This window comes from Magnolia sinica, chromosome 1 (assembly GCF_029962835.1).
Source record: "Magnolia sinica isolate HGM2019 chromosome 1, MsV1, whole genome shotgun sequence".
Lineage (NCBI taxonomy): Eukaryota > Viridiplantae > Streptophyta > Magnoliopsida > Magnoliales > Magnoliaceae > Magnolia > Magnolia sinica.
In genome coordinates, this window is record NC_080573.1 from 134,304,735 (window position 1) to 134,448,913 (window position 144,179).

The following is a 144,179-nucleotide window of genomic DNA, read 5'->3' on the forward strand; positions in this document are numbered from 1 at the left end:
TGTGAAGTCGGATCGGTCGGATTGGCAGGCCATCCGCGCCAAACGCGAGACGAGCGCAAGATAACACGCTGCGCAGAAACAGAGTGCGGGGCGAATCCGACCCGCGGAAGGCTTTGTTGGAAGGGTCTGTCACACGCAACCCACCCTATAAATTCTCGTGGACCTCAGTAGCCGAGGGAGAAGACGGAAAGAAATAAAGAAAGGAAGAGAAAGAGGTCTGTCCGCCGAGCAGCAGCTCCAATCGCGCAGGCTCCTGTCGTCCAACAGGGAAGAAAGAAGAGAAGAAGAAAGAAAGAAAGGAAAGAAAGAAGATCAGAAGGAAGAGAGAAGGTTCGAATCTGAAGGAGGAGACAGGTTCACGGCTCCCTTCCATTCATCTTCCCTTTTTCTGATTTTCTTCTTTTTTTTTCTTGTTTCCAAAACTGTAATGCTTATGAACGGCTTACCGAGTCAAAACCGGGTAGACTCAGTGGGTCAGCGTGTCTGATGGCACAATTAGAATCAGAATTTAAAAACGAGGCTTTTCCCTAAACAATGCTAGGAAAATCTAATTGATACCTAACCATGTATACTAGGACGAGAGTCAAGCCATATAGGGTGATCGGACGTTTAAGTAGGGATTAAAGGAGCGAGCAGACAATCGAAGGTGAGGGTTTTATCCTTTAAGCTTACTCTAATTTAAGCTATTTAATTCATCCTGGTTTTATACGTAACTTTATAGATTTGATCTCGCCTTTACATGTATTTAATCTGGCTTTTCTTCGTATTTCCCGAATCTTACATGTTGTTATATGTTTCACCATCAATTATTGGCCTCTTCAGTGCCTTTTACAATATGAATTAATGAGGATTATTCTGTATTTCATGTTTACATGTCCTCTGGGAATTATACTCTCAATTGATTTATTTTATATTATTGGCCCTTTTGGGATTTTGACATGATGTCAACCACAAAGAGAATTTCTCTGCATTTATGCGAGGCCATGGATGCAAGCCTTGCCCTGCCTCATCAATTATTGAGTTGGCTTTGCCACTCGTCTTTATATTTGAGATGACTTTGTCACTCTTCTCTTATTTCATTGGCCTTGTGCCGTCTATCCTTAAGGCACGGGCATGGGTCCTGTTATTCCAGAACCTTCATGATACAATTTTACTCTTGATGATTCAGCCATATTCTCTGAAATGAGCAAGTGATGTAAGGTATCATGACTAGTGATTTGATTATCTTATCATAGACGTAATGCATTACGGGTAGCGGCCCTCTTGGTCGGCATGTAATTCCGTGGGTTGGCTGGCGTGGTGCACAAATCGATGTATGTAAATCGGTATATGTGTTACATTAACTTTTCGGGATTGGATGTCGCAAATAGTCGCTCGATAAACATATCGTGTTACGTAAATCCCCCAACCGCATGTTGTGCTGCCTTGAGATGTTCGCATAAATCCACGTTAGTGTTGGCCATGCCGGCGAATATCCGTAGTTATGGGATGCGGGTCGAGCCAGGTGTTCTATGAATTATACTTCACATCGTGATGATCACTATGTATGTGAGCCGCACACATTGCACCTCTGTAGGCAGATTGCGCATGCTAATATCTCATGTATTAGTGGAGTATCAGAATCATTACTTTAATTTTTATGAATCTCTTGAATCATTGTTAATCTTGAAGGATCATCTTCACTATGAGTAGGGCATTGACCCTCTCCCAACCGTATAGATGATGCAGGTGACGAACAGGTGGAAGAACCTAAGGATCACCAACTTGAGGAAGAACACGACGAATAAAGTAGAGGATAGGAATTTAGTTTTACTTGAGTTTCTGCCATTCATGGAATCTATGTTGTGCTCCTATTTTGAGAGCCTTTGATAAGTTGATTATTTTCTTTTGGAATAAGGAAGACAGTTAATATCATTCTTATAGCTGATTTCCATCTAAAGTGAAATTGAATGTGATGTCGATAGGAGAAATTCTCAGGGCAAGACCTTGGGACATTCTCACTTTACAACATTAACACCTGGTTTCCTCGAACACGAGTACATAATCTGGTCGTGAAAATTCAGGATGTTACAGTTGGTATCAGAGCCCAAGAATGAGATTAACTGGGCCTAAGGGGATAAACCATCATAAGAGGGCTAAGAAAGGATTGTCGTTTTAATTCACGGTCATTTCGATGCACATCACGGTCAATTCCCTTCACTTCACAGTCATTTCCATGCATTTCACGATCATTTCCCTTCGCTTCACTTCACAGTCATTTCCATGCTTTTCACGATCATTTCCGGTGATTCTGTTTAGATTTAAGGTCATTTCGATGCACTTCACAGCCAATTCCCTTCACTTCACGGCCATTTCCATGCATTTCACGGTCATTTCGCTTCACTTCACGGTCATTTCCACGCATTTCACGATCAATTCCGAGAATTCCGTTTAGATTCACGTTCATTTCGATGTACTTCCCGGTCAATTCCCTTCACTTCACGGCCATTTGCATGCATTTCACGATCATTTCGCTTCACTTCACGGTCATTTCCATGCATTTCACGGTCATTTCAATGCACTTCACAGTCAATTCCCTTCACTTCACGGCCATTTCCATGCACTTCACGGCCATTTTCGATTCACAGAAATGATTATGAAGTGAAGCGAATTGACCATGAAATGCCTGGAAGTGACCGTGAAGTGAAGGAAATTGACCGTGAAATGCATCGAAATGACCGTGAATCTAAACGGAATCGCTGGAATTGACTATGAAATACATGGAAATGACCATATAGTGAAGCGATGCATGGAAATGACCGTGAAGTGCATCGAAATGACCGTGAATCTAAACAGAATTGCCGGAATTGACTGTGAAATGCATGGAAATGACCGTGAAGTGAAGCGAAATGACCGTGAAATGCATGGAAATGGCCGTGAAGTGAAGGGAATTGACTGTGAAGTGCATCAAAATGACCGTGAAGTGAAGCGAATTGACTATGAAATGCATGGAAATGACCATTAAGTGAATGGAATTGACTGTGAAGTGCATCGAAATGACCGTGAATATAAACAGAATCGTTGGAATTGACCGTGTAATGCATGGAAATGACCGTGAAGTGAAGGGAATTGATAGTGAAGTGCATCGAAATGACCGTGAATCTAAACAGAATTGTCGAAATTGACCGTAAAATGCATGGAAATGACTATGAAGTGAAGCGAAATGACCGTGAAATGCATGGAAATGGCCGTGAAGTGATGGGAATTGACCGTGAAGTGCATCGAAATGACCATGAATCTAAACGGAATCGCTGGAAATGATCGTGAAATGTATGGAAATGACCGTGAAGTGAAGCGAAATGACCGTGAAATGCATGGAAATGGTCGTGAAGTGAAGGAAATTGACCGCGAAGTGCATCGAAACGACCGTGAAATGCATGGAAATAACCGTGAAGTGAAGCAAAATGACCGTGAAATGCATGAAAATGGCCATGAAGTGAAGGGAATTAACCGTGAAGTGCATCTAAATGACCGTGAATCTAAACGGAATCACTGAAATTGACCGTGAAATACATGGAAATGACCGTGAAGTGAAGTGAATTGACCGTGAAATGCATGGAAATGACCGTGAAGTGAAGGGAATTGACCGTGAAGTGCATCGAAATGACCGTGAATATAAACGGAATTGCCGGAATTGACCGTGAAATGCATAGAAATGACCGTGAAGTGAAGCAAATTGACCTTGAAGTGAAGGGAATTGACCGTGAAGTGCATCGAAATGGATTTTCGACCATCAACCTGATAGAATCTTGAAAAATAAGTAGGTTGGTTAGCTAAAGTAGCATCCCCTACCCCAAAATCCTATATGGTATGTCAAGTAACTCATTCTAGTTTAAAAGATATATTTATTAATGAATAAAGAAAGAAATGAATAAAAAGAGAGAAATGAATAAAAAGAGAGAAAATTTTCATGGCTACGGTTATAATCCGTAGCCATAGAAAACCCGTAGCCTTAAGTTCCTTTTTTTTAAAAAATTTTTATTATTATTTTTTATTTCCTTTTTTCCCTGTTGTAATCCCCATTACTTTTTGTGGGTCCCATTATGATGTATGTGTTATATCCAAACCGTCCATATATCCGGCGAACTCGTGTTAAGGCTTGAGACAAAAAAATAAGACAAATCTAGCTATCAAGTGGACCACACTGTACAAGGCAGTGGAGGATTGAACTTCTACCATTGAAACCCTTTTAGGGGCCATAGAAGTTTTAGACCAATACGAAATTTGTTTTTCCTCTTCATCCAAGTCTTTGTCACCTTATGAATAGATTGGATGGAAAACATATGTTATGGTGGGCCCTACGAAATTTTTAACAGTGAAAATTAAGTTTACCGCTGCTATTTGTGGTGTGGTCCAGTCGATCTTTGGATATGATTCTTTTTCTTTTTCCTATAATGCTCTGAAATGATTTCGAAATATGGATGAACGGTGTGGATATAATAAATACATCATTGTGGGGGCCAGGTCGAGGAGCGTCAGCGCTCGTCATCGCACACCAGCCAATCGGCTTCAAGAAGGAATGGCGGGGTATTTTGGTCCGTTGAAAAGTCGTCCGTACACAGGGAAGTATTCTTGAAAGCTTAAAGAGTAGTGTGCTTCAGATTGCTGGTGGGCTATAAATAGGTCGTACAGTAAGAAATTTCTCAAATTGATTGGTGAAATGACCAAAAAGCCCTTTGCTACCCTTTGCATTCTGTGAACCGTCCAAGGCATTGCACCGGAAGACAACATCCGATGATTGAGGCCATGCCTTTGGAGATTGTTTCGCGTGCAATCGCGTGCACGTGACAGCACGTGCCTTCCACTCACCCAATTAAAATACGGCCGCCCAGAAATAAAATAAGAGAAAAACTTTGGTGCTCTGGCAGTGCGTGCTGTATGATACGCATGCACTTAGAAATAGGGGTGACTCACTCCGAAACGCTCGATTTGACTCAGTTCAAACTAAAGTTTGAGCCAAGTTGAGCTGATTTTTTGAGTTGAAAATGAGTTCGAGCTGGCCCCAGCTTGACTCAACTCGGATTGAACTCAAATCGAACCAGTTGGATGACTTGGTTACTTTGATATTGATGTTGCTCATCAAGTATTTGATGAAATGATATAAAAAAGTGTAGCCAATGGCAAGGAAGATATGTATAAGAAACAAATATTATATTTTTCTTAATTTTTATGTTGCTTATATTTAATAAAATACCTGTAAAACAACTATTGATGTATGCAAAATGATGAGATTTGGAAGGATTTTAAAGGTGTAGTACATGTGTTTGTGAAAATGATACATAGGAGAACTGGGCTCAAACTTGGCTTGAATGGGCCTGAGCTACTAAGCGATTGGAGCCGAGCTGACCAGTCAGGCTTGAAAACCGAGCCAAGTCAAGTTTGAGCCAGGGTCCGCCAGTGGCAGCTGAGGCCAGCTCCACCTGGTTCGACTCGATGTACACCCCAACTTAAAAATTGTACACGTGGAGTAAAAGGTAGTCGAATCAAACCGTCCGAATTATAGTCCCAAGTGCGGATGCATCATCAGGAAAAACGTAAGCTTATTTGATTTCATGAATATAAGATTGGTGACATTTATTGAACGGTTAGAACTGAAAATTATTCAACGGTAGTATTTCCACAAATCCGAGATTCAGATGTTAGGATTGTTAAACTATCTGATCTTGGGATTGTGACGTGGAAGCAGCGGATTGCCAATGCAGTCATTTCATCGGAGTTAATATATGCCACGTATACATTTCGGAGTGCCTGTGCATCAAGCGTAGTACGGAACATGAGTATACTATAACACCTCAAAAAATAAGGATTTTGGGTCAAAGTAGCCCCAAACTAATCGCAAATAGCCTGAAAAACCCCATCTCAAAACAAGCCTTTGTGAACTCTTGGTAACTTTCCATTCTTCCCTTCATCCTATGCTGCCGTTTAGTTTCTCGATGCATAAAGGCCCTCCTTTCTGCGGAATGACAGTTGACTCCCTCGATATTAAAAGGGCCAACTCATGAAAGATTTGATCCGTTGAATACAATCGAACAGTTATGAAACTTCAGGAGAGTGGTCTCTTCATAACCGATCAACCTTCCCGTGACCCACGGTACCTTTATAAGTTCACATTCATTTAGATACTATTTCCTTCAATGTGGTCCACTTGTGATGCATTTTTCCCTCAAACTTAGTCCAGCTCCATGAAATTAAAACCTTGGGATGGATCCCCCTCATACCAAGCTAGTGGGCCCCAAATAACGTACCTCATATTCCCATATAAAAGCTCTACCTCAGCTAGGCCCGAAACCCTGTTTTTCTTTTTTTCTTTTCGGGTTGTCCTTTGCAAGGAGGGGATCAACCACCATTGTTGGAAGCTTTGATTTTGGTTGCAACCGTACAAACGCAATCTCTGGCTATTCTCCGGCATCTTTTTGACCATGCTATGGTGGCAAAAGGTGGGACCTTCACTGGCTCGCCGATGTACACATGGCCCTAGACGGGACAAGTGACTCGCCAATGAATACATGACTTATGATGTGCACAAGGCCCATAACTAGGACCTTCTTTAGATTGCCAATGTACACATGGCTTGCACGTGGGAGACATAGCTAGCATCCGGGAGACATGGCTCACTAATGTACACATGGCGAGCCCTGTTTCCATGTGTGAGCCACATGTACTAGGTATGAGCTATGTTGACATTGTCGATCCGGTGAAGGTCACAAGTGTGAGTCATTTATACATCGGCAAGCCATACAAAGTCCCAAGTGCAGGCCATCTGTACATCAACAATCTATAGAGGGATCCAGTCATGTGTACATTGGCGAGCCATAGGAGTCCCAGTTGCGAGACATGTGTACATCGGCGAGTCATGTGTACACCTAACCGCGAGCCATGTGTGCACCAAACTGCAAGCCATATGTACAACAACGAGCCACATGTCCATCATTAAATATTTGAAATATTTAATTATTCATACAAAAACCTACTAATACCATTTCTTTTCACGTACTACAATTCCATTTTACAAATCTAGAAAACCTAGTCCTTGCTTGGATTACGTTAACATGAAAGTCTCCCCAATGTGCTCTGTGATATTTTTAAAGTTTGTGAAGGAAGATTTCTTACACTATGAAATTAGGAGAAAAATATTCAATAATAGTTGTTTTGGATATCTTCTATACTTCGATGATGCAAAATAGAAAGCTCAAGCACATTTGCTCCATTACCTTATGCAAAGGCACCTCGGTGACCTTCGTTTTGACATCCAAGGTACCGTTGTAAGCTTTAGGGAGTTGAATTTTGCTATAATTATGGGTTTGAGGTGGGCATCATGTATTCAATCAAAGAAGTCTGATAATTGGTATTGAAAGAGTCGGATTACTCTTTGGGAGCGGTATTTCAAGAATAATTCTTTTGTAAGAAAAGATGATTTACTTGATTCATTTCTTCGGCTCCATCGGAGTTCTAACGACGAGGACACGGTGAAACTAGCCCTGTTGAGATTGTAGGGCAAGAATTCGTGTTTGAAGAATATATCGAATTGGTTAACGATTTAGATCATTTTAATAATTACCCTTGGGGGAGGGTGGGGTACGATATTTTGAAACAAGAAGCAAATATTATAATAAAGATTGGTTATCCAGACTACTATAACTTCAGTGGATGACCATTTTCCCTATAGGTAACTTCTTTTCAAAATAGACCAAGATAGAGGATTTACACGCCGGAGATCAGAGAAATTCCAGCCACTCACTTTAAACAGGCCTCAAAGACATCCATAATGCAAGATCACAGGGTTCTTACCATCTAATTGGCTCTAAATGTTATACATAGCCTGAGGACCATAAATGAACCGTACACGACAAATTTGAACCCTTCGATCTCTATGGAAGTGGCCCAACTGATAGATCAACCCATAAACCATCAATTTTGGGCCCACCTGATCTCTAGATATACCTCAATTTCGATATCAACCCCTTAAATTAAATGAAAAAGAGGATGGACGGATCAGATTTCTCACATGCATCAAGTTGGGGCCCACCGTGCGTACGTGGGAGTGCACATGGGCTGTGCACTCGCAGTGCACCGAGCAAAGCAAACAGTCTAACTTGCGTTTGACCGCAAGCTTCGCCCGCAACGCAACAGAGCCCGCCTCTGTTTACAACAGACGGATGGACTGTCCGTCCGCCATCTTAGTATGGGCCACCAGCAAGATGATCTTGGACCGTCCATTTGTTTCAGAAGGTCAAACCGACCATACACATGAGGTTTTTCCTGTTCTATGCTCGCATACACAGGAAAATACCATTCAAATGTAAGTTGAACGGCAATATGGAAAATCATGTGGACCACACCAAAACTTGATAAAAACTAGTCCATTCCGACCGAAAAATCGAGAGGAATTTGATGGACGGGGTGGATTTCATCAAAAGCATCACTACGGGGCCCACCGAACACGTCAGCACATCCGCGTAGGCTTTACGCGCGTCCAGGTAATTCTAAAATTTCGGGCGATTTTGGGCCACTGTCTGTGATCGGATCCGTAATCCAGACCGTCCATCATGTAGGCCACCCAAAAACACCTCAGGGGACATTATTCTTTTGGGAAGAAAGCAAGGAAAAGGGGCAGCTTTGGTGTTGTCTTCGTGACTGCGTAAACAGAGCTTACGCACGAGAGTACTGGGCTGTGTAACTGGCTGCGTAAGAGCCACGCAACACCACCACCTCCAGCCAGGGCACCTTCACTGCTTCCCTCAGTCATTTATAAAAGGGAAAGAGAGGAAGAAAGATAGGGGACATCAGAGCAAGGGATTCAATCGGGGCTAGGGATTCAAGTATTGGACGTGGAGCAGTTCTAAGAGAGTTTTTCCCTTTGGTTTTATTTCCTGTTTATTTTTTTATGATTTTTTTTAGAGATTTAGCCCAATTATGTCAGGCTAAACCTCTTAGCTAGGGATAAGAGGTGAAGCTTGTGGCGTAATGGGAAGAACTCTGTGCTTATGCTTTTTATTTACATGTTGAATTGATTTTGATGCTAGTTGATTTTATGGAATGCTTTCAGTTTTTAATGATGTATTGTGACTTCAATTACAATATATTTGCGATGGCTTTAAGTATGTCCATTCCCTTATTGTGATTATGCAGTTAGGAAGCCCTGTTGTTCACCATTGCCCCTTGGATATGGTGGGATGATAGAATTCTTCCTAACATTCATATATCTTCTGATTGGTTGTGGATTGGTTTAGTTCTATTGTTTACCTTGTCTCATGGGCATGGATTTGTGATGGATTCATATCTAATTCTTATACCTTTCATCTCTTTGAAAACTAGATCAAAGGAAGTTCAGATTGTGCTATAGTAATATATCTTCCAACTGGATGAAGATGAGACTTGAAATCCAGTTGAGTTCATGAATTAAGCGTTGATCTCCCCGATCTCTACAAGTGAATCCTCTGAATCCCTAGTTTTCTACCGCTGAATTCTACATATTTTAGTTTACTATTTCACAATTATTTCCTCATATTCACTCGATTTAGATTTCATCTTATTCTAGTTCTAGTTCTGGTTATTTTCAGACTACGTACAGGTTTCAGTCCCTGTGGATTCGACCTCCGTCTTACCGAGTTTATTACTACATCACAACCCTATACTTGGGGAGTGAATTGGTTAACGATTTAGATCATTTTAATAATTACCCTTGGGGGAGGGTGGGGTACGATATTTTGAAACAAGAAGCAAATATTATAATAAAGATTGGTTATCCAGACTACTATAACTTCAGTGGATGACCATTTTCCCTATAGGTAACTTCTTTTCAAAATATCTTTGGATATTATAATATTTTTAGTTTTCTGTTCAACTATACTACTACTTATATTATTTCTTCTTGTTTCTTTCATTGCACAGGTTTGGGCATACGAGGTTATACCAACACTTTACGGCTTTTGACAAATGGAAGGATCTTATCCATATTCCCCGGTTTTTGAATCGGACTACAAATAAAGTGTCAAAATTTATAGTTGTATCTAAATTCTTTATGAACAAGCTGGTAAACTATAATATTACTTTTTGGATTGTTCATTACATAACACCTGTGCTAAATGTAATTGACATGATTTACAAGTTATTGTAGTTTAACATAAGTGGAGATCTCATCTCCACTGAAGCAGAGGAAAGAACTGCAACTATTAGAGATGTCCGCGCGCGGTGAAACTTTCTATAATGCATTTATTTATCTCTTCTTGTTTGATTTCACCACTTTATATTGGAAGTTGGATCGCATGACAAATTTATTAAGTGTATCTTTAATATGATTTATGTCAATGTATATCTTACCAACGGTGATTAGACTGGGATTGTTGACAAAGTCCGGAAGATTTAAAAACTCTACATTAATGAATACAACATCGTTCTCATGTATGTTGGATGATGGGAGTGGGATATTTGAATCCTATTCACTATCGACTCTTCGAAAAGTTGGCTCCTAATAATTATCGACCCTTATAAGAAATATCGGTAAAATTTTTGATGAAGCATGTATGCTTGAAAAGTCTTGATTGTCTAGCAACTTGAAAGATGGCCCCTCAAAACTCATGGGGCTTGGATGATATATTAGTACATCAATTGATGGTCTAGGAATGTCTGGGCAGGAATCACTATTCAACAACCTGAAAGATAGCCCCTCAAAACTCTTGGGCTTGTGATGATGTCAGTGCATTGGTTGATGGTATGTTAATGTCTAGGTAGGAATCAATATCCAACAACTTGAAAGATTGCCCCTCAAAACTCTCAGCCTGGGATGATGTATCGGTGCATTGATTGATGATCCAGGAATGTCTAGGCAGGAATCACTATCCAACAACCTGAAAGATGGCCCCTCAAAACTCTCATGCCGTGCTTCATGATTCAGTACATTGGTTGAAGGGCCTGTGATGTCGTAGTTATCTTCACTATCAAATAGATGGAAAGTTGGCATGTCCCACTTGTTAAGTTGCGGATCATGATTCAGTACATTGGCTAAAGGGTCGGGGATGTCTGTATCAACCTTTAGAGGGGAATTTGGAAATCTTAACTCCAAATTAACATCCATTGTCCTTTGGGTGCTCATTCAAATCTTCAAGAACTGGTTCTTGGACCATGGTTGTAGATTTTATTATATTCTCTATATACATAGCTATTTGAAGTTTGGGGCATTAACTGCAGCTCATCATATACGCCAAGATATCTTCACCATCTCTGATAGTATGTGCATGTATTGGCATTGGACTTGTTGTTGGATACACAGCTTTCATTCTAACCTCACACTTTTCTGGCATGGTATTTGTAATCATGTGCATCTTATTTATGAGTTCATGGTATGTTATGTTCATGCTCACAACTGTCATTTTAGTCTCACACCATCCTTGTAATTCCATTTATCATTTATGTATACAATCTCTCTATCATAACAGCACAGTATTTGCCAGAAAAGACATGATCTTCAACTATTTTTATACTTGTGATTAAAAAAAAAAAAACTTGAAGCTATTAGTCTATGAAATACAACAGGAAACTCTTACAAAAAAAAAAAAATCTGTTGTAAATTTCTATTAGGACACCCACAATGGCTCACACCTTGGCAATGTGACTCGCACCTGGGCCATGTGGCTCCCACTTGGGCCACATGGCTCGCACATAGGGAACAATGCTTGCACATGGGCAATGTGGCTTCCACTTGGCTCACACCTGGGCCACAGGACTCGCATAGAGCTCACACCTAGGCCATATGGCTCACAACTGGATGGCTCGTAGCTGGGTGACATCTCCCCAACAGTGGGTACTATATCAGAAATGTGACTCACGGTGACCACTTATGAGTCATATCTTCCTCGAAGGGGTTGGCATTGTGAGACGTACAACATCAACTTTATAGAATGACGAAAAAATAAGATAGAAATATGAATAAAACCCTTATGTTGAAAAATACATAAACCAGAGAATCACTGGAGGTCATTGGAGAGTTACCAAAGAGTATGGTGATCTTCATATAACTATCTCCAACAGTTGTCGAAAGTGGTCCCTCCTTGCACAGGAAAACAAAACTAAATGACCTAGAAGAAAAGGCCAATGACTTATTTATTACTAATTGGCCCCACAAGGAGATTTAAAGTGCATTGTTTGGGGCTCATCGGATTGGCATGAGTGGGATCCATCCTGTTCACATGGAAGAGATTTTAATTTCGTGGGGCCGGACTAAGTTTGAGGGAAAATGCATCATAGGTAGACCACACGGGATGAAACAATCTTTGAATGAACATGAACTTCTAAGGGTATTGTGGCCCACCGAGAAGTTAATCAATTACGAATAGAGGTGTACAAGAACCGAGCTAGCTCGGTTAGCTCACTCGACTCAACTCAAAAGGCTCAATTTGAAGCTGAGTTCGAGCTGAGTCCAAGCTGATTTTTTGAACTCGAAAATGAGTTCGAACTGGCCCCAGCCCAACTCAATTCAGATCGAACTTACCTCGAATCGAACTCGGATCAAACCAGTTCGATGATTCAGTTACTTTGATATTAATGTTGCTCACCAAGTGTTTGATGAAATGACTCAAAGAAGTATGGCTGGTGGTAAGGAAGGTATGTATATAAAACCAACACTCTTTTTTCTTGATTTTTATGTTGCTTAGAAGGTGTTTGATAAAATACATGTAAAACCATTGCTCCTGTCTCAAATATAGCAAGATTTTGAAGGTGTAGTCCAAGTGTTTGTGAAAATGCTGCAATGGCGAACTCGGCTCGATCTTGGCTCGAACTGGCCCGAGCTGCTGACCGAACCAAGCCAGGTTAAGTTCGAGCTGAGGTCAGCTAGTGGCTGAGCCGAGTCAAGCTGAGGCCAACTTGACTCAGTTCGACTCGATGTACACCCCTAATTACGAGTAGACTACTCTCCCGTGATTTCACAGTTGTGCAATTATAATCAACGAATTGAATCTTTTATGGAGTGGGCATTTTCAACCTTGAGGAGATCCGGCCACTGCCATTCCGTAGAAGGGATGGCCTTTATGCATGTTAGAACTCAACTACCACAGAAAAAAAACAGAAAAAAAGAAAAAAAAAGGGCAAAGTGGTCAAAAATAAGTTAGAAAATTGTCAAGAGCCACAAGGACTTGTTTACCAAGTTCAACTCGTTGCCGACCCAAACGATGATCCAGAAATTTAAATTCTCCACAAGGAATAGTCAGATATCTAGATATCTTAGCAACAGCAGATTAATGGCTCAGGAAGAAATTCACCAGCCTTGATTAAAGACAGCATTCCTATTGGACAGATTTGCTCTAATGTTACATCTGAGTAAAACCCAACCCCTCCACATGCTTCCTTAGACACTAAAACGGCGCCCAATGAATGGTGTAGATACAAGTGTACGGCATTCAAAAGATAATCAACAAATAAAAACTTAGGATCGTTTGGCCCTCTGAGGGGATTTCAAATCCCTCTGGCACTATAAAGTTAATGGGGAGTTTCATATTCCCACGAAGAGTTTGAAATTCAAGATGAAAGCTTGATTACATATAAAATCGTTTTAAGGATTGCATGTGTAACATGTGCCTCATTAGGCTATTAACCTATTGAATGCATGGCCCACTAATGATATTCCAAAACTATCAAATTATCAATTGCATTACTATAATTACTGCAATATACTGATCTGTAGTGTCCAAACATTGTCTATATAAATCAATGATCAAAAATCGTTAGTTAGTCATTCGAGATATGATCTTGTGTTTTTGACTTATCCGATATTTGAAATTTCATTATTTTTGAACGAAGTATATATTTCAAGGTAATTGGGGGCTACGGGAAGGGTCGAAGATATGTCGGGTCACTAGTTAGATAGTAAGATGAAACATCCACGTCATCGATACTATCCTCAGTAACCTGTGATCCCATTATGCTTCTACGATGATTCAAACCCTTAATTTTTAGGAGATGAACGGTGGCCATTAAAAACTTTCTTTTCATTGTTCTAAATCATCTGCCGATTGTGAAGGTTCTCAAAATCTATTTGTCATAATATTCTTAAGAATGCCCACACATCATAGAGTCCAAAACATGGATGGTTCGGATCATCGAACCACTGATCATGCGGGCCCCAGCGTGCAGCGACAGACGCTGGATGTACTCGCGACAGAGGCAAAGGAACTCAGCACTCTTGAATGCGATCGCATGTTGAGGCCTGGATACCCATAACATGGAAAAAAGACTGTCGGTACCCTCGTGTATTGAGTAATTGCGGGGAACCAGACTGCTGTCTAATTCGATGTGGGTCCTTCCAAGTCTGCTCCGACCACACGTGATAACTTCACACGTGTACGTGAGATCCGGGTCGGTGTACTTACATCACCCTCACATGTGGGGAAGAGAAACAAGTGTGCAAGATTAGAGCCGCACGTCAGGAAGGCGATCCCCACCGTGTAGATGGTATATATATCTTGATTACTTTTAGGATGATCTGATTGTCAGGTGGGCCATGCGTGTGTCAGAATAAATGAATAATTAAGACACATAGATAAACAGTTAAGAGAACCAACGGTCTAAATCGTATGTACACATGCTCCCACCTGATGATATGATTAGCATGATTTTTGGAAAATCATGTAAAACGATCCTACCTTGCACATTGATCCTGGCTGTCACGTGTGAGGCGAGTGCACTTGCGTTTCTCGGACAGAAATTCTGCCTCTCGCTAAGGTCATCGTCTCGAGTATCTCAATATTCTTGAGAACGGTGATCCGATCACGCAACGAGGTTCAGGTCTGATGCTGCTTTGGATTGTGAAGTCATATGATACTCTGGCACCGTACGACGCTTCATGCGCAGGCACTAAAAAATTCTGCACATGGTACAACACATTGACCCAAATTAAATTGATTAAATTAAGGAACAAGCAGAGTCCCAAAATCACATTATCTGAACAATCCTAATCTCTCATCCGACACTTGTCTGTTGAAATGAGTCATAGACTATTTTTCATTTTTAATTGTCTAATGAATGTCCACCGACCTGATATTCAGATCATCAAATAAGCATAATGTCTGGTTCATCATGCATTTGAGCTTCTTGTTTTCTTTTTTATTTTTTTAAAAACCAACACTCACCTCTCTCCACACACTCACGCACGCACACCTCCACACACGCACGCCAACCCCCATACACTCTTGCACCACAAGGGATGCTAAAACCCGTGACTCCATGTTGAAACTCCAAAGAGTCTGCTGCTAAGGCACAGCAAGAGGTGCATTTGAGCTGTATACCATAATTTAAATTGTTTAATTTGAGTTTCATATATAAGTGCAAAAGTTTTTTTTTTTAATGATAATTAAACATTTTCAAAATTAAATTACTTCGGATGCATAATCATAATTATCTTTTCTGCCGCAAAAATAAATAAATAAATAAATAAATAAGGATAAAAAAATACAATTAAAGCTGTAAGTTAGAGCTGTACACAAACCGAGTTAGCTCAGTTAGCTCACTTGACTCACTTGAAAAAGCTTGATTCAACCCGGTTTGAAACTAAGTTTGAGCCGAGTTGAGGTGATTTACATTTTGTGAGAAATTGAAGGTACACTCCATGTGTTTGAGAAAATGCTGCAGAGGCTTCATCTTGGCTTGAACTCAACTCGAACTGGCTTGAGCTACTAACTAAACTGAGCGAGTTGGCCAATCAGGCTTGAGGACCGAGCTGAGCCGAGTTTAAGACGAGGTCAACTAGTGGTCAAGCTAAGTCGAGCTGTGCTAAGCTCAACTCAATTCGACTCGTGTACACCTCTAAATATAGTTAGAGACTAAGAAAAGCCATCATAGATGTTGATTCTTTTTTCTCTTTTCTTTTTATTTTTTTTCTACACACTCACACCCACACTTACCATGGGCATTCAAACCCATAACCTCAGTGTGAGTCTACCACTGAACCATAAAGACTCATATGTTGATTCTCTACAATGAGAAAAGAGACGGAACATATATCATGGTATCTTTAAATTTAGTGGATTAAGAGTTTTTAAAAGAAAAATGATTCTCTAGAGTAATATTAGAGAGGAAAAGAATAGTGTCTTAAACCAATGCATTATATTTATATTTATACATTTCAATTATATAAGAATCCTAATTAGAAACTAGCTTCAATATTTCTTAAGTTATGACAGTAATAAGGTGCATTGAATTACCATACTTACTCTTATTAAGAAAATCAAATTTATACGTACTCTCCATTAAGTAGATCTAGTCTAGTGTGAAAGCTCTAAGACTATAATGCTCCTTAGGAGAATAAAATTATACCTAATCAACAAGTTGACCATTTTTTAATGCCAATCTCCAATTACTTGTTTTGGATCATTGATTGATCATACTCAATTGGTACATTTGATTCTATATGTGCACGAGCAAATATTCCAATGCTCCATGAGTGAGCATACTTAATTTTCTTTTTAGGTGGAATGACTTTTACAATTGGACACATTTGATTCCATATGTGTGCAAGCACATATTCTCATGCTCTGAGAGTGATGCACACTTATTTCCTTTTGAGGTAGAATGGATTTTATCTTTGCAAATTTGATCGAAGATATTTATTGAAAAAAAGTTTACAATAAAATTTGACCATCCATTCAATCATGTGCATCATCATCTCCATGTGATTATTTATGATATTTCTCTCAAACATCTCCATACCACCTTTCTATACTGCACTACTTTCCCAGTTGGAATTTGTGTGCTTCACCTTAAGAATGTAAAGTGTTAAAGTAACATCACATCCTCGCAACCTTGCCATATAGCCTAGAGTAATAAGACATAAGAATCATCTATGAGACTAACATAAACATACAATGACTACATTGAAATCGATACGAATTGGTCTTGTTGCACGTGTGGCTCCATTTACACCCACGTGATTATCACGTTTGACCTATGTGATCAAACCAATGATCCATTCCCAGTGCAATATATTAAGACATGAGTACATCTCATATATATATATATATATATATATATCTCAATATGATTTATTTTTGTTATACATACTTGCATAATAGCCCATATTATACAAGAAGCTAAGTAAGTTTTTAATCGACAAATGCTATCATCGTGAATGCCAATTTAAATATTTATATGCATACGTTATAATGAAGCAATCGTCTCTCTATACATAAATATATAGTGAAATGCTCACTTGCGCACCAATTCTCATGAGTTCTCGTGAGAACTTTTTGAGAACTCATCTCACATGATGGGAGGTTAAAATCTGAATGATTCATACGATGCGGCATCCCATAAAACCCCATGGGACGTGTGGGAAGGTGCACCATATATATGTGTGTGTAAGTATAACAACTTAGGGTTTCAATTGTTGGGTATCATCCATCGTTCTCACCCAGAGTAACAAAGTCTTTCTCTTTTCAATTTACTGTGCTGAAATCTATGAAGAGTCATTTACCAGGGAAAAAAAAAAAAAAGAAGGAAAAAAACTGGATTTTTCTTTCTGTGAGGGGCCGTCGTCTGAGAGATCAGAACACATGTTAGAGATTTGGGCTGATGGCAGATATGGGGCCATTCAGCGGGTAGGATACACTATGGACCTGCCACGGATCAAAAGTAACATGGGTTCATGGATTTTATTTTATTTTTAAGTCCAAATTCAACATGCATGCGTGGCTCAATTGATGAGTATTCTACCTGAATTTTTTATAGTTGGCATGTTTGCAGCGTTTCCATCCTGATGAATGGCCCGGATTTTTAACAGGCGGTTCACCCGCCCGGCCCATCTCTTACAACGACCCCTCACATGAGGGCCTCTTGTTGATTCACGACCGCTAGATTTAACATGCTCAAATAGACAAAGATACCATAACAATCACTACTTGGTATTTCTTCTCTCTGATTGTTGGCCTGCAAATGGATGGTTATATCCAGCAGTTCATGTGCAATTATGAAATTGCAATTCTGGGGTAAAAGTGGGCCACCCTCATCCCCCTTTGAGATAGATTTTGACCGAAGCTTTGAGCCATGGAATAGGTTTTAGGCCAGTAAGCAAATGGGCCAGGCGTGGACCTGGATCTGCATAAAGGTTAGACAAGACAGGTCAAGCTGGGGTGACTTGCTGAACACTCCGGCGTGAGGGACTTAGCTTGGGTTTCGGTTCGGGAGTAGATGATTACCTAACTGGCTGGGTTTGTTATTGGGCCTAGTCTTTTAGTTCATGGGCTTGGCATGGACAAGCATCCACGTCACAAAACCCAGCCCATGTAGAACCCTACTGCTTTCTTTGTCTGCGGTCTAGGACTGTCAATGGGCCGGGTTGGCCTGTCAGGCTACCAGGCATGTTCAAGAGCCCATCTGCCTTGCATGAACCCAAACGGCCTGGCCTGTTTAACATTTCAAGGTCAATATCATGCATTTACACCTTAACGAGAGTGGTCAGGTTGAGGCTTGGGCTGGACTCAGATCCGCACCATGCATAATCATCACGGGCTGGGCTCGGGCTTTTTTGGGCTGAGATGGGCCCGTTCTGGACCCCAACCCGGCCTGTTGACAGCCTTAATGTGAATGTCTCTCTAAAATCCATACGACGAACATGGACTGCGCGTAAAAACACGCCGATTTTCTCTCTCCCATTGCACACTGGAAAACACAACTTTTAACATGTTGAATTTCTCTAGGCCCCACAATGATTTATGTGTTAGATCCACACTGTCCATCAATTTTTTCAAATCATTCTAGAGTTTGAGCCTAAAAATGAAGCACATTTAAAGTTCAAGTAGACCACATCACAAAATGCAGTAAGAACTGAACTAACTACCGTTGAAACCTTACTAGCTTCAACCATGAGATTTATTTGCCATCTAATCTGTTCATAAGGTCACACAGACCTAAATGAAGGGGGAAAAAAAATAAAATAAAAATCAAATACTACTTTGATCAGCGCCTTTTGTGGCCTTGAGAAGTTTTCAATGGTAGGCATCAATTCCTACTGTTTCCTGTGGTGCAGTCTAATTGAGCTTTGAATCTGGCTTGTTTTCTTACCTTATAACCTAAAATGATCTAAAAAACAGATGTATGGTGTGGATTTAAGAAATATATCATTGTAAGGTTCACATAAATTTCACACTCAAGAAATTCTTATGCTTGCTGCATGGTGCAGCACATTCGGGGGAGAGAAGAAAACGGTTGACATGTGGAATTTCTGTGGCCCTATCATTATATATGCGTTAGATCCCACTATCCATCTAAATTTTCATATTATTTTAGGGCATGAAAAAAAAAGGGCACAATAATAATCATTAAGAGAAGAGGGAGGGGCACAAGTACGAGTGGGATAACAGGAGTGTACCTCTGGAGGATCATCTGTCGGAGAGTCAGTGGAGGACAGAGGTGGAGTTGGTGAAGTCAGCAGAGGAGATGGCGGAGGATTGTTAGGAGGAGATGGCGGAGGTTCAATAGGAAGAGACTCAGAAGGAAAGGGGCCAACACAAATGATCGAGGAGGGAGGAGAAGAATTCCTAGGAAGGTCCATGAAAGGAATAGATTCCCAGAAAACAACATTACGTGAGATACGAATGCGTTTTGTCTCCGGATCATAGCAACGATAACCTTTCTATTCGATTCCATATCCTACAAAAATACAAATGGCAGATTTAGGAGAGAGTTTGGAGTGTTCGACATTATGTAATAACACAAAGCAAGTAGAACCGAATGTTCGAAGATGAGCATAGGATGGAACTTGACCAGACAAAAGTTCATAAGGAGACTTGTTGTGTAGAAGTGGTGTAGGAATGCGATTGATGAGGTAGGTAGTAGAGGAGACGGTCTCCCCCCAAAAAGTCTTGGGGAGTCGAGAAGAGAGAAGCATGGTGTGAGCAGTCTCAACAATGTGACGATGTTTCCGTCCAGCAACACCATTTTGTTATAGTGTGTTAGGACAGGAGAGTTGAGGAAGAGTGCCGTGTGACTTAAGAAGGTCGATAAAAATACCTAATCGAAATTCACCACCAGAGTTGGATCAAAATATTTTAATCTTTTTGGAGAAATGAGTATAAATCATGGCCGTGAAGTCAGCATATTTTTTATAGACGTCAGATTTATTATGAATCACATAAATCCAAGTATACCGAGAAAAATCATCAATAAAGATCACATAATAACGAGCACCACTTAATGAAGGCACAGAACAAGTCCAAACATCACTATGAATTAAATCAAAAACAGCAGTAGATGTCCTGAACTCAAAGGAAAAGGTAAGACAGCTTGTTTGCCTAAGAGGCAATGTTTACAAGAAACATGTTTAAAGTTTTTAAACGATCAAAGGAAAGATGTCCAAGACGGCTATGCCAAAGAGAGGAAGTGACACTGGCAGTAACATAAGAAGGCACAGGAAGATGAAATGACTCGATACAGTAGAGACGTCCAACTCTACGCCCTGTCCCACATGATTTCCCCGTCCGATGATCCTGCACAATACAGCCAGAGTCGGTAAATGCAACATGAAACCCTTGATCACATAGTTGACTGATAGAGATAAGGTTTAAGGAAAGTCCAGGCACAAGTAAAACATTATGCAGGGTAATGGAGGTTGTACGAACAGTGCCAGTATGAGTGACATTAAGAGGTGTGTTATTAGCAGTGTATATTGGAAAGGAAGAGGTAATAGGATATGAATGAGAGAGAGAGAAGTAGAGTTAAAAGTCATATGATTGGACGCTCCAGAGTCTAGAAACCACAAAGAATCACGAGGCATACATGAAGAAGCAGCAGCAGAAGCCGCAAGATGAGGATTACCCGGACTAGCGAGAGCCTGACGTATCATCTCCTGGACATCTTCTGAGTGAGAGTGCTGGATGACGAGGGTGTAGCCTTCACAGCAGCAGCACGTGGTTGGTCATTCTTATGAAGTCACTGAAGACGAAGATAATTCTGTTTCCAATGACCCGTCTTTTTGCAATAGACACAGAATGGTTTATTCTCCTTGGATTTGTAAGAGGATCAAGAGTCTTGTGATGAGACAAAGAGCACGGTATCAGAAGGCGAAGAATTAAGAATACCAATACCCTTCCTAGTTTGCTCAGCAAGTAATTCAGGAAGAATATCATCAGTAGTGGGCAAAGGCTTCCGATGAAGAATGGAACTCCGGAGTGCTTCGAAATCATCAGTGAGAGCGAGAAGAAACTGAACAAGCTTGGTCCTCTCACGAAGCTGCTAATACTTATCATGAGAATGAGTCCATTCAGGTTCAGTAAGTTCCAACTGATCCCATAACGTAGTCATTTGGGAGTGAAATTCAGAAATACATTGGGAAGGCTGTTGCTGAAGGTTCTGTATTTTCATCTCTAGTTGATATGCACGAGCAAAATCAGTCTGGAAATATGTGTTGGTGAAATTATCCCAAACAACTTTAGCAGTCGTGACCCTACCAATGGTCATAGCAATCGACTGCTTGGATTTAAGAAATATATCATTGTAAGGCTCACATAAATTTCACACTCAAGAAATTCTTATGCTTGCTGCATGGTGCAGCACTCAGGAAATTCTGTTGCTTGCTGCATGGTGCAGCACATTCGGGGGAGAGAAGAAAAGGGTTGACATGTGGAATTTCTGTGGCCCTATCATGATATATGCGTTAGATCCCACTATCTATCTAAATTTTCATATTATTTTAGGGCATGAAACAAAAAAAAGAAAAGAAAAAAAGGGCAGATTTAAGGCTCAATTGGGCCACGCGCTGTAGGGAACATTGAAAATTGAATGGCTATAGTTGAAAACTTTTTAGAGCCATAGATGGCTCTGATCACGCTGATTTTATTTTTTTTCCTTTACCCAGGTGTGTATGCATGACCTAATGAACAGGTTAGGTCGCAGATAAACCTCGTGGACCTAGGAAGGTTTTAACGGTAGTCATTCTATCCCCGATACTTTCTGTGGTGTGGTTCACTTGAGATTTTGATGTGCCTCATTTTGGGATAATGCTTTAGAATGATCTGAAAAAATATGATGGATGGTATGGATCTAACACATAAATCATACACATAAATTATGGTAAGGCTAGAGAAGTTGCACACATTAAAAATTGTGCTGCGTAGTAGGCAATATACTAGAAACATGCTCGAGATGTAGAAAATCGGTGTGTTTTTGAGCTTGTCATCTCGGGTAGAAAGCGAGTGCTCAGAAATTTCCTTATACTGATTTATTTCTTTCTGATGATTGCGCGTTCGAAGTTGTAGAAGGAATTACAATGTATGCATCTGGAAGTGAAATGGTGCGTCTTGAAATGTGCAATCGGTACTAGTGGGGGGCGTCCGATCCGACAGTTTCTCTGATGGGCTGCATTGCAGATGGGGATGCCGCAGAGTGAATTTTTAAAAGGGGTGCGGGGCAGAACTCCAAACAGAAATGCCTAAGATGGGATGGCTAGTATCATCCAATCTGAAAGAGTTTTGGAGCATCCACCAATCCACTAACAGTATCTAAAATATCAATGGAATAGATCAGTCGAAAGCATTAGGATACAGCTGAGATCCTGATGAACTGGCACCAGTAACTCATTATTTCTCAGTGGAAAGCCGAAGGTGATAGATTCTTCTCAAGTTCATCAACAAAATCCAACTGTTTCTTTTCCAATCTTGATGGCTTATATAAAATCACCAATGTTGCTTCAGTGAGCAATGTCCCAGGAATCGAATCCGACGGCTGCAAGATACCCATCTCACAAACGAAAGAGGATATATTTTGGGGCCTCTCTTTATTCCACATTCAAAGAAAAATTGGGATTGGCTTTGAATCTTGGACTCAGTAACGTTTTGAAATGGAATCCTCAAAAAACTTTCACATTATTCAAAACAAGGAATCTTCCTTATGCAGCAGTTTGAACACAATTCACATTATCCCAAACAAAGAATCTTCCTTGTGCAGCTAGAGTTTGAACACAGTACAAAAGCACAATAACTCAAAAAACAAATCTAGAGCGCGCCAAACTCACAGAGAATCAAAGATGGCAAAAGACAACGAAATCATATTATGATTAGGATTACACCATTTTCTTTTATTTTATTGCCTTTACCATTTCATAGAGACAAACATGACTCGAAGAACTTGACCCAACTCAAAAAATTCGGCATAACTCAACAATTCCTCTAGAAAATTTCGCAAAACTTAATAAAACAATACTCTAGTCCATGGTATTCCGTAATGGTGGTTGTAATAGCCACCACCGTCATCTTTACACTACAAGCTATAACAGTTATTATGGTCTCTCTTTTTTTTTCTTTTTTTATTGAAATTATGAAGCTTCTTTTTTTATTTAAAGAAAAAAAAATCTCAAAAACCTATATCAGTTCCATAATGAATTATCATACCTTTGATTAAGAACTTAACGGGCTGTTACAAGAACAGTAATGGCTATTACATGCGAGTCTTTTTTTTTTTCATAACAACAATTTAGACCACATAACATGTAACGGCTTTTATAATCCCGTAACAGTCATTCCGGCACATCATGCTCAAGTCAACAACATTATTTATATACTTTTATTCTTCAATATTACTAATAAAAACTCACAAAAAAAAAAAAAAAACAACTAGTACAAGTTCTTGAGTCAACTCAGCTTAACTTGATTTCGTGTGGAACCAGAGTTAAAAACTCATGTTTTAAAAAACCCTCGTCAAAAGAAGTACTACCGCTGCAAATGCTGGGTGAAGGTGGGAGCTACTCAGCAAACATTAATATAATAATGGTTTTGGGCGTCCCAAAGGACCTGAGTATTTGTATACATTTCCTTCCATTAGTCAGGCCCAAATCCAACATTTTGGAATTTCAACTGTGGAAGACCGTGAAAAGGAGCATGGAAACTCTCAAAGCATGCTCAATATCTGTCGACCCAATTTCAAGTACTATAGTTTTGAATCACTCAAAACTGTAAAAAAGAAAAGAAAAAAGAAAGATTAAAGAAAATGTGGTCGGACGTTGAGTATTGTTGGGTTGTGCTACTGAAAAAAAAAAAAAAAACACTCATTCCTCATTCCGTACAACCATGGTTAAAAGACGCAGGGACTCAAATTGCTATATTGATTTGGTGCCAGTTGGTCATTTGAACAACCAGAGCTGAGTATTCATGTTTATCTTTTCAACCATGGTAAAAAGTCATGGCCCAATCATACAAAAAAAAAAAAAAACATTTGTTGTAGAAGTATTCCAAAGCTTTAAAATCACACAGGTACAATGGACATGTGCTCCTAACTGTTTTCCTTCATATAGCCGACTACTCTCTCTCTTTACATACACTCATGCACACATAACATGGGCAACCGAACCCAAGACCTTATGGTTGAAAAGTGCTATATTTATTGCTAATACATAAGTGGGATCTCTAGTGTAGATAATAGACTTTTTAAAAGCTCTAATATAATGTGATGCAATTAAAGGCCCATTTTGTTTTTCAATCATAATGACAAATGATTGTGTGCTAATATCATTTACAATTGGCTGCAATAATGATTTTATTATATTGTTTGTTTGTTTCACCTATAAATGGTGTACAAATGATAGTTCTACAAAATGAAAACATAATGATCATCATTTACTTGACTTACTTTTTGCGCATTGAAACTCTATGAATAAGTTGTAGACTCACCAGAGTATCAACACTAGATCATGGGTTCAAGCACCCATTGTTGCGTGAATGAGCGTGTGTGTGTGGGGTGTGTGAGTGTGATATGTAAAAAATAAATAATTAAAAATTAGAGCCTGAAAAAATATGATGGATGGTATGGATCTAACACATAAATTATGGTAAGGCTAGAGAAGTTGCACACATTAAAAATTGTGCTGCGTAGTAGGCAATATACTGGAAGGATACTCGAGATATAGAAAATCGGTGTGTTTTTGAGCTCGTCTCTCGGGTAGAAAGCGAGTGCTCAGAAATTTCCTTATACTGATTTATTTCTTTCTGATGGTTGCGCGTTCGAAGTTGTAGAAGGAATTACCATGTATGCATCAGGAAACGAAATGGTGGGTCTTGAAATGTGCAATCGGTACTCGTGGGGCGTCCGACAGTTGCTCTGATGGGCTGCATTGCAGATGAGGATGCCGCAGAGTGAATTATTAAAAGAGGTGCGGGGCAGACCTCCAAACAGAAATGCCTAAGATGGGATGGCTAGGATCATCCAATCTGAAGGAGTTTTGGAGCATCCACCAATCCACTAACAGTATCTAAAATATCAATGGACTAGATCAGTCGAAAGCATTAGGATACAGCTGAGATCCTGATGAACTGGCACCAGTAACTCATTATTTCTCAGTGGAAAGCCGAAGGTGATAGGTTCTTCTCAAGTTCATCAACAAAATCCAACTGTTTCTTTTCCAATCTTGATGGCTTATATAAAATCACCAACGTTGCTTCAGTGAGCAATGTCCCAGGAATCGAATCCGACGGCTGCAAGATACCCATTTCACAAACGAAAGAGGATATATTTTGGGGCCTCTCTTTATTCCACATTCAAAGAAAAATTGGGATTGTCTTTGAATCTTGGACTCAGTAACGTTTTGAAATAGAATCCTCAAAAAACTTTCACATCATTCAAACAAGGAATCTTCCTTATGCAGCAGTTTGAACGCAATTCACATTATCCCAAAGAAAGAATCTTCCTTGTGCAGCTAGAGTTTGAACACAGTACAAAAGCACAATAACTCAAAAAACAAATCTAGAGCGCGCCAAACTCACAGAGAATCAAAGATAGCAAAAGATCATTGAATCATCCAGGAAAAAGACAATGAAATCATATTATGATTAGTATTACACCATTTTTCTTTTATTTTATTGCCTTTACCATTTCATAGAGAGCAAACATGACTCAAGAAGAACTTGACCCAACTCAAAAAATTCGGCATAACTCAACAATTACTCTAGAAAATTTGGCAAAACTTAAAAAACAATACTCTAGTCCATGGTATTCCGTAATGGTGGTTGTAATAGCCACCACCGTCATCTTTACACTACAAGCTATAACAGTTATTATGGTCTCTTTTTTTTTTTCTTTTTTTATTGAAATTATGAAGCTTCTTTTTTTATTTAAAGAAAAAAAAATCTCAAAAACCTATATCAGTTCCATAATGAATTATCATACCTTTGATTAAGAACTTAACGGGCTGTTATAAGAACAGTAATGGCTATTACATGCAAGTCTTTTTTTTTTCATGACAACAATTTAGACCACATAACATGTAACGGCTTTTAAAATCCCGTAACAGTCATTCCGGCACATCATGCTCAAGTCAACAACATTATTTATATATTTTTATTCTTCAATATTACTAATAAAAACTCACCAAAAAAAAAAAAAAACAACAAGTACAAGTTCTTGAGTCAACTCAGCTTAACTTGATTTCGTGTGGAACCAGAGTTAAAAACTCATGTTTTAAAAAACCCTGGTCAAAAGAAGTACTACCGCTGCAAATGCTGGGTGAAGGTGGGAGCTACTCAGGGCCCGTTTGGCCTAATGGTTTTGGGCTTCCCAAAGGACCTGAATATTTGTATACATTTCCTTACATTAGTCAGGCCCAAATCCAACATTTTGGAATTTCAAGTGTGGAAGACCGTGAAAAGGAGCATGGAAACTCTCAAAGCATGCTCAGTATCTGTCGACCCAATTTCAAGTATTATAGTTTTGAATCACTCAAAACCGTAAAAAAGAAAAGAAAAAAGAAAGATTAAAGAAAATGTGGTCGGACGTTGAGTATTGTTGGGTTGTGCTACTGAAAAAAAAAAAAACACTCATTCCTCATTCCGTACAACCATGGTTAAAAGACATCGACTCAAATTGCTATATTGATTTGGTGCCAGTTGGTCATTTGAACAACCAGAGCTGAGTATTCATGTTTATCTTTTCAACCATGGTAAAAAGTCATGGCCCAGTCATACAAAAAAAAAAAAAAAAAAACATTTGTTGTAGAAGCATTCCAAAGCTTCAAAATCACGCAGGTACAATGGACATGTGCTCCTAGCTGTTTCCCTTCATATAGCCGACCACTCTCTCTCTTTACATACACTCATGCACACATAATATGGGCACTCGAGCCCAAGACCTTATGGTTGAAAGTACTCTATTTATTGCTAATACATAAGTAGGATCTCTAGTGTAGACAGTAAACTCTTTTTTAAAAAGCTCTAATATAATGTGATGCAATTAAAGGCCCATTTTGTTTTTCAATCATAATGACAAATGATTGTGTGCTAATATCATTTACAATTGGCTGCACTAATGATTTTATTATATTGTTTGTTTGTTTCACCTATAAATGGTGTACAAATGATAGTTTTACAAAATATAAAATAATGATCATCATTTACTTAACTTACTTTTTGTGCATTGAGACTTTATGAATTAGTTGTAGATTCACGGGAGTATCAACACTCGATCATGGGTTCAAGCTCCCATTATAGCGTGAATGAGCGTGTGTGCGGGGTGTGTGAGTGAGTGTGATATGTAAAAAATAAATAATTAAAAATTAGAGCTATAATTTCTTATCAAACAAACCTTGAAAATAAAAATAATGGACCATTTACTTTGCATTCAATAATAAATTGACAAAACCACACATGCCTGAAATAAGGATGCACCTGATTTGCCATGTGTCCTTCCATTGAGGCCCACATGCTGAGATGGTCTAGATGAGGAACGTAGAGTTTATCTAATGGTTGTGCGGGACGGATTGCGTGTGAGACGTCGAGGTGTGTGAGCCCCACCATGATGTATGTCAAACATCAACACCGTGCATTTGACAAGTCCCCTTTAAATTATGGGATATCCCAAAAATCGGCCGGAACTCAGGTGGGCCATACCATCTAAAATCATGTGAAGATATGCCTAAAATATATAAAAACACTTGGTAGGGCTCACCTGAAATTTGGATGCATTTGAAACTTGGTCTGACCCTCATCCAAGTGGGACACACATAATGGATGGGTTGGATTTGTGAACCACATCTCGGTGGGCCCAAAAAATAATTATGAATGTTTTAATGGAGGGCAACCCCTCTCAACTTTTGTATGTGGTGTGGCCCGGATTGACTTGATTTTTAAGCCCCTTGGACCCACTATGGAACGGTGCACCTGGCTGAACTAAAAACTCAAAAAATCAGGCAGATCCAAAACTCAGGTGACCCATACCAAATGAAATAGTGGGAACGGCAACCTCCACCGTTGAAACCTTCCTAAAGCTGGCCATGATGTTTATATGCCCATCCAAACCGTTCATAGGGTTATTACACCCTGATAATCGCACACAGATACTCCCGACACAAAACTTCTGTCAAACCCCGTACGTTTAATCCCCACTATTTCGTGTGGTACGATTCGAGTGGACTTGTCACGGACATATCTTGGGCTACACAGCCTCGGGAACAGGAATATCTCTGTGCCCGGGGTCACGGGCGATCCACTTCCTGGTTTGGCGGGGCCACCATGTTGTGTACATGCCACCGAACCCGTGCATTCCTTGAGCCCCGCCACTCTGAACGACGCCAGGTTGTGGCAGGGCCTGCCAGATGGACGACCCGGATCGAAACTTCACTTAATCTGCGGAGACATCGAAAGAGACAGATCATCGAAAGAAAGCAGACATGGAAAGAGACAAATCACCCTTCACCACAGGAGAAGAAAGAATAACACCCATACACTCCACGAGCCTAGAAACTGACAAAAGGCCAGCAAAGTAAAATACAGAGAAAGCTACGAACAAAGGAGACAAACGGAATAAGCACATGTCCCTACCATTCTCGAAAACAAACCAGCCGAGTGAGAAATAGTCTCTACTGTACGATCTTTCCCGCTATCATGTGAAGCGTAGGCCCTACCGTCCATTCAACAGGTGGGCCAAACTGTCAAGAGTCAATTGAAAAACCGACGGTCTAACTCAACATGCATTTTGAACCCACATATTGGACGGACCCAACTGATCTTTCTACTGATGTCTCGAACACGTGTGCCATGTTGGCGGGAAGATTGTATGGTACCGCAACGTTGTCTAAATCTAATCATTTCTCCTGTTAAAATAGAGGAATAAACTTTGATACTCCGGCAGAATGGGATGAATGATACTCAGACACGAAATTACTAAAAATTTGCTTTAAGTGGCATACAAATAATTCAAACTAAAAGCTTCACAGTATGGGAACCAGTTTAGATGTATTAGAAACTAAAAAGTACTTTGATTAGGTTATAGAAATATTAGATTGCTAGACATTTATTGGACGGTTAGAAACGAAAAAATATATCCTATGGTCTTATTTCAAAAAACGAGTGTCCGTGAATCAGAGATTCAGATTGTTCAACCAACCTGATTTTGATATGGTAACTTAAAGACAGTGCCTGCATATCAAGCGTCATACGTGGCTGGAGTATCAAATAACTCCCTGTTGAGATAACTCTGCCTTTCTTTTGGGCAGAGCACAAGAAACGAACCCCATTCAAATGAGAGAGACCAAATGCTTAGGTAGGGGAAGGGCCGGAAGGCCATTAACATAACATAAAACATCTGAAGAAAATGCAAAATAACATATACCCACCAAAGAAAAACAAGAAAAGGAAAGATCCAACAACAACACTAGCACATTTTCAAAGCAGAAGACAGTAATAAACTACAAAGGAGAAGAAGGAAGAAGGAAGAGTCTGAAGTGAAGTATGGAAAGCATCAAACAGAGAGCAGGGACTTGCTCTGGTTGAACCCAAAAGGGCGGCAAGCTACCACGTAAAACGTCGCAACCTTGTCTTTCAACCTCCTCAGCAGCAGAATCTTTCCTCCTCTGCGCCACTGAAATATCGATGGAAATCCCCCTTTCGTGCGTCTCTTCCCTACCTTTGAGATTCTGAGCACATCTTCCTCCTCTCCATCAACTTCCCAAAGAAGGGGATAGCTCCTCAAGAATGCCCTCCTGTTGTTGTAGTCTTCGTACCGAAAACTCCTCGCTCTGACTCCATCTTCCTCCTCCATGCCTGGAATGGTTTGAGAATACCCACGAAAAAAAAATGTTGCTTTCTTTCTTCTTCTTTATCGAGGCTCCAAAGAGCTCTTGTAGAGGGAGAAAGACAATTGGCGATAGTTCAAAAACCACTTTAAAAAAGAGAAATGCTCGGTCGAGTACACTTTGGAAGTGTATTGGCCCCACACGTGGAAACCAGGCAAACGTGTGCAACATCAGTTCAGCTCATCAAGCAATCCGACTCCGTATTTCCGTAGTCGAAGAAATAGGCTCATCTCGTTACTGGGCGTGCCATACGTGTGGGACAAACGGTAAGTTTCTCTTAATTTCATTCATTTGTTTGGTACATGTGTGGCCCACCTCACTACCACGATAATCTTATCCTTGGAAATGGCACATTAACGTTGGGAATCCGGTCCCTCTCGAATGAGTTCGTTGAGCATATCTCTTTTAAAGATGACGGTGGGCCGTGGAAAGTTCCGGATTAGGATGAGATTTGTGTTTTAAGGTTGGCCCATGAAGGTTTCAATGGTCGGCATTTTCATCCGGACGGGGATTGCCTGAGACCCCGTCACTCCAGTTACCCTACTCTGTGGGCCCACTGTGCTGTATACGTTTTATCCACGCCGTCCATTCTTCCGTATTATTTTAGGGCATGAGGCTTAAAATGAGGCAGATGCGAAGCTTTAAGTAGACCACAGCACAAGAGACAATGGGCATTAAACACCTATCATTGAAAACTTCTCGGAGGCCACTGAAGTTTAATCTCAAGCTAATATATGTGTTTTCCCTTCATCTTTATAATCTTGTAAACAAGTTGGCGGTGAATAAACATCATGGTGGGCCCCTGGGAAGGTTTGAACGGTGGTGTCACTATCCCCACCGTTTCCTTTGCTGTGGTTCACTTGGGCTTTGGATCTGCCTCATTCTTTCCTAAAATGATCCGACAGAACGGTTGGAATGCGAATAAAACACTTGCATCACGGCCACAGGTCACCAGGTTTCCAAGCAATCCGTGTCCTTTTCATGCCTGCTGTTCCTTACGGGGTGGGTGACTGAGTCCTAAAACTACCTTAGATACCATTTTTACATGATTTGATGAAACTGACGAGTGGATGTGACACGGACTCTGCGATGGGGACCACACTGCTTTAGGTCACTGGTGTACCACCCCTGCCAGGACTCAACCAGAGATGGACGGTCTTGTCAGGAGCTCACTTGGCACCCTGATGTATGTGTCTAACACGGCATGTATCCATTTTGAAAAATTATTTTAAGTGATTAACAAAAAATTGAGACAGATATAATGCTCAACTCAATCATACCAAAGGAAACACTGAGGGCCTATTTCGGAGCGTGGATCTGGAACCCCTGGATTTGGAGCTCCTGGGATTGGAAACCTTGGAATGTTAATCAACTTTAACTCAAAAGTACGTAAGCATAGTACCTATATAAGGGTTTGAATTTAATTACTAAATCAACTTTAATATCACTAATTAGTGAGATATATAATTTTTTACATTATGATTGTGATAAGCCTGCTAAAATATATGCTCGGCCTGAAAATGATAAAATTCCAAGTCTCGAATGAACTGCAAGTACAAGATCATGTCTGAGCGATTAACCAACAATTTTTAATCATTGATTAATATGGACAATGTTTGGGCGGTGTTGATTTACTTGGACAATGTTTGGATGGTGTTACTCATCATTAGTGAGTCATGTGCCCAATAGAATGATATTATACAATGACACACATGTTACACTTGCAACTATTGAAATGATTTTAGGTAATTTCAGGTGTAATCCAAGCTATCACGGTGGATTGCAAACTCCTTCAAAGTTGCGATTAGGAATCTCTTGGATTTGAAACCCCTAGTTACTTTATGTTGCATAACAATAACAAGGCGAGGGGATTTGAAACTCCCTCCAATTCCCTCCAATCCACGGTGCCAAACGACCCCTAAGGATTGAATGCATATCACCCGAAATCTCCTAATGGATACAAAAGTTTTGAATATATTTAGCTAACCTGGCAAACTAAGTGGATATACCTCGTTTCAACACTTGAGGTCTAGGTATCAATCCCTAGCGGGGGTGGCTAACATGGAGTGTGTGCATTGACATGGGTGTGTACTAACAAGTTAACCCCAAAAAAAAAATGTTTTTTCCTACTCTATATATCTACATGACCTTACGAGCAGGTTGGATGGCAAATAAGCATCCCGGTGGGCCTTAAATCTACCTTCTTTTTGGTAGCATGTCCTAAAACAATCTTTCAAAATCAATGGATGGAGCCATGAAAAACATATATCATGGTGGCACCACATAGCCCCAACAGGAACGTTGGCCTCTAGCTAGGTCATGGTGGGGGTAATACTCAATCCGCGCCCACATCAGCCTATTGTTTACCCTAAATGAGCTGCTTTGCAATAATCTCACATCAAGCAAATGATCCCAACCTTTGAAGCTTGGAGACGAATATCAGCCGTGCGAAATGTTCTTCTCTATCTTCCATGTATCAGAATCATCTGCTCAGCCTATGTTTCATATTGTGGCAGTCTGGCAAGTACAACTTATCATCCGGAATATCGACGGTTCCGATCATCTGTTCACCTCAGCGATATGCCCAATGAGGTGACACACGGTGCCGAACCATATGCAAACAAACACAAACTGATATCGGCAAACCAATATGCAATAATCAGTGACCAGGATCTTCCAACAGATGTCATTTTAGTTTTTGGGCGTATTTAAAGCAGGTCCCAAGATTTGGACGGTTTAATTTGAGTTTTAAGTGTACCGTATGTACTAAAGCATCAACCCAAAAACATGAGTACAAAACTAAAAGAAGGAGACAACGAATGAACCAAGAAGGCAAGAAGGAAAACAGGGCGGCAGCGTAATGGCCGGCTGAGAGAGCTGCTCAAAAATTTCTTGGTTATTTAGCTAGAGTAATGACTCCTAGGGCTGCTGCTGAGTACCTGGTCTTAAGGTCCGGGTTTATTTCTTGAGCTGTTTTAAAATTAGGTCAGGTTTAAGTCTTATATATATATATATATATTGACCCGGTTAAAATTAGGTTTAGCTAAGTTAGGCTTGGGTCCACCAACTTGGACTCGTTTAAAATTCTATTAAGTAGGCTTATTTTTACAGTAATATTATATAGAGGTTTTTTATATACAACATCTATTTTGGCCCAAAAACAAATAACACATCCCCTTGAGTCCATTTGGACGCACCCTCCAAAGAAGAGTTTGAGCCATGAATGGCCTTTTGAATGAAAGCAGGCTTTTTATGCATTTGGCTGTACTTTATAAACCCTTGTTTCACCATCCATTCGACCAAAAGGCACTAGAATGCTAATATGATGAAAGCCATTTTGATTGGTTTTCATTGAGTTTTGGGGTGGTAGTAGACTAGGCTAAAGCCAAGCGCATCTCTAAAGCCCTAAGCCCTAGCTCTGTTCAAGCCCTGATAGGCAAAAAAGGGCCTGAAGCTGGGGGACCTAGGCTTATAAGTTAAAGATATATACTGAAAGAGAGAAGAGGTATCAAACAACGTCCCCTGTTCCAACAGCAAATGACAGCAAATATTGTGAACTAGCAGGGAAGGAGTTAGTGTGCATGATGTGGAGTGGGTCGCGGACAGTTTCATGGCCAAGATGGATCAGAAAAGGCCATGTCAACGACAGAAGCGATCTGAACCGTCAGAACTTAAAATGGACATATCTCACAAACCAGAATGGCACGTCGGACCCCAGAATCATATATGGTATGTCCGGTGGCTCATTTCAATTTGTGAGATACGTCCGTTTTAAGTTTTGACAGTCCAGATCACTTCTGTCGTCGACCGGGCCTTTTCTGATATATCTTGGCCATGAAACTGTCGGCAACCCACTCTACATCAATGCACTAGGGATATATGCTAGCCAAGGTAGGCAGCTTGGGCTATTCATCATTGGCCTTGATCCAGCTTGCCCGAACAGCAATCCTAGATTTTTAGTCTTAGCCCAGCCCTTGGGTTATGTTTAGTTACCTAAGCATTCACCCTGTAAGGTCCAGTTACCTGGGCTGGCCAGGCATCCGGCCCATTGCCACCCCTAACTGAGGCGACCAAACAAACGTGCTAGAAACCTCTCTTTTGCAACAGCATCCAAAAGGGCCCTTCCAAATACGGTAAAGAACCACAATAACATTAATTTTTTTAAAAATAAGGTTAACTTAGCTAAATCTTTTTAATAAATGACAATTGCGTTATCCTTTTTCCCGAATGGCCAAAATCCAAACTCTAACCCCAACTTCTCTCCTCCTAAACCCTAAGCCTAACCCTATCCCACCTTTAAGGCAAGGAAAGGTCTTTTACAGTTGTCGTTGGTCAACTGTAAAAAATCATAAATACTACTAAAAATATTCACATGGTTTGCGTAGTCCATATGTTAAACCGGTTAGGTGTAATACACATGATGCCTGTGCCTCTACAATTCTAGACTTTCCTATTTCTTAGAAAACAAGAGCATTTTGATAATTTCACCCCTAAAATGCATCTCCCTAGGATTTCCTTTTCCTCACTCCATTATTTCATACCATGCAAGATTGGTAACTTTATATATATATATATATATATATATTATCATGGAAATGCCCTTGAAAACATACACAGGCTGGACCAGGCCAATGGGCTTTTAGATACATCCTGAGCCCAGCTCGATTAATAAACAAGCTTGAATTTTAAGCCTAAGACCAGCTTCAAAGCCCATACACCAGCCACATGGTAGGTCAGGCCCAAAAGCCTAATGGTCCAGCCTAACCTATGAACAACGCTAAAATAATGGCTTTTACATGAAAGAATTTTGGCTGATATTGTGATAAGAAAAGACATTAACTATAAACGATCCAGTGCAGCAGAACACTATTGGAGCACTCTAAGTAATAGTACTCCTAGTTGGTTAGGGACAGTTGGATTGATTGATCTGAATTGTCCATTAATTCTAACATACATTTCATGGGATCTCATGCATAGTCACACCGATCTAACAATCTAAACTTCTGATCAATAGTATAAAATATGGATGGTGAAGATCATTTATTCAAAAGTAGTTCCAATCAATAAAATTTGATCCATCTACTACCTATGATGCTAAATAATCACTTGGGAAAAGCAAGTGGAAAAATGTACAGTGGATTGGATCATCTAATGTGTGATTTTTTCAAGGTAGCCCATGAAATTTATTCTTGTTTTAAAACGGACAGTTCGAATGGATCGATTGCAGTGTCCAAGACCTGGATCTAGCTGAGAACACAATAACTTAGGTCAACCTTATAATGCTACGAGAGCAATGCATGTTTCTCTATTTTAAAAGTAAATGTGTGGGGCCAGTGGGCCCCAATGCATAAGAGTCTTTGGCAAAAAATGAGATGGTCCAATATTGCCCAAACCCGTAGTTTTGTTAAAAGTTTATTTCATTGAGCTGTCCACAGAATCACTGAAGGGATTAACCAGGAGATATTATCCACACTGGCTAAGGTTAGCAATCCGTAACCATCATTTCACAGACAATTGATAAGAAGTTTTAAGATTTTTTGGGAATCCATCTTCGCCTGACTCTTTCATCTTGTCAACATTTCGGATCTGTATTCAAAACAAACCTTTGGCATATAGGCTATTATTATTATACTACATTGTTAGGCTGAGTTTCTTGCTTGTAATGATTACAGAACTTTCTTACTGTGAGCTTGGGTCATATGATTGGTTTGTCCAAGCCATTGATTTGATGGGCCCCATCATGGACAGAGCATGCATGCCAAAATAATGTCTTTTAAATTCGTGAAATTTCAGCGGCTATTAAGATTTAGGTAAAGTTATGTCACAACAAGAAGTCAGAGCACTTATACATGTTTATGATTTATTAACCCTTTATGCACCAGAATCAATATATTTTTGAATAAGCAGTCATGGATGTACATTTAAATAAGCAATTATGGTTGTTAATTTGATTTGTTGGACCATGGACTAATATTTTGAGCAGAGAGGTGAAATTTCTTATCAATGACATTTTATAATTTTGATACATATGAGACTTACACTTATCTAACACGGTTGCATGATATGTTTCAATGTGGTATTATCGTCCAAGTTCAAACATATCACACATGCATATGTTCTATCATCAATTCTCAAATATGAAAAAATATATATGTGTAACAAGTTTGATATATGCATTTATATTTATAAGTGTGCCATTGACTAATACTTAATTATCCCACGTGCCACATTCTAGCCTATCTGTGCTTTGGCGCATGGTATTAGATGGGATTAAGAGGGATAAAATTGTATTTGATCCTATGAAAATTCCATCCTACATTTGGGAAGCATGAGAAAAGTTGGGATTACGTGGAATGGAATTGCATTTGGTCCCATGTAATTGCATTTAGTCCTATACGAGATTTTCATGGATTTTGAAATCTACTATACATGTAGGCCCCACTTTGATATATGTGTTTATCCATGTCATCTATCCATATACACTATTTACACATGACATTTTAGTTATATATGTGTACAAGTGAATGACATCTGTTGTGAATTTGGTCCGTTGATTACAATTACATGATCAACCAAATAAGATTTTGCTTAATCCAGTGTTTTACCCGTAGCAAGAATTTTATCCCAAACGTGGAATTGGATGGCTAAAATACCATGGTATTTTTAGACATATAATTATTGTACAATAATGATATTAATCCCATCTAATACAATTCAATACCAATTTATTCCACAGACCAAACACACTCTTACGGTATTTGATAAACAAGAAATAAAACCCCAGCATAACCTGTCCAGTCCTAACATGCCATGAATTTCTAGTTGCACCATAATGTTGCTATCAGGTCATTGAAACCCTAACCTTTGGATTGCTTGTTTCCTTAAAAGCACACTTTTTCTACAAATCCTGTTATATTTATTTTCTTTGTACTTTTTCAGGTAAATCTACGTTTTTTGGGTAATTCAATCATTCACAGTGGCTTAGATGTCAATGAAGACTTGAAGCATCCTACTTTGCGTGTAAGACATTTCTTGTTTGAAATGTAAACTGGAAAAGGCTACAAGATGAAATAATATATAAATAAATAACTAGAAACATTCCTCATGTTTGTTATTGTATACAGAACATTGTAGAACCCATGTAAATGATCCTAACCATCCAAGGGTGGACATTCTGTTGGTCGGATGGTGGTTTAAATTTGAAAACTCTCGTTGATAGTACAGATGTTGATGGGACGATCCTAGCCAACAATTTCTCACACTTGTACCCAATGAATATATTAACCGTTAGCTATTTTGCTCTTACCATTAGGATGGTGAGGATCATCCACTCTGGATAGCTTTTTCATCAATGGCCATCCATTGCACAGGTTACTAGCCGCACGGTCCTGATCGAACCTCTACCCTGCATCTTGCCACGTGTTTAGTGAAGAGCGGCTCTACCATATTGTTTCCCTCTATTACTAACCAACCATTTGGCGCTTGGGAAAAGCAAGTGGAAATCTTCATGGAGCGGTTATCATTTCCATCCGTTCATGCATGTGTGGAATCACATCACGTGCATGGCTTTTGAAATCTAATCCTCAGAAAATACTCTGGCAGATATAGTGCTGATACGGAGGCAATGGATCCTCTACAACATCGGTTTCATGCATTTCTAATTTTCTATAGTAAACTCAGGTTTGTGGGGCCTACCATGATGGATATGTGTACTCCCATCCATCAGGTTATGTCCTCCTTACTAGGGCCTGGGACGGAACACCAATGATATCCACTACTCAGGTAGGCCACACCACAGGGAAAAAATGGGGATGGAATGCCAACCATGGGTTTGAACGTTGGGCCGCTATATATGGTGTGTCTTTCTCCAGCAAGTAGTATGAGGCCACACATGAAAGAATCTCTCTCTAATGCCTTCCTCTTTTCAATTCATTCGAGGTTTCAAAGAGCAATTCATAAGAAATCAGGTTCATTTGCGCCCTCATCTAAATATGGAGGAATTTTATATTGGTTTTTCATTATTATTTTTTAGAGTGTGCTAAGGTGATAGTTGCATCAGCATGATTTTGGGATATCTCATTTGCATAGTGGGACAACCTTATTAGGTGAGCCGAATGTCATAAAAATACCATAGTGGGCCCATAGGCTAACAAGTTGAACTAATTGTTTGTGAGCCTCTTTATATATATACTATGAGGCTGAGCTCATGGGAAGTTCCCATGAGGTTGAGCTGTGTGGACTCCACTGTGATGTATGTCGAACATCTACCCCATCAATAAGATGCACCATTCCATGGTGGGCCATGTGCTTAAAAATTTAATCAATCCATTACTTGGGTGGGCCACACCACATACAATAGTTGAGAGGGGCTACACTCCCATTAAAACATTCATAATCATTTATTCGGCTCACTGGGATGTGGTTCACAAATCCAACCCATTCATTGTGTATGTCCTACTTGGTCCAACTAGCCGTATTCATCAAATAAAAAAAAACACATCTCTTTATTCACATGTAACGCCTCATGAGAGAGTATATAGCATCAAGTTATATATATGTATAATAGGAATACATGTCAGATATCCACTCAAATTATCAAATAAGGCATACTAATTCAATTTTATCTACAAAAAATTATTAAATGATCTTAATCACTTGACCCACACATGCAAGTTGAATCTGGATTGTTAGAATAAATTTCTAACATGTCATTTTTCTTGTGGAAGAATATCTTACTATTAATTACAGAAAAATAATATTTTATTTTTTTCACATGCTTATATGCGTATAAGGGACCATAACTGTTTAACGGACTACATTTGCTACACATATGATCTACTTGATATTTGGAGTTGCCTCAGTTTTAGCATGATGCATTAGAATGATCTATAAAAATTAAAGGATGGCCTAGATATACAAAATATATATATCATGGTAGGATATATTATTAGAGAAACACTCACCTTCTATGTTGCTCAAGTAACACCTAATTTACTTCTTAGTGTTCTTGAGAGAAATTAATAATTTTATGGAAACCAACAATGGTTTGACGAAGTCCACCTTTCATTTTTCAAAAGAGCCCATCATGATGGGTTTGAGAGATCCACTCCAATCATTAGATATGTAATTCCATGTTGGGCTCGGATCTAAAAAAATCAGGCTAATCAATGATTTAAGTGGTTCATATCATACCAATTGAAACAGTTAAGAGAGATGCCCAACCTTGATTTTTATAGGGCCCACCGTGACAGGCATGTAAAATTTATTCCAACCACTAGCTGCCACACCAAATGTTAGGCCGGGGACCCAGAAATCAAACCCATAAGAAATTCAAGTGGGCTACACCAAGGGAAAGAGTTTAGAGGTAAGATTTCTATCTACACTTTTTCCAATCGTGTGGTTCAAGTGAACTAGGGATGGGGCCGGTCTTTTTTCATGGGGTCGAATGATTGGGTGGATTTTACATTAAGGGCCAGTTTGGGAGCATGGATTTGGAACCCCCTAGATTCAGATTCCCCAGGGTTGGAAACCACCTGGATTGGCGATCCTCCGGTGTGTTTGGCACCCTGGAGTGTAATTCAAAAATACCAATGCACGGTATATTTATGAGAGTTTGAATTTAAGTACTAAATCAACTTTAATATCCCTAATTAGTGAGATATATAATTTTTGATACTATGGTTGTGATAAGCTCGCTGAAATATATGCTTTGGCTGAAAATGATGAAATTCCAAGTCTTGAATGAACCACAAGCACAAGATCATGTCCGAGTGACTAACCAATGATTTTTAATTGTTGATTAATATGGACAATGTTTGGACGGTGCTGGACAATGTTTGGACGATGCTGATTGACATGGACAACGTTTTGACGGTGTTGATCATCATTAGTGGGCCATGTGTCCAATAAAATGATAGTGTATGGTAAAATACATATTACACCTGCAACTATTGAAATGATTTTAGGTGTAATCCAAGCTCTCACCATGGATTACAAACCCCCTCAAAGAGGGAATTAGAAACTCCCTGAATTGACAATCCCCAATTACTTTATGCTACCAAACAACCAATGGGATTTGAAACCCCCTCCAATCCCCTGTAATCCCCTTCAATCCACGGTGCCAAACGACCTCTAATACTACAATGGGTCCACCCAAACAAACAATTTCTTTTCATTAATTACAGGGAAAGATTTATTAACATCAACTACTCATAAAATGATACAGCTAATTGGACCAATTTCAATTGTGGGAGCATTTTTTTTAAAGAAATTTTTTTAAAAATATTTAAATATTTAAATCTTTTTATGAAAATAGAAGTTTTTTATTCCATGATTTTGCTCACTGACTTCTTAGAAAATCTTGTCTTTGTCGGCAGCAAATTGGAAACACGTTTATGGTGTACCGTATCCGTCACCACCGCCTATTGCCGGTATCAGCAAGAGCGGATTGGGTGAAACACCGGACTTACCCAGGACGGTGCGGGCCTTATCGTGGGGCCCACCTTTATGTATATATTCAGCATCCATGCCGTCCATCCATTTTTTCAGATCATTTAAGGGCTTTATTTCAAAAATGAGCTAGATCCAATTATCATTTGGACCATATCATAGGAAACAGTGAGATTAAAAGCCCTACCATTAAACACTTCTTAGGACACACCTTAATGTTTCCTTAGTTTTTATTTTCCATCCAATCTGTTGATAAGATCACGTAAGCCTGGATGAAGGGGGAAAAATCAAATATCATCTTGATCTAAAAATCTTGTGGCCCATTAATGGTCAATGACCACTCTTGATATATAGTATGATCCATCATTTTTTGTGATAACGCCCTGAGATGATATGGACAAAGGACAGACAGCATGGATACAGAATGCATACATCGAGGTAGGCCCCACAGCAAGGGCCGCACCGTCAGTAGTGCGTCCAGTATCAGATCTGTATTCGGCTGTTCAGACATGTATTAGGCTGTTCCAGACTGACACAATTGCATCATATATGGTGATAGCAATTGTGTGTATATATACACCGAGAGAAAGAGATAGGGAGGGAGTCATGCTCACCCGCACACCTTCACACCTCTTTATGTGAGCACCGTCTGCACCTCTGCATATATGTCACAGGTACAAATTCTGAACAATTCATGTGATGCGGCACCCCATGAAACCTTTAGGGCCCAACTTTCAGTCTAATTCAAATTTCTAGTAGGCAGGAAAAAAGAGAGAGGTAAATCAATGAAGGTAACTGCTTTCTTTTGCCATGGCTAGTTAGAGTTTCGAATCATATTGAAAGTTGGGTGTTAGGGGTTTTATGGGCTGTTGCATCATATTCACAGTTCAAATTTTTCATTCACATCACGTATCAAAAGGTGCTCACGAGTTCTTATGAGAACTAGTATGTAGCTAAGGGCCTGTTTGGCTGGATGGATCCCATGGGATTAGGAGGGATGGGATGGATTTTAAGGTAACGATGGCGGTGTCAGTGGATTAGTTTAAGATCGATGGGATTGCTATTTCCCGGGACAAGTTCACCAAGTCTGCTTGGCACGCCCTGCATATCCTAGGATTTTACCTTTCAATCCCTTCTAATCCATCCAACCAAACACGCCTAGCATGATTGAACGGGATTAGGAGGGATGGGGTCAATTTTAAGGTAATGATGGTGATGTCAATGGATTGGTTTAAGATCCATAGGTTTGCTATATCCTAGGATAAGTTCATTAGGTTTGTTTGGTTCGTTTGGCATATCCCAAGATTTTACCATCCCATCCCTCCTAATCCCATGGGATCCGTCCGGCCAAACACGCCCTAAGCATTTCACCATATAGAGAGAGAAATGCTCACACACAATTAGTTGGACAATTGAAATTAGTCCAACCAACTGTATCATTTTATGAGTAGTTAATGTTAATAAATATTTCCATGTAATTGATGAAAAGAAGTTGTTTGTTTGGGTGGGCTTATTGTAGTATTAATGTGAAATCCACCCAATCACTCGGTGAGTCATGTTAGACCCGGTGTAGAAAACCATACAATTGGCAAAAGTGTAGATAGAAAGCTTACCTCTAAACTCTTTTCCTTGATGTGGCCCACTTGAATTAGTTATGAGTCTGATATTTGGATCCCAAGCCTAACATTAGGTGTAACAGCTAATGTTTGAAATAGATTTTACATGCTTGCCATGGTGAGCCTAGTAAAAGTTAAGGTTGGACATCTCTCCTAATTGTTTCAATTGGTATGACCCACTTAAATCATTGATATATATATATATATATAAAATCCGATCCCAACATGGCATTACACATTTAATGATTGGAGTAGATTTCTTGCACACATTAGGGTGGGCTCTTTCAAAAAATGAAAGGTGGACTTCCGTCAAACCATTGTTGTGTTGTATATCTAGGGCTGTACTTTAGTTTTTATAGATCATTTTAACACAACTTACTAAAACCGAGGCAAATCCAAATCTCAAGGAGACCATATGTTTAACAGATGTGGTCTGTTAAACTGTTATAGTTTCTTATAGGCATATAAACACATGAAACATATAAAATATTGTTTTTTATAATTAATAGTAAGATATTCTTCCACAAGAAAACTAAGTTGTTAGAAATTTATTGTGATAATTCAGATTCAACTTGCATGTGTGGCTTAAGTGATTAAGATCATTTAATAATTTTTTGTAAATAAAATACAATTACTATCCCTTATTTGATAATTGGAGTGGATATGTGACATGTATTCCTATAATACTTAAATAAAACTTAATGCCATATACTCTCTCATAAAGAGGCATTACATGTGAATAAAAAGATATTTTTTAATTTTTTTTTTTAAAATTTAATGCATAGTTAGTTAGGCTAATTTGAATTGTCCAACTAATTTTGTGTGAGCATGTCTCTTTCTTAAAAATCTCTCTACAAATTGTATTGACTGATAATGTGGTAGTTTTCATTATATTATTTATTTATTTTTATTTCTGTTTATCATTGAAGAGTGTAATTTATTGTGAAAAATATCAAAACCCAATCTAGGTAATGTATAAGGTGGGCCACATCACACGGGGTATAGCCAAATGAGACAATGGCGGAAGCTTTCATATATTTTCTTTATATATTTTTTATTTATTTATAAGTGGAGACTAGGGATGAATATTAAAAACTTGGAGCATCAAGATTCAATCTAAACAGTTCTAATGATGGGCCACACCTAATATGCAGTGTCTACCTAATAAGATATTGTGCCCATTCCATGAATAAAGATTACATGTTGTTAACTGGTTGATTATTACCCATTTGACCTCCATCTGATGGGTATAAGTAGGTTTATTTTTCGGAGTATAACCCATCCACCATGGGCCCGACATTTGAACGATTTGGATTGAATTACATGAATGGCACGTGTCTATTATGGGTGTGCGCGTGCGCGGATCCACGTACTCTGTCAGCGTATCAAAGAACTCATTATTCAATCCTCGTGACCCTCTCTCTCCCTCCTTCCCTCCCACCCGTTTCTTTTAAAGAGAGAGAGAGAGAGAGAGAGAGAGAGAGAGCAGATCCTACTTCGGACAAAGAAGAAAGAAAACTAGGGTTTTGAAAGGGCTCGAGTTTTTCTTTTTGAAAACTCGTCGATTTCTAAATTTTCAGGTGAGTTTTTTTTTTTTTTTTTTTCCACTTATCAATTCGCATTTCATTTCAGCCGATGTCATTGGAATTATCTTGCATTTTCGTCATCAGTTGAATCGATCTCTTTTTCTTCTAGCAAAAAATGTAGGAGTGTGATTTTCATTAAACGAGCAATTGAATTTGTTCAGTGTTTTTTTTTTTTTTTGAAAATTTTTAGATCTTCAGTCGGGAAATGAAATTACCATCTTTTCATTACGCGGACTGGGTTTTGATTGAGTTTCGTTTTCAAAATTTTTGGTTAAGGGCGCGTTTGGTTGCACCAGATATCATGAAACGCACCCCAAGACTTGGTAACATTTGATATTTTTCTGACTGGAGCTGCAAATATTACTTTTTCATTATCTTTTCTATTTTAGGAATTCTTTTAGGTGAGGATTGATTTTTGTTTTATTTTTCTGATTAAATTGACAGGATTTGACTGAAGGGGTGTATGGTACATGCATTGATTGGCGCACTGAATGGTTGGCACGATATCATATTATTATTTACACATATATATTTTGAAAAAGGTGAAATGGGTGATGTAAAGGGTCCTAGAAAAACAGCAAAAGCAGAATAGGGAAGGGGAAAGGGGATTTAGAGGGGAGGGGGATGTCGATCAAACTGACAGTTGATACTCCGCCCACGATGGCCCAGGGCATTAGTACGAGTCGAATTTCCTTGAACTCCAGCAATGGCAATGGAAATGGCACCCCTTTACATGATTCCGATGTTATCTCAAATGAGGACGAGTATGACAGTGATGGTTCCAACTTTGCCACTCCGTAAGTTCCCTTCCCCTTTTTATTACTCCAATAATGCATAGGCTGGTAGAATACTGGTCACTGTTCTCAGTCTTTTCATTTTCATTTTGTGGGCCCATGTAAAATCTATAGAGTTTTAATGGCAGAGGATTTTCTTGCTTAGTTTATCTTGATAATTCTTATTTTTGCATAAGCAAGCACAGGGTAGTTTGCGCTCTTCCATTGAAGGTGGTAGGAACTGCTAGCAATATTTCCAACTGTTCTGTTCTATAAGCGATGGAATATTCAGAATTCACACATGTAAAGTAATGCAGTTCCAAATTGCAATTTTCTGTCTATTTGCTTGTTGCGGATGAACTTTGCGATAATATAAATTTTGTGATCTCTTCAAGTTCCCTTCTGCCTTGCTTAAATCCGAGATATGCTGTCCCCTTTCCAGCAATTTTGTCATGAAATGCTTAGTGCTAATACAAAAGTCCAGTTGTAATTTTTACGCCCATGATACTGGAATTGGTTCCAAGCATATTTGTTTCTTAAGCTGTTCTTTTACCCATTTATGCATCCTTAAACCAAGTGCTTAGGTTTTGGAGCTCTTTCTGTGTTTGCAATACATTAAATGCAAAGTAGTATCATACCCATAATTCACTACTTACAATCTTGTGGCCTTTTGCAGTATGCCATCGACGTTGTCCATATCTGTACCACCAGAGCTGGCTGGTGCTATACCTCTGCTTGATAGATTCCAGGTGGGACTATAGGCTGCAGGGTTCTGAGTTTTGTCTGCTATCTCTTTATTTTATTGAATTGTCTTCTCCTTCAGTAGAAATTATTCGACTAGTGACAACCCATATTAATTCTAGGCTTCTAGCTTTGGTAGAAACGATGTGACCTACCCATTCTCAGTTACATAGGTGGATCCCATCATTTCCAATTTAGATCACATTGTTTCCACCAAATGGGATCCAGAGGACCAATTTTTAGTTGTCTTGTGGACTATGGTCCCATTTCCACTCCTTTTGATATTTGCTTTATTTTTATGTTTTGCCGGTTTCATATCTTCTTTCTATCACCTTGCTCTTCTCTAGGTAGAGGGATTTTTGAGATCCATGCAAAAGCAGATCCAATCTGCTGGAAGACGTGGGTTTTTTTCTAAACGATCTGTCGGCCCTCAAGTTCGAGAGTTTACTTTGGAGGACATGCTGTGTTTCCAAAAGGTACTTCTCCATTTGATTTCATTGCAGTCATTGATTTGAGAATACCTGGATAAAGGTGGTTTACATTGCCATAAGGCTTTTAGATTTTTGAACTTTTAACTCAGGGGAAAAAAGGGGGGGTTTTGTTCTTAAAGGTCTTTATAGTCATGTTCATCACTATTGTTGTATTCAGTGCATAGCTTATGTGAAATATATGCTGAAATTTTGACAGGACCCTATTCCAACTTCTTTGCTTAAGATAAACAGTGACCTGGTAAGTCGTTCAATCAAATCATTCCAGATTATCTTGAAGTATATGGGAGTCGATTCGTTGGATAGAGTGGTTCCTTTGAGCTTAGAAGAGAGGATTGAGCTCGTTGGAAAAGTTTTTAAGCAAGCTTTGAAGCGCCCAGAACTACGGGATGAACTTTTTGTGCAGATTTCAAAGCAAACCCGCAATAATCCTGACAGGTATGCTCTTTGCAATCTGTTGGGTTCTCGTCATCAATGTGAGCAGATTCCCATCTTTTTTGTGCATGCTCTTTCTTTATTGTAGGTTTCTTTGTTTCAATTTCTATTGTTGGTTTATTTATTTCTACAGGCAATGGTTGATAAAAGCTTGGGAATTGATGTATTTGTGTGCATCTTCCATGCCCCCTAGTAAGGATATTGGGGGATATTTATCAGAGTATGTTCATTGTGTAGCCCATGGGGTGAATGCTGATCCTGAAATCCAAACCCTTGCATTGAATACATGGGATGCTCTGAAGCATTCTATGAAGGCTGGACCTAGGCAAACAATTCCTGCACATGAGGAGATTGAAGCTCTGTTGACTGGTAGAAAGCTTACGACCATAGTGTTTTTCTTGGATGAGACCTTTGAAGAAATTACATACAACATGGCAACAACTGTTGCTGATGCTGTCAAGGTACTTCGAAACATTTTTTCCCCTTTATTCTCACTTTCTTGTTTTGACATTGCATTTGATCAATCCACTAGTGGCGCGTTGTGCACACCTCATGATTATTCTAATGCATGCATGTTAAACTTTGTAAGTTGTTCAAATATTGACATTGTTGATGTTGGCATGCATGATGTGGGTACTCGGAGTCACACTTTAGTCTGTGGATTATGCAGAAGGATAAGCATCAATATTGGCTACATACAAGCTATTTAACCATGATACACACACATGTAGGTGTTGGATATGGATATTGGGTGTCAGAAGTAGTGGCTTTTAGAAATTAGATTTGCCAACTTGTCAGCAGAAATATGTAAATTATCACCGTCATCATAACCTTGTGCCAGAAATTTATGGGAATTTCCACTGTACATATCTTTATATTATAATATTATACTGTAATACTATATTGTAATAGATACATAAAAGAACATGATAATTACAATTTATCTTAAAGTTAATCATTCATTTGAAAAAGTATTCCAAAGAGAAAATGTAACAAATAAAAGCAAACAATTAGTTGTTTCACATGTGCTGTGTCCAGAAGTATAGGATCTTCTATGCTCATGTGCTTTACGTGTTGTAATTCTGCTAAACTTGTTATTTCAGGGCCCTCTTAAATCCCAATTTCATTTTGTTAAACTTGATATGTGTTAAACGGCTACATTGTGCTAATCTAGAGGGAGAGAGAGGGATGTGTTGGGAACATAGTTTTTGTGTAAGGGGTATTTTCAGTAATTTTACTTTTATTTACTTAAGGGCACTTTTGTAATTTCATCTATTTTATAAAATAATATAAGAGGAAAGTGGGAACATGAGCCCTAGTTTAATTCCCTTTTCTTAAGTTTCTTCTCTCCCCTTTCACTTCTTTTCATCTTTTCTTCTACTTTTCTCATTTCTATACCAACTTGCTATGGACCTTATTACATGGACTTGGGCCCAATGGACCTTATTCAACTATCAACCTTTCAACACTCCTCCCCCTTAAACTGGAGCATCCTAATGAGGCCCTGCTTGGAACAAGGGCTAACATAAACGAACCTAAGAAAGAAAGAAATTCTTCTCTAACAATATGTGAATGTCCAACGTTTTCTTTGGAGTTTTGCTGACATTCACTGTAAATGGGTTCCGGATCCATTATGGGTTGCTTCACAAATGCTATTTTATGCCATATTAGGTTAATTCCTTTTGGCGTTAATCACTTTGCAGTTTTGAATAATATAAAGTGGAGCATAGTCATTAACAATCATATTATTCTACAGATGTGTGGATGTTTTAACAATATATGTATTCAAGTAATGCCTCTCACGTGAAATTTATTGTTTGTCACTGCCTTCTTACAGTCGCAAAAATTTTTCTGTAAAAAATGTTTATATTGCTAAGCGATGGAAATTACATCTGCTTCAGGAACTTGCAGGGATCATCAAGCTTTCAGCACCATCTAGTTTCAGTCTATTTGAAAGCCGAAAAGTTGTCACTAGTACTAAGTCACCCGACCTTGGCAACGGTAATAATTTTTATCACTTTCTTGAGTTCTATTCATTTGCCAAAAAGAATCTTTTGCAGGATGAGGAATTTATATTATGTGCTTTGTAATTATTGTCTGGAAGATGAGTATTTGCTAAGGCAGTTAATGCAGTAATGTGTTGTCATGTCACAGAGGAATATATTGGATTAGACGACAATCAATACATTGGTGATTTGTTGTCGGGATTCAAGGCAACTAAAGATCGAAGCAAAGGGGAGATTTTGCACTGCAAATTGTTATTCAAAAGATGGTTGTTTCGTGAGTCGGATGAAGCTGTTGCGGACCCGATGTTTCTACAGTTGTCTTATGTGCAGGTGAGTGTAAGGTAGTGACCAGTTGATTGAAGCAATATCTTGGCTTTCCCTTTGATTTAAGTGGTAAGTTCATCTTCTCTGTTTCAGATTCAGTACTTGATGGTAATTTGTGTTTTTCCCATGCCAGTTGCAACGTGATTATATTTTGGGGAACTATCCTGTTGGGAGGGATGATGCTGTGCAGTTGTCTGCATTGCAAATTTTGGTCGAGATTGGATTTGTTGGGAGTCCAGAAACATGCACGTCAGTAATTTTATGTTTTCTGAGCATAGGCTTATCTTCACTTGCTATTTCCTGTTGGTCTTACTTGAAATTGTACATTATATTGTACTTTCTAAAGCTAGGGTTTTTCTAATCATTATAATCAGGTGTTTTTTTTTGTTTTTTTTTTTTTGCAGTGATTGGACATCACTTCTTGAAAGATACTTACCTAGACAAATTGCAATAAGACGAGTGAAACGGGACTGGGAGCTGGATATTCTTTCTCGTTACCATGTGATGGTTAGTCTGGAAGAACTAAACCTAATAATGTTGTTGAATTCATGGAATATCTAAAATTTCGCTTCCTTCAAGTTAGGTTTATTGTAATCTTTATTCAAAAATTCATTTGAAATTTATTCCAGAAAGTAGTTATCTGGAACTTGGATGTATGGTTCCCCTTGTCCAACTTTTGTGATTTCAATTTCATGTGGCAATTCTCAGTTGATATTTCTCATTAGAACTTTGAATGCAGGGATTCTGGGCCCACCCCTTGATTGATCTGTGCTTACCAAATAAAAAGAAAATTTAGCTTTTGCTTCTTCTTTTTTTTTTGCTGAGAGACTGTAGTATTATGCTGTCTCTCTCGTGTTTTTTTGTTTTGTTTACTTTTATGTATTTGTGCTTTTTTTTTTTTTTTTTCTAGATGTAAGGTTGATGTACAAGATTATTATTATTTCCTGTCGAGGCATGCATTCTGAGCTTCTATTTCTTTCCTGGTTGAGCTCATGTATGATTGCCAAAACTATCAGTAGAAAAGCATACTGCTGAAATATGGATAATCCTTTTCTGGATCCCTCTTGTAAGAAGCTTTTGTTGGCCACACAGGAACACCTCTCAAAGGACGATGCAAGGCAACATTTCCTTCGGATCTTGAGAAATCTTCCTTATGGAAATTCAATTTTCTATGGTGTTCGAAAAATTGATGATCCCATAGGGCTTCTGCCCGGTTGGATCATATTAGGCATCAACAAACGTGGGGTATGTTAAAATTCCTCCAATATTTTCCCTATGCCTTAAATATGTCTCCAGTTGTGGCCTCGTTGTTGTTGAAAATGAATGTGGTCACTTGACTGTCCCAGCTTCATTTCTTCCGTCCAGTTCCAAAGGAATACTTGCATTCTGCTGAGCTAAGAGACATTATGCAATTTGGTAGCAGCAGCACTGCCGTCTTTTTTAAGATGAGGGTTGCAGGTGTCCTTCATGTATTCCAGTTTGAAACTAAGCAGGTTTTAACATCTCTTTATGTTTGCTAATTGCTTTTGGCTTCAGGAGGCTTTTCAGATGGCACTGGCTAATCCATGCATGTCTAAACTAGCCATTTTCCCATTATGTTGTAGGGGGAGGAAATTTGTGTTGCTTTTCAAACACATATAAATGATGTAATGCTGCGCAGATACTCAAAGGCACGTGCTGCTGCTAATGGTTCTATTCTAGGAGAGACTCTTAAGCCTCCCGATCTGGATGTATATGAGAAACGCATGAAGGAGTTGTCTAAAGCTCTTGAAGAATCTCAAAGGAAAGCGGATATGGTATGTAATTCAGGTTGTCCTAACAGAAGATGTTAGGAATGCAAGTTAATGCTCCAATTCGTTCTTAATTTTAATTAAGTAGTCACAGGTTATGAACCTTAGAAATACCATTCTAAATCTAACATGGTAAATTAGTAAGCCTAATGATGTAATATGAGGTAAGGCTCAATCTTAAATGATATAATCAGGCTTATTTAGCATATTAAAAGGTCCCTATCTAAGATTCTAAACTTAAAATCAGCATGATTAAAATGAATGTTTTGATCATCTTAAAAGAATTATTCTGATGTATAAATCTGGACCAAAGTATAAGTTGTCTAGCAGTTTTTTCCATCTTAGGCGTCTTTTGGTAAACTGAAAAATAAGGTCTGAAAATTAATTTAAGTGCAGAATTTTAAAAAGTACTGAAAAATCTGTTTGAAAAAAGTCTTGATATCTAAAAATAAGCACTTTTTTTTTTTCACAAAAACTTGGCAATCTGTCATATTTGCCCATATTATCTTAATTTCTATCTTTTGTAGAGTATGAGATGAAACCTGCTATTGCCATCCTACTAAATGCCCAATATAATAAAATTTTAATACTTTCTCTTGTGCATTCTAGCAAGAGAATGTGATGCAGGACAATTAACCACTTGCTCTAAAAGCTCGAACTGTTAGAGTATGGCGAATTAATCCTTTTATCTCATAGCCCAGGGCCCACATCTCATGGGTTTAGGACTTCTGCCGAACCCCCTTTGTGGGCCCCAAATCACATGGGCCGCCCACCTCGAGTGTGTCCCCGCATCCCACGGACTACCCCACTCGAGCTCGGTGTAAAATGCGCATTAATCACCCCTGCTAAGGAGTCTTGAACACGAGACCTCCCCCGTGGGCCCCAAATCGCATGGGTCACCCACCCCGAGTGTGCCCCTGCATCCCACAGGCGACCCCACTTGAGCCAAGTGTGAAAATGCCCCTGCATTAGAATGTTACTCAATTTATAAGTTTTAACCCTTACTATTTTAGGAAGTTCAATTGTGAATTGCGGGTAAGGAGAGATTGAAGGTCAATTAGACGCACGTGCGAGATATGCGTCAAATATCTCATGAATGACTTCGATATCTAGTAGGTGTGCCATGCCAATCAAGACTACCCAAATATTGGGCTTGGATATGGGCTAATTATGATTGGTCATCCTTTGATCTCACCATGCAACAGGCTTAGACGTTCACGACCTACATCTCCTTGATTGGGCCGTCATCTAATTGTTTCAAACTGTTAGATGTGTTAAATGGGTATTCATTGGGCTAGAGAACAATTTTTAGCCCAATCTGACTTGAATTGAATCAGGTCTATCAAAAACAAGATTGAATGGCCACGATCTCATCTATCTGGATCTGGTCAAGCATGATCCTATCTGACTAGACCATCTCGAAGAACACATCGAGAAACCCACCTAAACTAAAATTTGTCCAAATCCGTTTAGCGGATAAGGAGATATGGTCCACTGAAGGAACATACCATCTTGAACATCCGTTTCCGTTAGGATTCATGCCTCAATCAAGATGAGCAACTCCTTGATTGCTTAGAGCTCGAAGTGCTGAACGTCGTGGAAGGCTCATATTTCCTAAAGGAGACAAAATTCCAAAAATAGGATACAAACAGTTGACATCATATTTTACATTAAAAAATAAATTTGTCAGCATGTATGACGACACACAATCTTATATATCCAAGATCTTAGCGTTCAGATCTCTATTCGGGACATGCAGCTACTTATTTTGAAGCTATAAATGAGTTTTGCAAGATGTGCGGTCCACATCTTGAAAGGAGACTAGAAATACCTTGGAAACTGGGCCATAAAGTCAAATCGTTATTATCGCACTGTAACCTGATGTGCAGCGACACACCAATTTCGACGTATAAGATCTCAATGTTTCGATCTCCGTTCGGGATATGCAATTACTTGTTTTGAAGCTATCAATGAATAGTACAAGACATGCGATCTACTTTGCGAAAGGAGTCTAGAAACACCTTGAAAACTGATCCACAAAGTCAAAACGATATTATTGCACATGAGGCCCGGAGGTACAACAACACACCAACTTCAACGTACAAGATCTCAACGCTTTAATCTTCGTTCGGGATGTGTGACCACTTATTTCAAAGCTATTAATAAGTATTACAAAATGTGCAGTCCACTTTGTGAAAGGAGTCTAGAAACACCTTGAAAAATGGGTCCCAATGTTAAATCATTATTACCGCACATGTGGCCTGGATGTACAATAACACACCAACTTCAATGTCCAAGATATCGGTGCTCCGATCTTCGTTCTGGGCGAGTGGACACTCGTTTCGAAGAGCTTGATGGGCACTAAAAGATTAATGGTTTACATCTGTGATCAGACCTCATAAGGTGGCCCGTAAGTGTTTTCATTTTTTGAGAAGAGGAAGGTCATTGTTGTCATTTTAAAGTACTGATATGGAATAAAATCACTTACTGCATACCGCGTTAAGTGATAAGTCAAGAGGGGGGAGCTGAAAAAATCCAATTTTTTAGTGGAAATCGAAATTAAGCACTTAATTGTGTGGATTTACCAAACGCCTTGAACAAGGGAAAATGATTGAAAATACCAAAATTCAATGATAAGTGCTGAAAGTAAGTTTGATCAAACATGCCTTTAATGTCATGATCACCGTGTTTTGGGAAAATCCTAATTTATTAATTACGTTATTTATTTTGGTCATCATCATCATTGATACCGTCTCACATTCTCTTTTTCTTTTCTTCTTCTTCTTCGTTTTTCCTTCTTCTTTAGTAAATTCTCAACATTACTAATTTTAGCTCAAAATTCACCTTATATGTTTAGCCAACAATTCCAGATTTTTTTCCCAAAAGTTTATATCCTTTCTGTATTGTGGTTCATGTATTCGGTGCTATATTAGCGTTCACTGCGGCACAAAGATTGCCATTTGCTTTTGTTTGTTGTGCTAAAAATTTACTTTTGTTAGTCCATGTTTCCACCATGTCACGGTTGAGTTGACATCTAATGCAGTGGTCATTATTCTCTTCTCTTGGACCTTTTGTTTGAGACTTATGTAGTAAGTTATATTTTGTAGTTACTGGATGAATTGCTTGAAAGGCAAAAGCAAGAACTAGAAATGCAGGAAGAGTTGCAAGGGCTGAAGGATTCCTTACAATCTGAGAAGCAAAACTTACGAGAAGTTATTTGTGACCGTGATAAACATAGAGTATTATGTGAGGAAAAAGATTCTGCTTTGCAGGTGAGTACGGTCCCTATTCTGGGCATGCTATGCTATTGTTTCTTTCCTCAAACTTGATGTTTACTTCCTTATTCACACCTGCTTTTACTTTTTATTTATTTCTTTTATACTATTTTATCAGGCTGCGTTGCTGGATAAGAATGTCATGGAAACCAAGCTAGCAAAGCTGGGCAATAAAGGCTGTTCTTCCTTAGAAAACAGTGCCAAAAGGCTGTATTTACTTGGATCTAGTAACCATGATGGAGAATCTGCATTGCACTCTGGGAGATTAGATAACTCTACTTCTGATTTGCCGGTAACCTTGATTGCAACATGATGATATTGTCACCCTGTTGATGATTCTGTTATGTTGCTAGATAACTCTACTTCTGATTTGCCAGTAACCTTGATAGCAACATGATGATATTGTCACCCTTTTGATGATTCTGTTATGTTGCTTTAAGTTCCCACGTATAGCATACCCTCCGATGGAAAGTTCCATTGACTTTTGATTTTTGCTGCAGTTACCAAGAAACATGTTTCTCCGCACAAATATCTATGTTTCTAGCTGCCAGTTCCCACTTCTAGCTAACTGCTACTACAGCCATTGTACACTAAGACATTTCACACATCCTTTTCTTGCTTCATTTCCTGTGTCCATTTCTCAGTCTAGTAACTATGGTCATCACTTCACGTACATTGTTTGGAGCTTCAATATCTGATTTGCCTTTAAATGTAGGCATTAAATAAACTTCAAGAGGAGCTGAAGGCACGCACAGAGGAGCTGCATGCAACAGAAGAAACCAGTAAGGGACTGGCAAATGAAAAACTATTGTTGGAGCAGAGAATTTCAAGGCTCGAGAAGAAGAAAACTGAAGAGGTATCTCACACACTGTGTACCTTTGTTTATTGCTCCTAGCACAATTGCTTACTCTCTCCATTCAGTTCATTAAAATTTTGTTGTGATTTATTTGAACTCAAAATGTGAAACTTTGGACTATTAAATATTCAGGGTTTATTGTGCATATGTGACTGTTTTTGCTAAAGATGTTGCAACAAATCCTGCCTTGGTATTTGTGAAGGGCTATGTTTCTGATGTCCGCATTTTGCTACTATAATGCAGTTGGGAGTTCTTGAAAGAAATTTCGAAAAAGAATGTAAAGAACTTAGGATGCAAATTACTGAACTGGAAAAAAAGCTGGAAGGGACTAAACAAGAATTGGCTGTTGCTGAATCATCTCTTACAATGATGAATACGGAGTTGGATACACTGCAAAATAGTTTAAAGGAATTACAGGAACTTCGGGAAATGAAGGAGGTAGCATTTCATATATCCACTATTAATGCTTAATCTGCCGGTCCATGATAAATATGTTAAACTCCTCTTATGACCCACACAAAATTTTTCATTGCATACATTTCCACCTCTTTGCATAATTGTTATAACTAAGAAGATCTGATGCGATCAGGATATTGATAGAAAGAATGAACAAACTGCTGCAATTTTAAAGAAGCAAGGTGCACAACTGGTCGAATTAGAAGCACTGTACAAGGAAGAACAAATCTTAAGGAAGCGATATTTCAATACCATTGAAGGTTGACATTGACTTTTCTTTTATTATTTTGTCAAGCCTAACCGGTGATTATTCATCATTAATACCTCATACATATCTGGACATTATTGGCGTAGATATGAAGGGGAAGATCAGAGTATTTTGCCGCTTGCGACCCCTTAGTGGAAAGGAGATTGCTGATAAAGAGAGAAATGCTCTTTCAAGTCTTGATGAGTTTACAATTGAACATCCATGGAAGGATGATAAGCCAAAGCAACACTTATATGATCGTGTTTTTGATGGTGCGGCTTCTCAAGAGGATGTTTTTGAGGACACAAAAGTATGCCTTTAATATATCTGACGAGTTACAGACATTGAAGTTATATTCTTTGCCATTTCATATTTTTTTTTCTGTGCTTTCTAGTTTTTAGTAGTACTTAAGCCATGTTGAACTTGTAATTTTCATGCAGTATCTAGTGCAGTCAGCTGTTGATGGCTATAATGTTTGCATATTTGCATACGGACAAACTGGTTCTGGAAAGACATTCACGATTTATGGGTCTGAAAGTAACCCGGGACTCACCCCTAGAGCAACTGCAGAGCTTTTCAGGATTGTGAGGCATGACAGCAATAAGTTCACTTTCTCTTTGAAGGTAATTTTTACACTAAAATTTTATTTATTTATTTATTTTTTGGAGAGATAAAGCAAATTTATTAGGTAGAGCCAAAAGCAAAACAAACCATACAAGAAAAGGAAAAGAAAAGAAGAAAAGAAAAAACTAAACTGAAATGCAACTAGGACACCAGCCCAAAGGCTGGGAAATCCTCAGGAGAAGATATCAGGATTCCCAGTCCCTCAAGAACATCTTAGCCCTATTGAACACCCCTGAAGAGGGAAGACTCTTGTTACAGGACAACGGTTGATCCTTTTTTCTTTTTTCTTTCCATCATTATACAAAAGTGTACCTGCAATGCTGTCTTTTTCAATTTACTCTTTTGGTGCTAATTCAGTTCTTTTCATAGTCATGTGACATCATTGATGGAGTAATGCAGGCATATATGGTGGAGATATATCAAGATACACTAGTAGATCTTCTATTACCAAAGAGTGCAAAGCGTTTGAAACTAGAAATTAAAAAAGATCTAAAGGTGATTTTCCTTGTCGACTTGACCAACAGATGCTTGATAATTCTATTTTCACTAGATGCTTCTCACACGTCTAGACAGAGAAGAAAATTGATTTCAAAAGATCTGCCTTCTTTATTTGACGAATTTGAGTTTCATTCCTTCTTTTTTCTGTCACATATGGCTCTTGCTAATGAGTTTTTTTCCCCTAGGGGATGGTAGCTATAGAGAACACGACAGTTGTATCTATTTCAAGCTATGAGGATTTGAGAGCTCTTATTTTGAGAGGGACTGAGCAACGACACATGTCTGGGACTCGAATGAATGAAGAGAGCTCAAGATCACACTTGATACTTTCAATTGTTATAGAAAGCACTAACCTTCAAACACAATCTCTTTCCAGAGGAAAGGTAACATATCACATATTAATCATTTCATTAATATTGTCTCTCATAATAGCTAATTGATTAGTCACAGTGGTTCACTACAGAACTTTAGCCAAGCATTCCTTGTTCATAACATTGGATAAGTTGACATGCTTCAGCTTCATGTAAGTTGTAATGTTGCTATTGGTGAGTTTAGTTCTTTAGAAGCTAATGTATCCAAGTTGTGATGGAACCTTAGTTATTGGAAACGTAGAACATGGGAGCTGCTATGGAAGTGGAAACTGCAATAAATGTGCAAAATAAGCTATTTTAAGACCCAAAGCTGCAAGTTACAACCGATTGCTAGATTCTGATGCAGGAGCAAGACCCTAAGTAGAAGATTCTTGCCTCTATGGATGAAACTTGATATATTTTTATCATGATAGCAATACCCAAGCAATATTTACTTTTTCCTTGTGTCTTATTGCCATGCGACAGTTTGGTTTGCCTTTTCCAGTGGCCTTTTTTTTTTGTGTCCTCAACCATCATGTGCCAATAAAGAAATCATCATCTCTCACATGAAACCATGTTGCCGGGTTTTTTTTTTTTTTTTAATAATAAAAATAAAAATTAGTGACGTCTTGTTAGCTTGGTGGTACGCTTTTGGGGCTACAGGTCATGTAGTGCATGTTTATATGAGTAACAGAGGAACCAGCATGACAGCTTCCATTTTTTTACTGCTTGTAGCATGGAAATGCATGAGGTTTATTTGAATGATCCATTGATGGATAACCTTTGGTGCCAAATGATTGAATTGAAGTCTACTTTATGTTGCTCCACTATTGTGCGTTTGTGTGCATGCATGTGTATATGCTTTGGTTCAGGTAATCATTATATACATACACACAGTGCCCGTGTGCGTGTGTGTGTGTGTGTGTGTGTGTGTGTGTGTGCATGTGCATGTGTGTGTGGATTGGGCACACATATATGTATGTATGTGTGTGTGTACACTCATCTATACGACCACTGGACTATGTGATTGATGTTGTTTCTTGACTTGCAAACTCGATTTAAAATTTGAGATTTTGACCAATTCATATAATCTTTCCTGTGTACAGCTTAGTTTTGTGGATCTTGCTGGTTCTGAAAGGGTGAAGAAATCGGGCTCTTGTGGACATCAATTGAAAGAAGCACAAAGCATCAACAAATCTCTTTCAGCCCTCGGGGATGTGATCAGTGCTTTATCATCAGATGGACAGCATATACCTTACAGGAATCACAAGTTGACTATGCTAATGAGTGATTCCCTTGGTGGCAATGCTAAAACACTTATGTTTGTCAATGTCTCTCCTGCTGAGTCGAACTTGGATGAGACCCACAATTCTCTAATGTAAGCATCTTTTCATCTTTTCAATTCTCACAAAATCGTAATTGCACTAGGTGAACTTAAAAAGCAGCAAGGGAAAGATTAATTTCTCAGTATAGTTAAAACTTGACAAGTCATGAAATAAACAGAAGGCTGTCTTGGTAAATATGCTGAACCAATCAACCGGATTCAGCTTGCCTTTGGTTGTGCTGGGGGTCTATCACGATCACTGAAAACTTCTAGTTGAGTCAGAAATGATCTTTTGACTTCTGTAATTGACTTTGATTGAGTCAATGAACATCTTGACTTCTAAGTCAATCAATTTCAATGGTTTTTCTACAACTAGGTGCTGAGGCCCCAGTGAAATTAAGTTGACCTTGACAAAATTCCCTCTTTAGAACTGGTTATGCGGTGTGTGGACTTGTGACGCAGGACAACCCTAATTATGATGCATGCTCATGGAGATAATTAAACAGCGGAAATAAAAGGAATAAATGATCTAAAATTCTAACAATAATCATCATAACTGAGAAAATCATAAAGGAAACATGCAATGGAGCGGGCCATCACTACAACCATGGAGTATGGAATTCAATTACTACTTAGGTTGGATCCGGCGAGGGATGAGACCTCCCGATCTTGCATGGTCACACCCAATCGATCAATGAAGATCACTAGTCCGAAGAACCAAGAAGTTTCTCGGATTAGGGATTTGAGAATTTGGGGATTTAGGGTTTAGATCGGTTCTCAAGATTTTGATCGAAGAGGAATTAGCCAAAACAAAAAAAAATAGAAGAAAGAAAGTTATTACCTTGAGGAAGTTGGAGGGGCACAAGAAGAAATTAGAAGAAGAAGATCAAGGGGAGAGAAGAAGCACCATTAGAGAGAAGAGAGGAAGGAGGCAACCAAAGGGTTTGCTTTTCATTCATCAATAGTTGAAATTCGTGTTTAGGGCTTTACCCCACTTAAATAAGCACATAAAGACATAAAATTACTAAAATACCCCTAGGATAAGCAAATAAAGATATAAGATTACTAAAAGACCGCTAACTAAGTCAAAAAACGTGCAAATAACATAAGTATGGGAAAGTTTGGGCGCTCGGTCCTCTTTCTCCAATCTTCCTTCACATGTGTCTTCCCTAAGTGGGGTCTTCTATATGTCCAATCACATGTGAAAGGTCTTCAGCTCCTCAATATTCGCCTATCCACAAGGACGGCACTTGTGGTTGGCGCTTTCTTCGTTGGTACACCTTGAATGCACCTGTGTCCGCATCAATTCCCCTCGGGTGAGAAAAACTCGACCCCGACGAGTTGAAACTTTTGTAACGCTCAAGTAGATCTGGATCAATACCCTGCAATGCGTCGCCCGACAGCCACGTAGATTCAGACGATGGTTTGTTCTTCCACTTGACAAGATACCTTTGTAAACCCCCATCTCTCGTGTATACTATCTCGTCATCCAAGATTTCCTCATTTGCTTCTTTTTGGGTATTGGGTGGTGGTGGGGGTGGATGGGGTTGGGTAGCAAACTCAGAAAAAGGCCATGAAAGGGATGATGTATCAACAATGGGAGTATGGGCACGGACTAGATCTTCCACATTAAAAGTTGGATTAATGCTCATTTCAGATGGAAGGTCAACCCGATACGCGTTGGACCCAACCTTTTGTAATATCTTGAATGGTCCAGCACTACGCGCTTGTAATTTCTTTGCAGATCCTTGAGAGAATCGCTCTGGCCTTATTCGCACCATTACATAGTCTCCTTCTTGAAATTCTTGCACTCTACGATGAGAATCAGCTAAAACTTTATAATCATCATTGCTCTTATTTAACCGCTGTCTAATATGTGTATGCAAATCATGAATATGGCGTGCGAATGCATCGGTTGACTCAGAAGATTTGGGTAACAGACATAGGTAAGAGATCTATGGGCATTCTAGGTTTATAACCACTTACAATTTCAAAAGGACTCAACCCTGTAGATCTATTAACTGACCCATTATAAGCAAGTTCAGCAGTTGGTAAAATTAGGTCCCAAGTCTTAACATGTTCACCCACTAGACAACGTAGAAGATTTCCAAGGCTACGGTTTACCACTTCAGTTTGACCATCTGTTTGTGGGTGGTAAGCAGTAGAAAATTGCAAATGAGTTCCCATAATGTGCCACAGTGTCTTCCAAAAATAGCTAGTAAATCGAACATCACGATCAGACACTATGGTTTTAGGTAACCCATGGAGACGCACCACACCATCAAAAAAAAGACGAGCAACATGAGACGCATCTGACGTCTTCGAACATGGGAGGAAATGCGCCATTTTAGAAAAACGGTCCACAACGACAAAAACGGAATCGTGCTTTTTTATAGTCTTGGGAAGCCCGAGCACGAAGTCCATACTAATGTCCTGCCACGGAGCATGTGGCACTGACAATGGCGTGTACAACCCAAGATTTTGCTTTCTTTGCTTTGCCGGTTGATCGAAACTGCCCTAAAACTTTGGCTACATCTCGCTGAGGCTTGCAATAGAAACGATCTTCCACGAGGGCAATGGTCTTATCACGACCAAAATGGCGGCTATCCCTCCCGAATGAAGCTCCCAGATGAGGAATTCACGAAGGGACATACGGGAATACAAAGTCTGTCTCCCTTGAAAAGAAAGTTATCTTTAAGAACATATCCACCCATAATATGCTGTTGGTCACTAGAGAGCGACGTGTAAGTACCCCCAAAATCGGGACATATGGGGTATTCATCTTTCATTGCTCAAATCCGACTACCTCTACACTCAAAGAGTTGAGCAACGCCACTCTCCTACTAAGGGCATCCGCCGGTTTGTTTTCAACCCCGGCCTTGTGTTTCAAAACAAACGAATATTCCTGAAGAAACGCTACCCACTTGGCATGCCTTGGGTTGAGTTTCTTCTGAGAATGCAAATATCTGAAAGCCTCATGGTCAGAAAACAAAACGAATTCTTATGGTAGGAGGTAGTATCACCAATGTCTCGGGGATTGCACTACCGCATAAAATTCTTTGTCGTAAGTGGAGTATTTTTGTTTTGCCTCATTCAGTTTTTCACTGAAATAGGCCACTGGGTGTCCTTCTTGACTCAACACTCCACCTATACCGACACCAGACGCATCGCACGCTACTACAAAGACTGTAGAAAAGTCAGGTAGACGCATGACAGGAGCTTCCATCATCTTGCCCTTAATTTCTTTAAAAGCCTTGACGGCGGCTTTAGACCACACGAACTCTCCCTTTTTCATGCACTCGGTAATGGGAGCCATGATCGTGCTAAAACCCCTAATGAACCGACGATAAAAAGTTGCTAGGCCGTGAAAACTTCGCACCTCATGAATGTTCCTTGGTTCTGGCCACTCAACTATGGCCCTGACTTTTTCAGGGTCTGCCCGCATCCCTTCAGATGACACTATAAATCCTAAGAACACAACTTGGTTAGACATGAATGCACATTTCTTAAGATTAGCGTACAACTTTTCCTTCCTAAGGACACTACAGACCTTCTTTAAATGTTCAAGGTGTGATTCCTTAGTGGTACTATAAATAATAATATCGTCAAAGTACACCACTAGGAATTTTTCCATGAACGGCCTCAAAGCTTGGGTCATCACCCGTATGAAAGTACTGGGTGCGTTAGTCAAGCCGAAGGGCATGACCAACCACTCATACAACACATCTTTCGTCTTAAACGCCGTCTTCCACTCATCTCCTGGGCGTATACGAATTTGGTGATATCCACTCTTGAGGTCTATCTTAGAGAATATAGTGGACCGGCCATCATGTCAAGCATATCATCAAGTCTAGGTATAGGGAACCTATACTTGATAATTTTGTTTATGGCACGGCTATCCACACACATGCGCCATGTGCCGTCTTTCTTTAGGCGTCAACAATGCAGGCACGGCACACGGGCTCATACTCTCTTGGATGAAACCCTTTTGCAGAAGCTCATCAACTTGCTTCTTTAACTCTGCATGCGCTGTAGGGTTCATCCTATAGTGAGGAAGGTTCGGTAGAGTAGACCCTGGGACAAGATCAATGGCATGTTGTATGTCCTTCATCGGTGGCAACTCATTCGGTAAGTCTTCAGGAAATACATCACTGTATTCCTTCAGGACCGAGATCACCTCACAGGGCAACTCTGATGGAACCTCAGGTGTAATTTCTCTAGCCACAAGGGCATACACCATAGAATCCTCCTTAGCCTCTTTTTCAAACTCTCTTGCGCTGATTATATGTAAAGACTTAGGTTTGGATTTCCCCATTTCTCTAGGCTCACTTGCCTTCTCATCCTTCTTCTTTCCTAGTGTATTCTCAGGTGGCATGGGATTAAGTTTGATCTTTTTACCATTATACATAAAAGTACACGCATTCGAACGGCCAAAGATCGTGACATCATTATCGAATAGCCACGGTCTACCTAGGATAACATGCCCCACATCCATAGGTAAAACATCACACCACAGGGACTCTTTGTATGACCCAAACTCGATGGGGACTAGACATTGTTGGGTGACAGGTAGGGATGTCTTGTCAACCCAAGAAACTTTATACGGGTCTGGATGAGGTGTGGATTTCAGTTTTAAGCGATCTAAGGTGCTAGTGGAAATCACATTCTGACAACTTCCACTGTCCACTATCACCTTACAATTCTTTTCACCACACTTGGCAATAGTGTAGAAGATAGTGCTTCGACGCCAGTCAGCACTACTTCTAGATAACACACGCCTGACTATTGCAAGCGTTGCTTCTCCATCCACTTCTTCATCAGTAAGTCCTCCTTCAGGGTGATACTCTTCAACTTCATAATCACCCTGGTCATCTCCACCCTCGTGGGATTCGCCTATAACTAAGGCTCTCCCACGGCTCTTCGTAGGACACTGATTAGACATGTGGCCAAGGTTACCACACTCATAGCACCTCACTTGGCTCATGTTACTAGGACCGGCACCAAGAACCCCTTTGCTCTTGTCCTCCTTAGGCCTAGGCGGAATGGTCGCCTGTGCCCTAGGTTGATTACCAATATTAGGTCTAGTTCCTTGGGAACTAGATCTAGTATTGGAGTCTCGGGACTCAAAACGACGAACGACAGGAGCCTTCAGATACTGCTCTAACTCCTGCACGACTTGATATGCTTCATCTAAGTCCGTTAAGGGCTGAGTGATAAGCTCGCGCTGAAGATCCGCACAAAGGCCCATCTTAAAACGCGAGAGCGTTACTAGAGGGTCTTCTCGGATATCACATCGCATCACATACTCTTCAAATTTAGCGATGTAGTCAGCGGCAGACATTGACCCTTGGCGTAAGGATTGCCATTGGTCAAGGAGCTTCTGACGGTATGAGAGAGGAAGGTACTTCTCCTTCAACTTCTCTTTCATCTCATACCAATGTGTGATAGGGGCTCTACCAACTCTCTCTACCCTACGCTCGGTGTTGGTCCAGAAGAGCTTGGCTTGACCCACAAGCTTCATCTTAGCAAACCGCATTTGACGGTTTTCTGACATGCCATACCACTCAAAGTAGTGGTCCATGTCAGCAACCCAGACAAGGAATGCCTTGGGATCCAAGCGTCCATCAAAACTCGGGGCCTCAACTCTCACACTCTTCATCGCACGCTCATCTGGATCATAACGGTCTTGATGACCACATGTGGTTCGTGCCTCTCGCACCACACCACGACCGTTACCACGATCTCTATCCTCACTACCACCACGTGTGGCAGCACGTTCTTCAATGATTCCTTCCACTTGGGAGTGCGCATCTTCCCCTACGGCGGGGTTTTCCTTTTGGGACGCCTCTAGTTGCTCCACCTTAGTCATGGTGGTGGTAATTTGGTTCTCAAGGCGGGCAAACTCACGCCTTTGACTCGCTTCTAGGGCGGTTATCTTTTGTATCAATTGAGCAAGTTGCTCAGATAACTGCTCGTTATTCATGGTAGGTTGAAGTCCGAAACCTCTACCTCTTCTCGTGGGCATACAATGAAGACTTGAACCAAACTCTACCTAACTAGACTACTAGGTGTTATGACTTTCAAGATGAATGCGATGAATGCAAAACTACTATGAACTGACACAATTAAGTTGAAACAGGAAACAACTCAAATCTGAAAATTTTCCAGATTAGAAACTTTCTAAAATTGGAAAGTTTCGAAAATTGAAAACTTTCTAAACTTGAAACTTTCCCAAGTTAAACCTAAAAATCAAAACCCTAATTTGATAACTCGATCTAGACAAAAACCATGCAAGCTCATGGACAGCCCTAATTATGATGCATGCTCATGGAGATAATTAAGCAGCGGAAATAAAAGGAATAAATGATCTAGGCGTAAGGATTGCCATTGGTCAAGGAGCTTCTGACGGTATTAGAGAGGAAGGTACTTCTCCTTCAACTTCTCTTATCTCATACCAATGTGTGATAGGGGCTCTACCAACTCTCTCTACCCTACGCTCGGTGTTGGTCCAGAAGAGCTTGGCTTGACCCACAAGCTTCATCTTAGCAAACCGCATTTGACGGTTTTCTGACATGCCATACCACTCAAAGTAGTGGTCCATGTCAGCAACCCAGTCAAGGAATGCCTTGGGATCCAAGCGTCCATCAAAACTCGGGGCCTCAACTCTCACACTCTTCATCGCACGCTCATCTGGATCATAACGGTCTTGATGACCACATGTGGTTCGTGCCTCTCGCACCACACCACGACCGTTACCACGATCTCTATCCTCACTACCACCACGTGTGGCAGACGTTCTTCAATGATTCCTTCCACTTGGGAGTGCGCATCTTCCCCTACGGCGGGGTTTTCCTTTTGGGACGCCTCTAGTTGCTCCACCTTAGTCATGGTGGTGGTAATTTGGTTCTCAAGGCGGGCAAACTCACGCCTTTGACTCGCTTCTAGGGCGGTTATCTTTTGTATCAATTGAGCAAGTTGCTCAGATAACTGCTCGTTATTCATGGTAGGTTGAAGTCCGAAACCTCTACCTCTTCTCGTGGGCATACAATGAAGACTTGAACCAAACTCTACCTAACTAGACTACTAGGTGTTATGACTTTCAAGATGAATGCGATGAATGCAAAACTACTATGAACTGACACAATTAAGTTGAAACAGGAAACAACTCAAATCTGAAAATTTTCCAGATTAGAAACTTTCTAAAATTGGAAAGTTTCGAAAATTGAAAACTTTCTAAACTTGAAACTTTCCCAAGTTAAACCTAAAAATCAAAACCCTAATTTGATAACTCGATCTAGACAAAAACCATGCAAGCCTAGGCTTTGATACCAAATTTGACGCAGAACAGCCCTAATTATGATGCATGCTCATGGAGATAATTAAACAGCGGAAATAAAAGGAATAAATGATCTAAAATTCTAACAATAATCATCATAACTGAGAAAATCATAAAGGAAACATGCAATGGAGCGGGCCATCACTACAACCATGGAGTATGTCAGCAACCCAGTCAAGGAATGCCTTGGGATCCAAGCGTCCATCAAAACTCGGGGCCTCAACTCTCACACTCTTCATCGCACGCTCATCTGGATCATAACGGTCTTGATGACCACATGTGGTTCGTGCCTCTCGCACCACACCACGACCGTTACCACGATCTCTATCCTCACTACCACCACGTGTGGCAGCACGTTCTTCAATGATTCCTTCCACTTGGGAGTGCGCATCTTCCCCTACAGCGGGGTTTTCCTTTTGGGACGCCTCTAGTTGCTCCACCTTAGTCATGGTGGTGGTAATTTGGTTCTCAAGGCGGGCAAACTCACGCCTTTGACTCGCTTCTAGGGCGGTTATCTTTTGTATCAATTGAGCAAGTTGCTCAGATAACTGCTCGTTATTCATGGTAGGTTGAAGTCCGAAACCTCTACCTCTTCTCGTGGGCATACAATGAAGACTTGAACCAAACTCTACCTAACTAGACTACTAGGTGTTATGACTTTCAAGATGAATGCGATGAATGCAAAACTACTATGAACTGACACAATTAAGTTGAAACAGAAACAACTCAAATCTGAAAATTTTCCAGATTAGAAACTTTCTAAAATTGGAAAGTTTCGAAAATTGAAAACTTTCTAAACTTGAAACTTTCCCAAGTTAAACCTAAAAATCAAAACCCTAATTTGATAACTCGATCTAGACAAAAACCATGCAAGCCTAGGCTTTGATACCAAATTTGACGCAGGACAACCCTAATTATGATGCATGCTCATGGAGATAATTAAACAGCGGAAATAAAAGGAATAAATGATCTAAAATTCTAACAATAATCATCATAACTGAGAAAATCATAAAGGAAACATGCAATGGAGCGGGCCATCACTACAACCATGGAGTATGTCAGCAACCCAGTCAAGGAATGCCTTGGGATCCAAGCGTCCATCAAAACTCGGGGCCTCAACTCTCACACTCTTCATCGCACGCTCATCTGGATCATAACGGTCTTGATGACCACATGTGGTTCGTGCCTCTCGCACCACACCACGACCGTTACCACGATCTCTATCCTCACTACCACCACGTGTGGCAGCACGTTCTTCAATGATTCCTTCCACTTGGGAGTGCGCATCTTCCCCTACAGCGGGGTTTTCCTTTTGGGACGCCTCTAGTTGCTCCACCTTAGTCATGGTGGTGGTAATTTGGTTCTCAAGGCGGGCAAACTCACGCCTTTGACTCGCTTCTAGGGCGGTTATCTTTTGTATCAATTGAGCAAGTTGCTCAGATAACTGCTCGTTATTCATGGTAGGTTGAAGTCCGAAACCTCTACCTCTTCTCGTGGGCATACAATGAAGACTTGAACCAAACTCTACCTAACTAGACTACTAGGTGTTATGACTTTCAAGATGAATGCGATGAATGCAAAACTACTATGAACTGACACAATTAAGTTGAAACAGGAAACAACTCAAATCTGAAAATTTTCCAGATTAGAAACTTTCTAAAATTGGAAAGTTTCGAAAATTGAAAACTTTCTAAACTTGAAACTTTCCCAAGTTAAACCTAAAAATCAAAACCCTAATTTGATAACTCGATCTAGACAAAAACCATGCAAGCCTAGGCTTTGATACCAAATTTGACGCAGGACAGCCCTAATTATGATGCATGCTCATGGAGATAATTAAACAGCGGAAATAAAAGGAATAAATGATCTAAAATTCTAACAATAATCATCATAACTGAGAAAATCATAAAGGAAACATGCAATGGAGCGGGCCATAACTACAACCATGGAGTATGGAATTCAATTACTACTTAGGTTGGATCCGGCGAGGATGAGACCTCCCGATCTTGCATGGTCACACCCAATCGATCAATGAAGATCACTAGTCCGAAGAACCAAGAAGTTTCTCGGATTAGGGATTTGAGAATTTGGGGATTTAGGGTTTAGATCGGTTCTCAAGATTTTGATCGAAGAGGAATTAGCCAAAACAAAAAAATAGAAGAAAGAAAGTTATTACCTTGAGGAAGTTGGAGGGGCACAAGAAGAAATTAGAAGAAGAAGATCAAGGGGAGAGAAGAAGCACCATTAGAGAGAAGAGAGGAAGGAGGCAACCAAAGGGTTTGCTTTTCATTCATCAATAGTTGAAATTCGTGTTTAGGGCTTTACCCCACTTAAATAAGCACATAAAGACATAAAATTACTAAAATACCCCTAGGATAAGCAAATAAAGATATAAGATTACTAAAAGACCGCTAACTAAGTCAAAAAACGTGCAAATAACATAAGTATAGGAAAGTTTGGGCGCTCGGTCCTCTTTCTCCAATCTTCCTTCACATGTGTCTTCCCTAAGTGGGGTCTTCTATATGTCCAATCACATGTGAAAGGTCTTCAGCTCCTCAATATTCGCCTATCCACAAGGATGGCACTTGTGGTTGGCGATTTCTTCGTTGGTACACCTTGAATGCACCTGTGTCCGCATCAACTTGGAAGCCTGCATATCTCATTGGTTGATGTGGCTGGGATCCTGCAGGTCATGGGGGGTCTCTTTGCTTCACCCAATGAGACCTACTAATTTCTAAATACACTGACCAAATCCACCCCACCCCCCCTTTTTCTTTTTTCTTTTTCTTTTTTTTTCTGTTCCCAAATTTGTCTGTAATACTTCCCTTTTAGCAGATCAAAACATTGATGGTGGTGAATCTGTCTCCTCCCCAACTTCAGCCATCCACTCTTCAATTACTTGACCATTTTATTTAACATGGTTTTTACGTATTTAGTTTTTTTTAGATGGTAACTTTACCACATGTTATATTGTCGAGTTTCTTAGGAGATTATTTCCAATGCGCCTCTCGTTTGTGTCTGGCGGTAACATACCCATTATAAAACAGGATTTCGTCTCATGAAGTTGCTTCTCACATTGGTTCAGGTATGCATCGAGAGTGCGTTCAATCGTGAATGATCCGAGCAAGAACGTATCCTCAAAGGAAGTCGCCCGTTTAAAGAAGATGGTGGCTTACTGGAAGGAACAGGCGGGAAAGAGGGGGGACGATGAAGAACTGGAAGAGATCCAAGAAGAACCCCCGATGAGAGAGAGGACCAGCAGCCCCTATTCCATGTAACTATCGTTTGGAGGAATGAGGGTGGTCTATCAGGTGGCATATTTAGAATGTGTGGCATCACTCAGGTTTCTTCTCTACAGATGCTAGTCTTGCCTTGTTCATTTGGGACTGTTGGTTTGAAAATATTCACATTGGTATACAGAGGAGGTACCATGCATTGCCTTTTATACATAGGAGGTTTCTTTAGTTTGTCAATACATACACAGTGGTTGTAACATGTAAAGTGAACTTTGTTAATTTATAAAGGGCAATCTTTCTGTCTTTATCTGCATTTGATTCTATAGAAAAAGAAGGTAAGGATGGCTTAATCGTTGTCAGATATTCATTTGCCTATTTTGTTTCAGCCATGTATCTATTGGGCCATTGATTAGAATAACTTAAGATTTGCCTCTCTATGCTTGCTATATGATATTATCAGTCTGAAAACTGTCAAAATTCTATGTACTAAGCTTTTGGGTGCCTGTGGCCATGTAGTTGGTGGGATTTTTTATTTATTTATTTTTTACCATTGTGTTTCGTAGGATATTACTCTGGTGGAAAAGTCAAAAAAAATAAAAAATAAAAAAAGGAAAAAGCACTATACCTTATAATGCAGTTCTGATCTTTGGTGTTACCCCAAACGCAATTGTATTTATGGTTCACTTCCAAGTGACTTGAAAGCTTTTAAAAATAAATCTCCCATGACCAATTCTCTTCAGAGGCGATTTATGGTTACTAGTTGGACTTTTTAGTGTAAAATGATGATGGTACATAAGTGTAGAGAAAGGTGGCTGCCCATACTGTAATTGGTTCCGATGGGCAGTGGGACCTAGACATCAGAGTATGGTGCCCCTTTTGTACTTGGATATTTGGATTGATGTCTATTTAGATGGCTGAATGTGCTTGTTCTACTTCTGTAGACAGTGACTTGCCTGTAAACAGGGGTTACACAACTCCCCTGTAACCCTTTTTGAGCCCAAACAGGAGGGAGATCCAAGACTCAAGTGGGTCACATACCACATTAAACAGTGGGGATGGAGACCACCACTGTTGAGACCTTCCTGGGCCACGGTCATGTTTGGATGACATCGATCCCTTCATAAGGTGATTCCCGCCTGGATAAATGGAAAACACGAATATAATCCTCATCAAAAACTTCTGTGAAACCGTTAAAGTTTCAATAGTAGGCATTCAGTCCTTGGTCATGTGGCCCACTTGAGTTTTGAATCTTTATGTTTGGGGTCATGTCATAAAACCGATCCATCCATTTCGTCAGCTCATTTTATGACATGACCCCGAACATAAAGATTCACCTGTGTGTCTTTTGATCACAATTCACGGAGCTTTTGTTTACAGCCTGACAAAATGATGAGCCTCACGGAGCTTTTGTTTACAGGCTGCATCCTCTGTTGTTGGATGATATCGCAGGCACTTAGGAACTGCATACGCGTTGTACAACTAATTCAAATTAAACTATCCAAATTGTATCCCCGTTTGGATGTATCATGAACTGAAAGTTGGATTTATTTCATTATCAGACTATCGGATTGGTGGGTATTTTAGAAGTGAAAAATATCCACTGGTTCAGTGTAAACAAATAAGTGTCCGGGAATACCTAATGCTATTGGTTTTTATTAATTAGTAATTTTCTAATTATATATTAACTAAAGCATTCCACATTGTTATCATCATCTTTATCAACTAAGCCTTATCTCAATTACATTGGACCATCAAGCATACATACATTTTATATAATATGATATGTAAAATAAATGAGTTTGGGATGGGTTGGGATGTGGCACACCTGGCCCACATATTGATCGGACTTTAATTTATACCCAAACACACAACCATACTCATTTAGTTGCACCCAGACCCGGCCATGTTGGCCCGGGTTCGGGTACCCATTGGGCGTACCCGGCCCATTCCACCTGTAGAATGAAAATACATCCGCCCACTGCGCGCCTCCGTACGAGCTATCTCTCAGGTGAGGGAAGCCGATAGGCGGGTGAACCACACACCAGCTATATAGCTCGTGTAGGAACGTGTCGTGCGAAGACAAGCGCTGACGCTCTGCGAGTTGTACGAACGGTTCAACGTACATCAAAGTTACATGACCCACAATAATGTACTTATTATATCCACACCGTTCATACATTTTTCCAGATAATTTTAGACTACCATCCAAAAAATAAATCATATCCAAAGATCAAATGGTACACACAACAAAATCAGTGAAGATAATGATTTTCACCATTAAAAATTTTGTTGGTTCCATCATAACTTTTATTTTACATCCAATCTGTGCATAAGGTCACAAAGACCTGGATGAAGAGGAAAAACAAATTATGTATTGATCCAAAACTCCTGTGAACCTCAAAAGGGTTTGGATGGCAGACGTTTAATCCCCCACTGTTTTTTTCAGTGCAGTTCACTTGATAGTTAGATCTGTCTTATTTTTTGTCCCAAGCCTTAGGACTAGCTGGAAGAATGGACGGACAGTTTAGATATAACACATACATCATGATGGGACCCACAGAACCAATACATCAGCTATATAGCTAGTGTGTGGTACAGCAGCTAATTCGCTTCCGTGGTGAGACACGGATCCATCGAGGTGCGTGAGACCCCTTACTGTGGGGCCACTTTGATGTATGTTATTACATCCACTCCGTCTATCTGTATTGAAAACTCATTTTAGGGCATGATACAAAAACTGAAGCAGATCTAAATCTCAGATGGACCATAGTACAGGAAACAGTAGTAATTGACGTTAAAAACTTCTTGTGGGCCACAAAAGATTTGGATCAAGATTATATATGTTTGATCTCTTCATATAGGTCTTTGTGACCTTATCAACAGGTTGGATGACAAATAAACATTCCTGTGGACTCCATGAAGTTTTTAATGGTGAGGATTCAATCATGAGTGTTTCCTGTGGTGTGGTCCACCTAAGATTTGGTATGCTTAATTTTTTTGGATTATGCCCTAAAATGAAATTTGATAATGGTTGGACGGTGTGGATTTAAGGGGGCGTTTGGCACATGGTATTAGATAGGATTAGGAGGGCTGAGATTGCATTTGGTCCCGTGCCAATTCCACTCAATGTTTGGTCATACTAGAAGAGCTTGGAATTAGATGAGATGGAATTGCATAGGTCCCGTGCCAATTCTACTCAACGTTATCAAGTTGTGTAGGTCCCATCATAATGAGTGGACTATATCCAACCGTCCACTCATTTTTTGAGATCATTCTAGAGCATGGGCCAAAAAATCAGGTAGATCTAAAGCTCAAGTGGACCTCACCATAGAAAGCAGTGGGGATTGAATACCTATCATTGAAAACTTCGTTGGGGTGATATAAGTTTTGGATCTACCTCATTTTTAGGCCCATGCTATAAAATGAGGTTACAAAACAGATAAACGGTTTGGATATAACACGTATGTGTTATTCTCAATAGTTTCAAATGATGGTGGGTATATTCATTCAATGTATCACTGTATTACAAACATAGCATGTATTTAAGCTTATCCCATGGTATTAGGGGACAATCCATGTCATTGGTAATAATTGTGTTTTTTGAATCCCATCCCACCTGATCCTTCCCAATACCATGCGCCAAACACCCCCTAAGTAACATGCATCATTGTGAGCCCCACAGTAACGGGTCTCATCCACCTACCTCGGTGGATCGGGGTCTCACTTAATCCTCTCCCCTTGGGGGGCGTTTGGCACATGCTATTAGATGGGATTAGGTGGGATGGAATTACATTTGGCCCGTGCTTTTTCCACTCAATGTCTGAGAAGAATGGAAAAGCTTGGAACTAGATTAGATGGAATTGCATTGGGTACCATGCCAATTCCACTAAATGTTAGCAAGTTGTGCAGGTCCTGCCATGATGTGTGGGCTATACCAAAAAATAAAGTAGATCTAAAACTCAAGTGGACCCCACCATAGAAAGCAGCGGGGATTGAATACCTACCGCTTGAAAACTTCTTTGGGGCACATAAGTTTTGGATCTGCCTCATTTTTAAGCCCGTTCCATAAAATGATGTTACAAAACAGATGAGGGCCTGTTTGGCCAAGCAGATCCTATGGTATTAGGAGGGATGGGATTGGCATATCCTGGGATAGGCATGACGAGCCAAACAGATCCGGTGAACTTGTCCCGGGATATGAGCAATCCCATGGATCTTAAGACAATCCACTGACATCACCATCATTACCTTAAAATTGATCCCATCCCTCGGTTGGATGGATTCGAAGGTAAAATCCCGGGATATGCACGGCGTGCCAAACAGACCAAGTGAACAGGTCCCGGGATATAAGCAATCCCATGGATCTTAAGACAATCCACTGACACCACCATCATTACCTTAAAATTGATCCCATCCCTCCTAATACCATGGTATCTGCGGGCTAAACGGACCCTAAATGGTTTGGATATAACACGTGTTATTCTCGATAGTTTCAAATGATGGTGGGTATATCCATTAAATGTACCACTGTATTACAAACATAGCATTGGAATTAATCTTATCCCATGGTAACAGGGGATAATCCCTGCCATATATAATAATTACGTTTAAAAAATAAAATAAAAAATCCTATCCCACTTAATCCTTCTCAATACCATGCGCCAAACAACCCCTTGAGGACTCCGAATTCGACTTGGAGGCCTCTATGTAGAGCTGGGCATCGGACTGAGTCGGATCGAATTGGGCCTAACCCGATTCGATTCAAAATTTGTAGGATCAAACCTGAACTCGATCCGATCCGGTACCGGGGTCCAGGCTATCTTACTCAATTTGATCTGATCTTCTTCTACCCTGAACCGATTCGAGTTTGACTCGGTCAGGAAAATCGACTCGGATCGGATTGGACATGGTTCGGATCGTTCATTTTTTCAACGGTGTGGAAATTATTATTCTCATTGTTTCCAATGGTGTAATCTACTTGATTATTGGATATACTTAAAATTTAGTATCAACCCCTAAATTGATGGACGGTGTGGATAAACCAAAAAATTCAAGACGGGCCCCACATAGTTTACTCAGTAGGATAAAACTGTAATGCTCACGCCAGCTACATAGCTTGTTGAAGAAGCTTACACCTACTCCATGACTTCCTGAAGAAGCTTCTAAGTCACGTGCTTGAAGAAGATGAGCACTCTCTGGAAATAGGTTGCATATTGTACTGAGTAAACTCATTTGGGCCCACCTTGAATGTATGGGGTTTATCCAATCCATCCATATTTTGTTTCAGCTAATTTTATATGTTGAGCCTAAAATTGAAGCATATACAAAGCTCAATTGAACCAAACCACCGGAAACAATGGGAATAATGATTTTGACCATTGAAATCTTTTTAATGCCCACAGTGATATTTATTTGTCATCCAACATGTTTATAAGATTAAAAATACTTGGATGAAGGGAAAGATAAAATATGAGCTTGATCTAAAACTTCGGTGGCCCCTAGAAATTTTCAATGGTAGACACTCATTTCACACTATTTCTGGTGGTGTGATCTATTTAATCTTTGAATATAATTTATTTTTGGCATATGGAAATGAAATTAACTTTTAAAATAGATGGACAGTGTGGATCAAATAGATAAATCACGGCAGATCCCACAGAGTTTACTTAGTACGCTTAGCATACCGAGTTACTCAGTATGCAATCCGCTTACCACTGACCAAATTCAGACAATCTCACTCTTGGTATCCGTGTTTGGTAGACACTGGCACCTTTGAAACCAACGGATGGTCATTACTCGCCTGTTATTATACTTGTGCAATATCCAAGCCGCTCATCACATGGGTCCCACTACTTAGATTCCTCTTCTGAAAATCCAGGCAAGTCTGTCATACATGTAGCATTAAGAGTACTAGATCAACGTTCCAAATTGTGTCGGCCTTTCTAATCACGGGGTCAGCTTCAATCATGAGGAAAGTCATTTAATTGGTACAATACACCTAATGAACGACTTAGATCTTTCGAAGGTGTCCCATATCCCCATGTGGATAGAAACTTCAAAGAAACGTGTATGCTCTCTTTGCTAATTTTTATTTTTTACCCATCACAAAAAGCCACCTTAGATAAATTTAAAAGAGAGACTTTATAAGATATAGGCTTTGTAGCTACTAGTAGGGGTGCACACGGGTCGGTTCGGTCCGGTTCTGGGGTAAAACCAGAACCGAACCGTTCCTAACGGTTCTGGGATTTTTGGAACCGAAACTGGACTGTTAGCACACTGGAACCGAACCAAAACCGGACCGTGAAAACCGGTTCGGTTCCGGATCGGTTCCACGAATTTGGGTTTTTAGAAAATTCAACAAAAGGAAAAAAGGTGAAAAAAATAAAATCCAATGGTTGGAATGAGATTAAAATGAAAAGAGAAACCAAAAAACTAATTTATAGCAGAGAGAGTCGAGTGAATGAATAGGGGGGAAAAAGCCCTAAATTAAGAGGCAGGTGGATTCCGAGTAAGTGAGAAAAACAAAACCCTAATTTCATAACTCAGAAAAGAAATAAAACCCTAGAAATGAAGGAGACAGAAACCAAAAACCCTAAAATAATAATAATAATAATAATAACACATACCTGATGAAGCTGATCCTTATAAGTGTCAAGATTCGAAGCGAGTTCTTCAATGCTAAGCTCTTCGCCTCCTTGCATTCTTTTTTCTTTTTTCTGTTTTCCTTTTTTTAGGGAGGAAAATTTGAAGCCTGAGCGCGAGAATAAGTACAACAACTGCGAGGAGAAATTCTTGTGTGCGAAAATAAAAATGGGATTACAGGGGAGAGATTATAGCGAGTTCCGAGTCCTATGAGCAGTGCTGAGGGAGATAGTCTGTACGAGCAAAAGGGTCGACGGCTTGGGTGGACCCCACCACCTTGGTGTACGTGAAATCCGGCGAGAGAGAGAGAGAGAGAGAGAGAGAGAGAGAGAGAGAGAGAGAGAGAGAGAGAGAGAGAGAGAGAGAGAGAGAGAGAGAGAATGGGAAAGAGAGGGTTTTTTGGGTTTTAATTTTAAGTTGGGATCAACGGTTCGGATCTAAGGTTCAAATCCACGGTTCTGGGCTACGGTTCAACGGATTGGTTCCATGGGTCGGGTCCACGGTTCGGTTCTACATGCCCCTAAACCAGAACCGAACTGTATCCAACGGTTCTTGCAATTTTGGAAGCGGAACCGGAACTGGTGTTGCCTAGAACCGGACTAAACCGGACCGATCCAACGGTTCCGGTCTGGCTCTACGGTTCTATCAGTTAAATGTGCACCCCTAACTACTAGCCAGCTAACACCAGCTTATACAACTGCTCTAGGTACATGTCGCTCGAAGAAGAGCACTGACGCTTCTCGAGCTCTGAGTTGTGCGAACGGTTCAAAGGAGATCAAGTTACATGAGTCTTACAATGATGTATTTATTATATCTACACCGTTCGTCTATTTTCAGAGATCATTTTATAGTATTATCCAAAAAATGAATCATATCCAAAGGTCATCAGACCACACCATAAATAGAAGCGGAGATAATGATTTTCATCGTTAAAAAATTTGTAGGATCCACCTACTAATATGAGATATAGAGAGGGATAAACTTGTAATTTATTAATTATTACACCTGGTGCAGTCCGGATTGAATCGGATCGGATTTTGGTTCGGTTCGGTCAGATTTACTACATACCCAAATCCTATCCGATTGTCGTTGGGATCTAACCGCTCCTACCCAAACCTAACCGATTCAGGCCATCGGTTCTATTCAAATCAGAGCAGATCGGGTCGGATACGCCGGATTGGGTCCATTTTGCCCACTTCACCTATATGGCATCGAAACAGTAAAAACGTTGCCGCTTATTCCACGATTTTTTTATTTCTAATTTTAAAATTTTCTAGTTTCCTTGTTAATTCCGGAAACAGAGGCAATCGACAAACGGAGTCAAACACACAAATACCTCTCAGTTTATCTTTTCATCATTTCCCAGGTCTTCTCTTTGGAAAACAAGCCCTTCTTCCTGTCTCTGCATCAATTCACATCTCCAATTTCTTGATTTCCCAAATTCCTGATTTGGGTCCTTTAAATGATCCTTAAACAGTTTATGATTTTTGGGTCCTTGCAAAAATTCACAAAGGTACTCTCTCTCTCTCTCTCTCTCTCTCTCTCTCTCTCTCTCCCTAAACTTTCTTCTTTGATATTTTAGGATACCAAAAAGAATGTTAGAGAATTGGGTTTTCTTTTCAACTTCTGAAAGTCTCTTTTGAAAGTGGTGTACTGATTCTAGAGGGAGGATGGGTTCTTCTCATACTAGCAAGAACATGATCGATGATGATGTTAATGGTAGTGTTTTGAGTGATGATGTTCTACTCAAGATCCTTTTCCGATTGAGCATAAAGCATCTCTTCCGATTCAAGTGTGTATCCAAAGCATGGAACAGATTGATTTCCGATGCTTTTTCCCGAACCAAACTGTCCGTGACCATGTCCGGCCTCTTCTATCATGCCTACGTTCACCCTCAAGGTGTGCTGAACAAACATAGATACGCCCCTGTTATGGAGGGAAATCATGGTATGGACACGAGTCTCGGTTTCGTGCCGGATGGGTTTAAGTTGAGAATCATCGATTGTTGCAATGGGTTGCTTCTCTGCCATTTAAATTCAATGGATTTTGAGGGACTCAATTACTACGTTTGTAACCCTGTAACGAAGAAATGGACGACTCTGCCCAAGCCTCACTTCAAAGAAGGTTCTTTTGATAATGCCAAACTCATCTTCAATCCCCGTGTATCCCCTCACTACAAAGTCGTTAAGTTCTTAAACCAGTTTGATCGAGACCCCACGTGTTTGGAGCTTGATGTTTTCTCTTCGGAGACGGGTTCGTGGGTTGAATCCAACGTGGTTCACGGGCCCGAAATCCCTTGCTTGCGTAGTGAAATTCAGACTGTTTTATTGGATGGGACTCTGTTTGCACTCGCTTACCCTTTTCACATTGTTGGATTTGTCGTCGGGGAAGAAGAGAGTTGCCGGCTGATCAAGCTGCCCGTGGCCCCCATGGAGGTATTGCCTGTCGAACGTTTAGGTGTGTCTGAAGGTTGTCTCCATTACGCCTATCACAAGGGCTCCCGATTACAGATCTGGATGATGAGAAACAGTGCCAGTGCTGGTGAATGGGAGCTGAGGCATAGCTCAAGTGTCCGTGAATTGGTACTCAATCCCTTGTTCATAAAGATGGGCTATGACCCCATCATTTGCCCCCACTACATGCGGAGTTTCCCTTGTCGGTTCGTCCCCTTGGCCTTTCATCCAGACTCTGGGGTTGTTTTTCTTGGAATACAGGGAAAGATCCTTGCCTATTATCTCAAGAGCAAGAGGTTGGAGGAGGTTTGCGATATAAGCTTTGAATGTGTTTATTTACATTGGTTGTGGGTCTTCCCTTTTAAGCCTTGCCTTGTAGACTTCTTTGATGGTGGCTCCAGTAAGATCCAGCAAAGCACATAGCGGCCACCTGCCTCTTCCTTCAAATGCAGTTTGGAGTTATTTTTTTTTAATACTTTTAGGTGAGTGTCTATTATCAAATCCTCAGCCTCCGTTCCTAAATACAATCTGGGTACTGTAGTGTTTAAAATATTGCTGGTGGTAGCATATTGAGTTTATCTTACCTTTGGAAACTATAACAATGAGAGGGTCCTGGCTTACGTCTGATATGTGTAAAACAAACTTTCTTATAGTGCACGAAGATATATATGCATGTAAATATTAAATGAAACATTTTATTTTCAGATTCTATAACTTCTTAGTTCCATGAATACATTTGGAGGTCAGTTCCATGGATTGCATTTTGAATGTCTCAAATGCCTTTTATCCATAGATTTCATACCACCACTATTTAATGCATATATAAGAAAAGGTTAAAACTTGCAGATGCAGACAGGAAGAGAGGGCAGGTTATCCTGCAGAAATGGTTCAAGTTGTTTGGATAGTGTTGTGATAACTCCAATGTCTCCTAACATGAGATCATTACAATTTCAGTCTATCAGAGCGATTGTGTGTGTGTGTCTGCGCGCGTGCATGCGTGCATGTCTATATATATATATGATGATGATGATGATGATGATGATGATGATGAACTGAAGATGTCATCATACCCTTGACAGTTCTGGCAAGTAGTGGCAACTCTACCATGCATGAATATTCTAATTTAAGCAGAAATTTTTGGTCAGTTTAATTTAATCAAACTCCATCATGTTAGAAGAGCCTTGAGTAATCGACCTAACGTGAATCTTTCTTAAGGCTCTAATTGTATCCAATCGAAAAGGGCCTTCTTGTGGAGCCCAGTCTTATAACTTTGGTTCGAGGGAAAAGCATGGTCCATATCGCATTTACATAGGGAAGGCAATCGACCTCTTGACAGATTTTGCGTCATATGTGCTCCCTGTTTGTCAAGAAATGGTAATAGATGCAAAAGTGGAAATCAAACCACCAAGAGAATCAGTATTACATGCGAATAAGCGTAATAGAAAAATAAAGTGAGCTACAGAGCAGTTTTCTGAGAATCTTTATCAGTCAGTTCTACCCACCCATAAATAACAAAGATGATGAAGAGAATGGCGAAACTGTAGTCTCTGTACATCAGAAAATAAACATGGATATTTGGCATCCTCAATGAGTCCTTTAAATGTGTGGAAGATGGGAATAATGAGGGGGAGATTTCCGTCATTTGGTGCACCCTATCTGGATGTAAATCATCTTCCAGAGGGAGTTCCCTTGCACAAAAAGCATGGAAACTTGCTTCTAAGAGCATAAGATGCAACTTTCCAAGTGAGATCAGTTCTTGAGCCTAATACATTATCTTGTTGGTGTTTGTTTGTTTGTTTGTTTTTTTTTTTTTTCAGCTTTTGATTCTTGTATTTCATTGTTGTTGGCACATGCATTTTCCTTTTTTCTTTTCTTTAAATGAGAATTTATCATTTGGGTATTGAAGGGTGAACTTGAAGAAAAAAGGAGAAAAGGCCAGGTTCCCCTTTTCAAATGGTAATGTTGGTTGTTTTCACATTTAGAGCGGCAGGGTTCAGTTAATGATCTGAGGCCATCTCATGCTGTTAAAAATAGTTGCATATTAGAGGTTTTGTTAAGAATTAAAAAATAATCTTCATAACCCATCACTTATCTCTAATGCATAATTCCTGTTAACGACAATGAGAAGAAATCATTTTTAAGTGGCAACCAAACAGGCCTAAACCTTTTTCCCATCTTGGTCTTGTTCATGTGCATTAGATTTTTCTTTTCTTTTTCTTTTTTTAAAAAAAGCCTATCTGATATTTTTGCTGTTTTGCTTATTTGGATCTCAAAGGTTAGTATCAAAAGAGCCAAAATCTTCATTGAAGTTGCAATCTTGGTGCCATTGTCATTTTCCCTGTCTTCCATCATTGTTACTCATTGTGAGAGAATAGTTGTCTTCTATTGGCCTAAACCTCAGATGGGTCCGGCCATGTCATCTGCGATAGAGCATATACGTCTGTTATCTGTGGTGCTCCTTTTAGATTCCCGTTCTCAGGCTAGACTGCTGGTGATGGATTTGTCTGTGGCCTTCTGTCGGATTCTAAACAAACCTGACTTTTGGGCAATAACAGCTATATCCAAATGGTCGTCCCACATCCCATGGTTGGAAGAGTTTCCATGAAATTGTCATCCAAACATAAAAACATAAAAACGAAATCGGTATTCTTCCATGAAAATAATATTATAAACTACCGCTATTAGATCTGTGGGTTTTCAGTTCCAGCAAAGTGATATTTTCCTAAATCAGGGAAATATCATCTTCGTGCATGCCACACGTATGTGCATAATTTCAACAACCATTGACGATGATTGTGTGGGCTTGCTTGGTTTTAAGATATGATCATCTCCGGCAGCTCCTTCCTATGCAGTTTCAAGTGCATTTAGCATTCATCTATCCATCAATGGATGGTGGGCCTTCAAATGGACGGCCAAAATGAAAGCAACTGAAATAGGTGAAACTGATTACTAGGGTCATTTTAATGTGATAGAGAAGCCGCTTGGTGTGCCTGGCCACCTGCGACATGTCACGTTCACGTACAAGGCAAAGGCAACCTTATCTCACCATCCACGATATGATTAGGAACTTTTAACCTTTTGAATCTGGGTTATTTTCCAGTGATCCAAACCGTTTATATGACGAGTTTCAGTTTCTATGGTGGAAAGACTATCAATGAAAGCTCTCAATTGGATTATTTTAAACCTTTGATGATTTTGCTTTTTTGCTTTGAACATTATCTGTCTGTTATCATCTAACCTTTGTATGATTATTGCTACTGGAAGCGGATTGTGTCGTGGACCCCACTTGCAGTTAAGGGATGGTTCTCCCCAAGGCCTCGAGCTGCTGCGCATCCATTCGTTTCAATGTTAGACGTATCAAAACACATTTTGCAAGTAACCAAGAAATAACGTGTCCAAACGCAGTCCAATCTCTCCCACCTTTCATTTCTCTTTAAACCAAGCCAAAACAAAGATTAAGACAATAACTACAAGTGGGATCCACCTCTAACACACCCCACGTGGCACTCCCTTATTTGTGCTGGATGCAATTTGGTGAGGTCGGGAGCATCCGCCCTCTTAAGCTGGTGGGCCTGAGCGTCCACTTTCTTAAGATTACATGGTCCATTTGCTACAAAACCCTTTACACGTTTTTTCATTTTCACTATAAATTTGAAGGTCCCAAATCACCCTTGTTTCCTGTGATGTGGTTCGCATGGTATTTTGATCTGCCTCATTTTTGGAGTGGCAACGAACCATGATTGGTTCGTCAAAATCCAATTGATTTTGTAAGATAGCTTTTTATAGAATATAACTGAAAAGTGGGTTTGCTGAGGATTTCAAATCCTATCCCCTCCAAATTGAAGGGTGCCAACCACAATACTTAGGCTGGATTTAGATTCCAATTCCAAAAGTTTCAAAATCCAACTAGCCAAACAACCCCTTGTATTCCTTGATGACCATCTCTCTTTTTTGTTTCCTAGAAAAAAAAAACCCTTAAAAGCCCACTGCTTGACATCTGTGAGCAAAACTAGGTTTGAAACTGTATATAATAATAATAATAATAAATAATTCATATAATTGGTTAAATGTTTAAAACTCTGTATTAAAAAAAAAAAAAAAAAAAACTATTTTCTAGGAAAAAACCGAATTAAAGACGTATTTTTTTTCCTTAAAAAAGAATTAACATACTTTAGGTGGCAACTAGAAAATAGAGAATGGTGCTGGCCACCATTGATAAAATTGAGTAAAATAGAGAATGGTGTTGAGCACCATTGATAAAATTGAGTAAAATAGAGAATGGTGGTTGCCACATGCCATTTTGCTAACAGGCCTGGGCCAAAAATCAAGTGGTCCTTCCAAGCAGGTGGAAGATAAAAAATCAACGACGACCTATATCCGGCTCATCTGATTTAGTGGACTGGGTCAGGGAATGTTCTCAGTGGGACCCACCTGACAAGTGGGTACGCTTTCCATGTTGGCCACAAATTGCCTCATCAATCCGCCACTCATTTCATATCCAAGTTTTATTATTTCTCATTAGCTTGTTTGGTGAAATAAAATCCGCCTTTGGCAATGCATTGAAATCCTGCTTGGGTTGATTCCGTCCAGGCAGGCAGGATGCGATCTGCTTCTGCAATGCACAGTCCAGTCACCAGTGCACTCCTGAGAGTTGAGTCAGGCAGTCCATCAAAGGGTTTGCCAAGCATTCATGAGTCGCAAGAATTTCCTCTTGAGAGGACAGAAACTGGGACAAGGCTATGATGATGACTACGACGATGATAATTTAGTAAATTGTGAAATGGATGGTTTTTTTTTTTTTAAAAGGACACAGGGTGTCCATGCCCCTTTTTGAGGCAAGACTATTCCCTGCGGATACACATAATCTCCCACAACCATGTGTATCGGGTAATGCCGAGGGGAGTCAAACCCACACCTGTAGGGAGCAAACCCATGGTGATGGCCGCTCGCACAAACCTCGTTGGGTAAATTGGTGAAATGGATGTTACTGAGACCAGAAAATAAAGAGATGATGCAATTGGGTTACAAGAAGAAAGCAAACAAGAGGATAAGCAGTACAGTAGAAATCCACCTATCCACGTCTAAGATTAGACCATCAGTCGTGAACACAAGCTAGAAGTATGGAAGGATGCCTTAAAATCTCAAGGTTTTAAAACTAGATGGACAAACAAAAATGTATGAAATGCAATTTTAGTAGTAATTGGAGTGGAAATAAGGAATTAGTTTAAGATTGATGGCCAAGTACTCCAAAAACACCGCTTCTGATATCTTGGGTTAATAATCCATGAGAATATTGAGATTGAGAAGAATATTGCTCATGTAGTTCAAGCTAGGTGAATGACATGGAAATGTGCCTCTAAAGATCATGCAATCGCCGCATACGGATCACACTGAAGGTGAAATTTTATTGGACAGCTATAAGATTGGCCACGCCTTACAAGACAGAATGCTGAAATGAGGAACAATAAATTCATGTGTGTAACTGAAATGAGGATGTTGGGATAAATGAGTGGCAAGACAAGAAAGAAAGAAATAGAAATGAACACATTCAAGCTTAGGGGTGGCTCCCAAAAAAAAAAATCAGAGGGAAAGTAGACTTGGATCGCTTGGCCTAGTGTATCAGAGACCAAAAACTGCACAAGTTAGGAATGAGTAGGTTCAAGTTAAAGGCAATAAAAGCGCAAGAGAGAGCCCAAAAGGACTTCGCTAGAGGCAGTAAGAAAAGATTTGATGATCAATGCTTTAACTGAAGATTTGGTCCTTGATAGAGTGGAATGGCAAAGCAAGATTCATGTTAACCGACCCCAATTTGTTGGGACAAGGCCAATATGACGAACTTGCTGATGATGATGAGTGGGTAAGTTTTCTTCCTAATGCATCTAAAGAAAGCTGACATGTTACTTGTTCTCATCTTTATGGTTTAACAAGTCAAGCAAAGGATTGTGAAATGGATTGAGAGGATAATGCAGAAACCCACTTCTTCACAGTCACAGTAACATCAAACCATATATGAAACAGTTTTTATCTTTTATCACCAACAGAATGTATTAACCAAGAGAATAGACAATGCAAACCATCCATTAAGATAGTGGATACACATTACCAACTGCTAGAGAGAGCCTAAATCTCTAGATTTAGGCCAATCTTGATAGTCCCCAGCTCAACCAGATTAGAGTTGGCCACACCAACTTCACTAGAAGACACAAGCTTAATGGTACATTTAGAATCTCTCAACACAACCAATTTTGGAGCTCCCTGGGCTACCCATGGAACATGTGTCAATGTTCATTTCAACCAACCAGTCGGAGTCGTCCATACCTATCATTTTTATGCTCCTTTTATCTGGAAGAACAAGACTCCAATGCCCTCGACAGGTCTGAGGCAGAGACACCTTTGAATTCGTTAGCAACAATACAATAACTTATGAGGAGTTCAGTATTCTTCTTAATATAAGCGGTGGTAAGCGAGACTTCATCAAAGATTTTTGCATCACGCTCTTTCCAGATGTTCTGCATAAAGCATTCTACCCCTATAGAAAGAAACAGCTTACAACAAGCAGGAAGACCTTTCAATACTCACCAATGTCCTTTGTCTAGCACTAATGAAACCAAAAGAAAGAAAGGAAGCCATCATGGATGCAAACTAAAAGATCAAATGCCATTCGATCATAGTAGGAACCAAAAAGATCCAGCAAAAGCAAATGAAAGACACAATTCAAGTGAATGCTAGCAAGGTTTTAGTTGAAACAAGCAAGCTCAAACACGGGGGCAAGGACACAATATCGTCGAAATTGCCAAGTGTGAAAGAACGTGACTTGGACAAGCACAAGTATCTCAGTGTTAGACAAAGGACTCAATAATTACACAAAATGTACTAGAAGCTGTATTACTGCATTAACATGGGTCTTTCTTTTTAGGATAAATGACTACGTAAAAGGTTTAATCTGCACAAGTATAAAAACTAAGGAATTGTACACATGTAAAGAGAAGTATCTTAAAACAATGTAGCCCTATATGGAATAAGGGAAATGATATAATGTTCGTCTTGCATGGCAAAATCATGCTATTAACCTGCTTTCATTCTCTCACAGCTGAAAGGGGTATGGTGTCTCAGATTGAATCAGTGTCTGATCATGAAGCACTCGATGATTGCTTCTTGCATAGCAATGCAAGAGAAACAGCTCTTCACCCTATCTACATGAGGATAAAGAAAAATAATAACATAATATTAGCCCAAACAGGTAAATGAACGTGTCCAATATATGTCTGACATGGCATTTCTTTTAGGGCATGTTTGGGTTGGGGGTAAACTAGGAGAAGTAAACACTTACCCTCGATTTGACATTTCCTCCGTTTGGATTACACAAAAAGAGAAGGAAACTCATTTGATTTGCTTTTAAGCGAGGTAAACCTTTTTTTTTTTGCAAAAAGTTTGATGGTGGGAATAGAAGTCTCCCACTGATGTGACGTTTTGAATGGCAAAAGTGGAGGGAAAAGAGGTTTCCCACAAAAATATTGCAACCTCTTCGAAAATTGCAAACCAAACAATGAGCACTTTCCTTCACAATTTCTCTAGGAAAACAAACATGCACAAACAGTTTGCTTCCCCTAGCGCTGATGTCAGTTTGCATTCCACTTATGTCACAAGTTTGATTTCCCTTACATTCCCCTAATTTACAACCAATCCAAACAGGCATCCTTACCCAGGTGCAACAGAATTAGCAAACCCAAAGCAAGAACCTGATCTTAACATAGGCTGAAAGGAGAAATAAGTTTTTGGGAAGCAATGTTAAATAAGAAAACGATGATCCAAGTGGTGTAGAGTATGTGACTTTCCCTAGGAATGATCTAATTCCACAAACCTTTCCAACCAGTAGCAATCCCTGGCTTGGAATTGCACTTCGGACTTGTCCTGCTTCATTATCCTAATTGTTTATACTTGTTAACAGTTTGAAATAGAATATTTCCCGCTTCTGCAACAAGATCAGTTGCTGCTTCCCCTCATGCTTCGTGTAATTAAGGGCAGACCACCAAATGGTTGCTGAAACTCAATTTCAACAACAATAATAACAGCAATGATACAAAAACAGCTTTTTTGCATTATGCAGGTCTACAAGGAATTGCTGATGAACTAATGCAGAAGAAGAACCCACAAGGATTAGTTCCATATTTTTGCAGGATAGTACCAAGCCTTTAAAAATTGGAATTTTAGACATATCCATTTGAGTAAGTGGACCTCCACAAGCAATTTTTAAATTTAATCGATTAGATAAGCTGCATGTCCCAAAAGCTGTAGAAGTGTACAAGTTTTCCTATGGACTCCACAGCCTAGTACTCAGCTCTGAGATGGTTAGCATCTCTACCTTCTGCAGGGAGGCGAGTGACGCTACAAATTAAAGGCAAGCCAACAATGGAATCCTGCCTTCTTCATTGTTTATAAGAACTGAGATGCCCAGCCAGCATACCGTGGGTTAGATATCTTTTCTTCTTCTTTTTTTTTTCTTCTGTCCTTTGTTTCTTTATCATGTATGTGATAATTAACAGCCCCATAAGAGGATGAAAGAATTGGCAAAAACTAATATGATATTGGTGTCTACTTAAACTCATTCAACCATTCACAAAATAATAATAATAATAATAATAATTATTATTATTATTACGTTTACAAAAACTGCTCTAATAAAGTTTTACTCAATAACCATTAAATGTAAGAGGTTTGCTTGAACACATGCCAACGTATTGCAATATGACACAGGAGTTCAGCTGTTGAATCTGGGTCATCTTCCAAATCCAAACCATTTATGTGACAGGTCTCACTTTGTATGGTGGAAAGACAACAAATAAAAGCTCTCAAAAGTATTTTAACCCTTCTATAATTTGGCTATTTGGACATATACACTTACCATAACCTATGTATGATCAATAGGTTGAAATATACAACATGAGAAAAATTTTGGGCATCCCCAACCCAAGAGGAGCCCTATCAAATAAACAGTTGTGTCATTGAAAAGAGGCCCAAATGCATGGCTAGAGTCCTGACATATCTTATTGTAATACTTCGGGATGTATTTTCAAAAGGCAAACCTCTATGCATAAATCCACTGGTAAGCTATTACTACATAGACACAAGAAAAAAAAAAATCAGTGTTCAGCATGGCAACATAAACTGCAAGGGGGGGTTATATGTTTTTGGATCAAGCAATTCCTAGCTAAGTCAGTATCACCAACCATGTCAGGAAAAACTACAGAGCCTACAAAATTAAAAGATATTTCCGAGACTAATAAAGAAACGCAACAAGACATACAAGCAATGCTTACAATATCTCAACGCTTGCGAGAATCTAAAACGATTTCTGAGAGCTTTTATTTCCGAAGATAACCTCCCAAACCGATGGCGAGAATGGCCCTCTCCTGTCTAAATGCTCTCTAACTGCCTTCTCGTCAATAGCAAATCCCTTCTCTTTCAATCTCCCAATAACATCCTTCGTTTCTTCCACTCCCTTCTCTCTACAAAACCCGTCAATCAAACCTACAAATGTCACCACATTTGGAGAATGCCCAGCCTCCAACATCTCAATGCAAAATTCAATCGCATCCTCCAATTTTCTCCCTTTACACAGTCCCTGAATCAAAACCTTGTAGCTGAAGGCGTTTGGAGAAATCCCGTTATTCTGCATCTTCCGAAAAATTCTCTTCGAATCTTCGAACCTCGACGCCTGACAGAAACCTTCAACTACAGCGGTGTAAATTACAACTTCTGGGATCGTACCCTTTTCCCGCATCAACCCAAAAAGCTTCATGGCTTCGTGGATCAACCCGTCTTTGCAGAGGCCATCAAGCATTGCAACGGCATTCGGGATGAGGCCTGTTTCCTTCATTTTCTTAAAAATTTCATCCGGATCATGAGGCGATGAATCCGGGGCTGGTGCTTCAGTTTCAGAGATTCCACTCGATGGGCTTTGGGGGGCTTTCTTCAATATCTTGTCACGGTCAATGTCACCATCATACTCAAATTTCTGGAAGAGAAGATCATCGGACTGATCCCCTCTCTTTTCTCCTTTCATGGGTCTGCTGGGCATTTGGGTCGGAGCATTTTGCTGGGCTTTCTCCGTAATTTCATCTGCAACATCATCACCAATTTTGAATTTTCGGGTGAAAAGATCACGAGGCCCGTCTCTATTTTCTCCTCTCATGGGTCTTTTGGGTATTGGGGCGGGAAAATCTTGGCGGGTATTTTTCGCCCTTCCCACATCATCGATGCCGCTGCTGCCGGGATCGAATTTTCTGAGGAAAAAATCGTCTAATCGATTGTCTCTTGTCTCTCCTCTCATGGGTCTGTTGGAGAATTGGGTCGAAGTCCTTGGGCGGGTTCCTTTCATATTCTCGACGTCATCATCGCCATCATCGAGATCGAATCGTCGGAGAAGATCTTCGGATGATCGATCATCTGGTTTTTCACCTCTCATGGGTCTGTTTGGGATTGTGCTAAAATGGGTGGAGGGTAAAACTGGAAGAAAAAGATGATGATGGGAGAGAGAGATTAAGGTGGACAGGTGGTTGTATGGAAGATGATTAGCAGATTGAGGTGAATGAGAGAGAGATTTCAAAAGAGAATAAAAGAGAAGCCTACTACCCTTTGATTGCATGATGACTGAGTTTACTTTCCTTCCTCTTTCTTCTTCTTCTTCACCACAAGGGCATGCGTGGGGGCTTAGGGTTTTGGCAAAAAGACGGAACTAACCTTGGGAAAATGATAAATTTACCACTTCACGACCCATTTACCGGATGATGCCCACCCCATTTTGCCTGACCAGAATAAGCCCCAGCTGTACGGTCGACTTGCTAAAGGTCGAAAATGCCCCTGCTTTTACCTTCAAGTGGATCGGCCGGTGCTCGAAGACGAGCGCTCCTCGAACTCGAGTTGTACGAACGGTTCATAAGAGATCAACAATACGTGGGCCCCACAGTTATGTATTTATTATATCCACAACGTTCATCCATATTTTGAGATCATTTCTGAGCATTATCCCAAAAAAAAAAAAAACCATATCCAAAGATCAACTGGACCACACCACAAAGAGCAGCGTGAAAATTGATTTTCACCGTTAAAAATTTTGTAGGGCCCACCATAACATTTATTTTCCATCCAATCTATTCATAAGGTCACAAAGACCTGGATGAAGAGGAAATTTTTTTTTATAATGATCCAAAACTTCTGTAACCCCTAAAAGGGTTTCAATGGTAGACGTTCAATTCCCCACTGCCTTTTACAGTGTGGTCCACTTGATAGTTAGATCTGTCTTATTTTTCTTCTCAAGCCTTACTATGAGCTCGCCAAATAGATGGACAGTTTGGATATAACACAGACCTCATGATGTGACCCACAAAAGCAACAAAAATTCAACAGCAAAAAAAAAAAAAAAAAACCAGTGGCGGTAGTATAAGTATATAAAATTCCCCTGTACATATACATATTCCCTTCAGTTAGATTCATGGTTATTTCCATACATCTCACGGTCAATTCACTTAAGTTTATGGTCACTTCCTTGCATTTCATGGTTAATTCCAGCGATTCTGTTTAGATTCACGGTCATTTTTGTGCACTTCACGGTCAATTCCCTTCACTTCACGGTCATTTTCACGCATTTCACGTTCAATTCACTTCACTTCATGGTCATTTTCATGCATTTCATGGTCAATTTCGGCAATTCCATTTAGATTCATGGTCATTTTCATGCACTTCACGGTCAATTCCCTTCACTTCATGGTCATTTAACTTCACTTCACGGTCCTTTCCATGCATTTCACAGTCAATTCCGGCAATTCCGTTTAGATTCACGATCATTTCCATATACTTCACAGTCAATTCCCTTCACTTCACGGTCATTTCAATGCATTTCACGGTCAATTCACTTCACTTCATGGTCATTTCTATGCATTTCACGGTCAATTTCAGCGATTCCGTTTAGATTCACGGTCATTTCCATGCACTTCACGGTCAATTCCCTGCACTTCACGGTCATTTTCACACATTTCACGGTCAATTTGCTTCACTTCATGGTCATTTCCATTCATTTCACAGTCATTTTTGGCGATTCCGTTTAGATTCACAGTCATTTTCGTGCACTTCATGGTCAATTCCGTTCACTTCATGGTCATTTTCATACATTTTACGGTCAATTAGCTTCACTTCACGGTTATTTTCATTCATTTCACGGTCATTTCCGACGATTTCATTTAGATTTACGGTTATTTTCATGCATTTCATGGTCAATTCCCTTCACTTCATGGTCATTTTCATGCATTTCATGGTCAATTTGATTCACTGCACGATCATTTCCATACATTTCACAGTCATTTCCGGCAATTCCGTTTAAATCCACGGTCATTTTCATGCACTTTACGATCAATTCCATCCACTTCACAGTCATTTCCATGCATTTCATGGTCAATTCGCTTCACTTAAGGTCATTTCCATGCATTTCAAGGTCATTTCCAGCGTTTCCGTTTAGATTCACGGCCATTTCCATGCACTTCACGGTCATTTCCACGCATTTCACGGTCAATTCGCTTCACTTCACGGCCATTTCCATTCATTTCACGGTCATTTTCGGCGATTCCGTTTAGATTCACGGTCATTTCCATGCACTTCACGGTCAATTCTCATCACTTCACGGTCATTTTCACCCATTTCACGGTCAATTCACTTCACTTCACGGTCATTTCCGACGATTCTGTTTAGATTCACGGTCATTTCCATGTACTTCATGGTTAATTCCCTTCACTTCATAGTCATTTTCATGCATTTCACGGTCAATTCGCTTCACTTCACGGTCATTTCCATGCATTTCACGGTCATTTCCGGTGATTTCATTTACGGCCTGTTTAATTTTCATCGTTTCACCAGGAAAAGGTAAATACCTTGGAAATGGGTGATTATTACCATTTCACATGTTTGAATATTCATGGGGAATTTCATTTCTTGGAAACCGGTTCAAAAGTAGTAATGGCCATTTTAGGACCCCATCTTGATGTATATGATATATCTGTTCCATCCATCCATCTTGTCACAACATTTTGAGATATGAGAAGAAAAATAAGTTAGATCCAACACTCAACTGGCTCATACCAAAAGAAATAATGGCCCTAGGAAGTTTTTAACGGTAAGTATTTAATTGACATTTTTTTATGGCGTGGTCCACTTAAGCATTGGATATGCCTCATTTTTTGGCTTATATCATAAATTTACTTGACATAATGGATGAACGGTATGGATACATGATATGCATCATGGTGGGACCCACAAATATTTTACAGTATTTGCCATTTTTACCTCCAAAAAGTAGGCCGTCAAATCAGCTACGGGGAAGATTACGGCAACTACGGAGGGAAATAATTATTATCATTTACCAGGGTATTTCCTAGTGAATTGGAAAATCAAACACGCCCTTAGATTTACGGTCATTTCCATGCATTTCACAGTCAATTCCCTTCACGGTCATTTCCATGCATTTCGTGGTCAATTTGATTCACTGCACGGTCATTTCCATGCATTTCAGAGTCATTTCCAGCGATTCCGTTTAGATCCACGATCATTTCCATGCATTTCATGGTCAATTCCATTCACTTCACGGTCATTTCCATGCATTCCATGGTCAATTCGCTTCACTTCAAGGTCATTTCCATGCATTTCATGGTCATTTTTGGTGATTCCGTTTAGATTCACAGTCATTTTCATGCACTTCACGGTCAATTTCCTTCACTTCACGGTCATTTCCATGCATTTTATGGTCATTTTCGGCAATTCTGTTTAGATTCACGGTCATTTCCATGTACTTCACGGTCAATTCCCTTCACTTCACGGTCATTTCCACGCATTTCACGATCATTTCTATGCATTTCATGGTCATTTTCATTGATTCCGTTTAGATTCACGGTCATTTCCATGCACTTCACGGTCAATTCCCTTCACTTCACGGTCATTTTCATGCATTTCACTGTCAATTCGCTTCACTTCAAGGTCATTTCCATACATTTCATGGTCATTTCCGGCTATTCCATTTAGATTCACGATCATTTCCATGCACTTCACGGTCAATTCCCTTCACTTCACGGTCATTTCCATGCATTTCACGGTCAATTCGCTTCACTTCACGGTCATTTGCATGCATTTCATGGTCAATTCCCTTCACTTCACGGTCATTTCCATGCATTTCACGGTCAATTCACTTCACTTCACAGTCATTTCCATGCATTTCACGATCATTGACCATGAAATCTAAACGCCGGAAATGACCGTGAAATGCATGGAAATGCCGTGAAGTTAAGCGAATTAATCGTGAAATGCGTGGAAATGACCGTGAGTGAAGGGAATTGACCGTGAAGTGCATGAAAATGACCGTGAATCTAAACGGAATCGATGAAAATAACCATGAAATGCATGGAAATGACCCTGAAGTGAAGCGAATTGACCGTGAAATGCGTGGAAATGATTGTGAAGTGAAGGCAATTGACCGTAAAGTGCTTGGAAATAATCGTGAATCTAAACGGAATCACCGGAAATGACCGTCAAATGCATGGAAATGACTATGCAGTGAAGCGAATTGAACGTGAAATGCATCGAAATGATCGTGAAGTGAAGGGAATTGACCGTGAAATGCATGGAAATGACCGTGAAGTGAAGTGAATTGACCATGAAATGCATGGAAATGACCGTGAAGTGCATGAAAATGAATTGATTGTGAATTGAAGGGGAATCGCCGATATTGACGGTGAAATGCATGGAATTGATCGCGAAGTAAATGAAATGAAAGAAATTGACTGCAAACTGATTGAAATTGACCGCGAAGTGAATGAAATGGATTTTCAACCATTGACCTGATGGAATCTTGAAAAATAATCAGGGTGGTTGTCTAAAGTAGCTTCTCATAGCCAAAATCTTATAGGGTACGTCAAGTAACTAATTTTGGTTTAGAAGATATTCTTATTAAATAAATAAAGAAATAAATGAAGAAAAGAGAGAAAAAAATTTTATATGCTTATATATACATATTTATATAAATATGTATTAGAGAAAATTGTAGGTAGAATAAAGTTCTCCATGTATTAAAAAAAATAATAATAATAATAAATAAACAAATAAATTTGCATGGACTTTACGGACTACAGTTAAGGCTACGGCTATAATCCGCAGCGATAGAAAAAAAAATCAGCTTCTATACATATTGAATACACTCCATATGTATCGAAAATTGCATAATTTTTTTAGGCAAACTTGCTAGACAGTTCTGAACCCTTTTCGATCATATTGAAAGACCTTCGATACATGGCAAAGGACATATCGAAAAAGCATGGGCTGCGGTTATGGCTACAGTTATAATCCGTAGCCATAGGTTACTGGATTTTTTCTAGTTGTATCCCCACCCTTTTTGGTGGGTCCTTTTATGAGGTATGTGTTATATCCAAACTGTCCATCCATTAGGCAAACTCGTATTAAGTCTTGAGACGAAAAATAAGACAGATTTAGCTATCAAGTGGACCACACTGTAAAAGGCAGTGGAGGATTGAACGTCTACCATTGAAACCCTTTTAGGGGTCGCAGAAGTTTTGGATCATTATGAAATTTGTTTTTCCTCTTCAATCAGGTCTTTGTGACCTTATGAATAGATTGGATGGAGAATAAATGTTATAGTGGGCATACAAAATTTTTAACGGTGAAAATCAATTTTCCCGCTGCTCTTTGTGGTGTGGTCCAGTTGATCTTTGGGTATGATTTTATTTTTTTGATAACGCTGAAATGATCTTGAAATATGAATGAACGTTGTGGATACAATAAATACATAACTGTGGGGCCCATGTAACTTTGATATCTTTTGAACCGTTCGTACAACTCGAAGATCGAGGAGCGTCAGCGCTCGTCTACGAGCACCAGCCGATCCTCTTGCGGAAGGAAAAGCAGGGGCATTTTCGACCTTTGGGAAGCCGTCCGTACGCATGGGGCTTATTCTTGAGAGGTAAAAAGAAGTGGGCTTGCAAATGTAAATGGGCCATAAATGGGTCGTACAGTTGTAAATTTCTCTTTAGGAAAACTAGGAGATGCCATTCCTCTCTCATTTACGCATCTTACGGGTTGCGGCTGGGCCCCACCGTGTGTGTATGGTATCTAAGCCATCCAGATGGACCTACCCATCTTGAAACTTCGACAACCCAAAAATTAGAACCATTATGTGAAGTTGAAGGTTTTTGGGTGGTTGTCCATCGCCTTCCTAATGGTTGGATAGGCCCTATTTTAACATCTCATTATGGTGATGGGGCTCACTTAATGCATGGGTTGAATGCCATACACACAACACGCTGGGCCCACAATGGCTATAGTGTATACGTGAATAAATAGGTTTGCTTTAAAAGGGAAATACACAAAACAGCAGATGTTCTTTGGTAAGAGCATCTGTCTATCCGCTAGGGACATTTTTGTCCGCAAATAGTTTCCAGAGCCAATAACGCTGTAACTAAAGGGCATGAGAAGACATCTTATATGAAGTCATTAGTATGTTACTAATTCCAAAATGTCGTGTGCTTAACAGAGAGAATGATTGTTCTGCATCTTTGTAAAAATAAAGCAGGTGGTAGACTCTGTGAGTTTCAACACCGGGATCATGGGTTCCCATACTCATGTAGTGTGTGTGGGTGTAAAAAAAATAAAAATAAAGCATCACTGCATGAAAGCACCTCTGCAAAATCAATACCAGTGCGAAAATAGTAATAAGAACCAAACCATATGTTGCAGGAGTTTAATGCAAATTGGGTATTGTCAAAGAACCAAACCATATGTTGCATGAGTTTAATGCAAATTGGGTATTGTCACAAGTGCTGAAGAGATACAAAATTCATTTTATCTCCCACAATGGGCTTGTGAAAGAACAGCATGTCCAGCTCCAATAGCAATAAAAGAACAATGAGAAATGATATCCCACAACGGCAAGCCAGTTATCACCCCTCTACATTTGAGGCCAATTAGTACTTGATGTGCCCAGGGGTCAAATAAGATAAATAATATTAAACCGCAATTTACAAGACGATCTTGAAATGCTTGAAGCATCTCTACTGACATCTTCTGTTCTCCAGGCCCAACTTGCCAAATCTGAAAGAGAGATGTCAGAACTCTTTCACATGGAAAATAGAGTCTAAATCAGTTGGAATTCAGATCATCATTATAAAATAAAATAAAAATATATATCTATAACATTTCATACTCAAGGGCTGATAATCAGTCGGAGGAACCAACATCATCTTCTGTATCTTTGTACGCCGAATTCTCAGGGAAAAATTCTTCTTGGGGATACATTTTGTGAAACAACTGCCACAGAACAGAGTGCAAGCACCAAAATTCTAGTCAGAATCTAAATCAGACAACAAACCTAGTTTGCTGCAGGTATTTAGATGCATAAATAGTGGGATGTCATTCTAGAATTTTGCAATATACTATGTAAAATGCAGTTAATATCTAGACGGATCACGAAAAGGACCCTGATTTTTAAAAATGATATTAAAAACCACATGTTAAGAGACAATTTCACAAAAATCCACAATTTTCTTTCCCATTTATTGGCGCCTCCAAATGACCAGGATGTCATTCTTTAAATAAAAAATTTAAATTTAAATTTAAAAAGGAGACGAAAAAAGGGGGTGGACTGTACTACTGAAAACATATAACCAGTGAAACCCAGATACAAAGCTGCCAGAGATCAACTTGGCAATTATTCAAAGAATCAGTGAAAGAATAATTCCTGCAGATTTTTAACACAGTTTTCCTTCTCCTTCATAGGGAGTCACATGGCATATAAAAAAGGGCAAATGTAGTGCGCTCTGCCACTGTAGCATAGTGTACCGCTATGCTATGAGCACTATTTGAAACACTGGATGAGCTTCATTTGAGGAATATGAATCATAGAAGAGTCCATCCTAGTATCTCAGGCCCAAGATAATGTTACAGCAATGAGCGATTACTGGAACCCAACATCACAAATCAAATAGACAGCACAGAAACTACAGAAGAAATGGGCTGTTTTAAGCCAAGTACGGTAAAAAAAGCTAATCAAAGGACCAGTAGACTTGCTACACGCACATCACAAAAAAGAAAAGAAAGAAAATCTATATAAACTGTGGTGGATGCTTTTGATGGAATATTAGGATCCAGCAAAAATAGAAGGTAATCATACGGAGGTGCTTCTCAAGATTTTATTTTTATTTTTTTCCCTCATCTTTCAGAAGAAGAGAAAAAAAAAAGTACTTTTCTATTGGTTTCTCTAGAAATTGTAAAATACCTTCTTCGTTGACTCCAGAAGATCTCTGTAGTCCAGGTTCCCATCTGGCATGGAGCAAGAACTGAGAGTGTCCAACATACAATGCTGCAATCAAAGACTATCAAACCATGTCAAAACAAGCAAGCAAGTTGATATCACATACTTATAGCTTGGCTCTGTCGCCCCTATAATCAAATGTTAAAGAAAATACATTCTGGAAGAGAAGCAGACCTCAGTCAGCTCTTGAACATACATGGCACTCCACAATACAATGGGATTGGCATCCGCTTCTACTTCATTTACTGCTTGAGAGCTGCTTTCGAAGTTTTTGGGAGCAGGATGTGGGAAAAGAGCATTAATGGCTGCATGGAGAGATTTTTTTCCTTGCGCAGCATCGTCACAGAGAGTTGAAAGGTAAAGAATAAACCTGAGAAGGCATTAAGCGAATGGCAATATGCTGAAGCACTGGAAGTCCTTACATATGGCATGGAATTTGTAGATGACATAGTTTTGATTGACCAAACGAGGGAGGAGGTAAACACAAAGCCATAATTATGGAGGGATGCTTTAGAATCTGAAGGTTTTAAAATTAGTTGGACAAAAACAGAGTATTGGGATGCAATTGTAGTAACAATAGGAATGGAAAAAAAGAATTAGTTAAAATTGTTGACTAAGAAGTATCCAAAAATGACTTCTTTTTTTTCTTGGGATGATAATTCATGAGATTACGAGATTGAGAAAGATGTTGCTCATAGAATTAGAACTGAGTGGATGAAGTGGGTATGTGCCTCTGGAGTTTTATGTGATTAACGCATTGCTATCAAACTGAAGGAGAATTTTTTATAGGTTAACTATAAGACCAGCTATTCTTTATGGGAAAGAATTTTGGGCAGTTAAGGAACACTATTTGCATAGGAGTTGAAATGAAGATGCTGAGATGGATGAGTAGCAAGCTCAGAAAAGGTAGAATTAGAAATTAATGCATTTGAGGAAACTTAGGACTGGCACCAATAGGTAATAAGATGAGGTAGACTTAAATGGTTTCACTATGTGCAATGGAGACCAAGAATTGCACATCTTAGGAGTGGGTTGGTTCAAGTTGAAGGCTCTAAAAAGGCAAGGGTAAGGCCAAAAAGGACGCGGGTGGAGGTAGTAAGAAAAGACATGATGACCCGTGGTTTAGCGGAGGATATGGTCCTTGAAAGAGTGGAAAGGCAAAAGAGGATTCGTGTAGCCGACCCCAGTTAGTTGGGATAAGGCTTAGATGAAGATGATGATGATGATGATGCACACGCATGCACGAACAGATACACATAGGGACCTGATCCAATACAATCGACTCTACTGTAAGCTAACCATGGGCCCCACCGTGATGTTAGAATGACATATGTTCAGTGCATCATGTTTGCTGCCTCAAGATTATCCCGGAGCCCAAAAATCATCCTGACTAAGACACTCAGATCGGCCACACCAAAGGGAACAGTGAAAACTCAGGCATAACTCTATATGCACTTGGTGTGGCCTACTTGAGTTTTTGAATGGCCTGACTTTGGGATGTGTGCATGTTTGGCATACGCACAGCATGGTGGGGCCCACACAGTTTGGGAGGTTTTATTGGTTGGGCATCCCCTTGCACATTGCTCCCTGTGGTGTGTGGCCCACCTGAGTTTCTAATCAAGCTGGTTTTTGGCCTCATGGCCTAACACACACCCCATGGATGGGGTGGATCCAGTGTTTTAAATAGCACTCATAGCATAGCAGTAGCATACGCTACGTAGCGTAGCGTAGCCGTAGCATTACGTAATGTAGCTAAATAGCATAAATCCCTTGCAGCATAAGCTACAAGGATCGTAGCATACGCTACAAAATCAAGCATTTCTTTATTTACTTTCGCTTTAAATGGCAGTGATCCTTTGTTACAGTTGGTGTGAAACTCACACATTAAAAAACTCTTAAAACTAAACTTAAAACAAAAAAGGTTTCCAAAGAGAGTTTTCAAAAACCCTTCTTTGTATAGATGACATCTGTATTGTACTTAGTACTCTTAACCTGTGAGATTTTAATTTCTTTTTCATACTTGTGAGTTGTGACTTGTAGTTTCAATTAGACTATTAATTAAAGTGGTTTGCTTAGAAAGTTGTTGATGTGATAGTTATTTGATTTGGTTTATAAATTTATATATCTAGATTGCCTTTTGATAAGTGATAATTAATAACTTTTTTTAACATGCTTATACTTGAAAAATGAATAATCTTTTAGGCTTTTTTACATTTTTCTTTTTTCTTTTTTCTTACTATTTATTATGTTTTTACTAATTTTTTAATTAAAAAATATGTATCATGTAGCTCACACTACACACTACACACTACAAAGGGTTGAACGCTACGCAACACACTACCGCTATTTAAAACACTGGGTGGATCTAATTCCCATATGACGGTGGGCCCCACAGAGATTATCTCTACGTAACTTACGTTAGAGTCAACTCTATAGGATCATTTTCTGTGTACATACATACATACATATACACAGAAAGTTGCAGAATTAAACATTTAACGCATTCCAAATTCCAATATGCTTAAATAAAGTGAAAAAGACAACCAAACTTGGAACAGTACTTCCAAATCTATGATGGTACTAGAATACAAATATATTCTCTCCAATATTCGCTAGAATTCTTTTAGATGATAGTGAACAATAATTGACCATGCAGGATAAAAAGATAATTTAAAGGAAAGCAATCTTCATTGAAAGACTGGTAAAACTTACAAGCCTGGAGGACAAATTGCCACATTGCTGCCTAACTGGAGAGCTCGGACTGATGTCAACTGCTCGGTGTACAAAGCTGCAGGAAGAGATTTTTCCAGCCAAAATTCACAAGTGCATTCGATACTACACTGGTGATTGGATACAGGTTGCCAAAAGAAAATGGCATGGGCAAAGAGGCAGAAATCCAAGTGACATGACTGCATGTATTGGACAAATAGAGAAGTACAAGAAGAAGCAGAACTTACATCTAGGAGGAAAAACCACCATCAGGTTAGACAAATCTGGCTGTATGGAACTGCGTATTATACATACTCCCCGAGCAACTTTTGAACCTGGACTTGAACCATGTCTAACCTCAATCATATTTGAACTTTCAAAACTCTCATGGTGCAAATCTAAGCTACCAGAAAACAGTGGTGAAGCTGTAAAAGATGGATCCACAATTAGCTGATGGCCAAATAGATCTTGACCAGATGCCAGTCTAACACCTTTATAATGCCCATAGTCCTGCATTAATGGGCATCAAGTTCGGATATGCATATTAAGTAATCATGGATCAAATTGTCCCCAAAAAGTAATCATTTGAATCAATTTTTATTTTTATTTTTTTTTTAAATTAGAAAAGCTTTCCTGAAGTTATGGTCTAACTGAATTTATGGCCCTTGATTGAGTGGACTGGCGGAACAGGATTCATGTAGCCGACCCCAATTAGTCGGGAACTTGGGATAAGGCTTAGATGATGATGAAAGCTTTCCCAAAAAAAAAATGTTCCACTTCCAATTCAAAACAGAGATCTTGAGAAAATACTGAGTGTGACATGGAGTTGGTCTTCTTGGTTGAACTTGTTGAAAAGAAAAGAAACAGAAACTATCTTGGCTATCATTGGCAGCATGAATTTCGGCAGTTAGGAATTCGAATCTAGGATTTTCAATCCAAATCATGTTTGGCACTCTCCAAAATCCAGGATTTCAAATCCAACGTCAATGGAAAATCCTCAAAAGGGCACCATTTAGAATTCAAGAGAAAAGGTGGGATGCAAAATCCTGGACTTTTAATCCTCTCCAACTGTTATAACTGCTTTATTCTCGTTAAGGCCCAAAATCCAGGGTGCCAGCCATAATTTTTGGATTCCATAGGATTGAAGATCCAGGCTGCCAAACATAGTTGAGTAAGGTGCATCCCTCAAGATTAGAAAATAATTCAATGGTTTGGGTCAAAGAAAGGTTAAGGAAATTTTTGGTTAAATCCTTCTATAGCATGATCAGTGGGTGGGCTTGTGGGGGTGTTCTAAGTCATACAGCTTTTGCGCGGCAAAGTGCTCCTTAAACGGTGACAGCGCTAACATGGCTGGTAGGAAGAAAAAAGGTTCTCGCGGCTGACAACTTGTGCACGAGGAAGATGGTTATTCCGAATGTGTGCTTGATTGTGTTATCAGAACAAGGAATTGGTAGACCATCTTTTTATTCATTGTGTATTTGCCAAGGTGGTGTGAGAGTGCTTCTTTAAGCTTTTTGGAATAGCTTGGGTGGCGCCAAGATCCATTGAGCATTTTTTCTTGGCCCAGCATGGTGGAGACATAGGAAAAATTGGGAAGAGCGTTTGACGGTTATGCTTATTAGCTGGGATTTGGGCTCTTTGGCTAGAAAGAAACGATCACTGTTTCAGGAAACGACTAATTGTAGGAGGCGAGTATCGGAGGTTTTCAATATGGCAAAACTGAATGTAATGGAATGGGTGGCAGTATCTATAGCCAATGCCCATTTCCCCAATAGTTGGTTAGATCTGTAAATAGTGATTTTCTTTTCTTTCTTTTTTGGTTTTTCGGTGTAATTATTTAGGCTTCAGCCTCTTGTAAATGAATTTGTCATTGTTCAAAAACAAAAACAAAAAATCCAGGCTGCCAAATCCAACTGAAAGAATGAAAAATCCAGGATTTGGATTCGTAATTTGGAATCCAAATCCACACTGCCAAGTGGCCCCAAAGACTTTCTTCCACCACAAAAGTTAGCTAATCTATTTGTCATAGGCGAATGCCAAAAACAAATACTTATAGGTACATGGATTGGATTTGAATTTCAGCAAATAGTTGGTTGAGAAAGCTCAACCAACAACAAAAAATGTTCCTATTGCTCCAGCTCCCTCTTAGCGGATATTGGTCATCCAAAGCTCTGATCATAGGACTCTGCTAGTCAGCTTACTAAAGGATCCAAGGAAGGAATAATATTGACTATCCTATTTATTATTGTGAGGCATTATAAGAGAAATGATCGTCAATTTATGCTGCATTCAACTGGTTCTCGCATTCCGAAATACAGACAATTATAATTTTAGGAATCCAAAATTCATTGCAATGTGCCGATCAGAAAATAAAATAAAATCATTGCAATGTTTTCATTACCACAATTTGTCACCAAAAATGACATTGAACAAATCTTCTTTTAATGTGGATAGTAGGAAAAAATATAAACTTTACTTAGATCAACATGAAGCTCAAACCACATGAGGTGATGAATTTCTTTGAACATATACAAACGTTTTAAAATAGGGGGAAGAAGTTCTAGACAACTTTCCAGTATAAACCAAGATGAGGAACAAAATCAAGGATATAGTTGGCATACCGAGTCTGTAAGTAATGCTGTCACTGGCATACTTAGGACCTGTTACATAAAATGCTTTGATTTAGTGCCCACTACAATCACCTAAACCATTATCTAAGAAAATAAGAAAAAAGGAAACCCTATAGACATCCAGTTTCCATCCTGCATACTAGTTAATGCTATTGGGCAACCTTTCCTGATTATAAGAAAGGATAAAACACAGGCCTGGATTCTACAGTTATTAGCCAGTAACCACACTCACTGCATTAAGTTACTGAGGCAACCCAAAAAGGCTGTCTTAAAATATTTCTGCAAAAATTATGACTTAAAAAAATTGCCAATGAACCAACATGAATCAACTCAGGGAAAAGGGGAAAAAACAAAAGAGTATCTTTCCATATAGTAAGGATATGAGTGCCTTGAAAGTTTACAAGTAGCAGTTTCAGTGAGCTAACAGCCCCATGGACAAGCAGGCATGGGCAGCATTCATGTCAAACGGTTGTAAAATGTGAATAGAGAAGGATAAGAATAAGAGATGGAAAAGTATGATGGATAAGGATAAGCCGTGAAGGAATGATTGTACCATGGAAGAGCATGAATTGAGAGGTAGCGAAGTAAAGACTGCAATGATTAACTGAGGGATTGTACTTGCCATAAAAGTAGATCTCTACAAGATTCATTAGCCATCTAAGACAGCCACCAGAACAACATTCTCACTTTGCTTTTGGCTCTAGCAGTGACCTCCTAATTATTTTTCATGAGCCCATCAGAGCAATGATCAGAAGTGACGTGCGGCAGAAGGCTTCACCATCATTCCCAAAGCTCGTATGATTCTACGCCTTTCAGGTGATTCAACCCAGTTAATGCATGGCAGAGAACAATCCCTGTCTGCCAAGTGGCAGAGTACTAGAAGTATGGTTCTGTTTATTATTTGACTTTTTAAGGTAGAATTATGATGTATTTTTAAAGCACCTTTTTGGATTTCTCATCATAGTAAACCATCTGTACCTAATATCTTCCAATTATACTTATAGTTTCGGTGATGGCAAATTCCTTTCGAAAAGCATCACAAGGAATGCAGTCTCAAACATCATCAACAACAAGCTAGCTGCACTTGATAAGGACAGATGCAGAACAAACATGTTATCATATTATTTCATTCCATCCATATTTTCTTCAGTTATTTCTTTATTTGGATCGATGAAAAATCTCATTTGCCTAATCCAGTTTGAAATCAGCAACAGTGCCACACCACTTTTGTTAGCAGTTATTGTCGAAGGAAATTGCAATACATGCACCCAAAGAACTCCATAATAGCAGATAAGCTTCTTCTTTTTTTAACCAAGAAAAAAAAAAACAAACTGATGTATACAAAAGCTAAAATCTCACAATACTAAATTAAGACAGTAAATATCAAAACTATAGCAGTTCAGCAGTATTACTGTGGAATGCATATAACAAATAATTGGTAAACAAAATCAGAGACAATGCGGAAGTAGACATATTAGACAGATCAAAAGCATTAAAACCACAGTCCCATTACAAAGCATTTGATATGTACATAGGAGCTCCCCAAAATAAGTAGCTCATGGTCCAATCACTAAAACTTACATAGAGGGCACCTCTAACAGCAGCACAACGGCAAAATGCTTGTGGCAGTTCTCCTTGGCCATAAATGGGATAAATATATGCCCCTAGTCCATTAGAAAACCTGAGAGAAATATCATACTATTAGTGGAGAATTTCAAGGACTGGAATCTCTACCAAATGTATCAGCAACCAAACCACAAGTCAAATAACTAGCATAACACAAACTTCCCTGTCAAATATGAATGTTCCATCCCTCCCTCCCACAACCTGTATCGTTCCCATAACAGCCGTTACGGGCCATTTTTCCATAACTGCCGTTGCAGCCCTGGAACATGTAATGGTTCCCACTGTTACCAATACATAATGGCAGTAACCATTTTTGAAAACTTTGGTATGAAGTATGAACACACAAGGTTCAGAGCTTGGTAGGTATTCAGCTGTGCGGCTAGCAGCAAACAAGTTTCTTCCATGCACACACCAATTATCACAGAATAATGTATTACATTGGATTTCTAATTTTAGCTATAGTTTACAAAGGCAGGTCCCCTGTTGCATGCTGTAGAAAGGTACTTTTGCGTGTGTGTTTTTGTGTGTGTGTGTGTGTGTGTGTGTGTGTGTATTTGAAAAAATAAATGAGGAAGATTTGGAACACGAGGACTTCCAAGGAGTTCACTCAGTCTACTCTCGCATGCTTAACTGTATTGTTCTGTGGATTTGGTGAAATACTTCTGCAAGTATTTTTGGTGCTCTTTTTTGTATTCGTTCTTTCCAAGAGTTCAGCTATGTTTAAAAAACTAAAACCAATCTCGATGAGGTTAGGGCCATTAAAAATATTAGAGGTATGACACGTGCAGTGCATGTGGAGAGAGTAGGGAAGAAAGAAAACAGAGAGACTGCGGGAAAGGATGTGGTTACACGCAGGCGGGCTACATGCACGTAGAGAAAGAGAGAAGGGTTTCAATGGCTGGCAACCCATGCTCACTTTTTCTAGTACAACAACTCACTTGAGCTTCAGATCGGCCTCGTTGTTGGCTGACATTGTAACATGATCCGATACAACATATATATAGTGTGGATATAATGGATTCTTCAGTGGGACCCACAGAGCCTTGTTATGTGGGCTCCCAATCACGATGTCTTCCATGCGGGCTACACACAAAGAAAAGAAGTGAGTGTGGACTATTCCCAAGGAGTTTAAAGGACAAAAATACCCCGGGCTTGAAGGGCTACACGAATAAATAAAAAAAATGAAAGGATGTTTCCCTCCTCACAACTAATTGTAATAACAGGGCAAAATTGTACGAAAGCTACTCATGTTATATATAAAAATACAGTCTATTCCTTTTTTTCTAATTAAGGGAAGGCTAAACTACTGAAGTCTAAAGTAATGTGTGATAATATTCAAGTAGATGGCAGCCAAAAGAAATGGACAAAATAAACCAGACCTGCCAACTGAAGAGGAATGGAGAGCTAAACTTTCCATTCCATCCTTTGTCTTGACTAGCTTCTTAGAAAGCTCAGGGCATTCTTGATCATAATCTGCCATGGCTATTACATATAGAATGATCCTACATGATGACAAGTCCCGCAAATTAGCAATCATAGAAAGGGCAGCAAGCATTTATAATAAAATTAAACCAATCAAGAAGCTATGGAAAAATTTGACGAGTCTTCTTATTGTCATTTGTCTTGTATATCCCTAAATTTGTTCATCCAGGTTCTTCCCTCTTATTATCATATGTCCTTTATATCCCTAAATTTGCTTCAAGTCTTTTCTCTGTTAGTAAATTTACCAAATCTCTTAACTACTCTGTGACCTTTTATCATTCACATTGTGTTTTCCAAGATTCAAAGACGAAGAAGAAGATTGGTGGAGGAAATTTGTTCATCCAAGTTCTTCCCCCTCATTATCATGTCCTTGATATCCCTAAATTCCATATAAGTCTTTTGCCTGTTGGTGAGCTTACCAAATCTCTTAGGACTATTTGGTTTTCCAATTTCTTATGAAATGCGAAGTAAATAAGCCATCATTATCATCTCCTGGTGATTGTTTAAACAGGAATTCTGGCTTGTAATCAAGAGTCAAATACACTTGTTAAGGAAGCAAGTAAAGTAAATTGTAATCATTACATTTTCACATTGTAAAACTACTATTTTTACAGAGATTTGTTGGTTAAACAAACAATGTAGTAAAATCCTCATTGCAATCGAATGTAAGTAATGTCACCACACAATAACAAGAGTAAACAACATCTATGCTCTGGCTTAAGAGGGAGTGTTAATGAATGGGATGATATGAGCTTGAGAGGGAGTGTTAATGGATGTAATGATATGAGCTTGAGAGGGAGTGTTAATGGATGTGGTGATATGAGCCATACCACTGTACGGCCCACTTCAACTTTATTTTTATTTATTTCTTGTTGTTAGCTGTTTATTTTTATTTTGAGACGTGTAAAGCATTTTTTGCTTTTGTTATTAAGGCTAGTTTTATTATATTGACTTTTTATTATTAATAAAAAGAGGAGAGGGTGGGGGTCCATCCCTTATTCACCTTTTTCTCTCTTCTTCAAACTTTATTTTCCTTCTCTTCTCCTCCTCTTCTTCTCTCTTTAATCTATAATTCTACAGCTTCAATCCTTGATCTCCAAGTTGCATTTGATTCTTTAATCTCGCATGCTCCCGTGTAAAAGCTGGAAACCTTTTCTTTTCGTTTTTTTGGAAAGATAAATGCTAGAAGCATTAACACGCGTCAAGATGCCTGATAGAGATTTCATTGGGCTGGAAATATGTAGTATGTCAATTTCGAAGAATTATGACTCTTAATGAAGTTTTGATATTCACACATTTGAAATTTAGATAAAAATCTCAACACAAATCACCTCAAGTTCTAATATGGAACAGAAATCAAATGAAAATCCAAACCTACAGCATCTGAATTAACAACAGGCGTTGAAATCTACAAAAGAAAGAAGCAAAATAATAATAATAATAATAATAATAATAATAATAATAATAAATCAGAGAATGCAAGAAAGCTCATTGTCAAAGATTTTCTCAGCATATATACCAAAGCTCTAGAATACAAAAGAATGAAATCTTACAAACAGAAAGAGAAAGGTAATGCAATGCGTACGCTTTTATCTTTGGCGGCAACCGCTGCTTCTCCAAGAACTCAATGAACGGGCTCTCCATATCCTCTTCCGAAATCCGTTCCCCTTCCGATCCGAAATGCTCCCGAGCGAGCTTGAAGAACCTCATCAGATGGGTCTTCTCGGTCAGTCCAAGGCTGCGGTCCTTGAAGACAGCCTCGCGGGAGTGTGGCACGGGCAACAGCCTCCCGTCCAAATACATGAAACTCATGCTGACGCTCCTGAATTCTAGGTAATTGCTGGCCCCCGATCTAAGCAAGAGATCAACGATCGGATCGGCGGAGAGGAGGAGCCTTGGGCCGGAGAGGTCGAGGGAGAACCTTCCAGAAGGTTGTTGGAGGGAGTGATAGGAGAAGTCAACGTGGGAGTAGAGAGAGCGGGGGATGAGGTCTGCCACAGTGGCGGAATCGCTATGGGAGGATTGGGAATGTTCGGAGGGAATATTCAGTTGGGAAAGGAGGAAAGAGGAAAAGGCAGAGAGAGGAAGAGAGGCGAAGTGGGAGGCGTAGAAGGAGTTGGGGTCGAGGTGGAGGACGGATTTTCCGGCGGAGGCGGCGGCCGCAGCGAGTACGGATTCCGGCAAGCCGGTGCCGACGACGATGAGGTCGTACGAAGACGGGTCGATGACGATGGAGGAGCTCTCGTCGGCCATGGAGCGAAACGAGAGTGAATCGACTCGTTCGTTCGATCCAGTCACTTGGGCCAGTAGGCGGGAGTAGAACTGCGAGTCATCTCTTCGTCCTCATTTTTCTTCCGAATTCGTGTTGCTTCCGTCGCGGCTCGATTATCCAGCGTGTATCGCCGCTACTAGGGCCCACATGCTGAGTACTACGACGTTTGGAACCGTCCATGTTGTTTAATCTATGATATAGAGTCCACAGAAATCAATTTGCGCTGTAAGGATGGTTGGGACGAACGGGGATTGTGTGCTTACACTGCCAGTAGCATCGTAACTACTGGACGGTTCTATGTGGGCCCCACAATGATCTATGTGCCTTATCCACGCCGCCCATCCATTTTGGATCATTATTTTAGGCCATGAGCCGAAGAATGAGACAGATCCAAATCTCAAGTGAACCACACTAAAAAAACAGTGATGATTGAATAACCACCATTAAAAGCTTAACTAACTTCATTTAATGTTTATTTGCCATAGATATGGATGAAGGGAAAATACAAGTATTAGCTTGATCTTAAGCTCCTGTGCTCCTAAGAAGTTTGTAATGATTGGTATTAAACACCAAATAGTGTCTGGTAAACATGAGATTTTTATTGTCTTATTTTTAGGCTCAAGCCTTTAGATGAGATACACCCATATCCATAGCTCAACTGGTAGACTGAGTGGAGATACCTCGTTTCAACACTTCAGGTCTTGGTATCGATCCCTAGTGGGGGTGGCTAACATGGAGTGTGTGTACACACATTGGTGTGTACTACCGAACTAACCTATTAAAAAAAAAAAACAAAGGCCTTTAGATGAGATAGCCAAACGAATAGACAATTGGGATAAACACATACTTCATGATAGGGTCCACAAAGCACAATCCAATGGACTGGAGACCCAAACAGCAGCAGCTAGCTAGTGTCAATGCTGTGTGAGCCCTGTTTCAACCCTTCTGTTGATCCATTTTGCCAACTCATTATAAGGTATGATCCAAAATGAAGTAAATCCAAAGCTCGCAAATCACACCACAGAAACAATAGAAATTAAATGCTTGCTATGGAAAACCTGAAGTGGTATAGACATTTTTAAGATGTTAAATAAATATTGCTGGTGGCTCTAAGAACTTTTAGATGATAGGCATTCAATCCTTTCTGTTTCTGTGGTGTGGTCTACTTGAGCAGAAAAATATGAATGGACAGCACTGGTAAAAAACACACGTCATGTGTGGCACATGAAAATTTGACACTGGCTAGCTGCTTGCGTTGGGGTCACAGGCCAAACACACATCCCGTTGTGACCATAACCACCTGTGGATAAAATCCAGAGCAATGAAAAGAAAACTTTGGAGGGCTTGCATTTACTTATAGGGATTAAAGTGTTCTGATGGGGAATTTGCTTATCTATGGTAGTTGGGAGACTACGGACGATTCAGATCATGGTGCCACTCGGCATGTGAGCCCGTGCTGTCAACCGTGGGGCGTGGGATTGGCTTAGCCCTGGATTTCGAACTGTTCTGGTTGGGCTTATTCAAGGCCCATTTACAGCCTTAAAAATAATTCTTCGCCTGTTTGGATGGTTGAAAAAAAAAAAATCAAAAACTTTGATACTCGGAAAGAGTGAAAGAGGACGTGCAAGGTACTTAGAAATTGCATTTTTGGCATACAACTGATAGAATTTGGTTCCCACCACAAGAACCCAGTAAGGATTTAGCGCCCGTAACGGAAGAAGCTTCAGGCAGAGAAGTTCCGTATCATGTTATTTTATAACCTTCATCTGCATGGAAATCGCCTTAATGATGAAACGGGTTGAATGTTATGTAAACGTTACTGTGGGCCAAGAAAGTTTTCACTTCTTAAGCTTCGGATCTAATGTCCTGGGATGAGCTTTGGAAATAAATAGAGTAGATATGGAAAAACATCACAGTGGCCCCACAAAGCTTGGGTGAGGGGATCGGATTAGGTGTGATCCCACGCACAGAGATATCTCTGTGTCCGGGGCTGTGTGGAGCCCACAGAGATGTTCGTAACAAATTCACAATGTCCATCCGTTTTAAAAGACTACAGTATGACTGAAGTCTAAAAATCAGGCATATCTAAATTAAGGTGGACCATACCACACGAAACAGTGGGGATCGAACATTTGGGGTGACAGAAGTTTTTTTTATCAGGATGATATTGCCACTTTATCTGAGTGGTAATAATCACGTGAACGGTTTGGATGGGAAATAAGCATCATGGTCAGCTCCAAGAAGGTTTCAACAGTGGACGTTTCCATTCCCACTGTTTCTTGTGGTACAGCTCACCTGAGTTTTGGATTTGCCTTGTTTTAGGCTCCTGCCTTATTGTGGTCGATGGACGGAGTGGATTTGGCACGGAACATCTCTGTGAGCCCCACACAAGCTCCACCCATGAGAAAAGGTACCCATGGGCAGGCAGGACTCATGAGATGGGAAGAAGGCGGGCTACGAAGACACCTGACAAAAATATTAGGTGGGTTGTGTTGGGATTTGTGCTGTGGAATCACACAAATCTAGATTTAGGATAGTAATCCAAAAGCGCTAAGTAAACACAAAAGAACATAGAGATTTAACGTGGAAAACCCTTGCACAAAAGCGTCAAAAATTACGGCATAAAGCGACAAAAAATTCCACTATGAAAGTACAGATTACAAAGAAAGAGGACTTACCCGATTTAAGCAATTCTCAAATCTCATCATTTCTCTATCCCTTAAAACCCTAGAACCCTTTTAGAAACACTTAGAACCTCTTAAAATACCCTGGGATACCCTCTCAGACTGTATACACCCTTTATATAGTTTTAGAAAGAAGTATAATCGGAATAGAAAACAAAAAATCGCAAAATCTACGTTTTCGCAGAAAATTTACGCAAAACCTTCGATGTCATTGAAGAGACACTAAAGGCCTATTTGGCCGGGCAAATGAGATGGAATTGGAAGGGATTGGAAGGGATTGGAAGATAGATCCTGAGATTGGCCAGGCGTGCCAAACAGACACGGGATCCTGATCCTAAGATATAGCAATCCTATGGATCTTAAGAAAATCGACTGACACCACCATCATTACCTTTAAATCCCATCAAATCCACCCTAATCCCTTCAAAATTGCCTAGGACGTGTTTGGTTTGAGGGATTGAAAGGGATTGGAAGGTTTAATCTCAGGATTGGTTGGGCGTGCCAAATAGATCGGATATAGCAATCCCATAGATCTTGCACTAATCCACTGACGGAGCTATCATTACCTTGAAATCCATGCAATCCACTCTAATACCATCCAATCCCATCCAATCTGCCTGGCCAAACAGGCCCTAAAAGAGTCCAGCGACTAGACATGGATTTTGCGAAAAATCTCGATTTCTTGTCCCGGCTTCGATGGCATCGAACATGTCTTCGATGTCATCGAAAAATGATACCAATATGTCCAGCGACCAACTGAGGAAATTCAGAATTAATTCGATGTCATCGAGCTCTGTTCGATGTCATCGAAGGAGACATCAAATAGTTAATCGATGACATCGACAGACTCTATATCAAATAAGATTTAAGACATCTAATATAACAATCTTCACCATGTCTTCAATCTTCAATCGCATAGCTTCTTCTCCTCCTCTCTTATCTTTACATCTCATCATAGCTTCCAATTAATATTTCTTGTGCACACTCGGTCTTTTTTTTACGCCATCACCAAGCCCAGAAAAGTTGCACAAACTTGTACTTCTTTAAAGGAACGATCTTAGCGAGCATGTCTGTTGGATCTGAATCTACATGCCCTGCCTCTTTGCTCTTATCTTCTCAAAAATAAGACGTAGTCCTTCGTACCTCAAATGTATCAAAGTAATCATCTCACTGCATCTCAATGTTGCTAGTTGGGGTATTTACTCATAACACCGATTGCCTGTGAAATAACCGGTTTAATACAGACCATGACATACACTGTTAACCACATTCGAATAAGGCCTATGAGACATATACCACTTTTCCTCATCTGTTTTGAGACATGTCCTGAGGAAAACTTGAAGTGAGCCGCATAGGGAATGTTCACCGGCTTTGTATGGTCCATCACATTCTTGATTAATACCTATACAAGGTATTCTACCTGTGATTACCAAAACCTGCTCCTCTTCTAGTTTATATGAATATCACCGCCGAGAACCTTCTTTGCAGCCCCTTGACCCTTCATCTTAAATGTCTCAATTAACCGAGTCTTCAGTACATTGATTTCAGACAAGTCATGATTGATGATCTATATGTCATCAACATATAATTCCTTATTCACCATGAAGGAATTAAATTGTAAACCACAGCCTAGGTGACAGGTCGTACAATGACCTCCTGCAAGCCTTTCTCTCAGCCCCTTTGAACTTCGAAGCCCTCCGGTTGCTTCATGTAGATCTGCTCAATTTTCCTTGCAGAAGTTCAGACTCCACATCCATCCTTTCCAGCTCAAGATCACATTGGTCAATCAACGTCAATACGAATCTTATAAACACCTATTATTCTGTCAGCACGAATATCTCTGAGAAGTTGATCCCTTCTCTCTAAGTATGACCATTCGCTACCAACCTCGTTCTGTATCTATGATGTATTCCCTTGAAGATTTACCTGTATTCAATTACTTTCCGGCCCACTAAAAGTTCCACCAGCTCTCATGTGTCGATCTGGTACAACGAGCCCATCACATCGTCCATAGATACCTTCTACTTCTCAGCACTAGGCTCACCTAGAGCCATTTGAATAGTAGATGAATCCCTAATCCCCCTCATCTTTAACGAGAGCATGTGCGATATTAGAGTCATTCATGTACCTCGTCGATATCCTGCGATTATGCCGTGTGATTCTTCTAACAAGTGGCTGCTCCACCTGATTTGTATATCTGTTCACGCGTCTCAGCCTTCATGCCCTGCCCACTCATATGGCCATGCCCAGCATGCTACACACGTACAGAGGTGGAGTCCGCTACAATCACTACAACTCTACCTTTTGAAGTGCTCCCGATCAACTTGTAAAGATTGCCAAGTCATTGCACTTTCATGATTACCTGTGCCCCCTTAGATACTTTAAAAGCACCATAAATACATGTGAACTTGCAGCCCATTGACTTAAGTACACTAAGAGAAATCAGATTCTTCTTCAAATCAGGAACGTGCCTGACATCCCACCCTATCAAACATTTTAATGCGGACTGTACCAACAGTCACAACGTTACAGGCAATGTCATTGCCCATAAACACCTGTCTACCATCGCACTCTCTATACCTGGCGAACCAACTTCTATGAGGAGTCATGTGAAAGGATGCCCCTGTGTCTAGAATCCACTCTCCCCTACGATCATCGTATGGGCGTTTGATCGTAGATACAGTGTAACACCCTTGATTTTCACTGTTTTGGATTTCCAAAAATCCATCAATTTTTATTTTATTTAATAAACCTAAATATTACTTAATGACCATTAGCACTCAATGTCAGTTTATACAGGGTGCACCAGTGAAGAACCGCACAAGTCTGGTTAATCATGTAACGTCCCATCCAACCAGAACAGTGTACTGAGGCGTCCTCGTAGGATTTGCTGCAGGACCGTTCGTTTAAACTACTCATGGTTTGGTGTCATAACTAAATTAAGTTAGGATTAGCCCATTAGAGTAGACCAGTCGGGTTGTGATTGGGCCAAGTGCGGGCCGTCAAGTCAAATGGCAATTTACACTTGGCAGCAGCCCGTGCGAGCAATACCGCGACATGGGAAGGTCAGAAAATTATAAAAATTGAGGAGAGCATATATCTCACTGGGCTTGGGGACCATCGAGGACCACGGACCCAGTGGACACCCAAAAGTGTAATCTGGCACTTGCCAGATGCGCCCCACCAATGCTAAAATTGGAATCTGGCACGTGTAAATAAAACTGAAATATAAGATATTTCAGCCATCAAATTTTTTCATAATTTACGATGAGGGTTTACTGTATTTTTCTACACCCGCCTACAAAAATCTGGGTCCCGATCGTAGCACGGTGACCGTTGATCGCGAATCAGACCCATGCGACCAAACCCCATATCTGATCATTTTCAAATTTTGCATGGCCCTTTATCGGGCCATGGAGCACCTATCTTATAAGTTTCATGGTCAGAGGGCCACCAGAACTGGCCCGGTTATCCAAACAAGCTCTAGACCGCTCGTTGGTGGACCACTAGTTCTAAAACTATAGAATAATGTCCGTCTCATTGGGCTTGACGTCCATCGCGGGAATCGGACCTAGGTACGATCCAGAACCGGTGAACTTGAGCTGAAGGTCGAGTGCATGAGAAGTGCAAATACCTTAAAGGAAGGAGTTGGAACTTAAGTGAATTGAGTCATCACTCTTATGCAAAGTTGAGGATTTCGGACCGTCGGTTTGCGACCAAACTTCACACATAGAGTGAGGATATTTCCCTGCTCATATCCATATAGTCGCTGCCCCGATCGACCATCGGCGACCGTTGAACAGACTTCTCATCATATCTGTCGATCGACGCATCCAGATAGCGGGCCGATCATATCCATACTTAGATCATCATTAGGGCTAACTATCCTACGGTGTATATTGACTTGTACACCCCATAGTGGGCCCTAGAGCTTAGAAAGACCCTCTCATAGGTCTAGTATAGTAAAAACCCAACACTTGGGGCCATTTTCACCAAATTTGACATTATAAAAGGGCCTCATTTGGGGCACCCCTCTCTCATACGAATTTGCCCTAGAGAAAGAAGGAGAGAAGAGAGAAAAGGGAGAAGAGAAAGAGGAGAAAGAGAGAGGAAGAAGAAAGGAAAGGAGTATGTGGTAGGAGGTGGGGCCCAAGGAAGCTCAACCTTGCAACTCTTTACCCATTCTCCAAGGAAACCTCCACCAAACCCCCCATGCCAAGAAGCGGAGGTAAGAATGGTATATTTCCTTTCAATAGAGCAACTTATTGTAGATTTCTAGGCATTAATATTGTCTTTCTTGATTTTGATTTAGAAAATGGTGATTTTACCCAAATTCCCAAACCCTAAGATCTCAAAGAATGGAAATATCCCCTTAAGGTGCGGACTATTACTCTTAGGTGACCTAGCACCAATTTTAATACGAGATTAATGATTTTGATTGCTTGGATATTATTTTTGAAAGCCTAGGAAATCCTAGGAATTGTATGTTAGTTGAAATGGTATGGATTTATATGTTTGACTCTCGCTCTCATGATGTCGTTTATGTTTCTCACATAATTCGATGTATGGATGATCATATGCTTATGCCGTGTTGATTTTTATACGTTGTTGCTTCATATTTCGTATGATTTCATTACTCTTGTGTATATGATTTCTCAACATGGAGGAAGTGTTAACTTCCTCAATAACCCACACCACACGCTTACACTTTATTTATAATATTAATGATTTGCTTGTAGAAAAATTTGAGTAACATGAGATCACGGTGTTGAATATGCTTGATGCGGCATTGGTAGTTGGCATGCTATAAGTCACTATTCCTACCCTTGGGTTGGTCAGGAACATGAGGAGAGCGAAGGTGGTTCCGTTGGTAGGACCACCTTGAGGCTAAACCCATGGGTTTGGACGAGTATGTGTGGGCGGCAGTAGTCAGGCTACATGGGTCGCTTGTACCCGATGTCGTTCCGCCACATACTTGCCTGAGCTCGTGCGGTTTAGTCCACTGGCTGACCCACCTAGTTTGTTAACTTTGTTTGCTCACATATGTATGGAAACTGGAACACCCCACTACCGTTGTAGCCCATCGATACCGGATGGAATATTGATCCACAGTCTCGTGAGCCGGGCATGGTGGAATGAGACACTATGTCCGAGCTGTCGGCCTACGCTGGGGTGACGCGCCTCCCCGTAGTGACCGCGAGCGACCCCACATTCAGCACCCCCCATGTGCTTGAAGTCGGGGATGGGGGAAACCCGACGGGGTCAAGGATCGCGGGGTCTCGGCCTCACACATTGGGGGGTCTTGGCCTCGCAACTAGTTCAAGGTATTTGATATGTGGGGTGTATCAAATTCTTAAATCTGCTGGATGAATGGACTTAACTAAGAACCCGGTTAACATCATCATTGCATGGCATTAGCTAGGTTGGCGACTCGACAGTCTAGGTCACACTGAGGGAGTGTTGGCATTGGCGATCGTTAGATGTTGTCGCACAAGGGAGCGTTGTGGTGAGGGCATACATCATATCATCCTGCATGCATGCACATTAACAAGATTAGATAGATGTTTATGATTGATTGCTTTTCATTAAATTCTTATTATAATTGATGCTTGTTGCAACTTAAGGCTAATAGCACCCACTGAGTTGATCACTCACTCCCACTCTGGGACGGTGTTTTAAAACGCCAACCAGACCCGTTCATAGATGCAGGTGATACAGACTTCGTGGAGCCTGGCGTTGCGAGCCTTGAGGAGGAGGACCGGTTCTCTTCTTCCAACTGATGAACGGGTCCTCATCGGACCTGTAGATGGCACGCTGGATTGCTGCGCAGAGGGCTCAGCTTTATTCTTTTTTTTGTCATATTATTCTTATGTGATTTTGTTAGGTGACACCATGTGCGACCCTTTATATTGTTCTTGGTCATGTATATGTGTGTGCATATATATATATATATATATATGCTAGTTCTCTTTCATTTCAGTCGACAAGTGCGGTTGTGCTTCATGTTCCAGGAACTCCAGGCTGCGCATTGAAACCCGATTAAATGCATATTAAGGAAAATCGGTTATAAGTGACACCTGGGAACTCGGGAGTCGAGTGTATGCGCGACCCCCGACTTTCAGGGTGTTACATACAGACAAGACATCACCATCACATCCACTTGATCCATCTGACATGTCAGCATTGGCCTCTCTGTATGAAGCCTCAGATTCTTCTCTCTTAGATTTAGGATTTGTACAATCCTTCTTCATGTGTCCTTTCATACCACGGTTTCAACATTTTATCTTACTTTTGCCTTTGCCCATGGACATAGGTCTTGACCTTGAAGATCCTGTACCTTGCTAAGAATTTATACCCCTCGTAATCAGTGCATCAGAAGATGTCCCTATGTCACCATTTCCTTTCTCATGACCTTCCCTTGAAGGGCTGAGATAACAGTGTCGACACTTACGGTTTTATTTACGGTGCACATAGTATCCTTGAATGACTTATACGATGCAGGAAGAGAATTCAACAATATACATGCTTGTTCCTCATCTTTGATCACTTCCTCCATATCTAACAATTTACATATCAATTTATTAAAGTTGCTGATGTAGGCCTCCAGATCTCCACCATCTGCCATCTTGAAGGTATAACACTGTAGTTTCAAGTGTTGACGATTTTTAGAGGACTTCTTCACATATATGTTCTCTAACTCCGCCCATAAACTAGCTGCAGTTTTCTTCCACAAAACATTATAGAGAACCCCATCCGTGAGACATAAACGAATAGAGGCCAAAGCATTAATATCAAGGTTTTCTCATTCTTCATCCTTCATAATAGATTTTCGCTCCTCAAGAGCCTTATTCTCGTCTTGCTTAGTTAATAAGCTAATCATTTTAATCTTCTATAATTCAAAATTATTTTTTGTCTGAGTACTTCCTAATATCAAACTTGGCATTTCCCATTATTATTAATCCTTCATATTCAGATCTGTGCCCCAACGATTACTTTGATACCACTTGTTGAGATTTGTGTTACGGAATCACACAGATCTAGATATAGGATAACAATCCAAGAACGTCAAGCAAACACAAAAGAACACAGAGATTTAACGTGGAAAACCCTTGCGGAAAAAAATCACTACACAAAGCGACAGAAAATTTCACTATGAAAGTGCAGATTACAAAGATAGAGGACTTATCTGACTTAAGCAATCCTCAATCCTCACATTTTCTCCACCCCTTGAAACTCTAGAACCCTTTTAGAAACACTTAGAACCTCTTAAAATACCTTCTCAGTCTGTATACACCCTTTATATAGTTTTAGAAAGAATTAGAATCGAAATAAGAAACAAAAAATCGCTAAATCTGTGTTTCCGCAAAAAATTTGTGCGAAACCTTCGATGTCATCGAAAAAACATTAAAAGAGTCCAGCGACTAGACATGGATTTTGCGAAAAATCTCGATTCCTCATCCCGGTTTCAATGGCATTAAACATGTCTTTGATGTTATCGAACGCCCCTCGATGTCATCCAAAAACGACACCAATATGTGTAACAACCAATTGAGAAAATTTGGAATAAATTCGATGTCATCGAGCTCTATTTAATGTTAGCCAATCGATGGCATCTACAAACTCTATATCAGACAAGATTTAATACATCTAATACAACAGGCCGCACATGCAGGCTGGTAAAATCATTAGCTATCCATTGATTTTGACGGTTCCCTCCCGAACTGATTTTCAAGTTGATCTGGGCCCATGTTTTCACGACTTGGATTTCGTAAATAACTGACATGTTGGCAGCGAAACGATGTAGCATGCAATGGTTGTACGTGATTTTTCCTCTATTGTTTAAAAATCTGTAATTCGGTATCCGATCTGATCTTCAAGATCCTGCAATCAATGCCAATATTTGCACTGTAGTCCATTAAACATGGGCTAATCAGATGACCATTTTCCAATATCAAACCACCATAGACATGTACGGTGGAGATGGGCGGGACCCAATTGGGCTGTCCTCGATTTAAAAAAATAAAAATTGAAATGGCATTTTGGTAGTTTGGTGTAATCCAAGGGTCTATGTATAGTTCCACAACTAGTTTTGGTGGATGTGTTTCCTCTGATACTGGTCAAACGAGTTAAACCTTCCCGTCAACCCCAATCACCGTTCCTCACTTCCCAGTTCCCACCACCTAACAGTCCGCCGCACTCCAGAGTCGCCGCCGTAGTGGGCGCGTAAACCGCACGTGCGCGCTATGTTCTTTTGCCTCTGTCGCTACTGAAGATCCACCACGTGCCCGCTGAGGCCCACATGCTGAGTGGTCTGATGATCGGTACCGTCCATATCTTGGGATCTATGCTTTACGGGCAACGATAAGGAACCAACATTGAAGGCTAAGATTTTCAATGGCTTACATTCAACTTTAAAAATCAGAGGTTAAGATCATTTCTAAAGCTTGATTCATGGAAATGGCTTATTCATGATGATAGGAGAATACGGAGGATTCAGATTATAGAACCATATCAACATGTGGGACCCAGAAGAAAAAATGCCCTCATTAGGAATTTCATGTTTCATGTGTGTTGTTGCATATCGGTCATGCTACATCATTGCATGATCTGACCGTCCATGTCATGAAACCTATGCTATGCAGATTACCTTAAGCTGAATGGATGGTTATGATCAACGCTATCTGTAGATAAATCTAGATCAATGGAAGAAAATTTGAACCGCTCAAATTCAACTCTAAAAATCAAAGGTTAGGATCTTCAACGAAGCATGATTACTAGAAACTAGTTTACTTATGGTAGGAATGGGAACATGGACGGTTCAAACATCGGACCATCACAGCAGGTGGGCCTCATTGGGCAGCCATAGACGATGGATCCTCAGCGGCGACAGTTGCAAAACGAACATAAATGGTCACAGCCGTAATAAGCCAGAAAAACAAGGGCATTCATATCTCCGGGTCAACCAAATCAACGTCGACGAACTCAACCAGTGCACGTGGCCTATGAGAAGAATCCCCTGTTTGGAAAATGCTAGCCCTTCAATTGGCTGACGTGGTTTGGCTAGTGGTAGGTGTTCTGTGGGCCCAACTATGAAGTATATGTTTTATCCATGCCGTCCATCCATTTTTACAGATCATTTTAGGTGTCAAATCCAAAAATGAGGGTAATATAAATATCAGGTGGACCACACCACAGGAAAACAGTAGTGATTGAATACATACCATTAAAATCCTCTTGAGGCCCACTGTCCTGTGTATTTGACATCCAATCTGTTTATTAGGTCATGCAGACCTAGATGAAGGGAAAAAACAAAGATCGGCTTGATCCATGACTTTTATAGCCCCCAAGAAGTTTTTAATGGTGGACGTTCAATCAACACTCTTTCCTATGATGTGGTCCACTTGAAATTGGGATATACCTCATTTTTTGGATCATATCATAAAATGATCTAGAAAAATAGATGAACAGCATGGATGAAACAAATACATCATGGTAGGGCCCACAGAGCACCGAACACTAGCAATCCGCTCTCTCAATTGGTCGGAGGAAACAGACGACCAACAAAGAAATTAATGCTGGTACAGGTCATACCCAATCAACGTTAGGATATTCCAATGTCTAGGAGCTTTGATACATGGGCCCCACTTTGCCAAAAAGCTTGATTGGACCGTTGAAACTCTCGCTCTGATTATTTTATATGATATAACATGTCATTACCAAGAATATATTCAAAATTTTAAATCCACCCACCATTTATTTCAGGTTTGAATATTCAGCAATTACCAACCACATGACATCATGACCTTGTGTGTGTGTATATATATATATATTCATCAAGAAGATCTCTCCAAGAAGCGAATTCTATCCAAGGAAAATCTCAATTTCTCTCTCTTTCTTCAGCCATGGACAATGCTCCTCTAGTAAGGTGGCCAGGAGACAGAGAGGAAGAAGAAGATGAGATTCAAACACTTTCTCGATCCAAGGCATTGGTTGCCAAAGTATGTAATGAATCAAAGAAGCTATGGTACCTTGCCGGCCCTTCAATTCTCATTGCTGTCTTTCAGTTCTCTCTCTTCGCCGTTACACAGACATTTTCAGGCCACCTTGGGGCCACCCAACTCGCCGCTGTTGCAATGGGGAACCTGGTCATCTCCGGGATCGGATATGGATTTCTGGTGAGATTGAATCAAGTCCCTCCATTTTTAATTTTATTTTTTCAATTTGAATGATTGGATCAGTTGTGATTAAATACTAGTGCTCCTTGATAAGATGGTGGGCCCCACTAACTGAAAATCAACTATAAATTTATTTTTTTTAATTTCTAGATGGGTATGGGAAGTGCATTGGAAACTCTATGTGGGCAAGCTTTTGGTGCGGGGCAACTTCACATGCTCGGAATCTACATGCAACGATCATGGATCATTCTCACGGTGACTGCTACGCTAATAAGCCCCGTCTTCGTATTTGCGGGCCCGATATTGAAGCTCTTGGGCCAGACCGCCCAGGTCTCGGAAGTTGCAGGGAAGTTCTCTATATGGATAATTCCTCAGCTTTTCGCCTACGGCTTCAATTTCCCCATACAGAAGTTCCTCCAGTCTCAAAGCAAGGTGATAGCCATGGCATGGATGTCAGGCGCTTGCCTGGCGGTCCACATCCTGCTGAGTTGGCTATGCATAATGAAGCTGGGGTGGGGATTGGTGGGAGCAGCGATCACGTTGAATTTCTCTTGGTGGCTTCTGGTGTTTGTGCAGCTTGCATATATCTTGCTTGGGTCATGTCCAGGAGCTTGGACTGGCTTCTCATGTTTGGCTTTTAAGGATTTGGGTGGCTTTATAAAGATCTCCATGGCCTCAGCTATCATGTTATGGTTAGTTTGTTACAGATGCATCCCATTCTCTTCATAAATAGATCTTGGCTGAGTCGACTCAGTCTGGACACATGCCACGTGATATGGTTGGGATGGGGACGTCCATTCTCCGGGTCCACCGTTATGTTCATATGTAATCCAATCCGTTCATAACTTGAGGCCCACCAGGTAAGGGGAAACACATTCGTGGTGTGGTCCACTTGAGTTATCGTTGCTTGATTTTTGGGCGCATGTCCCAATATGAGCGGCTGCTAGTGATGGACAGAGCAGATGTCACACAGACATCATGGTGGATCCGACCTAGCTATCCATTGCAGAAGCGGATTGGCTGGTGTACCACACACCAGTGATATAGCTGGTGTGTGTACGTGTCCTGCGAAGAGGGGACGCAGATTAGCTACATACCTCGACTCAGTCTACCAGTTGAGCTATGGATCTAGGTGTAGCTACTGACAAGTTGAGTAGCGAGACTCGCTACTGAAGTGACGTCACCAAGTTCTGTGGGCCCCACAATGATGTATGTGTCTTATCAACACCGTCCATCCATTTTTAGAGATGATTTTAGTACATGAGCAAAAGAATGAGGAAGATCGAAAGCTGGAGTGGACCCCACCACAGAAAACTTGAAACCTTCCTAAGGTTCACCGTGATGTTTATTTGAGATCCAACCTGTTCATAAGTTTAGACATTAAAGAAGGGAAACCACTAACATCAGCTTGATGGAAAACTTTTGTGGCGCTTAAAAGGTTTTAATGGTGAGCGTCACTCTCTCCACTGTTTTCTGTGGTGGGGTCCCTCAAGCTTTCAATCTGATTCATTCTTTGGCCCACGCCCTAAAATGATCTCTCCAAATGGATGGACAGTGTGGATACAAAATATACGTCATGGTGGGATCCACAAAATTAGGTGACGTCACTTCAGTACGGAGTCTCCCTAGCTTCGAGTTGTACGAACGGTTCAAAGGAGATCAAAGTTACCTGGCCTCAAAATAATGTATTTATTATATCCACACCGTTCATCCATTTTTCAAGATCATTTTAGAGAAAGTTCTAAAAAATAAATTATATCCAAAGCTCAACTGAGCCACACCACGAATAGCGATAATGATTTTCACTGATTAAAACATTCGTACGGCCCACCATAACATTTATCTTCCATCAAATCTGTTCATAAGTTCAAAAATACCTGGATGAAGAGGAAAAACAAATTAAACTTCTATGACCCCAGAACTGTTTCAATGGTAGACGTTCAATCCCCCACTTCCTTTTGCAGTGTGGTACACTTGATCTTTAGATTTGTCTTACTTTTCCGAATAAGCCTTAAGACTAGCTCAAAAAATGGATGGACGGTTTGGATATAACAAATACCTCATTTTGGGATCCACAGAACTTCCTGACGTCAATACACCAGCTAGATATCTGGTGTGTGGTACACCAGCCAATCCGCTTCTATCTATTACACGGTTGAGTAGGTAACTGCAAAAATCGCCTCGTGATCAGTCACGTGCTCAGAAGAGGAGAGAAGGTGAAGCACTCCCAGTTGGGTGGCCCCGTGCTCATCAAGCCCAATCAAGGGGACTATGTGCATGGTGGCCAATCCACCTGCGCTTTGTACACTTCCAGAAGTCCGTACACGAACAACGGTGGAGGTGGGGCAGGGAATGATCCTGGCCTCCCGTTGGCTGTTCCAATTGGGTGGGCCCATTTGAAGGATCCATGCAATCGAGAGTCTCATTTCAGTAAATGCCAGTGCCTGATTTGTTTTTCTATTCGGATTTGCAGCTTGGAGTACTGGTTCGTGATGATATTAATCGTGTTAGTGGGACATCTGAAAACAAATGCAGAAATAGACGTGGACGCCACAGCTATATGGTGAAATTTTTTTTATATTTTTTATTTTTTGCCAGTATCCAAAATTTACGTTGATTTTATTTTCCCAAGTGACATTGTTTTAATGCTCTTAATTATGTGTAATTTACAAATCCAACTTCTATTTTCTTTCTTTTTATGCAGTTTGAATTTGGACGGCTGGATCATCCAAGTCCCAATAGGATTTATGGCTGCCATTAGGTGAGTTGCAGAAATAGTTATATTTTATTCAGCGATTCAACACTGGTAGGGCTGTAACGGACAGGCCTGTGTTTTGCTTCGGCCAAGACTTTCAACTGTTTGGGTTGGGCCTATTCAAAATTTGCATTTTCCTTGTATTGAGGCTTGGCATGTTTTTGACAGTGCCGTTTTTATTTCCTTCCATGGCTGTGGTTGTAGTGTGAGGGTATCAAATGAACTAGGAGCAGGACGCCCAAAAGCTGCTAAATTTTCAGTGGGAGTTGCAGTTGCGACGTCATTGACGGTCGGGATCTTTTTCATGGTTATCATCTTAATAACGAGGACCAGCTTTCCAGCCCTCTTCACCAATGATCCTAAAGTCATGGCCGAAGTTTCTAGGATATCTAGCTTTTTAGCACTCACTATCGTCCTCAACAGCATACAACCAGTGTTATCAGGTTAGTACATGGTCACAATAGTAAGTAATTTCACTATCAATGAAAAAAAAAAAAAAAACATAAAGAGTAATGTAATTGGATGACCTATTCATTTTGGCCCATCCATGGTACACTTCACTTGATGAGCGGTTCTGATCATTTGGAGAGTAAGCCTCATGTATGGTGGGCCATGAAGTGACGCAGGGGAGGATGTGAAGTCGAGCACCGTCTTCCTCAAGAGAATAACTATTTCGAATCCACGGAACTTCTCTGGACTCTTCACAGAGACTTCTCGAATCCACGAGGAAAGAAAGTAAAAAATAGAAATAAATTCTAATAAATTCAAAATTGATTAATTAATTAATAAAAACAAGTTCACAACCCTTTAAATAGGGGTACCAAGCAATGGGAAAGAAATCCGAATCAAACTACAACTAAAACTCATAGAATTCATGACTCACTATAAATAGTAAACTTACTATTTATAGACGGTCGTGATGTCTACTAGTTAAAAATAGTAAGTGTCCTATTTGGCTTCACCAAACCGTTCTCCTAATTATTCTAAGCTCTTTTTCATGTTGGGCGCAACTTCTAAAGCCTGACGGATGAAGAGTTATAATCAAACTAAAACTTACTATTTATAGTAAAAACAAAATTAAAATAGGGAAACGACCATCGATCTAGGAGTTTTTCACAATTCCAGGTTGCGTAACCTGGCATAGCCGGGTTGGTTGGCTAAAGTAGCTCGTTCTACCCCAAAATCATATATTTTACGTCAAATAACTCATTCCGAATTGCGAGATACGCCCGATCTAAGGTCCGACGGTCCGGATCACTTCTGTCTTCGACCGGGCCTTTTCTGATCCATCTTGACCATGAAACTGTCCGCGACCCACTCTAAATCATGGAGTATGCATTTGGATTAAATATCTGGATTTCACAGGTGTGGCAGTTGGAGCTGGTTGGCAAGCAGTTGTGTCTTATGTAAACCTCGGATGCTACTTTCTAGTTGGGCTGAGTGCTGCAGCTTTGTTGGGTTACAAATTCGACCTTGGGGTGAAGGTAAGTTGCAAGTCTTACGTTGGGATTCCTGCTCATCCATAGATGGAGGGATTGGATTTATTAACACACAATCTACAATGTACTAATGGGAAGTTGGGAACACACAATCTTTACTTACATTTCAATTTCTTATAATTATTTGTGAAATTAGGGAATTTGGGGAGGAATGCTACTCGGGTTCGTAGCACAGATGATAATCCTTTCAGTAATCACCTTCCGAACGGACTGGAACAAAGAGGCAAGTTTGGATTCGCTTGGATATCTGTTTTTCTTTCTTCTAGCTAGCAGCATTAGATTTACAAACATCCTTTTGCAGGCATCACTGGCACATGACAGGGTCTCAACTTGGGAAAAATCTGCAAGAGTTACTACTACAAATGATGTTTTTTAAGGAAAGCAACGATCAATGTCCAAGTCGATCGGGCGTTTTCTTGAGATTCTTTTGAAGAAGAGAAACATTGTTTAAGCAAACATAGCTATGCAAGTCGTAATGCATCTTTAGGTTTCTAAGAGTAGATGGAATGGCGCCAAAAAATTTGAAATCTGAAGAAATCTTTTTTTCAAAGAATAAATTAGTAGTGGTTAAGATGTATTTGATTCACATATACAATTACGTAGAAGATAAGATTTTATTATTGAGATCTGATTCAATTGCAATTATAGATCCATTCAAGTCAGATTTCCTTCCTTCACTTTCTTATTGAGCATTCGCCCTCCAAATTGCACTCAAGTTACTTTCGAGTTGTATGAGAAAAGAAATGTGGTTGCAAGGGCTTATTGCCATGAGAGTGTGTTTGAAGTCGGGGGGCGATGGGCTGGATTTGGACCGCCATGGCCCATCCAAGGTCCAAGGCCATCATGAACCTATAACAGCAAGCCCAAGCCCAAGAAAAAAGAAAGAATGAAAAAGTTAGCTGGGGGCTGGCTCGACCGGTCTATGAATTGATAAGACCCCTACATTACTGCTTGAACATTTTTAATCCATGTGTCAGCAAAATGGGCCATGCATGCCTAAAGAAATAGACACTTGGGGCTCTTTTGACTTTTCAATTTCCTATGAAATGTAAAAGTAAGAAATGTAAAGTAAATGAACCATCATTATATTTATAGGGTGTTTGTTTAAATAGGAACTTGGGTTTGTAAATTAAAGGTAAAATACATTTGTCAAGGAAATAACTTAAAGTAGATTGTAATGTCACCAAACAATTACAATAATAAATAAATGTTACTCGTTTATAGCCATTTATCATTGTAATTCGTAAACCGAGTATTCTCTTAATAGAAAATAAATCAATAGCCCACATTCAAGATGCATGGGTTGCATAATCAAGGATTTGAATGGTACATTTGTAGAATATAAGAGAGTACATATGAAGCCAGATTGAGCCAGGTTGGGGGCTAAAATCACACGAGCCTAAGCCTAGTTCACAGGCAAAGCTACATAGGTCCAAGCCCATAACAAAAGATGGGCAGGGCAGGTTCGCTTGCCATTGCCACCCTTAGTTTAAAGTATCATCCCATGATCGATATGGCCATGTCAACCTGAAACAGTCCAACATAGGAGTAATACAGGGCAATACTAGGCTTCTTGGTGCTAAAAAATATGACATGAGATGTGCCGATTTAAAACCTAGATCTATTCTGGCTAAAACGTTGTGGTACCATGAAAATGGGGCACCCCAAAAATGAGACTGATCTAATCAGAAGACATGCCACACTCATGAGCGATATGGCTAACCACTTAATAATCTCCAAATTCATGTGTGATGCAAGGATGAATGTGATGAGGATAACTACTCCGAATCCATGGAGCTTCTTTGAACTCCTCACAGAGACCTCTTGAATCCACAAGGAAAGAAAGCAAAAAATAGAAATAAATTCTAATAAATTCGAAATTGATTAATTGATGAATAAAAACGAGTTCACAACCCTTTAAATAGGGGTACCAAGCAATGGGAAAGAAATCAGAATCAAACTACAACTCAAACTCCTAGAATCCCGACTTACTATTTATAGATGGTCGTGATGTCTACTAGTGTGCAAGGTTTTCAGCCAAAATTAGTAAGTGTCCTATTTGGCTTCACCAAACCGTTCTCCTAATTATTCTAAGCTCTTTTCACGTTGGGCGCAACTCCTAAAGCCCGACGGATGAAGAGTTATAATCAAACTAAAACTTACTACTTATAGTAAAAATGAAATTAAAACAGAGAAACGACTATCGATCAAGGGGTTTTTCGCAATTTTAGACTGCGCAACCCGACATAGCAGGGTTGGTTGTCTAAAGTAGCTCGTTCTACCCCAAAATCATATATTTTACATCAGATAACTCATTCTGAATTGTAAAATACGCCCGATCTAAGGTCCGACGGTCCGGATCACTTCTGTCGTCGACTGGGCCTTTTCTGATCCATCTTGGCCATGAAACTGTCCGCGACCCGCTCTACATCAATGTGGTAGCTCATTTAATTGTTGGATTAGCCTCATTTTTTCTTGTTCCTACCTTTCTTGTATGGTATGGAACCCCGAGTGCTTTGATCGGTCTCACTTTTGTAGCTCACCATTTTCTATAGTGTGGCAGTCTTGAATCAGCTTCATTGTTGGGACATTGCGTTTTTGTGGTGGCACAACCTTGGTGGATGGGTAGGATTGTATGGACCGTAGTTCAGCTTTTTTTTTTTTTTTTTTTAGTTGGGTTAGCTTGTCAGTACACACCCCACTGTTAGTTGCGTTTTTGTGGTGGCACAACATTTTGGATGACATGCATTGATACATACTTGCACATATTATCAATATCTACAGACCATTGTAGTCTGTCTTATCGTGCTATATCATAGCATTAGCATGTATAAAATCATGCAAATATGGTTATTTTATGATGATTACTTCTTCAATGACAATGAATATATGTATATATCATTAACATTAGTAAGGGGTGCTATCTGGTTCTTGAATAACACAGATTAACATGTCATATCTAATTGATAAAACATCTAAAATTTTAATTTATTTTTAATAAATAAATAAGCTATATAAGTTCCTATGTAGGCTTGGATTGCGTAACCATTGATTCCCTTCAGATGTGACCCGTGGTAAAGCATTTGGGAAGATGCTATATTAGACCATGACTCTCTACCTATGCCTTGGATAAGTAGCCACGATCTAGTTAAAATCAGCAACTTATGTAGTGCTATAGCCCAAAGAGGTTGGTTCTCTACAAGTCCCGTTGAAGTGATAAAGTTCCTTGATATACATTGATACACTACATTTTGATAGCTTAAGCTTTTAAAGTAAATGGTTGTTTGACATGGTATCAAAGCGGAAGGTCCTTTGTTCGAAGAGTAGCAAATATGCCTTGGTAATATATTATTCTCCCATGAGGGTTCAGGAAAATTAGATTTAGCTTAGGGACCGGGATATCAAGCCCAACCTATTTATAGTGTGAGTGTCCCTCAACCTTTGTCAGTATATTCTCATGTAGAGTTCCCACGCCACACATAGGCAGGGTGTTGAAGTGATAAAGTCCCTTGATATATATTGATACATCACACTCCAATAGCTTAAGCTGTTAGAGTAAATGGTTGTTTGACAAGTCCTTTGTAGAATAGGCTTGATTTATAGGTTATCATTTGCATGTAACCTCAATTAGACTTTATAAACTAGCTCCAAGTTATAGTTCAAAAATTAGATTGGTTGCTCATTCATAACCTCTGATTTTGTGGAAACTGGATTTGATGTGGGCCTTAAATCAAAGTGGGCCTCAAGGTTGGCTTTGTAGAAGAACCTAAATTTACAAACGCCACAGCCGCACCGACCTTTTCTTTCTCTTAGTCAAAACCATTGTATTCGGAGTTTTTTATGAGAGATTGTTTATGCCAATAACACCTTGTTTTAAAGAATGAAAAAACTGCACGGAAATAGTGTCATATGTATTAATATTGAGCAAGCCCTGACAAATAGTTTCTAATCCAGGAATGCTTTAAGGGGGCATTTGGATCTTAAGTTACTTAAGATAAGCTACTTATGCCTCAAATAGCTTATCTTGATTTATACTTTATTAAGCTATAATAATTAACTTCAAGTAAAAAAGTTACTTACAATTAATCTTAAACCAAACTTACTTATTACAAAAGTTATTTATCCACTGCTGTAAGTAGAAAAAATAACTTATTTAGTGGTACCCGAACATGCATATTTCAAGGGCATGGGAAAACATTTTGAGTGATGCAAGGGGTATTTTAGGTAAAATGTGATTGTTGTCTGTTAGTGAGAAAAGAGCCATTTGTCAAGGATGTTTTTATCCTTTCTCACTTCTTCCCACTGGTAGCCTGTGAGGCGCATGTGGGGTCACCATAATGATTGTATTACATGCTTTGGTCCCAGATGTCTTCATGTGGTCTTTTGGTGTCAGAAGAAGTTGTGTCCATCCTAGACCTCTGCAATGTCCTCCAACGCCTTTGATTTTTTTAATGGAGCAAATTGAAGGAAAAGATTAACCCAATCAGTGACTTTCTTGATCGCCCAACATGAGTGGACAAGTAATCTCATATCTCAATCAAATGCAATTACGCTATCTTATCATTTTAATTTTTTATCACTTTTTAAGAAATTTGAGACTTTGCTCTCCACCTAAATAATTTAATTTTGGTTATTTAAGTAAAGAAATGCTCAAACACAACCTGTTATACATCCAACTAGTTGTTTGAGGCCCACCATGTTGTTTGTATAACATCCAACCCTTGTAGCAAGGAAGTCCCACCATGAAAATGGGATGCCTTGAAAGTCAAATCAATCCAACTATCAGGTAGACTAAATCATCGAAAACAATGAACAACCTCACGAAAACCTTCACATTTATATGGGTCTCATGTAATGATTTGATTCACTCCATTGTTGAGGCACCCCATTTATAGGGGTATTATGGTAGAAGAGTGGGATGGTCCACAAACACCAGTTACACCACAATTGAGTTCCACAGCATGTGAGCATTTCTCATTAAAATTAGTGCCGTCAATGGGTCAGGTTTCAGCCAAGCAAAATCAAAATTTTGAATTGGCTTTACATGAACACTTCAAAAATTGGGCTAAAGCCAACCCAAGGCCTGACCCATTAACAGCCCTAATTAAAATTTTAAGTCAAGTCAAATAAAGATTTGGTCAAGTTTTCGAGTTGATATAACCAGGTCCGCTCAAATTAGCAACATCATCTTACGAAATTAAGGTGGACACTTCTAAAAAAATAAAATTAAAACATACGCACCCGCCACACACCCACGCATGCCGTAGTGGGATTTCACCACCCACGGGTTTCGAACCCAAGACCTCGTGTTGAAACTCCTCAGTCTACCACTTGGGCAAGGACACTTAAATGGTCACAAAGTTAGAAACTCCTCAGTCTACCACTCGGGCAGAATCCCTGTTTAACTCCTTGCAGATTTTGTAGGGCTGTGTAGAATCCCTGTTTAACTCCTTGCAGATTTTGCTGGTCATTTTGAAATTCAAATTCTTTTGATGAGGTGGAATCACGCTGGTTATTACCTTCCCGCACACTTGGTCGGGGGAAGAGGCGAAGTTTGTTTCTGAAATGTTGCAAGAGTGCTTTTGACAGTGACTTGGTGAATATGTCAGCAACTTGATTACAAGCGTAGACATGATGAGTAACAAGAAGACCAAGCGCAACCCGCTCTCGCACAAAATGATAATCCAGTTCGATGTGTTTGCTACGAGCATGAAAGACGGGATTGACAGTCATATGTAAAGAACTCATATTATCACAGAATAGAACCGGTGGACGTGGCATTGGAATTTTTAAGTCACGAAGTAGAAAAGTGAGCCAAATGAGCTCAGCAGTGGCATGGGCCATGGCTCGGTATTCAGCCTCCGTACTAGAGCGAGAGACAGTGTTTTGTTTTTTTGCACACCAAGAAATAATATTACGCCCGAAAAAGGTGCAGTAACCAGAAGTGGACCGTCTCATGGAAGGACATCCTACCCAATCTGCATCAAAGAAAGCACATAGATCAAGTGTAGAGTGTGAAGAAAAATGAAGACCAAAGTTGATAGTACCCTTGATGCAACGAAGTATCCATCATATCATCTTCATATGTGCAAGTGTAGGAGCAGACATAAATTGGGAAGCATAATTAACACAAAATGAAATGTCAGGTTGAGTGAGTGTAAGATACTGAAGTGCTCCGATAATACTTTTGAAGTGTCAAGGATCCTCGAGTGGTTTGGTGTCATCAAGACCTTTGGTTTTGGACTCCATGGGGGTGCTTATGGGTTTACAGTCTACCAATTGTGTTTTTTCAAGGATAGTAAGAGCATAGTGAGACTGTGATAAGTGAAGTCCATCTTGAGTTGGTGTAATCTGAACACCCAAGAAGTAGTGAAGAGAGCCAAGATCCTTCATAGCAAATTCGGAACTCAAAATTTTGATGAAGTTGTCCAATAATGTTTGACTAGATCCTTTTATAAGCATATCATCCACATATAGAAGTAAGATTAAGGTGTCATGTGGAGAGTGTAAAATAAATACTGAAGGATTAGCTAAACTGCAAAAAAAAAAAACCCATGATGGATTAGAAAAACACTAAAGCGATCAAACCAGGCTCATGGAGCTTGTTTTAAACCGTAGAGAGCTCGTTGTAGCTTGCAAACATGATGAGGATGGTTGGGATTGGTCATGCCAGGAGGTTGGTCCATGTAAATGTCTTCTGTGATGTGACCATGGAGAAAAGCATTCTTTACGTCAAGTTGACGTATGTCCCAATGTTGAACCAGGGCGAAACTGATGACCAGTCATATGGTGCCAGGTTTGATGACTGGTGAGAATGTCTCCGTATAATCTATCTCGTCTTGTTGGTGGTAGCCTTAGGCAACAAGTCTGGCTTTCAACCGATCAAGTGAATCATCAGCTTTGAGTTTTGACTTGAATACCCACTTTGATCCAATAACATGCATGTGACGTTGACGAGGAATGAGCGTCCAAGTGTGATTACGGTGTAGAGCCTCAAGCTCTTCAAGCATTGCCGACCTCCAACCTGCATGACTGAGAGCAGACTTCACGTTTCGTGGCTCTCGAGGGACATCTTGTGTATTGACTATCAACGCATATTTTGGATTTGGTTTATGAATTTCGTGTTGTGATCGGGTAACCATTCTGTGGGGGGGTGACGAAATGGGCACTGCTGTTTCCTCGGGTTGTGTACCATGGTCCTGTAAAGGCGCCAAAGAATCAATGTTAGAAAGCATATACTTTTGAGAAGTATCACAAGTATTAAGATGAGCAGTGCTATCATCACGAAGGGAATCTGGTGGAGAGGAGGGATGCTCAGTTGTGATGTGCGTATTGGATGATGAAGCTGGTAGGTCTAGACGAGATATTAGTGAGTCGTGTCTCATAGCTGATAGTGAAGAAGGCGGGTCCAAGTTAGGTGATGGTGCATGTAAATAGCCTTGATATCGAGGTGAACTGTCCAGGTGTTGAACCACCTGCACATTTCGTCCTTTGTCATGAGTAGGGGTCAAATTGCTTAGGACGTGTGAATTTGGTAGAGGAATGTCAAAAATAGTAGATCCTGCACAAGAGATAGAAGAGTTAGATTGATCAATAGGCAACGTAATCCAAGAGTCAAAAATACTAAGCAGCCGATCCAGGGTTGACAACATGGTACGTGTACGATTGTGTTTGAAAGAAAAGCTGGTTTCATCAAAGACTACATGTCATGAGATGAAGACTTTTTTGCTAAAAGGGTGAAAGCATTTGTACCCTTTGTGCCTGTCACTATAGCCAATAAAGACACAAGTGACGGTCTTAGGATCAAATTTGTTTGTCCGTGTATTCCAAGTATAAGGAAAGCATTTAGATCCAAAAACATGTAAGCAGTAATAAATTGGATGAGTGTCATGAAGTTTAAAGAATGGTGTATCATTTTTAAGAGCAGAGGAAGGAAGACGGTTGAAAAGATATATTGCAGTTTGGAAAGCCTCAACCCATTGGTATAGAGGGGCACCAGAGTGAAATAACATAGTCATACCAAATTCTCGAATAATGCGATGTTGTCTTTCAACCCTTCCGGTTTGCTCCGGTGTGTAGGGACAGGAAATATAGTGAACTATACCCTGTGCTTGAAAGTGAGACGTTAGTCTTGTGTTGACAAATTCACCACCACCATCAGAATAAAAGATTTTAATTTTTTTGTCAAATTGGCGTAGGACATATTGCTCAAAAGCTAAAAAAGCATCTACAAAATCAGACTTATTTTTTAGGGGAACAATTCAAGTGTATCATGAATGATCATCAACCAAACAAACATAATAACGAAATTTTCCTAGAGAGGTAACAGGTGCAGGTCCCCATAGATCACAATGAATTTTAATAAAAATGTCTAAACTAGTATTGTCTGAATAATAAAAAGGTAGTTTACTCAGTTTACCAAACTGACAACTGTTACAAATATGTCTTAACTTATTGGACCCTGAAACATCAATCAATCCCTTATTTTTTAGAACGTGAACAGTAGACTCTTGAGGATGGCTGAGACACTGATGTCATATTTCTGCAGACCCAGATTTGGACCGATTGGAATAGTGAAGTTCAGGTGGACTGCTGAGGACATAGAGATCACCCTTGTGTGTTCCTGTCATTACCGTGTGATCTGTCTTCCGATCCTTAAGACAAAAATTTGTATTAGAAAATTCACAAGTAGCAGGATATTGATCAGTTAATTGACTAATGGAGAGAAGATTTTTGACCAAGTGTGGTACAAGCAAAATATCATGTAAAGGAAGTGTTGTGGTTTTATTTTTAATATAGGCATCTCCAATGACTTTAATTGGAAGAGGTGTACCATCACCAATCAAAACAGAGTCTGAGCCTATATAAGAATGTAAATTTTTTAACATACCTTTGTTACCTGTCATGTGATTGGAAGCTCCTGTGTTTGTGGTCCATTCAGTGTCAGCAAGGGTGGTGTCAAGGGTGAGAGCAGCCAAGGCTTGTGGCACTTCGTCATGCTGTAGTGGAGGCTTGGGCACATACTAGCAAATCTTGGCAATATGACCCATGACACCACAATACTGGCACCGATTATTTCGATACATTTCTCTTTCAGCGGAGGTCATTCTACGTTGGCCAGGTGGAGGTGGTCTTCGGGCCATACTAGCTTGATGGTTTTGATCATTGTTGTCTTGGCGAGACTGTTGATTAGAGTTTGAACCTACAAAAAAAGTGGAGCCTGCAAGTTTTGGTGAGTTATTATGGGCTTGAAAACCTCTACCATTGGAATTGAATGGAACTTGTGATCCTCGGTTGTGATTAGCTTGTTGTTGAGAGCATTGTTTCTGGCCATAGAAGGCATATTGCGGAGTTTGAGAAGAGGCTCCAAACAAGGTCTGTCTTTGTTCATATCCTTGAAGGAGAGATACCAGCTCAGTATAACTTGGACGTGGAGGTTTAAGCATCGTAGTGGTAAAGGTCTCATAGTTTGGACCAAGACTTGTGAGTAGAGAAAAAACCTTAACCTTGTCCGTCACTGGCAACCAATAGTGGCAAGGCTATCACACAGACTTTTAAATTTGCGAAGATGTTCAGCCAGAGAGACAGTCTCATCTTTGCGAAGATATGTGAGTTGTTGATGAAGAGTATACTCCCTTTCCTGAGGGTCCTGTACGTAGGCCTCCTTGAGAGCATCCCAGACAACTTGCAAAGTCTCTAAACCAATGACTAAGCCGAGAGCTTGCTCAGTAAGAGTGCCTATGAGCCAACCTCGGAGTAGCCTATCAGATTTACGCCAAGCAATGAATTCTTCTGTAAGATCAGTTGATGGTGATGGTTTGAATTTGGTAGGAGCTACTGTTGCACCTGTGAGATGTCCGACCAAATTCTAGCTTTCAGCTAGAGCAAGGGCTTGCTCATGCCATAATGGGTAGTTTTCTTGGGAGAGTTTGAGGGTGATGAAGTTTCCTACGTTAAGTGAAAGGGACGCCATGAAATTTGTGTGTAGGGGGCTCTGGGTACTCACACTGCTTTGATACCAAGAAGAAAAGTAAAAAACTTTCTTATTACTGATAAAAGTTAACATGAGTACAAGAGCCATAAGTTGTACTTCTTTATAGAGGTTAGTACAAGTATTTTTAGTACAAGATATTTTGTGCAGAATTCTTCATTAACTAGTGAGCTGTGCAGAATCCCTGTTTAACTCTTTGCAGATTTTATAGGGCTGTGCAGAATCCCTGTTTAACTCATTGTAAATTTTGTAGGGCAGTGCAGAATCCCTGTTTAACTCCTTGCAGATTTTGCTGGTCTTCTTTTGAAATTCAAATTCTTTTGATGAGGTGAAATCACGCTGGTTATTAGAAGGAAGCGGGTTGCAGACTAAGTAACCTCTATGAGGTCCACTATGATTTATGTATTTTATCCCCTCCGTCTAGCCCAATAACCCAATCTGAATCAGTGCCAACTTGATCTGACTCGGTATTTTTGACCGAGTTGGACTCGGTTAAGATCAACCCAGCCCAGACCCGGACTCGGTTCAAGTTAGGCATGCTGGACTCGGTGCCGAGTCGAATTTAGTTCGGGTCAATCATTTTTTAAAACCGGATGAAGCTGTGTTGGACTTAACTCATCCAACACGACTGGCTGCCCACTTCTACTATTAAACATTTAATGCTAGAGGAAACATACTTCCTTTTTCTTTGTAGTACACTCCCATCAGAGTCACAGTGATTAGGTGTTTTGATAACAAAATAGCTCGTATAAATGTCTTATATCTACAATAAGTGACGTGAATGGCCTATAATCAACTTGTAATATTTAATGTGGTTTAATGAAAAACTGTCGTTTATTATTGATTACGTGCACTTAACTGTACATTATGCATTGAAATTGACAAAATCATTACGTCAGTTATAAAAATATATATATACTTTTTACTGTGGGCCCTACTTGTGACAGCCCTTTATCATTGGGCCACGTCACAGGAAACAGCTAATTTGCGTCTTGAAGGACGGCAAACAGGCCCATCATGTTAGACGGAGGCAATAGCGTAATCGTGCCCCTTTGTGACGTTGAACGCACATGGTTCATATCTAAAACCAGCGATGAAATTGCATGGAACTCTGCCACACCACTGGAGATCACGTGCATGCACAAACCCACTCTCCGATGGAAAACATGCATCTCGTCCATATTCATCACACCTGTAGGCTAGACTGTGGATGCGATACAACCCAAAATTCACGTGGGCCTGACAGTCCTAATTGCTTATCCATGAACATCATTGACGGTTGAAAAGAAAATTTTCAACGACCCAATTTCTATACGAAAATGCCCATCAATCTAAAGGATTAAATCATACAAACACTGAAAATTATTCCATCGAGCGTACTTAAGGTGGGTCCACAGATTGGACGGCTTGGATTGAGTTATGCTTTTGCGTCTTGGACATTCGTTATGTGCATGTGATCTCACCTGCTCTGGTGGAGTATCAGATAAAGAATCCAGCCGTCTAGCCAGCGGGGAAATCGGATTGCGTATGAGTTACTCGGTACGCTTTTATGGTACTGAGTAAACTCAGTGGAGCCCACTGTGAATGTATGTTGTTTATCCACACCGTCCATCCGTTTTTCCAGATAATTTTAAGGGTTAATCCCAAAATTTAAATATATCCAAAGCTCAAGTGGACCATACCACAGACAATAGTGTGGAATAATTATATCCACCGTTGAAACCTTCCTAGGGTCCACAGTAATGTTTATTTGCCATCCAATCTGTTCATAGGATCACAAAGACATGGATGAAGAGAAAAGACAAACATCAGCTTTATCCAAAATTTCTGTAGCTTTTAAGAAATTTTCAATGGTAGAGGTTCAATTATCTGTAGTGTGGTCCATTGAGATTTGAGTGCTTCAATTTTTGTATAAAGCCATAAAATTATCTATTAAATTGGATTAACGGAGTGGATAAAATAAATAAATAACGGTGTACCCCACAGAATTTACTAACTACGCTAAGGGTACTGAGTTACTCAGTACGCAATCCGCTTCCGTCCGCGAGGCTCTTATAGAAGTTTCTAGAAAACCAACCACCACTTTTAAAAAAGTCGTGCACGTCACCTGATGGGCCCCACAGGCACCGAATGTGTTGTTCGGCCGCATAGTTTCTACGGTACACTTGGGGTTTCAGTTTGTAGTATGTACGCACGGGGAGGGGTCCACTTGTCAGTGATCCAAACGGTTGGTAACATGGCCCACCAACGATGCCATATGCACCAAAAATCCCTCATTTGGAAGATCCTTGCCCTGTCAGCTTTGGTACTTCTGTCGAATGTTGACCATTGATATATTTTCTTTCTTAACTCTCTATAAGCAATGAGGGTTTCTCAATCTGGAATACTGTTGGTGCATAGTGTGTCCACGTGGATTTAAATCAATGGTGTGGATTATTGAATCACGGGTGACACTCAAATATGCTAAAAAAATGGACGGAGCAGAGACCTTTGGGCCAAGCATCTTCTAATACCTGCAAACACCGGCATGAGTAAAATAACCAATCGCACTTGAATCAATGGATCACATTTATTGAAGGACTCTCGAAACCCTAAATCCATATTTAAGTCCATCTCAGACAAATTACAACTTAATCCCAGACAACTCACAGCTCAACCAAACCATTAAATAAAGCTAAACTAAGCTTTTGGTAATAGCGAAAGTCTAAAATTTAGCTGCTCCATTTGTATTTTAAGCTATCAAGTGCCTTCGCAGTGAAGAAAATGATGGACAAGCTGACTATGTGATGTAGAGCAGGTAGCAGATATTTTCATGGCAAAGATGGATCAGAGAGGGCCGATCAAAGGTGGCAATGATACTGACCATCAGAGCCTTAAAACAGTAGTTTCTCGCAAATCGAAATAAAATTTTCAACATATGATATATGATTTTAGGGTAGGATAGGTTATTTTATCCATCCAACGTGCCATGCCGGGTTGCCCATGTTGGATTTTTGAGATTCTATCATATTCGCAATCAAAAGTTCATTTTATTTTCATTTTTACTATAAACAGTAAGTTTTAATTTGATCATAACTTTTTATCCTTTGAGTTGAATGAGTTGTGCCCGACATGATAGTGCTTAAAAAAATTAGGAGAATAATATGGTTCGGCCAAATTGGACACTTACAATTTTTAATTTTTTTTGTTACTGAAAACCATGGAATCTAGTAGGAATAATTATCGTTTATAAATAGTAAATTTACTATTTACTGTAAGTCATGTTTTTAAAGGAGTTTGAGTCTAAAACTTTGTCGTAGGTTTGAACTCATTATTTAAAGGATTGTAATTTCATTTTTATCATCAATCAATTTACTTTTAAATTTATTAGAAATTATTTCTAGTTTATTCCTTGTGGATTTGAGGAAACTCTACGAGAAATCCAGATAACTCTGTGGATTCGGAGTAGTTATTCCTGAGGAAGACAGTGATCGACCTCATCACGTCCTTCCCTATGTCAATTAGTTTCAGAGTAAGGACTCATCTTGAATTGATGGCAACTAACGACGGTATAAACCAAAATCTTGTTGACGGTGATTTAGGGATTCGTTATCTATTGAGAAGAATAAAATCTTTCCACCAGGAGAATCAGTTGAATGTGCAAGAGCTGCAGGCAACCCTTGACCATATTGGGGATGCGCTAATTCTGCCCTGAGTCGAAGGCGATGCTCAACCATATGTGGTCATTGTACGGCACAACCCCAATTTTCATACAGCACTTTCGGAGGTGAATCGTAGGGTTACCCTAGATGAGTCGGGCTCCAGGAATGAGGATATCGGTGGCACCGTTGTCGATGACCGGTCCATGAAGACAATCGACTAGATCATGCTGAAAGAAACTATCGAGGTAAGGCCGAACTTCCTAATCTTAATGGCTTATTACATATACAAGACTTCTTCGATTGGTTAGCTAAAGTATAATAATATTTTGATTACATGAATGTACCAGAACATAAGAAAGTGAAATTGGTAGTGTTCAAATTATAATTTGATGCTTCTGCATGATGGGAACAATTACAACTCTCACATGACCGATAGAACAAGGCGCCCATCCGATCATGGTTATGGATGAGATGCCTTTTTAGATCACAATTTCCCTTTAATGACTATGAACATGTATTGTTCCAACAATATTAAAATTGTCGGTAAGAGAATCGAACCATCACATATTACACAGAAGAATTCCAGTGGTTGGCAACGTGAAATGATTTGTCGGAGACTGAATCACAGGAGGTAGCATGGTTCATAGGTGTTTTATGATCGACAATTCAAGATCAAGTTCAAATACACCCAGTCGAGACCGTAGATAAAGCGATTCAGTTAGCAAGTAGGACATAAACACAACTTGCAAGAGTCCCTAGTCAGCTTTATTATTCAACCCAGCGGGTCCCATGCACAATTCAACACTGGCTAAAGGAAATGGACTGGTAGAAGGGCATCTTTAACATCCTACAACCGCAAACTGTGACACGGGAAGCGATTCATCTAGGCATCAATGTGCGGCACCCATAACAGCGGGTCCGAGTAGGATTTTAAATTTTTATGGTCGGCTAAGGCTGAACAATTATTACAATTATGGCCAACCGCGTCACTTATTAAACACCTGCCCTCAACGCCCTACAACCTACTTGGCCCTTAACGAAATGGGCACTGAAGGTGATGTAGCGACAGAAGGCCCTGTATTTGATGAAGATAAACAAGCTACTGAGGAAGGAGCTAGTGACGAAAAATGATTGATCGAGGATCATGGTGAATCCATGGTCGTGAGACAATTATTGTACATTCTAAGGAAGGAGGTACACCCACAACAGCATAATATATTTCGTATGTGGTATACCGTCAACAGCAAGGTCTGTAATGTAATCATAGGCGGTAGTAGTAGTGAGAATATCATCTTAAAAGTTATGGTGGAGAATTTGTAACTACCTACGAAAAAGCATCATTCTCCTTATTCGATTGTTTAGATAAAAAAAGGTGGATGAGACCAAGGTAACCAAATAATGCATTGTCTTGTTTTCAATTGGTAGGAATTATAAGCATTAAGTACTTTCTGACATGGTTGACATGCAAGCATGTCATATGTTACTTGGTCGACAATCGGATTGTAATGCAACCCACTGAAGATAAGATAATGTTTATATATTCGTTAAGGATAGTCGAAAGAAGATCCTTACCCCATGGCAATAGAGAACTACCCCGAAGCTTCTAAAGTGGAGGGAAGCTCCCTCCTGACCATTCAGAATTTTGTGGAAGAATTCAAGGAAACCGACGATGTGTACACCGTGGTAGTAAATGGCGAGGAATCGGAGCCATTAGACATTCCTCTAAGTTTAAGGCTGCTGCCAAACAAATTCAAAGAAATCTGGCCTGAAGAGTTACCCGATGGATTGCCCCCATGCAGAATATCTAACATCACATATACCTTATCCCTGAGGCTAGCTTACCTAATTGCCTTTACTATCGGATGAATATGAAAGAGTGTGAGAAACTTCAGGGGCAGGTGAATGAATTGATCTGTAAGGGTCTTCTGAGAAAGAGCATAAGCCCATATGTCATGCCAGTGTTGTTAAAACATAAGGAATATGGGAGCTGACGCATGTGTGTCGACAACCGGATAATTAACAATATTACCATTAAATATCGGTTTTCAATTTGGACAAGATGCTCGATATGTTAGAAGGTGTCAAGGTGTTCTCTAAACTAGATTTGAGAAGAATGTACTGTTATATTCGTATCCGGCCCGGTGATGAGTGAAAAACGACATTTAAGACCAATGAAAGGTTGTATGAATGGTTGGTCATGTTCTTCGGCCTATCAAATGCACCAAGCACTTTTATGTATTTGATGAATCAAGTGTTGAAGCTCTTCATTGGCCAGTTTGTGGTAGTATATTGTGATGACATCCTGATATATAGCCAAGGTGAGATGGAGCACATGGACCATCTCGAGCAGGTGGTACAGGTCCTGGGAGTTTAAAAGTTGTACCTCAACTTGAAGAAGTACAGTTTTTTAACAAACAACATATTGTTCTTAGGATTTGTTGTGGCATCCACGAGCATCCGTGTGGATGGTGAAAAGGAGAAATCAGGGAATGGTTGATCTTGACAAACATTCATGAAGTGATGAGTTTCTATGGGTTGGCGAAATTCTATTGTCGATTTGTGCTAAATTTCAGCACTATAGTCGTAACCATTACAAATTGCATGAAAAAATATTTGTTTCAGTGGACCGATGAGGCTGATAAGAGCTTTGCTAAAATCAAGCATCGATTGTCCACAACACCGGTCTTGGTTCTTTTCAGTTTTGACAAGCTGTTTAAGGCTGAGTGTGACGCCCCATATGTCAAAATTAGAAGGGTCTTATCACAGGAAGGTATGTCGATAGCCTTCTACAATGAGAAGCTCGGTGAAGACAGAAAGAAGTGGTCGACATATGAGCTTGAGCTGTATGCAATTGATTAAACGTCGTGACATTAATGCTATTATTTGATTTAGAGAGAGTGTTTTCTCTACACTGACCATCAAGCCTTAAAAGTTTATAATAGTTAGGTTAATGTAAATTTCGTGTATGCTAGATTGGTTACATTTTTGTAGGAATTCACGTTCGTTTTGAAGTACAAGTCAAGACAACAAAACAAGCTAGCTAATGCACTCAACCGTCATGCATTACTATTTGTTACAATGAGCAATGAGGTGGACAGCTTTGACTGTCTCAAGGAGCTATATGCTGATGATGAGGACTTCAACGATGCATGAATGAGGTGTCAGGAGGGTCATCCTAGTGACCGACATATGCAATGAGGTTTCCTATTCAAGGAGAATCAACTACGCATACCCCAAATTTCTCTGAGGGAGTAGATTATTCAAAAACTACATGAAAATGGCCTTGGTGGATACATTGGGTGACACAAGATGCGGGCTCTTATTGAGGAGTGGTATTACTGGCTACAATTGGTACGTGACGTGGGTAAAGCAGTGCAGCGTCGTCAGAATACAGGCCTATACACCTCGTTACTTGTGTCAGACATGTAATGCCCTGAAAATCGGGGGTCGAGTAGAAGTCCAACTCCCGAGTTCCAATGCATCACTTATGCAACATATTTAATGATGATTAAATGCTGTCTGTATTAGTGCATAAAACATGAATAAGATTAAGCCAAATCAGCAATACAAAATCAAGGGACAGTTGTAATACGCAAGCGGAAGACTTACTCAAATATGTATAGCGTTATAACTCAGTATAGGTCCCCGAAGTATGTATGCATTGCAAGGTCAATAATTACATGTATTGTTTCAAATTACAAAATGGCAAAAAAAATGTAATAGTCCACTACAAGTATAACCCTGAAGCCTTGCCGATCAAAACGGTCTATATGAACCCGCTTGAAAACTGCATATATGAGAAGACATCCTCATCGTCAACGAAGTCCACCTCTGCCTCATCAGTCAGGTCTCCATCTGCAATTAAGATAGAGTCCGGTTAGTGTGTACAAAACCGTCCCGAAATGTGGGAGTGAATGATTAACCCAGTGGAACAATAAAGCAAAGGTTAACATGTTCTCAATTCAGCCAATCAGTAATGATAAAACAATACAATCAAACATCCCTAAATACTCTGATTAATACAAAAATGGTATGAATAAATAATATGTGCCCTCGTCTGAACTCCCTCTGTGATCTTCATCTAACGGTCGTGCATGTCAGTCACTTCCTCAGTGCTCTGCCCAACGCCAAATGACACATGCAGTTCGGTGCATGAACGTGATTACCAAGTTCTTATTAGTCTTTTTCATACAGCAGGATTGAAAAGCTAAGATACCTCCCTTATATCAATTCCCAAAATGGTGATCTATTCTAGGGTCGTCAATCCTACTAAATCTCATACGATGTTACGGTTCTAGGTCACTGCAAAGGGCTCGTCACTTTATCAGTGAAGGCCTAGTATGTACTCTTGTTGCTACATAAGGGCTCGTCGCCTCTACGCAGTCTTAGCGTACGCTCGAGGTCACTACAAAGGGCTTGTCACCTTATCAGTGTAGGACGACAACTCGAATACAGTGTCCCATACTACCGTATTCAGTTCATGAGGCTGTGTTGCTCGCTGGACACTACGGGGAGGCTTGTCACCCCAGTGTAGGCTAACAGCTCGACCACGGTGTCCCATACCACCATGCCCGGCTCATGAGTCTTAGCGGATCGAGGTACCAAGGTTTAAAGGAATTTTCACTGGTGAGTTTGGTACTTTAGATTCAAGCAGTAGCGTCCATACATGGTGAACATACATCAGGTCAATCGGGTTACTTGACAAGCTCGACTAGTACGAGTACACGTTGAGTTGACCGAAGCACTCCATGTGACCTAACCACTGCCGACATCCCAAGTACGGCTTATATTCATCGAACACGTCCTATGTGGCCTTTTCAATGCCTGTTACCAATTGCCTGGACTATTCCGTAGTTCCAAACACATTTAATTATAACAGATAATCATACAAGCTAATTAGAATAGTAATGGATTAACAATTCTAATCATACAAGCATGTGAGCGTTTGATGGATTTCAACTTAAACATGAATTCACACATATGCAGTTCCTAAGTAAAACAGACAAAGAATATAAGTTACATGGAGGAAATCACACACATCGTTAAGGTAGTTGAGAATCTTATCTCAACACCCATGTAAAGTATAATTATTGCACACTTGTTCATTCAGACATTTCTACAAACACTTAGACTACATATTCCAATATACATGATGTATGTTGGTGATAGCACGTATTAGGGCAAATCCTTTCACTAAGGAATTGTCACGTATTCCTTAACCATATGTCTACAACAGTTAATCATGACAAATCCATATTCAGAATCCATACTCATACAAACATTTCAATAGACAAAAGAATACATTATATTCAACATAGTTCATATATATGTGTAAAGTGCGGGAACAACGTGTCTAAACATGTGATAGCAATTCAAGTCAGTCATAAATTATTAACTGACATTGAAAGCCTTGAAAACCATAACCTAAACATTTATAGTCCGCAACTTTTGCCGGTAGACTCGTAACGAACTCAGTTTTAAAGCTAGGTCGTTATCTGCGGCACCACAATAACCTATAATAGGGAATAGGTTAGCTAATTCATCTATCATGCTAGTCGAAAACCCTAAGACAAGTTAGGGTTAGGTTTTCTTACCTAAGTACGGAGTCGGAATTGCCTGTGTAGTGATACAGGACTGGCGGTTGAGTACGTGGAATAGCGGGATCGAATCCCAAGAAGAAACTCCAACTCTCACTCTCACTTTCTTTCTTTTCCCTTCTCTTTTCTCTCCTCTCTCTCTTAGGGTTTCTCAAATTCGTATGGAATATGGGAGAGAGAGTTTAAGGTCCTTATATAGGCCCAGGACTGATAGAAATGACCCCAGATCCAAGGTATACTTAGGTTATGTCCAAAGGGCGTCTGTTTCAGCACAACGGAGCACTTCTGGTGGCCCCTTTTCCACGTGCGATCGAACTTAAGCTCCTTGACCATGGATCTAGGTCAGGCTGAGTTTTCGTTCTGATCGGGTTTGCAGATCGACCGTGGTGGACCCATTTCAGTTCAATGGTCACGGTCACTCGATCAGGGTCACAAGTACATCGACATATGTGGGACATTTCTCCTGATCCGAGGGTATATTTGGGTCAGATTCTGACGGTCTGAATCCTTATATTTGACCTGCAAGCGACACGACTCAGATTACTTAAATTCGGATTTTATTTCTAAATATTTTCACGTTTCTCACACACTTTGCTCCAGGCTCAAGTTGTGCATTTATAAACACAATCAAGACTTGATTTTCGAGGGGGTTGTCAAGTCCAGTAATGCGGTCATAACTGTATAGTTTTGCGGTTATCGGACTTTCGACGTGCGGTCCAGGTCTAATACGGAGTTTCGGTGTGCTCCCAAGAGCAACCGAGTTTAGGGATGGATTCAAAATTTCAGGGTAATGTAGTGTCAATGATACTGCATAGTTTAGGTCCTGCAGATTACATTTAAAGTGATTAGTGTTAATTTCACAAGTACACTAGTTTAGCACTTGCTAAAACTAGCCTAATTTCTAAAGGATTTGGTCCCAGGTGATTTCTGCCTGAGGTGGTACTCGGGTCCTTGTACGGATTTTTTCGAGACATTACAAGACAGCCATTGGGAGGACTTATCTATGGGCTTCGTGATTGGTCTCCCTCAAATACCATGCGGAATAGATTTAGTGTTCGTGGTGGTAGATCGTTCTCAAAGATGACACACTTTATCCCATGTAAGAAGACTCTCGATGCAACATACGTGGTGAATCTATTCTTTGGAGAGGTCATGCAACTACACGGGGTTAACAAGACTATT

General features: G+C 39.9%; 5 protein-coding genes across 13 annotated transcripts; 3 read left to right on the top strand and 2 right to left on the bottom strand.

The window, feature by feature from the left end:
* The first annotated feature begins 43,578 nt into the window (after positions 1-43,578).
* LOC131218746 (kinesin-like protein KIN-14I) lies at positions 43,579-68,788 on the top strand. Of its 4 annotated transcripts, none has more exons than XM_058213520.1 (25): positions 43,579-43,718; positions 43,915-44,047; positions 44,169-44,521; positions 45,174-45,246; positions 45,586-45,714; positions 45,926-46,164; positions 46,295-46,622; positions 48,063-48,162; positions 48,316-48,497; positions 48,625-48,740; positions 48,896-48,998; positions 49,584-49,736; positions 49,838-49,984; positions 50,096-50,287; positions 53,389-53,553; positions 53,675-53,848; positions 54,272-54,412; positions 54,656-54,850; positions 55,002-55,128; positions 55,223-55,425; positions 55,556-55,738; positions 56,139-56,234; positions 56,423-56,620; positions 57,694-57,965; positions 68,333-68,788. In XM_058213520.1, exons 3-25 carry the CDS (start codon positions 44,349-44,351, stop codon positions 68,523-68,525), a joined length of 3,882 nt encoding a protein of 1,293 aa, XP_058069503.1. In that variant the 5' UTR covers positions 43,579-43,718; positions 43,915-44,047; positions 44,169-44,348; the 3' UTR covers positions 68,526-68,788. The 4 variants fall into 4 exon arrangements, with proteins under 4 accessions (XP_058069503.1, XP_058069484.1, XP_058069495.1 ...); XM_058213512.1 differs by having other exon boundaries at positions 43,593-43,718; positions 44,001-44,047; XM_058213501.1 differs by lacking the exon at positions 43,915-44,047.
* A 7,563-nt stretch (positions 68,789-76,351) lies between these two features.
* Positions 76,352-78,311, top strand: LOC131218763 (putative F-box protein At1g47790). Its single transcript, XM_058213541.1, has 2 exons — positions 76,352-76,638; positions 76,708-78,311. The coding sequence occupies exon 2, from the start codon at positions 76,796-76,798 to the stop codon at positions 77,999-78,001; it is 1,206 nt and encodes a 401-aa protein (XP_058069524.1). The 5' UTR covers positions 76,352-76,638; positions 76,708-76,795; the 3' UTR covers positions 78,002-78,311.
* A 6,998-nt stretch (positions 78,312-85,309) lies between these two features.
* On the bottom strand, positions 85,310-88,309 carry LOC131218770 (pentatricopeptide repeat-containing protein At4g38150). Of its 2 annotated transcripts, none has more exons than XM_058213562.1 (2): positions 86,896-88,309; positions 85,310-85,618 (listed from the first exon to the last, which is right to left on the bottom strand). In XM_058213562.1, the coding sequence occupies exon 1, from the start codon at positions 88,221-88,223 to the stop codon at positions 86,919-86,921; it is 1,305 nt and encodes a 434-aa protein (XP_058069545.1). In that variant the 5' UTR covers positions 88,224-88,309; the 3' UTR covers positions 85,310-85,618; positions 86,896-86,918. The 2 variants fall into 2 exon arrangements, with proteins under 2 accessions (XP_058069545.1, XP_058069536.1); XM_058213553.1 differs by lacking the exon at positions 85,310-85,618 and adding an exon at positions 86,219-86,692.
* Positions 88,310-94,453: 6,144 nt separating this feature from the next.
* Positions 94,454-106,820, bottom strand: LOC131218781 (rab escort protein 1-like). 5 transcript variants are annotated; one of them, XR_009157854.1, is made up of 10 exons: positions 105,969-106,820; positions 104,281-104,403; positions 102,857-102,956; positions 101,267-101,305; positions 98,894-99,155; positions 98,649-98,724; positions 96,111-96,306; positions 95,901-95,997; positions 94,830-94,933; positions 94,454-94,717 (listed from the first exon to the last, which is right to left on the bottom strand). XR_009157854.1 is itself a non-coding variant. In XM_058213586.1 (10 exons), exons 1-9 carry the CDS (start codon positions 106,634-106,636, stop codon positions 94,844-94,846), a joined length of 1,638 nt encoding a protein of 545 aa, XP_058069569.1. In that variant the 5' UTR covers positions 106,637-106,819; the 3' UTR covers positions 94,454-94,717; positions 94,830-94,843. The 5 variants fall into 5 exon arrangements, 4 of the variants coding, with proteins under 4 accessions (XP_058069569.1, XP_058069577.1, XP_058069558.1 ...); XM_058213586.1 differs by having other exon boundaries at positions 95,901-95,984; positions 105,969-106,819; XM_058213594.1 differs by having other exon boundaries at positions 94,454-94,933.
* A 12,354-nt stretch (positions 106,821-119,174) lies between these two features.
* LOC131218800 (protein DETOXIFICATION 33-like) lies at positions 119,175-124,445 on the top strand. Its single transcript, XM_058213617.1, has 8 exons — positions 119,175-119,514; positions 119,665-120,206; positions 121,988-122,077; positions 122,219-122,275; positions 122,474-122,712; positions 123,635-123,753; positions 123,905-123,991; positions 124,070-124,445. The coding sequence occupies exons 1-8, from the start codon at positions 119,242-119,244 to the stop codon at positions 124,142-124,144; spliced, it is 1,482 nt and encodes a 493-aa protein (XP_058069600.1). The 5' UTR covers positions 119,175-119,241; the 3' UTR covers positions 124,145-124,445.
* Positions 124,446-144,179: the final 19,734 nt, after the last annotated feature.

Excerpts from the sequence above, each read along its gene's own strand:
- LOC131218770 (XM_058213562.1), bottom strand. The coding sequence starts at position 88,223 with ATGCAATCAAAGGGTAGTAGGCTTCTCTTTTATTCTCTTTTGAAATCT.
- LOC131218763 (XM_058213541.1), top strand. The coding sequence starts at position 76,796 with ATGGGTTCTTCTCATACTAGCAAGAACATGATCGATGATGATGTTAAT.
- LOC131218746 (XM_058213520.1), top strand. The coding sequence starts at position 44,349 with ATGTCGATCAAACTGACAGTTGATACTCCGCCCACGATGGCCCAGGGC. Across the intron at positions 46,165-46,294 it reads ACCCGCAATAATCCTGACAG|GCAATGGTTGATAAAAGCTT; the intron begins GTATGCTCTTTG and ends TTATTTCTACAG. Across the intron at positions 54,851-55,001 it reads AACTTCGGGAAATGAAGGAG|GATATTGATAGAAAGAATGA; the intron begins GTAGCATTTCAT and ends TGATGCGATCAG.
- LOC131218800 (XM_058213617.1), top strand. The coding sequence starts at position 119,242 with ATGGACAATGCTCCTCTAGTAAGGTGGCCAGGAGACAGAGAGGAAGAA. Across the intron at positions 119,515-119,664 it reads GGATCGGATATGGATTTCTG|ATGGGTATGGGAAGTGCATT; the intron begins GTGAGATTGAAT and ends TTTAATTTCTAG. Across the intron at positions 120,207-121,987 it reads GCCTCAGCTATCATGTTATG|CTTGGAGTACTGGTTCGTGA; the intron begins GTTAGTTTGTTA and ends TCGGATTTGCAG.
- LOC131218781 (XM_058213586.1), bottom strand. The coding sequence starts at position 106,636 with ATGGCCGACGAGAGCTCCTCCATCGTCATCGACCCGTCTTCGTACGAC. Across the intron at positions 104,404-105,968 it reads TTGCCGCCAAAGATAAAAGC|GATCATTCTATATGTAATAG; the intron begins GTACGCATTGCA and ends GTCATCATGTAG. Across the intron at positions 99,156-101,266 it reads CAGCATTACTTACAGACTCG|GACTATGGGCATTATAAAGG; the intron begins GTATGCCAACTA and ends CCATTAATGCAG.